The 144179-nt window shown below is 36.4% G+C and overlaps 8 protein-coding genes across 11 annotated transcripts; 5 read left to right on the top strand and 3 right to left on the bottom strand.

The window, feature by feature from the left end:
* Nucleotides 1–40500: 40500 nt before the first annotated feature.
* LOC131620588 (E3 ubiquitin-protein ligase WAVH1-like) lies at nucleotides 40501–42802 on the top strand. The gene is made up of 2 exons (XM_058891717.1): nucleotides 40501–40882; nucleotides 40989–42802. Exons 1-2 carry the CDS (start codon nucleotides 40619–40621, stop codon nucleotides 42477–42479), a joined length of 1755 nt encoding a protein of 584 aa, XP_058747700.1. The 5' UTR covers nucleotides 40501–40618; the 3' UTR covers nucleotides 42480–42802.
* An 18069-nt stretch (nucleotides 42803–60871) lies between these two features.
* Nucleotides 60872–64986, bottom strand: LOC131620587 (uncharacterized). Of its 2 annotated transcripts, XM_058891715.1 has the most exons (3): nucleotides 64028–64986; nucleotides 61397–63950; nucleotides 60872–61308 (listed from the first exon to the last, which is right to left on the bottom strand). In XM_058891715.1, the coding sequence occupies exons 2-3, from the start codon at nucleotides 62174–62176 to the stop codon at nucleotides 61165–61167; spliced, it is 924 nt and encodes a 307-aa protein (XP_058747698.1). In that variant the 5' UTR covers nucleotides 62177–63950; nucleotides 64028–64986; the 3' UTR covers nucleotides 60872–61164. The 2 variants fall into 2 exon arrangements, with proteins under 2 accessions (XP_058747698.1, XP_058747699.1); XM_058891716.1 differs by lacking the exon at nucleotides 64028–64986 and having other exon boundaries at nucleotides 61397–63977.
* Nucleotides 64987–65139: 153 nt separating this feature from the next.
* On the bottom strand, nucleotides 65140–69129 carry LOC131620586 (protein RMD5 homolog). Of its 2 annotated transcripts, XM_058891714.1 has the most exons (3): nucleotides 69003–69017; nucleotides 68430–68531; nucleotides 65140–66492 (listed from the first exon to the last, which is right to left on the bottom strand). In XM_058891714.1, exon 3 carries the CDS (start codon nucleotides 66472–66474, stop codon nucleotides 65311–65313), a length of 1164 nt encoding a protein of 387 aa, XP_058747697.1. In that variant the 5' UTR covers nucleotides 66475–66492; nucleotides 68430–68531; nucleotides 69003–69017; the 3' UTR covers nucleotides 65140–65310. The 2 variants fall into 2 exon arrangements, with proteins under 2 accessions (XP_058747697.1, XP_058747696.1); XM_058891713.1 differs by lacking the exon at nucleotides 68430–68531 and having other exon boundaries at nucleotides 69003–69129.
* A 4113-nt stretch (nucleotides 69130–73242) lies between these two features.
* On the top strand, nucleotides 73243–78119 carry LOC131620584 (uncharacterized). Of its 2 annotated transcripts, XM_058891711.1 has the most exons (9): nucleotides 73243–73397; nucleotides 73485–73590; nucleotides 74028–74166; nucleotides 74649–74757; nucleotides 75006–75142; nucleotides 75842–75978; nucleotides 77138–77244; nucleotides 77443–77570; nucleotides 77781–78119. In XM_058891711.1, the coding sequence occupies exons 1-9, from the start codon at nucleotides 73353–73355 to the stop codon at nucleotides 77845–77847; spliced, it is 975 nt and encodes a 324-aa protein (XP_058747694.1). In that variant the 5' UTR covers nucleotides 73243–73352; the 3' UTR covers nucleotides 77848–78119. The 2 variants fall into 2 exon arrangements, with proteins under 2 accessions (XP_058747694.1, XP_058747695.1); XM_058891712.1 differs by lacking the exons at nucleotides 77443–77570; nucleotides 77781–78119 and adding an exon at nucleotides 76597–76738.
* A 10951-nt stretch (nucleotides 78120–89070) lies between these two features.
* On the top strand, nucleotides 89071–92931 carry LOC131617229 (phosphoenolpyruvate carboxykinase (ATP) 1-like). The gene is made up of 13 exons (XM_058888568.1): nucleotides 89071–89178; nucleotides 89278–89485; nucleotides 89863–90041; nucleotides 90116–90269; nucleotides 90364–90448; nucleotides 90540–90640; nucleotides 90723–91021; nucleotides 91224–91397; nucleotides 91497–91562; nucleotides 91652–91830; nucleotides 92027–92196; nucleotides 92288–92456; nucleotides 92550–92931. The coding sequence occupies exons 1-13, from the start codon at nucleotides 89169–89171 to the stop codon at nucleotides 92691–92693; spliced, it is 1938 nt and encodes a 645-aa protein (XP_058744551.1). The 5' UTR covers nucleotides 89071–89168; the 3' UTR covers nucleotides 92694–92931.
* A 996-nt stretch (nucleotides 92932–93927) lies between these two features.
* Nucleotides 93928–95109, bottom strand: LOC131619085 (uncharacterized). Its single transcript, XM_058890225.1, has 4 exons — nucleotides 95088–95109; nucleotides 94458–94597; nucleotides 94120–94260; nucleotides 93928–94044 (listed from the first exon to the last, which is right to left on the bottom strand). The coding sequence occupies exons 1-4, from the start codon at nucleotides 95107–95109 to the stop codon at nucleotides 93928–93930; spliced, it is 420 nt and encodes a 139-aa protein (XP_058746208.1).
* A 128-nt stretch (nucleotides 95110–95237) lies between these two features.
* On the top strand, nucleotides 95238–97133 carry LOC131619084 (uncharacterized). The gene is made up of 6 exons (XM_058890224.1): nucleotides 95238–95375; nucleotides 95459–95726; nucleotides 95807–95897; nucleotides 96001–96145; nucleotides 96805–96885; nucleotides 96969–97133. The coding sequence occupies exons 1-6, from the start codon at nucleotides 95238–95240 to the stop codon at nucleotides 97131–97133; spliced, it is 888 nt and encodes a 295-aa protein (XP_058746207.1).
* Nucleotides 97134–100930: 3797 nt separating this feature from the next.
* On the top strand, nucleotides 100931–101792 carry LOC131619082 (uncharacterized). Its single transcript, XM_058890223.1, has 2 exons — nucleotides 100931–101106; nucleotides 101192–101792. Exons 1-2 carry the CDS (start codon nucleotides 100931–100933, stop codon nucleotides 101790–101792), a joined length of 777 nt encoding a protein of 258 aa, XP_058746206.1.
* The last annotated feature ends 42387 nt before the right edge of the window (nucleotides 101793–144179 follow it).

Here is a 144179-nt window from a genome sequence, read left to right as displayed (position 1 = left end):
ATCACATTGACGGGTGAACTAGACTAGCTTAGAAATTTCTCAAGTGAACTAGTATAAACATACCGTGTTCTTTCCTTCTTGCAATCTATATTTATTATCAAGAGTAAAGAGTTTGTGTTTTTAAAGAGGGGAGTTGTTTTTTGATCAAGTTTTGTTTGTTAAAAACCCTATTCAAACCCCCTTTCTATTGTTTCTCACTTCTTAAATTGACATTAGAGCTCCAGTTCTGAGTGGTGATAAAGGGTTTGAATCTTTATCAGGCACTTAACAGTGTTCAGTACCGATCCAGATTGTGTGAAAAACAATGTTTGCTTCTACAGAAACTCCTACCAACAATGTTACTGTTGATAATAACAATAGAGAGCGCTATAGTGCTAAACCTCCTATGTTTGATGGAGAAAAATTTGACTATCGGAAGGATAGAGTTGAAATGTATTTCATGGCATTTGATTTTGATCTTTGGGTTCTGGTAGTTGATGGCTACAGATATCCACTAGATGCAAATGGTGTCAAAATTGCAAGAAGTGCAATGACAGACGACCAAAAGAAAGCTTACAAGAATCATGTCAAAGCTAGGTCTATTTTGTTATCTATTATTTCTCATGTTGAGTACGAGTAGATCACTGATAAAGAGACTGCTAAGTCCATATTTGATTCTCTCAAAATGACTCATGAAGGCAACACTCAAGTTTTGGAGACAAAGGCTCTTGCCCTAATCCAAAAGTATGAAGCCTTTAAGATGGAAGAAGATGAATCTGTGGAAACGATGCTTTCAAAATTCTAGATGCTCATTGCAGGACTTAAGGTTCTGGACAAAGGATACTCTACATCAGATCATGTTAAGAAGATTATCAAAAGTCTGCCTAAAAAATGGAGACCAATGGTAACTGCTTTGAAACTGTCAAAGGATCTAAACAACACAAGTCTTGAGGAGCTGATAAGTTCTTTAATAAGTCATGAAATTGAGCTTTAAGAAGATGAACCTCATAGGAGAAGCAAGTCTATAGCTTTGAAGTCTAAGTCTGAAAAGAAAAAGGCTTTTCAAGCAGAAGATGGAGATTCATGAGAGTCTGAAGAAGACTCATGTGGAGATGAACTTTCTCTAATATCCAGAAGATTAAATTAGCTATGGAAACATAGAGACAACAAGTTCAGAAGACCTAGAAGATCAAAGGAAAGAATTGATTTTTCATCTGATCAAAAGAAAACCTTTGGAAGAGAAGTTATATGTTACGAGTGCAATGATTCTGGACACTAAAAGTATGATTGTCCAAAATTTAGGAAAGAAAACAAACCTAAGAAATTTTTAAAAGCAAAGAAGGTTCTCATGATGGAAACATGGGATGATTCTAATCAAGAAGAGGAAGACTCTGATGAAGAACAAGCCAAGGTGGCACTCATGGATAAATCCAATACAAGAAAAGTAACTCCAGAGAAAGAGTTGATAACTGAGGATGCATCAGACTCTGATAATCAAGATGAATGGTTGCTTGCAACATACGATGGAAGAAATGCGTATGTTCAAAAATTTGGAACTTAGGCATGGAGATCTTGTTGGTTTCAGAGGTAATCAGAAAGACAGGATTACAGACTCTGAAACCAAGGGTAATAAGTGTTTGTTGTTAAGGATACTGTAAAAACTCAAAAGGCTACAGAATCTAAAACAGAGAAACATAGATTGTGAGAAATTTATTTAGTTAATTCTGTTGATGTTCCTTCTAATTCCTCTAAACAGAAGAAAGAACATTAGAATTGCAACTTTCTGATCTTGTTCAGAAACCTAAAGGTGTTCAATACGTTGGAACCAGATGGGTGTTCAGAAACAAGCTCAATTACGAAAAAGGACTGAGTTTAAAATAATTATGATGGGAGAAGTGAAACTTCTGTTAGACGCTGGCCTTAGGATCTAGAGGGGGTGAATAGATCGTTCACAGTTTTACGGCGTTAAACGACTTTTCAGCGGAAGTGATTCTGAATCGACTCGCGTCTATTCCAAACCACTATCGAAACGATTGTATATGTGTTTAAAACCAGTCAAAAACTTAAGGTAAGTGATAAGAGTATACGTTGCAGAATCAAAGCGTTGCTCTTATTGAAAATCAGATTAACTTCTTGTATGATGGACAATGTTTGCAATGCAGTAAAAGTGATAGAAACAAATATACAAACACTTGGTGATAATGATCAAATTGACGGTGATTCAATATGTGATGGATTGTGATGTTTATATAAGTTCTTAATTCACAATCTTAACACTTGAATCGTTGATCAATTTGCTATTATAACCAAATATGAACAGAACGTAAATGAAAAAGTAAAAGCGACAAGAACACGATATTTGTTTAGGCAGTTCGTCGATCGTCCTCGCTACGACTACGTCTGCCCTCAATTCCAAACTGAAATTGGGTAATCTTTCATTAATGTTGAAAGTAGTATATACAAAGAAGATAACAAAGCGATAAACCATAAACCAATTATGTCGATCCTTTGAATCTTCTTCCCCCTTAATCTTGAGTCAGATCAAGGTTATCCAAGAGCTTCACTTTGATCCCTTTCTGCAGTGTCTTCAATTCCCTCGAACCCTTGTTCTTCAATCTTCACACTCAGCCGGATCCTCGATGAAACCTCTTGATAAAAACCCCCAAGAAATACCTATCTTGGATGGACAAAACCCGCAGATTTTATTCACCAAAAACCCCACAAATCTTCACCCACTAGGAATCTTCAATTCCGTTCCATGGACGTTATCGAACTCGATCACTAACCCTCAACGCAAGAATGATTATGTGTAATTGCGTTGGAGATGACGAAGAACGAAGATGAGAAGCCTTTGTGTATCTTTCAGTCGTTGGTGTTGCATTCAATAATTGAACCTTGGACAATATATATGATAGCTTAACAGTTGGAGATGAGAGAAACAGAATTTTTCACTTTCTTGATCAGTTAGGTCGACCTCTTGTAGTGCTTAGGTCGACCTAGCAGAGCTTGCAGAATTTTGCTCCCAGTTAGGTCGACCTGTTAAAGGAGTAGGTCGACCAGAATCCTCTTCAGATGCATTCTGGGGACATTTTCTCAGATTAGGTCGACCTAGTTGTTGTGTAGGTCGACCTAGCAGACTGGTATGTAAATTTCATCAATTTAGGTCGACCTAGATGATGTGTGAGTCGACCTAGCAGAAATATAGGGATTTTTCTTCATTTTAGGTCGACCTGGGTTGATAGTAGGTCGACCTAACTGCTGCTTTTCTGCATTCTTCTTGTTTTGCTTGTGTTGAGTCGACCTATATGCATAATAGATCAACCTGTTCTGTCATGAGTGATCAATGCTTGCTTTTCTTTGAGTTTTCTGCTCCCGCTTTGTTGTTTGAATGCTTATTGAGTTTGCCATGAATCAAAAACATCTTTGAGTGTAATCTTGTATTCACATTCTCCCCCTTTTTGATGATGGCAAACCAGTAGTCGAAGCTTTAGTAGTAAGTGACAAATACTCAACAAACTCAGCATCTATCTCTCAACAAAGCTCCCCCGTACACTCAGCATCTATCTCCCCCTTTGACAACATCAAAAAGAGAAAACAAGAGAGTAGAAGAGTAACGAGAGAAACATAGATAAAATGCTAGCATTCATAGTAAAGTAGATAAAAGGTAGATAGTGATAGCATGAGAGCCAAATATGTTTAAAGGTGTATTAAAGATGAGACACATATCTGAGCAAGAGCAATTATATGCATGAAGTCACTATAAGCATGTTAATTGATAGCATATTATAGTATCAATAATATTTTTGGAAGTGAACAACAATTACGTTACCGCTTTTTCAATATGTAGGTGTCAACTTTAGTGGCAGCCTTTAGTCAATGTGGAATGACGCCTGGCTTGATGATGAACTACCTTTACGCTAAGAGAAATGTTAGCAGAAAAATATATATATAAAGTAAAGAAATAATATTAAGAGAGAACAAACGTAATTAGCCCAAATTAGAGATATCGAGTATCCCTAATTCCCTACGAATGTTGAAGTATTGCTCTGTTGCTAGAGGTTTGGTGAAGATGTCAGCTAGTTGCTTCTTGCTTTCTACATGTTCAAATGTAACGTCTCCTTTCTCTACATGATCTCGTAGAAAGTGATGTCTTATTTCAATATGCTTGGTACGTGAGTGTAAGACCGGATTTTTACTCAAGTTTATGGCGCTTGTGTTGTCGCACATGATAGGTATGCGATCAAGCTTAATACCAAAGTCAAGAAGTTGTTGCTTGAGCCATAATATTTGTGCACAGCAGCTTCCAGCAGCTACATATTCTGCCTCAGCAGTAGATAATGCAACTGATACTTGTTTCTTGCTATGCCAACTTATCAATGAATTTGAGAATAGATGACATGTTCCACTGGTGCTTTTTCTATCGGATTTGCAGCCAGCAAAATCTGAATCGGAGAATCCTACCAAATGGCACTCATTTCCCTTTGGATACCATAGGCCATATGTAGTAGTTCCACGTAAGTATCGCAGAATTCTTTTGACAGCTTTTAAGTGAGATTCTTTTGGACAAGATTGATATCTTGCACACATACACACACTAAACATAATGTCTGGTCTTGAGGCAGTAAGATACAATAGTGAACCTATCATACCTCGGTATAATTTTACGTCAACCTCTTTACCTTTCTCATCTTTGTCTAGATTAGTATTTGTTGCCATAGGTGTGTCAATTTCCTTTGCTTCACTCATTCCAAATCTTTTGAGCAGTTCCGTACAGTATTTAGTTTGATTTACAAACGTTCCATGACTGAGTTGCTTGATTTGTAGGCCAAGGAAGAAATTTAGCTCACCCATGAGACTCATCTCAAATTCACTCTGCATAAGCTTAGAAAAATCTTTGACAAGTTTTGCATTAGTCGACCCAAATATAATATCATCTACATAAATTTGGACTAGGAGAATGTCTTTATCTTTTCTTTTAATAAAGAGAGTAGTGTCAACTTTACCCCTAAAGTACCCTTGACTAAGGAGAAATTTGCTCAAACTTTCGTACCAAGCCCGAGGGGCTTGTTTAAGACCGTATAGAGCACGTTTCAGCTTATAGACATGAGTTGGATACAAATGATTCTCAAAGTCGGGTGGCTGAGCAACATAGACTTCTTCATTTATATAGCCATTTAGAAAGGCACTTTTAACATCCATTTGGAATAGTTTCAAGTCTTTAGAACAGGCATAAGCAAGCAAGAGACGAATAGCTTCGAGACGTGCTACAGGAGCGTATGTCTCTTCATAATCAATACCTTCCTCTTGATTATAACCTTGGGCAACTAATCTAGCTTTGTTTCTAGTAATAACGCCGTTTTCATCAAGTTTGTTACGAAAAACCCATCTAGTGCCTATTACTTGATGATCTCCCGGATGAGGGACTAAGTCCCAAACATCATTCCGTTTAAATTGGTTTAATTCTTCTTGCATGGCCATTAGCCAATGCTCATCAAGTAACGCATCCTTAGCGTTTTTCGGCTCAACTTGTGAAACAAAAGCAAAATGATGACAGAAGTTACTTATCTTTGAGCGTGTTGTAACGCCCCTTGAGATGTCTCCTATTATATTGTCAATTGGATGGTCTTTCACATTTGTCCAGGCCTTGGGAAGTTCTTCATTGTTTGAGATGCTTTCTTTTTCATTTTCATTGTGAGACTCATCTTTCTCTCTCTCAGCATCTTTCTTTACAATACTTTCATTCTCGTCTTCCTTATCCTTGACAATGTCTTCAGTGGATGGACCTGCACCATTAAATAAAAGACCTTTCTCGACATATTTTGCATAAGATTCATCAAAAGACACGTGTACTGACTCTTCTACTATAAGTAATCTCTTATTATATACCCGATATGCTTTGCTAGATTGTGAGTAACCAAGGAATATGCCCTCATCAGCTTTAGCATCGAATTTACCAAGATTATCCTTACCATTGTTCAAGACAAAACACTTGCAACCGAATACATGGAGATGAGATACATTTGGTTTTCTACACTTCCTTTACCAAGTATGGCTCCCCGATTGTTATCTCCATAGGTGACATACCCCTTTTTCTTTGCTTGAAACTCAACGAAAAGAGATAGGTCTCCCGTCATGTGTCTTGAACATCCGCTATCAAGGAACCACAACCTTTCGGCAATGTCAAGACACTTTTCAGCTTTCTTTTTCTTGTGTTGATGAGCCATGAAACATAGATTTGTTGATTCTTCTTCATCGCTTGATGAGCTTTCACTAGATGAATCACTTTCCCATGCTATGTAGGCTCTTTTAGATTTGTTATGACCTTTGCTTTGGTTCTTCTCTTTTTCTTTCTTAAGGTATGGACAATCCGGTTTGTAGTGACCGGCTTTCCCACAATTGAAGCAAAGGCCTTTGATTTTTCCTTTGTTGTCGTCATCTTGTTTGAACTTGTTTGAATGCTTTCTATAGTTGATCAAGCCTTTGTCAGAATGTTTTGCTCCATTTTTCTTTAGATATTTGTTGTATCTTCGCACAAACAGTCCCATTTCCTCATCATCGGAGTCTTCGTCATCACTTGTATCACTATCCTTTGGCTCTTGTCTTGAGGTCTTGAACTTGAAGCTTTTAGAGCTATTGACTTCTTCTCTACCTCTTTCTCCATGTTCTTTTCTTTCTTTGCCCTTTTCTCATGCATGTCAAGGCATTTAAGGTGCTGTTCATGTTCCTCTAGTTTACCGAAGAGAGTGGTAATGTCTAAGGTGTTTAGATCATTTGCTTCCTTTATTGTTGTAACCTTGGGTTGCCATTCCCTGTTCAAGCATCTTAAGATTTTGTTAGTAGCAACTGCATTGGAAACAGGTCTATCAAGAGAATTTAACCGATTTTTCAGGTGAACGAATCTCTTCTGCATGTTTTCGATGGATTCACCATCTTCCATGTGGAAGAGTTCGAACTCTTGAGTTAACGTATTGATCCTAGCTAGTTTGACATCATCTGTTCCCTCGTGTGCAACTTGCAATGTGTCCCACATAGCTTTAGCTGATCTACAATGGGAAACGCGATAGTATTCATCAACTCCTAGAGCTGAGATTAGAATGTTTCTCGCTTTCCAATCGTATGCATATCTCTTTTCATCTTCAGCATCCCAAGTATTTTCTGGTTTCGGAACAACTGCACCAGCTGCATTTGTCATGGTGATTTGAAAGGGACCATTGACAATAGCTGTCCAGATGTTCCTATCAATTGCATTGATGTGGACACACATACAATCCTTCCAATAGCCATAGTTTTCACCGTTGAAAACTGGAGCTCTATTGTGAGCCCCTTTAGGTCCGGAAGCCATCTTTCCAATAAGTGTTTCACGTAGCACGGAATAAACCAGGCTCTGATACCACTTGTTAGACGCTGGCCTTAGGATCTAGAGGGGGGTGAATAGATCGTTCACAGTTTTATGGAGTTAAACGACTTTTCAGCGGAAGTGATTCTGAATCGACTCGCGTCTATTCCGAACCACTATCGAAACGATTGTATATGTGTTTAAAACCAGTCAAAAACTTAAGGTAAGTGATAAGAGTATACGTTGCAGAATCAAAGTGTTGCTCTTATTGAAAATCAGATTAACTTCTTGTATGATGGACAATGTTTGCAATGCAGTAAAAGTGATAGAAACAAATATACAAACACTTGGTGATAATGATCAAATTGACGGTGATTCAATATGTGATGGATTGTGATGTTTATATAAGTTCTTAATTCACAATCTTAACACTTGAATCGTTGATCAATTTGCTATTATAACCAAATATGAACAGAACGTAAATGAAAAAGTAAAAGCGACAAGAACACGATATTTGTTTAGGCAGTTCGTCGATCGTCCTCGCTACGACTACGTCTGCCCCCAATTCCAAACTGAAATTGGGTAATCTTTCATTAATGTTGAAAGTAGTATATACAAAGAAGATAACAAAGCGATAAACCATAAACCAATTATGTCGATCCTTTGAATCTTCTTCCCCCTTAATCTTGAGTCAGATCAAGGTTATCCAAGAGCTTCACTTTGATCCCTTTCTGCAGTGTCTTCAATTCCCTCGAACCCTTGTTCTTCAATCTTCACACTCAGCCGGATCCTCGATGAAACCTCTTGATAAAAACCCCCAAGAAATACCTATCTTGGATGGACAAAACCCGCAGATTTTATTCACCAAAAACCCCACAAATCTTCACCCACTAGGAATCTTCAATTCCGTTCCACGGACGTTATCGAACTCGATCACTAACCCTCAACGCAAGAATGATTAGGTGTAATTGCGTTGGAGATGACGAAGAACGAAGATGAGAAGCCTTTGTGTATCTTTCAGTCGTTGGTGTTGCATTCAATAATTGAACCTTGGACAATATATATGATAGCTTAACAGTTGGAGATGAGAGAAACAGAATTTTTCACTTTCTTGATCAGTTAGGTCGACCTCTTGTAGTGCTTAGGTCGACCTAGCAGAGCTTGCAGAATTTTGCTCCCAGTTAGGTCGACCTGTTAAAGGAGTAGGTCGACCAGAATCCTCTTCAGATGCATTCTGGGGACATTTTCTCAGATTAGGTCGACCTAGTTGTTGTGTAGGTCGACCTAGAAGACTGGTATGTAAATTTCATCAATTTAGGTCGACCTAGATGATGTGTGAGTCGACCTAGCAGAAGTATAGGGATTTTTCTTCATTTTAGGTCGACCTGGGTTGATAGTAGGTCGACCTAACTGCTGCTTTTCTGCATTCTTCTTGTTTTGCTTGTGTTGAGTCGACCTATATGCATAATAGATCAACCTGTTCTGTCATGAGTGATCAATGCTTGCTTTTCTTTGAGTTTTCTGCTCCCGCTTTGTTGTTTGAATGCTTATTGAGTTTGCCATGAATCAAAAACATCTTTGAGTGTAATCTTGTATTCACAACTTCTTCTAGGATTTCAAGTTAACCAAAGATCAGAAGTCACCTACATTTTTCAGAAGCCAACATATCAGAAAGCTTCCGAAGAAGTTCAACATGCTTGAGTACAAAGTATCAGAGACTCCAATGCATCAAATAAGCGTTCTATAGAGGTAAGTAAGAAGGTATGACAGACATTTCTCTTCCACGGTTAACACTCATATTTATAATGGTAATTCTGATGTCATTTTATCTTATTCAGAACCTCAGTGATCAGAAGATGTTTTTGTCGTAAACATCTCTGATCAGAAGGAAATCGTTTGATTTTCCAGACTCTGAGTATATTAAAACGTGTCACCTGGCATGGTTAATGCGTGTAACTTTAGTTATAATCATCATTAATCTCACGTAAAGACACTTGAGTAGTATGTTTCATTTTCTTGGAATTGATTAAAATTAAAATAAGTACTATCATTTATTTTCCCTAATGATTGTACTAATTTTATGTTATCTCTCTCTCTCTCTCTTTCAAAATTCACTATACACGTTCACCCACAACCTCACTTCCCACTACCACACGCTTTCGTTAGAAACCCTAAACCTCGCTCTCTCAACTGTTCATCTACCCTTCAAAGAGTTCTTCACTTTCTTCATCAAGGGCGTCAAACTTTATCAACATTATCATCATGAACCATCAACAATAAGAAGCGGTTAAGTTCGCACAAGAATATGAATGAAGCTTGAATTGTTCCGGATCTTCATCATCTACAGTTGCCCCCTCAAAGAAAAATGGTTCTCATTCATCTTCAACTATTCATGTTTCATCATTAACTGCTCATCCCAGTTCTTCAACTACTCCTGTCATTTATGAGAATCATGTCACCCAGAAACCCAGCCAAATTCGTTGTAATATTCCTTTACAAAAGCTTAATGTTCTTTATGAAAATCTAGTAGATTTTGACAATCTTGCCGCTAATGGTCATGATCTCGGACCTACTCCACACATTAAAGGTTGGGAACGTTTCTTTGAGAGATTTCATGGTCATGTGTTTGAGAATATGGTAAAAGATTTCTGGATTCAAGCAGATTGTGACGACCTGCATATTATTTCTCACGTTCCTGGTAAGAAAATTATAATCACTAAGAAATCAATTGAAGACCTTCTAGGTATGGAACATCTGGTTGGGAAAAGAATCTACGTAATGGATAGGAAATCTCCATTCGTAAGAGGACCCTTGAGCAGAACTATTTACAAGACCCATTCTTCAGATAAGGAAGAATACAAGACTATGGATCTGTTCGACGAACTCAGAATCTGGCACAAAATCATTCTAGGCTACATCAATCCAAGACCCCCTGCAAGTTCATCAGATTATTTCAACATTGATCAGAAGTACATGATGTACTACATGATGAAAAATCAGAAACTGGAAGTACATGATGTACTACATGATGTACTACATGATGAAAAATCAGAAGTACATGATGTAGTATATGAGAGATTATATCATAAAGACAAGGAAGTATGTTAGTTCAACAAAGAATATGCCAACATACATTCCATTTGGGCGACTCTTATCTGATATATTCGTTGAAAGTGGCTTGATCAAGTATCTGACTAAAGAGGCTAAGTTCATAGAAGATCTGGAACCAAGCATTGGGGAACCCCTTAATGCTAAAACTCTCAAATCTATAAGAATGATCAAGGATATAAAAATTGTCCCTTTCATGGTACCTGCCATCAACACTGCTAAGAAAAGATATTCTGTTGAACATTTTCTTTTGTTCTCCGCAGGCGATAATTTATCGTGTGTAGTTGAATATGTTGTAATGACGACAGCAGAAGGTATCAATCTTTCTTGCTTTAGATATGAAGACATGGCTAAAGTTGGTGCTCCTTACAGTGCTATTGTCACTAAAAGGAAGTTATCAGAAGATAAGTTGGACGCTTATGATGATCTTGAAGTCAATGAGCCTGAAAGAAAGAAGAAGAAAAAGAAATAGAAGAATAAGGCTCCGGGTGTTAAAATTCCATCAATGTCAGAATGTGAAGACTCTCCAAGTAAGTCTGCCTATGAATCAATACCTAGTTCCAAAAGTGTCTCTGACTTGATCAATTCATTATCATCCACCAGAGCACTACAAACAACCTGCTCACCACTTATTTCATCAAACTTTTCCTCTCAAGCTTCTGTTTTCCAAACCACTTCGTCTGTCTTTGTCTCACCTAATGGTTATACATCTATTCCATCTATCACTGTCCCAGTTTCTGAAATCTTTCCAAATGATGAAATTCCCATGTCATCTGATGCCTAGAATCTTCTAAAATTTGCCTTTTTCAACAAAAAATATTTCTAGTATTGAGTCTGAGAAGACTAATTATGAGACATTGGAAACTCCTCTGACTGAACCCTTCACATCTTCAGAAATATTTAATCCTACAGAACAGAATCATACACCACAAATCTTACCTGTGTTAACACATTCTGAAATACCAATTTATGAACCTTCATCAAACTTGTCTCTCATAATATATGAGAAACCCTTACCAAAAACCTTGGATGAATGTGTCAAAATGTTCAATAGAAAGCTCAAAAAAGGATTGCTAAAGTCAGAGGAGAGGCTAGCATTAGTACTGATTATCAGGCTCTGGATGATTCTTGGAAGAATCTTCAAAAATGGATGTTATATGAGTTTGAAAGAATGATAAGGCTGCTAGATGCATCTAGGACTATAAGTGTTCAGCTGGTGAAGGAAAAAAGAAGAAGAAAAGAAGGAAAGGATCAGACGTCTCAATTTACTTACTGCTAAGCAAAAAGCGGAAGAAGCCAAAGCTCTTCAAGATGCTGAAGAAGCAAGGCTACAAAAAGAAGGCGAAGAAAGTCTGGCCAAAGAAGCTGAAGCAAAGGGAAAGCAAGCTGAAGTGGCTCCAACTGTTGTTGCTCCTATTGATCCAGTCATCATGCGCCTGGAACAAGCTATTGGTGAAATCAGAGAAGAACAATCGGAATTCATAAAAGGCCTCTCTGAGCAAAAGGTTACAAACGAAACTCTTCGGAGCATGTTGCAGCAGATTCTTCCCAGGCTGCCTTCTACTTCATCGTACGAACCTTAGATATTAGGATCCTTGTTTTTCCTTTTTTTATTTGAACCCTAGGATCTTATATGGCTTGTTGTGTTTTGTTCTTCTGATATTTAAAAACTATGATTGCTAATGTTTAAGATATTTGATTTTGTTATTTACTCCCATGTATTATGTTTTTCACACATGCTTACTCTTTTTGATTATGACAAAAAGGGGGAGATAATATTTGGGAGTCAAAATTTTGATGATCAATAATCAGATTTCTGAAGTAAAAACTGCTCACATTTTCTAACCCCGTATAAACTTTTGTTTGTGTTAGAAATTCTTTTCGTGTTTCAGGACATCATAAACTCTTATTGACTTCAAATTCTGAAAGTTACGAATAATAATCAAATATTAACAATCAGACTCTATGCTCTTCAAGATCTCACTTAAGCAATCAAGCTCTGAAAGATCTTATTCAGATATAAAAGATCAAGCTCTAAAAGAATTCATTTAGGCTCTGAGCTTTCCAGATTGGAAATTAGGCTATAAAATGAAACCAATCAATTAGAACATGAAAATAATGAGATCTCACATATCAAGACTTTAAAAGATGATATCTGATCTATTGGAACCAGGGGGAATTACCCAAATCGGTTCATAATCAGGGTATCTGATCTTTATCAAGTCTCAGACTCAGGGGGAGTTACGCATACAATGATAAGTATTTATTAATCTTTACTCTGAAACTTTTTATGATTATGTACAAAATTGTGTCATCAAAATACATAGTTTTTTCATCATCAAAAAGGGGTAGATTGTTAGAACTAGATTTGGTTATGCAATATGTCTCTAAGTTTTGATAATAACAATGAGTATGTTTGTATGAACAATTTTGTTATACTAACGTTTTTTGTTGAGTACTTAACAAACAGGTTTTGATTCTTATGAAAAGGCGTGGCTAAAACATCAAAAGCTACCAAGTTATGTTTTCGCGCTACACAAGTTATGATGAATAGTAGCAAAGCATCTGAAGTCATTAATCTGATACGAAGTCTGAAGAAAACATTCTGAAGACTAAGTGCTGAAGACTCTGAAGACATGGTTCTAAAGACTCTAAAGACTCAAGTTTTTGAAGACAAATGGTTCTGAAGACCAAGTGCTGAAGACTCTGAAGACGTGGTTCTGAAGACTCTGAAGACTTGAAGCTCTATAGATCCAAAGCTTATTTTATTTTCTTCCAACTCATGTTGTGAACCTCTAAAGTTCATGAAAAATAGAAGATAAATTTATGTAGTACGAGGTACAAGGTACAGACGAATGTTTCGTTCCACTACCAAGAAAGGACGAACGTTGTATACTATCTTGTCTCACACTACGTTCAAGCCGCCAATTTTCTGGAAGTGTGAAGACATGGTTCTGAAGACTCTGAAGATTTGAAGTTCTGAAGACTCAAGTTTCTGAAGACAAATGGTTATGAAGACCAAGTGCTGAAGACCCTGAAGACGTGGTTCTGAAGACTTTGAAGACTTGAAGCTCTGAAGATCCAAAGCTTATTTTATTTTCTTCCAAATCATGCCGTGAGCCTCAAAAGTTCAAGAGGAATAGAAGATAACATTATTTAGTACGAGGTACAAGGTACAAACGAATGTTTCGTTCCACTACCAAGAAAGGACGGACATTCCTCTTTGTGCCATTTTTAATTGATCATAACTTTTACCACAAGAATCCAAATCAATACTTTCTTGTCACATTGTATTCTTTGTGATGATGTAAGTATTTGGCAAAAAGAATGAGCCATAAAGGTGCCTTGAACATGATTTCCCATTGGTGAAAACATGGCTCCATAAAATTGCATTGTATCCAAAAATCATATTTTTTAAGTTCACTAATTCTCAATTACAAGCCAAATTGGTGCGTGTTTTGGACTTAAACAAGATTCGTGACATGTCCAGATGTTAAATGACTCATGAAATGTGAGAATTAGTGGAGTTTTGATGAACTTGAGGTCACACTTTTCTCACTTTGCAAACTCACACGAACTGGATCAATTCAGCATCATTCAACACGCTTGAACATTCCATTTAATTTCCTATAAATAGAGGAGCATCCCTCAAATCCCTGCTTGAACTTCAAATTTTCACCAGAATTCTCTGAGATCGTATTCATTTTCCAACCACTTTCAAAGCCATTTCTCATTGCCATTAGCACCTTCGGCCTCTACTGAAGCTAAAGTAACAAGAACCAAGCTCTCAGACCTTCTGAAATGCCCTAGCCAAGTCATTTTGTTCACCACTTTTGATCATACTTGCACAAGGTAGTTTGAGGCTTCATTTCAACTCAAACTCGATACCATTGTGTAGCTCTTGGTCCCCTGATTATTTACCCTAACTCAACTTTCATTTATCTTTGATGTTCATCATTTAATTCCATTTTTAGTTTTTTGAATTTTTTTTCGTATTTTCCAAAATTAGCTTAGCACAATTTGAATAAATTGCAATGGTGGTATTGGTTGAGATGGTGATGAAGAGCCGAACACAATGGTATAAGTCTCAGGCTCTCTTGTAACCAAAATCAAAAATCTCAGACGAGGATGGTCGGAGAAGACGACCAGAGCTATTTTCAAGTGGCTGAAACATTTTAAATGCTTTGTGTCATACCCCAAAATTTACCCATCATATTTCAAGATATTGTGATCCATCTGACTTTCAAATTCTCAAGCACTGAGGATTAAGCTCACTCTTCTCCTAAACAAACAGCCCTTAAATTAGGGTTTCTAATTTAATCAAGGAATTTGAACTTCTAATACATCAAGTGGATTCCATGATATCTCATATGATTCAAAGTACCCTCATGCCAAGTTTCAAGCCCTGATTCAAAAGATTGCTCATTCAATGACCCAAATAATCAACAATCGACTAGTTGACCTAAAAGTCAAACTACGGTCAAATCACAGTCAAAGTTCCTGATTTTTTATCAACATTCTCATTTAGAAGTGTCATTCATCATTTGATCAAGATTTTATCATGATTCATCAAGAAAAGGTCAAAAATCCACAAAAGTACAAAGTTGCTAAATTAGGGTTTCTAGGTAAAAGTCAACCGAACTTTGAGCAGCCATAACTCTCTCATACTTTCTCAGAAATTCCTCAACCAAAGCTCATTATCAAGGAAATTTGATTCTCTAGAACTTTGATGTTGGGACCAAGGTCAAGAAATGTTTCCGCATAAGAGATATGAGCCAATACATTACAGGTCCTTCTAGAAGCTCGCAAAAAGTTGTTTTCTTCCAGGAGCCATATCTTCAAGATAAAATCCTCAAATGCAAAATATGTTCCAAAGTGGCTTATAGAAGACATCTTGAGCTTTCCAAAAAGTCCTAGAACATGTTCATATGGCAAATATTGAAGGAGATATGAGGTTCATAAGTTGGTCAAATTTCAAGAAAATCATAAAACCCTAATTGCACAATTTTGTGTTTTTGAGCTAATGGGCCTAATTCTTGGATCTCAAACATACCCATGGACAATATCAAGACTTATAAGTCTATTATGTTATTTTTATGGCATTTATTTAATTTATTTGAATGTTATTCATTTAAATATTAAAAAAATTAAGTAAAATATGAAATAATTAGATTTAATAAAAACTTTGATTACCAATCAAATCCAATCATCCAAATGTCATTATTTTTTATTAAAAATTCGTGGTAAAGGTGATTGGAAGGATTGAAGCAAGATTGAAAGCAAAAATAGAAAGAAATCCTATATTTTTGAATCAACTCTATATTTCTCCAAATGCCAAGAGCGCAAGCCGATCTTTTAACCTAATTTGATCCTTTATAAATAGGCAACAACTTCAGAGAATGAGGGGACGAAAAATTGGCCAAGAACTAGGGTTTGCAATCTACCAAAGTTCAAAGAAGGCTAGGGCATGCGTGATCTTCCAAAGCAGCCTCTCCCACTTGTTTCAAAGCGTTGAATTATACTTCTGGAGATCCCAGGATTGGTTCCCAACCATCTTCAAAGCCCGGAACGCATCAAATCGTGTTCTTCAAAGGACATTACCGTGGTAAAGCTTTTGAATCTGAACTCTTTAATTCATGCATCATGGATATATTATGTACGTATATTCACGTTTATATTGAAGTTTAGAATCGTTTTGAGCCATTGTTCATGAGTCTCAGGGGCGGTTTGGATGTTTGCCATAGTTAGGGCACCATGCTCATGAAGATTCGTTTTCATAGTTATGGTTGTTATCTCTAAAAACTAACTGTTCCATTGAATTCGTGGCATGAAATTAAGTGGATCTGGGCAGCTTTGTTTCTTGTACAAGTTTGATTTCGCAGGTTTTGAATCGTAACCATGGGAGAAGAAAAACCTGCGGAAAATCCGTAGGTAAATCCATAGCTACGCTCGCAGGAAATTCTGCAGGTAGCTTTGGAGAAGACAATGAATAGTGCTGGTGCATGAATGTTGCGCATGATTGGCCAGTCCGATTTCTCTCTCTTTCTCAATAACGCGTAGGACATTGGGATTCGTTAGTCAACAATTCTTCCCTCTCTCTCCAATTCTGATTTGCCCACTCAACCAAACGGGGTCCACGCGTATTCCTTTCTTTGACTTATTCCATCATTGCATTGTTTTATATTAATTTTGTTTAAAGTAATTAACTAACAAGAAATATTCCCAGCGCAGGTGGTTAAGGAGGGAAGGCTAGTCACTGACAAGTCCTGGGTTCGAACCCAGGCGTGCTATTTATTTTTCTTTGAATTTTCTTTGTTGCAGATTCAGTGCAACGCCCGTATGTGAGATCACGGTACACCCTCCAATGCTAACCTTCAGATCTCCCTATTATTATGATCCAACGCTCACAAATCCGCAAGCTCACCATGGACCTTCAAGGCTTGTCTACAGAGAATCCCAGCTAAGTTTTATTTTATTTTCTTAGTTTTAAGTTACATAATTTCCTTTTATTTATTTATTTCTTTTCTTTTTCTTATTAATTATTTTTTTCTAAAAATTTACATTAGCTAAGATAATATTATATGTTGACAATTATTTATTTTTAATCGAAAACTTGATTTTTCTACAATCTTATCAATAATTGTTTTCAAACATTAAAAACTATTATTTTTGTATATACTTTTAAATTTTGTTAACTTCGATCCATGTATAAACCCTGGTAGCCTTAGGTTTACTGGTAGGTGTTGCCCATTAACCCTGTTTAACATTTGGCTCATTCAGGGCTTGCCTTTTGCCATGCCTTTTTTGTTTGCCTAAATTATTATTATTTTTATCTGCCACGTTATAATTGTTGAGATCACTCATGCACTAACATTTTTCTTTTTTGTGCCCAATTTTCAGGATTAATCAAAGATCTTTCAGCCCCGCGCCTCACCCGACCAAAAAGCTAAGTTGTCTAATTTCTTGGTTTAATAACATTTTTATTTTATTTTGCCTCATAAAATATAAAATATGGTTTACTTTAAATAGTCAATGAATCTCTCCTACACTCACCCCTATTATTTTCCGTTTAATTCTCAGATGTTCAGAGTCAATCGAAGGTTCGAGGAAGATCAAGGCACAAGATAAAGATAATTAAACTAATTATCGATCCCTCTTATTTTCTGTCTTTCATTTCCCCTTCCCCGCAGGTGTTTATTGTAATAGCGTAGGACTTTTATATTTTTCTGCCTTTAATTTTTTTCTCATTTTAAACTGCATGGTTAGTAATCCTAGGGAGTGATAAACCATGAACTGAACGTAGAATCACTAACTTTACAAGATAAATGTCATCGAAATTAACCACTGATTGTTGCACCCACACACCTTTAGGGTAATCCCTCTGGTTGCCTTGTTGCCTTATTACTGTTGCCTTGTTGCCTCTAAGTATACTAAATAGTCAAGTCCCTCGATTCCGAGGATGCCTAAAGCAAGGTTGCCTAAAGAGATTGAAAATCATCTAGTCCCTCGAAGTTGCCTCGATAAAAGAAGATTGTCCCAATTGCTAAGGTATCCTCGCATGATGCCTAAACGGAATGACTATTATATCCTTCCCTTAGACTACCTGCCCTCTTTATGGCAAGGGACAGTCTTATGGCGAACGATTATCCTCGATGACCCTTAAACATCCAATTGAAAGACTTCCTGCCCTCTTATGGTATGGATAGACCCTTTCGCCTGAAAATATAGAAGAACAAATTTCTAAACTTAGGGTCGTTGCTATTAATTGCTTGCTCTTTTTTTTCAAATTCAAATTCAAAATCTTTTTCCCACTTCTTTTCAAAGAAACTTTTCAAAAAGGCTACGCTTATTTACAAGCTAAAGTTCTTCTTCAAAATTCTATTCACACGACACTCTTTCAAATAATTCAAACAGACAAGTGAGCTAAGCAATTAAGAGCCCATGGATAACCATGGATGCAAAGGGTGCTTTACACCTTACCTTTGTATAAATTACCCCCTGTTGCACCCCAATTTTTGACCTCCGAGATCCCATCATTTTTCTAAGTATCGTGATCATTATCATTATCATTTATCATCATGCATATTTTTATTTACTAACAAAAAAATATAAAAAAAATAGTTTGTTGCTTGTGTGTCAAAAACAGGAGAATGATCAAAAGAAAGCTGAAGAAATTAGGGTTTTGAGGCCCACAAGAGGTTCATCATTCTCTCATGATTCAAAGGCCTTCAAATCAACATTATATTCAATTCATGTCATTTAATGGAGGAGAAGACCTTGATTCATTGAAAGATCGCAAAACCGCGGTTCATCAAAAAAAAAGTCAACTGCAGTCAAAAATCAAGATTTTTGGTCAACATCAATCATTGGAAGTAATATTCATCAATTGATCAAGGATTTATCATAATTCATCAAGAAAAGTTCAGAAATCAACAAAACTCAATTGCAAAATTAGAGTTTTTTACCTAAAAGTCAACTGAACTTTGACCGACCATAACTCTCTCATAATTTATCAGAAAAATTCCAACCAAAGCTCATTCTTAAGGAAATTAAATTCTCTACAATTTTGATGTTGGGCCCGAGGTCAAGAAATGCTTCCGCATAAGAGATATAAGCCAAAACATTACAGGTCATTTTGAAAGTCAACAAAAAGCTGTTTTTTGTCAAAGCCCATATCATTAAGATAACTTCTCCAAATGCAAAAAAGCTTCCAAAGTGGCCTGTAGAGGACATCTTGGGCTTTCCAAAAAGTACAAGAACACTTTCATAGGATCAAAATTGAGGGAGATATGCCTTGATGAAGTTCACCTTTTTTGGAAAAATGCATGAAACAAGTAATGACTAAAACTTGATTTTTTTTCAAAAAGGCCAATTCTTTTGTGATTCAATCTTGACTATAATATGGCTAAGGGAATTCAAAATATATCCATGATTCATATTTTTATTTCATTTTTTATTGAATTTTATTTATTTAAAATTCAATTAAAGTGAGATAATTCAAAGATAATTCAAGGATAATGCAAGGAAGCTTCATGTGATGCAAGCAATGACCATTCAAGATGCTTAAAGATAATATTGCAAGATTGGAGAGAATAATACTTGAGTGATTAAACCATGGTTAAGTTTTTAACCTAGCATAAAAGAATATTCCATTCTTTTTCCACAAAATCAATCATGACAATTTCCACTTCCAAGGCTTCCATATTAAATCATTTGCCTATAAATAGAGCTTCATTTTCTTCATTCAAGGGAGAGCCAAAGAGGAGCCAAAGGGAAAGAACAACAACAAACATCAAAGCCATAGCTTAAGCATTTTATATTTTTCAAAAGTTTCAAGAAACTTGTAAAAAATCAAGGCTCATTCAAATAGCCACCTTCAATCAATTTCAATCACTCTATTCCACTCTTGGGACATCATAGAGTAAGTACAATGTAGTTTTTAATATGTAGTAGTGTTAGGAGTTCATGAATTAAAAACTCCATATTTATGCATATTTTCAATTTCTCAAAAAAAAATGTTTTAATTTTAGTTTTAAGTTGATAAAATGTTTATTTAATTTTTAACATAAAAATATTTTATTTCTTTTCATAATTAATTTATTTTTCTTAATTAATTAGTAATTATGTAAATATTGCTTTTTAATTATTTTCAACCAATCAAAAAACTCCAAAAATATTTTCCTTTTAGATTTAGGTTTATATTTTTATAATCTAATATTTGACATAAAAATATTTTATTTTTATTCATAGTTAATTTATTTTTCTTAATTAATTAGTAATTATGTATATATTTGCTTTTTTTAATTATTTCTAACCTATCAAAAAATTCGAAAAAATATTTTATTTTGTTAAATTAGGTTTATATATTATATACTAATTTTATACATAACTAGATTTATTTTTCTTGTTAAGTTTAATTATTTGTATAATTATTTGTTTAATTAGCTTTTAATTAACTTAAAAACATAAAAAAAACAAAAAAAATGAATTAGGTTTAATTTGTTTTAGATTTAAGATTTTGTCATTTTATTTTCTCTTAACCTAATTATACTTTCAAAATATCTCTCTTATTATTGTGTAAATTTTTCACAATTTCAGGTTTATTTTTATATAATTATTTGATATTATTTCTTATCTTTTTCTTTGTCCCGAATTGGAATAAAAGATCAAATATGGCAGAGATTGTATGCAGTTGATTTAAGACTTTTAGAAATTTATCGTGTAGTCGCTATGATTCTATCAAGCTTCTGATATATTTTCATTAACTTTAAATCCGATATCATCATTCACTCACCATCGATCTTCACTAACATCGTGGATATACTTGACTAGCTTCAAGATGATTCGCGTGCTAACGTACTAACAATTGACTTTAATTTCCACATTTTATTATATTGTTCTTTATATTTCTTGTTTTATGCTTTATTTTATCATTCGTATTATTTATGTTTCTGTTATTTTCTCTTTGTCCATTTGGACGTATTATTTATGTTTATGTTATTTTCTCTTTGTCCATTTGGACGTATTATTTATGTTTCTGTTATTTTCTCTTTGTCCATTTGGACGTATTATTTATGTTTCTGTTATTTTCTTTTTGTCCATTTGGACGTATTATTTATGTTTCTGTTATTTTCTCTTTGTCCATTTGGACGTATTATTTATGTTTATGTCATTTTCTCTTTGTCCATTTGGACATATTATTTATGTTTCCGCTATTTTTTCTTTGTCCATTTGGACGTATTATTTATGTTTATGCTATTTTCACTTTGTCCATTTGGACGTATTATTTATGTTTCAGCCATTTTCTCTTTGTCCATTTGGACGTATTATTTATGTTTCTGTTATTTTCTCTTTGCCCATTTGGACGTATTATTTATGTTTCTGTTATTTTTCTTTGTCCATTTGGACATATTATTTATGTTTCCGCTATTTTCTCTTTGTCCATTTGGACATATTATTTATGCTTCTGCTATTTTTTCTTTGTCCATTTGGACGCATTGTTTATGTTTCCGTCCTCTTCCTTTTGTCCACTTGGACCATATTTTTACCTTTGAGCTAAAACATTAATAATCAAGATAAAACTTTAAAAAAAAAAAGCACTTTGCACACTTGCACCTCTATGGTTTTCCCTCTTATTACTTTTTTTTAATCATACCATCATTTAAGAAAAGTATTAAATGCATAGGAAAGATCTTATAAATTGAGAGTAGGTAACTCCTAATTGCTTGCTCAAACACCTTTCATTTACAAACAATGTGTTTTCAAAACTTCTCATCTATTTCCAAAAACTTTCATCTGGTATTTGAAGGGCATTATTCCCGGTGAAACTCTTCAAAGACCTATGTGACCTATTGTCATACCCCCAAATTTTCCCATACTATTTCTCTCCTTCAAATTCAAATCAAGACACATGGCTCAAAGACATCCCTCCTAAACAATGTTCAAGGAACTAGGCTTTTGTTGTTCTAAGGAAAAATCAATGGATCAAAAGCTCCAAGGCATCTCATATGGCTTATGATGTTCCAAACTATCTCCATGACAAAATTCAGGCCTCAATTCAAAGGATTGGTCACTCAGTTGCTCAGAAAGTCAATAGTCGACTAGGTTGACCTAAAAGTCAAACTAGGGTCAAACCACAGTCAAAACTTCTGATTTTTGGTCAACATCCTCATTATAAAGTATCATTCATCATTTGATCAAGGATTGATCATGACTCATCAAGCAAAGATCAGAAATCAAGAAATTCAAAAGTTGCTAAATTAGGGTTTTAAGGAGAAAGTCAACCCAACTTTGACCAGCCATAACTTTCACATAGAACATCAAAAGTTTCCCAACCAAAGCTCATTTTGAAGGAAATTGAATTCTCTACAACTTTGTCTCTCACAAGCCAAGGCCAGAAATGCACCATTTGGGAGATATAAACCAAAACATTACAGGTCCTCCAAAAGGTCGACAAAAAGTCATCTTTTTCAAAAGCTCATAACTTGAACATGGTAAACTCAATTGAGATGAAACCAAAAGGAGCTTTTAGAGGACTCTTTAAGCTTTCCAAAAAGTCCTAGAACACTTTCAAATGATAAAAATTGAGAGAGTTATGAATGTCAGAAGTTGGGCAATTTTTGGGAAAGGCATGAAACCCTAAGTGAGAAATTTTGGATTTTTCAACAATGGGCCTTTAATTTTAAAACCCCCACGTGGTCATAAGCTTACAAGAGGCCCATCAACCAACTATCCTTTATTTATTGATTTTATTTCATTTTTATTTGAATTAAATCACTTAAAATTCAAATAAAATTAAATATAATCATAATTAAATGATAAATGATGGTGAGAATATTTTCTTCAATTTCTTGAGCAATCTGAAAATTACCTTGGGGACCCATGAGACCAATCTTTTATTTTTATCATTATTAGTTATTTGATTTTTAATGATTTAAATTCAAAATTAATTAAATAAATGATAGAAAATATGGAGGATATGATGTTAAATTATTTTCCAATCAATATTAAGTCAAATATTTGATCCAAATTTTGTGCAAAAGAGATTGGAAAGAGAGGGAGGGAATTTGAACCAAAAACAAGAAAGATTTTGTGAAATTTTGAATAAAATCTTTTTCAATCGAAGCTTGATTTTTTCTCCAAAATGTTAACCTAATTCTGAGCCATATATATAGACAATGCATACAACATAAGAGAAAAAAAACGAAAATCCTGGAAGGAGGCTAGGGTTTCTAGGAGGAGAAATTTTTCAAGAATAAGGGCATGCTCAAAATCTTCTCTCAATAAGATTCAAAGCAGACCATTCGTCCCAATCAATTCCTGGGTGTCCAAATAGTAAGTCCAGGTGATTATTATTGATCATTCACGCATTAAACATGCATGCCGTGTTCATCTTTTTACATTCATGTTTCAAAATTTTGTACGTCATGTATGGTTGTATTTTAATGTGATACGATGCTTTTAACTTGTTCCTGGTGCTGTTTAGACAAGGTTAGAACGTGTGAAACAAAGCTATAATACCTGTAGCGAGAATCACCATTGTTAGGGCTTCAAGAGTTTGTTCTTCGAACCTCCGTGTACAAGCGTTTTCTGGGAAAAATAACCACACCATCGAATCCGCAGCACCGATTTTAGTATATCTGGGTTGTCTTGGTTTTGTTTCCTCTTGATTTTTGCAGGTTTCGAAGGACCACCATGACTGGTTATGGATTCGCGGAAAAATCCGCAGGAAAAAGCGCATCTAAGTTCGCAACTGAATCCGCAGGTGTAGAGGTAGGTGATGATGACGTGTAAGGTCTGAATATTTGACTGCGTGTGTGTTAAGATGCCATTCGTCGGTCAGCGTAATCTCTCCCTCTCTCCTTCTCTCATTGGTGCGTGTGTATTAAGGGGCCCCAGGTTTTGACTTTTTACTTTTCCAATAAAATCTAACCTTCATATATTAATTTTTCTTGATAATTATATATCATCAAAAGCACATGATACAAGTGGTATACATGAAGCGCCTCCAGCCTGAAGGACCTGGGTTCGATCCCAGGGTCCTTCTTTTATTTTCACTATTTGTTAATTGTATTTTCCAGATTCAGTGTAGACTGTTGGCGCATACACACGGTGTGCTCTCGCTCCCAGGCCATCAGATCATCTCGAGATCGGATCTAACGCACGACAGCATGCAGGCACACCATGGACCTACAGGACACATCCATACAGGATCAAAGCTGAGTCATTTTAATTTTTTTATTTTTTTTTATTATTACATAACATCCTTTAGTTATTTGTTTATTTCTCTTTTATTAATTGTTTATTCTAATAGTCTTGTTTTTTATATATAATTACAAAAAAAAATTTTTTTTATAATTATTTCATCGAAACTCGATTTTTCTGATAACATCCAAATTTCTTTTACATTTGTTTTTAATTAATTAATCAAGTTATGCTTTTTAAATATTTTTATGTTTTAAACCCTGATTTTATTTTAGCCAACTAATCACTATTATTGGTAGGTGCTATCCACTAACGCATTTTTAAGTCTTATAAACCTCTTCTGGGTTACAATAAGTTTTCTTAAAATAGCTTAGGCTTGTAATCAATTAGGGTTCAGTTAATGCACTAACATTTCTCTTCTTTGTGTTCGACTTTTCAGGGTTAATTAAAGATCTTTCAGCCACGCGCCGTATCAGATCAAAAAAAAGCTAAGTTTTCTAATTTCTCTTGTTTAAATATCATTTTTATTTTATTTTATTTTATTTTATTTTGCCTTTTAATAGGGTTTGCCTCAATAGCCATTGAATCTGTAATACACTAACCCTTGTTTATCTTCCTCTTAATTTTCAGAGTCGATTGAGTGTTTGAGGAAGATCAAGGCATTCAAGGATTTACCTTAATTATTGTTCCCTCTTATTTTCTGTCTTTTATTTCCCCTCCCCCGCAGGTGTTTATTGTAAAAGGACATTATGTTTTTCTGCCTTTATTTTTTAACTGCGTGGTTAGTAATCCTAGGGAGTGCAAACCTTGTTTAAAACAAATTAGCTCACTAATTATAAGATAAATAACTGAATTGAACCACGTGGTTGTGCACCCACACACCTTTAAGGTGATCCCTCTTGTTGCCTGTTGCCTTATATTGTTGCCTTGTTGCCTTAATTATTGTTGCCTTTAAATAGTCAAGTCCCTCGATTCCGAGGATACCTAAAGCAAGGTTGCCTTAAAGAATAAAAATCATCTAGTCCCTCGATGCTGCCTCGGAAAAATAAAGATGATTGTCCTATTGCTAAGGTATCCTCGCATGATGCCTAAAAAGATTAATGACTATTCTCTCCTTCCCTTAGACTACCTGCCCTCTTTATGGCAGGGACAGTCTTGTGGCGAACGATAAACCTCGACGACCCTTTCACATCCAATTGAAAGACCTCCTGCCCTCTCATGGTATGGATAGATCCTTTCCCCCGAAAGAATTAAAGAACAAGAAAGACAAACTTAGGGTAGTTAGTTCTTAATTGCTTGCTCCAATTTAAACTTGCAAATTACTTTTCACACTTCTCTTTTCCAAAGAAATTTCAAACAAGGCTACGCTTATTTACAAGCTAAAGTCCTTAACGAAATCTTTTTACTATTCACACACGACACTTCAAACTTTTCAAACAAACAAGTGAGCTAAGCAATTAAGAGCCCATGGATAACCATGGATGCAAAGGGTGTCTTACACCTTCCCTTTGTATAACTTACCCCCCGAACTCAAAATCTTTTCAAAAGGTCTTTTTCTGTTCTTTTAGCCTTTCTAATTGGATAAAATAAAAGTCAGTGGCGACTCTTGCTTACTGCAACATTTCGATAAAAAAGTCAGTTCACCATATTACAGAACTGGCGACTCTGCTGGGGATGCTTTCTAATAAAAGAGGGGTTACCTTAGAGTTTAGGATTCACTTTAATTGTTTGATTTGTCTGCTTTGTATTTCAAAGGTTGTTTGGGGTATTTACTTGTGTGAAAGATCCTGACCCATATCTGAGAACCTTAGGTAAATGGCATGAGACCAAGGAGACTGCACAGCATATACTGATGTGGTTGATATGGTGGCCATCGTTAGTGTGGCACATTTGTTTGTCCTGGTGTTCCTTGGGATCCGACTCGAGGAAACACTTGGCTGCTGCGTGGTGTCATTAAGCACTAATTTGCCCTAGAACCCTAGTTGAACTTGACTTTGGCCTATTAGAAAGTAGCGAGATGGCTGGCTTTGGTTCCGACTGAAGTTGGTTGATACTCGAAGCTACACTCATATGGACTGGACTTTCAGGACCTTCTCGGTTGGTGATTCGATTGCCGAGCTGAGATAAGCGCCTTCGAGAAAGGTCAATGATATGAGCTCCCTAGAACCCGATCTTTATATAGGACAGGTTGAACCGACTTAACTTCAGTGGGGAGGGTACTTACCTACAAACTTCATGCAAGCCTCTAAACCTAAGGGCACTTGTGTGACTTGTTTGTGTTTGCTACTAACCTTTGTTTCCTTGCAGATTTTGTTAAAGGACTTGTTTGCCCTTACTATCTCACGTTGTGCCTAATGGACTGCATTCGCATAACATTCATGACATCATGACATCATAAGCATAACATGATTTAACTAACCCTTTCAAGGATCTTAGGGATTTAGGGCGCACAATTTCAGGTACTCTTATCAAGGACCAAATTCCTAATCAAGGGGCAAGAGGATTTATTTTCCTCTGGCCACATACCTTCCAATTCAGAGACGTTGTACCTATCAAGGGGCAAGAGGATTTATTTTCCTCTAGCCGTGTACCTTCAAATTTAGAAGTTCTCGAATCAGAGGCTATGACCCATTGGATATGGTGAGCTTGATTCCCATAGAAGAACGTCCAAAAATCAGAGTTCTTCAAACGAAGAAGCGACCAAATCATGTTCCAATGTTGCTAAATAAATTTCCAGAGATCCTTGAAAGTATTGCATCTGCATTCATAACATTGCATCACAGGTTTCCACCATAGGTTTCTCACCTCCTCGCTGTTTATTTCAGCATCATGAATCTCGAGCAATCGGTCAAAGACCTTCAAGCTCAAAACACCCAATTTCAAGATCTGATCCTGAACTTGTCCAAGGGGCAAGATGAACTGAAAGCAATCCTTACCAAGAATAAGAAGAAGAAAGGCGAGAAGACTCTGAGGAAGAAGCTTAGACCGATCTTGCAACTCAGGGAAGCCGGAGTCTCCGAGGACAGTGACGAAGATAAGCAAGATGATGAAGCTACTATCAAAACTGATAATCATGGTTCTGCCAAACCTTCTGAAGAAGAAGAGGACTATCATCGTGAGGATGAACATCCTAATGACAAATACAAGCTGCTTGAAGAACGTATGAAAGCCATAGAGATCCAGAAGGTACCTGGGCTGGATTTTGAGGAACTAGGACTCATCTCTGGAGTTGTCATCCCTCCGAAGTTCAAGATTCTGACTTTTGCTAAATATGACAGAGTCTCTTGTCCTAAGCTTCACTTAAGATCATATGTGAGGAAGATTCAACCTCAGAATGCCCAATTTCAAGATTTGATCCTGAACTTGTCCAAGGGGCAAGATAAACTGAAAGCACTCCTGACCAAGAAAGAGAAAAGGCCTAGAAGATCTGTGGGTGTCCTTAACATGGGAAGAAGATTCCGAGGTCCACTCAAGATGGCTGAAGAAGTCAAGATTTCTGAAGAGAACGACAATGAACAAGACGATGGTGCTAGTGTCAAAACTGATGCGAAAAGTAACCACGATTCTGCCAAGCCCTCTAAGGAAGAAGAGGACTACTACCATGAGGATGAACATCCTGATGATAAATACAAGTTGCTGGAAGAACGTATGAAAGCCATGGAAATTCAGAAGGTACCTGGGTTAGATTTCGAGGAACTAGGACTCATCTCTGGAGTTGTTATCCCTCCGAAGTTCAAGACTCCCACCTTTTCTAAATATGATGGGGTCTCTTGTCCGAAACTGCACTTGAAGTCTTATGTAAGGAAGATTCAGCCTCATACCACTGATAAGAAGTTGTAGATCCACTTTTTCCAAGAGAGCTTATCTGGAACCCAACTCGAGTGGTACTATCAACTATAGGGTACAAACATTCATACATGGGAAGACTTGGCCGGTGCTTTCTACAAACAATACCAATACAACGCTGATCTTGCGCCAACCCGCATGCAACTACAAAGCATGTACATGGGACCTAATGAAAGCTTCAAAGAATATGCTTAGAAATGGAGAGACCTGGCTGGCAGAGTCCAACCTCCCTTGGCTGACCGAGAGTTAGTAGACATGTTCATGAATACACTAACTGGTCCTTTCTACAGCCATTTACTTGGAAGCTCCTCGTCTGGTTTCACTGACCTCATACTGACTGGAGAGCATGTTGAAAGTGGTATCCGAAGCGGAAAAATTTAGGTGGCTACTTCTTCTGGTAATGTAAAAAAGCCATACAATGGGAAGAACGAATCTAACATTGTTGGGGCAGTCCTGGTCTCTAGTCAGGTCCCAATGCAACAATAACAGAAAGATCAACGAAAGCAACAAGGTAGCCAACGTACTTGAAAATCCAAACCCAAAAGGTCATTTACCCCACTACACATGCCATTGGCTCAAGCTTTGCAACACTTGCTCGATTGGAGTCTGATAACTCTACTGCCTCCATACTCAGCTCCTGCTAATCCCGTCCCTGGGTACAAGCATCATGCAAGATGTGCTTACCATTCAAATAGTCCTGGTCACGATACAGAAGATTGTGGGCCATTGAGACATAAAATTCAAGGCTTGATTGAAGAAGGGATCGTCAAATTTGGCCACCAAGAGGAGCCACACAAAGTCTAAAGGATGGCTATTTAGATCATTAATTTACTCGCATTCGCAATTTCTTTCCTGTTTGTTTAAACATTCGTCTTATGTCAGACTCTATTTATTTTATCATAATCATTAATGCATTGCATACGTTTGTCTTGGCTTATTTCTCCTTCTATTGCTATATTAAACTTTGTTTTACTTGGTTTTCTTTATGATATTTAACTTTCGCTAAAGTTGTGAACCTTTAAGAGAGGATGACAAAAATGATACCGCAACCTCGTACAATATGCTTTCGAACAGACTATGCTGACGATGTACAGGCATTGTTTCAATTCCTAGACAGTGGAGATATAAGGATGTTAATCCCTCGTCAACCCCTTTGAGCCTAAGAAGTAGAAGTTTTCTTTCCCATACAGATTAAAACCCTCACTCATAACCTGGGGCAGGGTAGTTACTCAGTTAACTCAATTATACCAGGTGCTTTACACAAGTGATGGATTCCCGTAATTCTCAAGTCAGGCAGTCAGTATCCACCAAAAAGAAGAAAAGTTGTTAAGTCAAAACTTATGAAGGAGACTTATCAAAAATTGAGACATCCCGCTGACTGTAACCTCAAAATAAGCAGCTCAGGAAAAAGTTAGGGATAATAAAGTAAAAAAAGAGGTCACTACAAATCCTCGACAAAAGAAAAATAATTACAAAAAGGATGACTGCCTTTTCAAATAAACTTTTGGTGCTTCAACCATCATCAAATGTCAACATTACGACTTCAAGACCTGCTAAAACTTAAATGCAAAGTTAACTGAACATAAGATCGAAGAACATCACGAAGATTGGGATGGGTACAAATAAACTTTGAGCCTTTATCCTTTGTTTCTTAAAACGTGAACCAAGCCACGTTACAACCCTTGAAAGTCCTAACTGAAGCATGGTTAGTTCGAAAGCATACTATCACAAAAAAAGGGTATCCTGACTCCTTAAAGTTTACCAAAAATCCTGAGTTGATATCATGTTTTTACAAATATCACTTTCTTACATCTTTTGTTTTACTAAAAATGTTTTTAAACTCCAAGACAGACATGTGCATTGCATTTTTATGAGTGTCATTATAAAACAATTTTGTCTACGTAATTTCAAATGTTTGACATCAGGAAGAATCTGCATGGGGCATAATTACTGACTAAAAGTCCTCCCGACAAATAAATTTGCAAAGACGTCTCGTATGCATGACTCGATCAGCTAAAAGCTTGTTTACACAAGGGGCACGACATATTATTATCCCATCTACTGGGGGAAAGCTGGTCATGATTCATAGAATCTCTCAGAGGCACTGAAAAACCAGAGAAGTTAGTCCATTACTGGGGGCATGTCACATCAGTCACAAATCTCAACAAATGCTATTTAGCTACTAGCATCAGATGATGTCAGTATCTGTCTCTTCTTTGAAATTCTAATTCCAAATTCAAGTATCAAACATATCAGGCTACTGATTCCAGGGACAGGTATATGCCCGCATGCAAAAGACCATATATGGTTAAAGGTGTTTTCCAACAGCAAGTACTCAAAGACATGGGGCAATGAAAAGTTGAAGTCTCTGGGAATCTTCCCCACAGAGCAGTTTTTGTAATATATCCCCACATAGCAAACTTTAAGTAGTTATCTTCAAGCAATCTATTCCCAACAGAAACTTGGTTCCCCAACGGAATTTATACCTCCGACATTGCCGGTTTTCCGACACAATCTTCTTCTCTAGCATGGTTTATTCAAACTCGCTATTTCCATTAAAGTTGCCGCTCAGAAATCTGGTCGGATAGTATAATCATCTCTCTTGTCCCCAGGATACATCAGGATCAGATCACTCAAGTCAATCTCATCCCCAAGCGAAGATCAAAAATCCCCAGCTGGATATCATCGAACGAAAGACAGGAATTCTCTTGTCATTATATCCAACAGCACACAGAGATTTATTCTCTCAACCAACAGTTGCTATACGAGAGTAATCAATATGCTCCGACTATATAGTCCATCCCTGCATCATTCATAAATACATGCATAACATACAGTACTCTCGTTTATTTCGAGAATCTCAATACATGCATCATGACATTGCATAAAACTAATCTTTCCTTTTCAGGTCATTTCATAATCAAAAGAATATTATCATCCAAGTGCGGTGCAAATACAATCGTATCAACGATTCGATCTCAACACTCATTCAAGACAAATACAATTCTGATACTTCATTCCGGGTCTTTCTTCAAAGATAATTCAGAAACAATCAAAGAACTTCTCATCCTTTCTAGGAACCTTTCTAGGTAATCTTTTCTAAGATATTTCATATCCTTTCTAGGAACCTTTTTAGGTAGTCTTCTCTAAGACATTTATCATCCTTTCCAGGAACCTTTATAGGTAGTCTTCTCTAAGACTTTTATTATCCTTTCTAGGAGCCTTTCTAGGTAGTCTTGTTTAAGATGTTTCATATCCTTTCTAGGAGCCTTTCTAGGTAGTCTTGTTTAAGACATATCATATCCTTTCTAGGAGCCTTTCTAGGTAGTCTTGTTTAAGACGTTTATTGTCCTTTCTAGGAGCCTTTCTAGGTAGTCTTGTTTAAGACATATCACATCCTTTCTAGGATCCTTTCCAGGTATCCTTATGTAAGACATTTCACATCCTCTCTAGGAGCCTCTCTAGGTGGTCTTCTCTAAGACATTCCTTTCCCTTTTTAGGTTAGTTTTGTTCAAAGACATATCTCAACCTCTCAAAGATAACCTTACCTTAAATAGTTATCCAATCTCTTCTAAGACATCTCTTGCTCTTTCAAGGAGTTTCTCAGTTAATCTTCTACAAGACGTTTCTTCATGGGCTTTGTTAAAAGCTTAATCTCCTTTAGATCAGTAATCATAGTCTTCTTTAGGCCAGTGATCTACCCTTTTCAGGAACCTCTCCAGGTAGTCTTCTGTAAGACATTAATTCATCTCTCCTTCAGATACAATCAATGCATATGATCCAGTCTGAAAAGCATCTGCTTTAGACAAACAACCCTTCGAACATCTGATGGCACCTTCAAGCCCATCTCCGACAAGCGCCTCTCAATACTTCAAGCTCGGATATAGTCTAAAGTACGACTTATCCTGACTTTCGTATTTATCCAGATCAGATGGCATCTTTAAGCCCATCTTATACATCTTTTCCAACACTTGGACGACATCTTTAAGCCTGTCTCCGGGAAAAGTCCCTCTTCTACCCTTAGATTCCGACAGGCACACAAGTCAATCTACATCCTCAGGTATAAGAAGATTGAACAGGGGCAGCTGTCATACCCCAAAATTTGCCCATCATATTTCAAGATATTGTGATCCATCAGACTTTCAAATTCTCAATCACTGAGGATTAAGCTCACTCTTCTCCTAAACAAACAGCCCTTAAATTAGGGTTTCTAATTTAATCAAGGAATTTGAACTTCTGATACATCAAGTGGATTCCATGATCTCTCATATGATTCAAAGTACCCTCATGCCAAGTTTCAAGTCCCGAATCAAAAGATTGCTCATTCAATGACCCAAATAATCAACAGTCGACTAGTTGACCTAAAAGTCAAACTACGGTCAAATCACAGTCAAAGTTCCTGATTTTTTGTCAACATTCTCATTTAGAAGTGTCATTCATCATTTGATCAATATTTGATCATGATTCATCAAGAAAAGGTCAAAAATCCACAAAAGTACAAAGTTGCTAAATTAGGGTTTCTAGGTAAAAGTCAACCGAACTTTGACCAGCCATAACTCTCTCATACTTTCCCAGAAATTCCTCAACCAAAGCTCATTCTCAAGGAAATTTGATTCTCTACAACTTTGATGTTGGGACCAAGGTCAAGAAATGTTTCCGCATAAGAGATATGAGCCAATACATTACAGGCCCTTCTAGAAGCTCGCAAAAAGCTGTTTTCTTCCAGGAGCCATATCTTCAAGATAAAATCCTCAAATGCAAAATATGTTCCAAAGTGGCTTATAGAGGACATCTTGAGCTTTCCAAAAAGTCCTAGAACATGTTCATATGGCAAATATTGAAGGAGATATGAGGTTCAGAAGTTGGTCAAATTTCAAGAAAATCATAAAACCCTAATTGCACAATTTTGTGTTTTTGAGCTAATGGGCCTAATTCTTGGATCTCAAACATACCCATGGACAATATCAAGACTTATAAGTCTATTATTTTATTTTTATGGCATTTATTTAATTTATTTGAATGTTATTCATTTAAATATTAAATAAATTAAGTAAAATATGAAATAATTAGATTTAATCAAAACTTTGATTACCAATCAAATCCAATCATCCAAATGTCATTATTTTTTACTAAAAATTCGTGGTAAAGGTGATTGGAAGGATTGAAGCAAGATTGAAAGCAAAAATAGAAAGAAATCCTATATTTTTGAATCAACTCTATATTTCTCCAAATGCCAAGAGCCCAAGCCTATCTTTTAACCTAATTTGATCCTTTATAAATAGGCAACAACTTCAGAGAATGAGGGGACGAAAAATTGGCCAAGAACTAGGGTTTGCAATCTACCAAAGTTCAAAGAAGGCTAGGGCATGCGTGATCTTCCAAAGCAGCCTCTCCCACTTGTTTCAAAGCGTTGAATTATACTTCTGGGGATCCCAGGATTGGTTCCCAACCATCTTCAAAGCCCGGAACGCATCAAATCGTGTTCTTCAAAGGACATTACCGTGGTAAAGCTTTTGAATCTGAACTCTTTAATTCATGCATCATGGATATATTATGTATGTATATTCACGTTTATATTGAAGTTTAGAATCGTTTTGAGCCATTGTTCATGAGTCTCAGGGGCAGTTTGGACGTTTGCCATAGTTAGGGCACCATGCTCATGAAGATTCGTTTTCATAGTTATGGTTGTTATCTCTAAAAACTAACCGTTCCATTGAATTCGTGGCATGAAATTAAGTGAATCTGGGCAGTTTTGTTTCTTGTACAAGTTTGATTTCGCAGGTTTTGAATCGTAACCATGGGAGAAGAAAAACCTGCGGAAAATCCGCAGGTAAATCCATAGCTACGCTCGCAGGAAAATCCGCAGGTAGCTTTGGAGAAGACAATGAATAGTGCTGGTGCATGAATGCTGCGCGTGATTGGCCAGTCCGATTCCTCTCTCTTTCTCAGCCACGAGTTGGACATTGGGATTCGTCAGTCAACAATTCTTCCCTCTCTCTCCAATTCTGATTTGCCCACTCAACCAAACGGGGTCCACGCGTATTCCTTTCTTTGACTTATGCCATCATTGCCTTGTTTTATATTAATTTTGTTTAAAGTAATTAGCTAACAAGAAATATTCCCAGCGCAGGTGGTTAAGGAGGGAAGGCTAGTCACTGACAAGTCCTGGGTTCGAACCCAGGCGTGCTATTTATTTTTCTTTGAATTTTCTTTGTTGCAGATTCAGTGCAACGCCCGTATGTGAGATCACGGTACACCCTCCAATGCCAACCTTCAGATCTCCCTATTATTATGATCCAACGCTCACAAATCCGCAAGCTCACCATGGACCTTCAAGGCTTGTCTACACAGAATCCCAGCTAAGTTTTATTTTATTTTCTTAGTTTTAAATTACATAATTTCTTTTTATTTATTTATTTCTTTTCTTTTTCTTATTAATTATCTTTTTCTAAAAATTTACATTAGCTAAGATAATATTATATGTTGACAATTATTTATTTTTAATCGAAAACTTGATTTTTCTACAATCTTATCAATAATTGTTTTCAAACATTAAAAACTATTATTTTTGTATATACTTTTAAATTTTGTTAACTTCGATCCATTTATAAACCCTGGTAGCCTTAGGTTTACTGGTAGGTGTTGCCCATTAACCCTGTTTAACGTTTGGCTCATTCAGGGCTTGCCTTTTGCCATGCCTTTTTTGTTTGCCTAAATTATTATTATTTTTATCTGTCACGTTATAATTGTTGAGATCACTCATGCACTAACATTTTTCTTCTTTGTGCCCAATTTTCAGGATTAATCAAAGATCTTTCAGCCCCGCGCCTCACCCGACCAAAAAGCTAAGTTGTCTAATTTGTTGGTTTAATAACATTTTTATTTTATTTTGCCTCATAAAATATAAAATAGGGTTTACTTTAAATAGTCAATGAATCTCTCATACACTCACCCCTATTATTTTCCGTTTAATTCTCAGATGTTCAGAGTCAATCGAAGGTTCGAGGAAGATCAAGGCTCAAGATAAAGATAATTAAACTAATTATCGATCCCTCTTATTTTCTGTCTTTCATTTCCCCTTCCCCACAGGTGTTTATTGTAATAGCGTAGGACTTTTATATTTTTCTGCCTTTAATTTTTGCTCATTTTAAACTGCGTGGTTAGTAATCCTAAGGAGTGATAAACCATGAACTGAACGTAGAATCACTAACTTTACAAGATAAATGTCATCGAAATTAACCACTGATTGTTGCAATTGCCTTATTACTGTTGCCTTGTTGCCTTTAGGGTAATCCCTCTGGTTGCCTTGTTGCCTTATTACTATTGTCTTGTTGCCTCTAAGTATACTAAATAGTCAAGTCCCTCGATTTCGAGGATGCCTAAAGCAAGGTTGCCTAAAGAGATTGAAAATCATCTAGTCCCTCGAAGTTGCCTCGATAAAAGAAGATTGTCCCAATTGCTAAGGTATCCTCGCATGATGCCTAAACAGAATGACTATTATATCCTTCCCTTAGACTACCTGCCCTCTTTATGGCAAGGGACAGTCTTATGGCGAACGATTATCCTCGATGACCCTTAAACATCCAATTGAAAGACTTCCTGCCCTCTAATGGTATGGATAGACCCTTTCGCCTGAAAAGCTAAAAGAACAAATTTCTAAACTTAGGGTCGTTGCTATTAATTGCTTGCTCTTTTTTTTTTCAAATTCAAATTCAAAATCTTTTTCCCACTTCTTTTCAAAGAAACTTTTCAAAAAGGCTACGCTTATTTACAAGCTAAAGTTCTTCTTCAAAATTCTATTCACACGACACTCTTTCAAATAATTCAAACAGACAAGTGAGCTAAGAAATTAAGAGCCCATGGATAACCATGGATGCAAAGGGTGCTTTACACCTTCCCTTTGTATAAATTACCTCCCGAACTCAGTTTTTATTTAAAAGGTTTTTCCTGTTCTTTTAGCCTTTTTGATAATTTGGATAAATTAAAAGTCGGTGGCGACTCTTGCTATCCGCAACATTTCAAATAAAGTCAGTTCACCGTATTACACTTTGGCCAATCAAATTGCGCCATTTGAAATGTTTTTATTGGTTGATAAAATGATCTAAGGTGATTTAATCAACTAATTTCCATGGTGAACGCACGCTTCTAGACCATTATGTAACGCCCGGAAAAATAATTATTTGCTTAATTTAGACATTTGTGATGTTTATTGAAATTTTTCGCATTTTGGGACGATTTAGTAGGTATTAGTTCGGGATAGCGGATCAATATTTACTCGGAAATTTTAATATTTTTAGTATTAGAAATATTAATGAGCTAATATTTAGCATTTTGGGAATTTTTCGGGTAATTAAGATTAGACCAGAAATATGAGGCATTGGGTAATAAATCGGTATATTAAAATAATCGAATTTTATTTTAAGGGAATTTAAGTGGAAATATTATTTTTGCATTAAGGGTAGAAATGATATTGGACTTAAATAACGGTACCGCGAAGTAATAAGGGGTGTGTTTTATTAGGCCCATTTGTGTAGTTAAGTGACCAAATATAGTTTTATTTTGGAATTAGAAGGTGAGAGCTCGGCAGAAAACAAAAGAGGGAAAAAACTAGGGTTGTGAAGGGGAGAAAAAAGAGACCTATTGCTCTCAAGTGTCATTTTTTTCCAAATTTTCCATTGATTTCTCTTAGAGCTGCACTCAATCCATGATAAAGGGGATTCTTTCTACCTAAATGGGAATATGATGGATTTTATGTAGGTTTAGGGTATAGATTGTCATGGGTTGTGTTAATTGTTTTATGTCACTGTTTGAAATTGAAATTGGAATATTAAGAAGTGACGAACGACGCAGGAGGCTGGGACGGTTGGCTCTTATATCAGGGGTGGTCGGCATCCATTAATCCATGTTGTTTTTTTTATTTTTTGTTTCACATGCTAGTCCTTATATGCTGATTACTTGTTTTCTTTTTCTGTTCCATATACTATTACGTTTGTGACTTGTTTCCATTACTGTGTCATATATGTGCCTGTCAGTTTATATAGTCACATTGTTATTTGATATATCTAATGGACATATAATGGAAAATAATGGAAATGAACAATTATGAATGAATATTTAAATGAAAACAGTTGATAATCAATGTGAACAATAGTCTAGTAGAACAAAATGCCCTTTTATATAGGATATTAGAAATTGAAAAATGGAATAGAAATGTAATTTAAATTGAAATTAATATAGTGTGATTATTAATTGGTTGATTAAATTAATAGTTGAATTAATTTCAATAAGTCTATTTGATTGGAAAATACTTAGACTTGGATCAATTATTCGGTTTATCGGTAAATTACAGTATCTTGAGAATTTGTCCGTAATTGAGTTTTGGTTGAATATTTATGCTGAGAATAATATATTGCTATGTCAGTGATGTTGCTTTGATAATTAACATTATTTCTAATTGAGTTAGATGATAATTTGAAGTCGATTTGGTTTACTTGATATATTGGCATATTGTGATTATTTTGCGAATTGGCCGAAAATTATGGTTTTGGTTTGGATGCCTTTGTTGCGAACAATGTTGTGATTGCTGATACTATTATTATTGTGCATTGTTATGTGTGTAGCCTTACGGCATGAATCCTAGCGAATTGTCGTTAGTTTAGTTGATTATGATGATATGTTGGTATGTCGAGATGGTGATAAATCGTTGTTGTTGTAGATTGAGTTGATAGAGTCGATTGCTGTTGATAGAGTTGATTGAATTGATTGAATTGTAGTAGAAAAGTTGTCGCATAGTATAACATTGTTAGAGTTGGCCTTTAATGGCAAAGATGATAGAGTTATTGCGTTGATGCCTCGGATTTACTGGCAATTGATAGAGTTTGGAGTTTTACTCCAATGGTACCACATGCATATGCACAGTTGAGTCACATTTGAGTCGTTGTCATTTGTTGTTGGTGGGAGTTATTGTTTATGCATTAAGATGCTTATGTGTTGACTTGTTGAAAATGCTTATGTATTGATGTCATGACTATTCGTTGATGATGTTATTTGTGTTGTTTTATGTTGATGTTGTGTGAAGCGGTGATTCATTTATATTATTTATCTAATATATAATTTATCATGATCATATTTATATAGTTTGATATCTCACCCTTCTGTTTGAATGTTGCCTCCACGTGGGTAACGTGCAGGTAATCCAGATGAGTAGTTGTTTCCGCTTATAGTCGAGTTTTGAGTGTCATTGCTCTGATACGTAGCACTCGGGGGGGGGGGGGGGGAATGAACACTTACTTTATGTTGTTATTTGTTTATTGAACCTTATGTTGTATTGTTGTTTGTTATATCTTATTTGGTGAATCATTGTGAATCCGCTGCATGTTTATTCAGAAGTTGAAATTATATGATGAAGTATATGTTTATGAGTTATGTTCATTTCAATCCTAAAAGTGTTATGTATTAGTTTAAAAAGCATGACAGGTGTATGTTTATGTTGAATGTGTGACATCCTGATTGTGTTGAGAATTTTTATACTCTGATATTTTCAGTATAAATGCTTGGGGTAGAATTGGGGTGTTACACATTAGATCTTCCAAATCAGATTAATGAAAGTGGATTCAACGCTCATTTTTTTCTGACTTTATTTTATTTGTTTTCATCATTAAAAATTTATATAAAATTCATTTTAATTCCAAAAGATATGAAAAAATTCACAAAATTATTTCTCATTATTTCACACTGTGTTAATTTTTGAGAATTTTATTTTTTGGTTTAATATTTTTCATCTATTTTATTCATTTTACATGCACTTTAATTTGTTTTAAAATATTTTCATGCATTAAAAAATTCTGAAGAAATTTGTACATGATCCAATGATGGTCTCTGAGCTATGGTGATTTTATTTGATGTTTTGAATATACTTTGTTGTTTTCTCCTATATTTTCATTTTAAAAAATCATTAAAAATAGCTTTATTTGGTTAATTGCATTTAATGATGTTGTGACTTGTTTGGTTGCTGATTGTCTTGGATTGTGACTTATTTGACCATGAACTTCATCAACATCAATGGAACTTGGATGTTTATAGGTCTAAAAGACCAAATACACCAAAATTGATGATTGATTTTGATGAAGTTTTTTCTAGTTGTAATCCAATTTGGCTTATAATATCTTACTTGATGTTATCTCATCTCTCCATCTTCTTCTCCTTCTCTTTCTTTTCTTTTTTTATCAATTGGATGATGATGTATTCACCTTTTTCATTGGATTAGTACTTGATGAACTTTCATAAATTCAAATCTATTTTTCACTTGATCAAAGGATCATATGAAGTACTTTGGGTTGATGATAAGTTTGTCCTAAGGTACTAAGAAGAACTTGATTGTGTCATGATCTCATCTCCTTAACTTAGTCTTGATCACTTTGTTTTAACTTGTACTATTTGTTTTAGGAGAATGGTCTCTATTATTTATCTAACAAATATGGTATATAAATTTTATTGATCAGCCTCATAGATGCTACTTCTATATAAGTACATTTACGATTGTTTAACATAGCGTTAAATTGTCCCGAAACGGTAGATTAATCATCTTACTAACAATTAACCATATTATTGTACTAACCTTACTTTAAATGCACTTTAATTGTAGTCATTTAAATTCTTGCCTTTACTTTATGCAATTTATCTTTTAGCATTACATTTTATTCTATTTTATTGATCGGCCTCATTTTCTTTTGTCCACTTTGACATTTTATCTTTTTGTCTTAAAAACATTAATAAAGGACAAACCATAAAAGACTTAATTGTGGACTCGGACTATGGTTACTATCCTTACTTAAGGAGTTTGACTTTTTGGACTCAGGATTAGAACCTTGGCTTGGAGATGTTGATCTTATAGCAATGTATTTAAGACCTTGAGATTTTATTTGTTGGTTGTTTGGTTTGTCTGACTGTTTCGTCTGTATGAAGGTGTTCTGTTGGTTTGAAATTATGAAAATTCATTTCATTTGAGACAAGTTCAAGTTTTATCTGATACATGCTTAGTTGAATTGTTATTTTGAAATTATGTCTTTGGCTATTCATTTGCTCAAGTACTTTGGTTCAAGTGCTTTGGTTTGAAACTTTGAAAATTCATCTGATGCAAATTCATCTCAGACAAGTTCAAGTTTTATCGGATACATGCTTAATTGGATTGTTATTTGAAATTATGGCTTTAGTTTTCAACTTATTTTCATAAATTTTTAAAGATATATAAACTTTGCTTTTTGTATTTTAAATCAAAGTACAAAATATAATATAAGAATAACAATAATAAGTTTGTTCATATTTATTTAAATATATCAGTCTCATAGATTATAAAGTTTTATTTTTTATGAAAAAATATTAAAAAATTATTTAAGATTAAATATTTTTAACATATTTTGTATTATTTAATTATAAAATATAAACTTAAAAATAAACAAATTTTATTTTTGAAGTGATATATTCAGTTCCCAATATAATATAAATAGGCATGCAAGGAGAAAATTGAATAACAAATAAGCATTGAGTAGCTCTTTTGAATCCAATCCACTAGCTTTTCTTCTACTTTTCTCCCATTTCCAAATCTCAAAAAAGCTTTTGCCTTCTCCTCCAAAACCTTACATCATTATGGTTGCTGGATGGAGAAAAGCATTTCACACATCCAAAGATAAAGACTCCATCTCCAAAGTGTTGGTAGAGACAAACCCCCAACATTTGGACTTCAACAACATCAATGGAAGTCCTCAAAACAACCTCCGTTGTCGAACCTCTGACTCCAATTCATCCCTAGACAACAAAAGCAACAACAGTCCCAAGTGGTCATTATCATCATCCCCTAATTCTCCATCATCTTATTACACTCTTCTCAAATCTACCTTAGGCCTTTCCAAAGTAAATATATATAGAATTGTTCTTTATATTATTTAAATTTAGTAAGATATTTTGTCATAATTTTTAAATTCTAACAACATTATTATTTATTTGTGTGTGTGTGCAGAGTTTATGTGGAATTTGTTCACAGAGTGTAAAAACTGGTGAAGGAAAAGCAATTTTCACAGCGGAATGTTCTCATGTTTTTCACTTTCCATGCATAGCAGCTCACGTGAAAAATCAACAAATCGTCACGTGCCCTGTATGCGGAACTAACTGGAACGACCTTCAACCAGAGAATACTGCACGTAGCGTCAAAACGACGACGTCGTTGAAGCTCCCAAACTACAACGACGACGAGCCACTCTTGTCGTCTACCTTCGTTTCACGATTCAACACGATACCTGAATCAGATGAAAACGAAGAAGAACAACAACAAGAACAAGAAGGAGAAGAAGATGAAGAAAACAAAGAAACTATTGAATTTCAAGGCTTCGGTGTTTCTTCAACTAGAACGTTTGATGCGTTCTTGTTACCAGAGTCTGCGCTTATGGCATCTAACAAGAGTTTCAAGACTTTGATTGCAGTGTTAAAGGTGAAGGCAAAGCCGTGTAATGCGGTGGCGAATCGGCCGCCGGTGGATCTCGTGACGGTGCTAGATATCGGTTGTTCTGTTTCCGGTGAAGATTTTTTGATGCTGAAACATTCAATGCAAGTTGTGATCTCTTCGCTCGGTTCATCTGATCGTCTCTCGGTTGTTACATTCTCCGGCGGATCCAAACGGTTGTTTCCGTTAAGGAGGATGACCGGCCGCGGTCGTAGATCGGCGCGTCGCATTGTAGACGCGCTTGTTGCTAATGAGGTGAGCAGCGATGAAGCCCCGGCGAGGAAGGAGGCGGTGATGAAAGCAGCGAAAATTTTAGAAGATCGCCGGCAGAAGAATCCTGTTACCAAAATTATACTCCTTACAAACAGTTACGAAGATAGAAGATTAACTTCCACGCGCTTCTCAAATTTGGAAATCCCGGTTCACGCTCTTAATTACTCACGCGCAGTTTATGACAGCGCGTTTACGGAACGCGTCGGGAATTTGTTACGCGTGGTTGCTCAAGACATCAAGTTCGAATTCCATAACACAATTTCCGGGGAGATCTCCGCCGTTAAATCACCGTATTCCGCCACGCTCGGAGATATCCACGCGGCAGAGGAGCGTGAGTTGGTTGTTGAGTTAAAAGTGCCTTCATCTCATGGGTCCCACAGCCACGTTCTTTCCGTACGGTCCTCATATCGTGACCCTTTTACACAAGAGTTTGTTCATTCCAAGGAGCGTATGATTAGTACTCCACGCGCCCTCCCCGTTGGATCGTTAGACTCTAAGATCAAACGGTTGATACGACTACACGTCAGCACTCGCACTCGAGCGAACGCTGACGTGAAGAAACCTAATCCCGAAACGCCTCAGGAATGGTTGCGAAGACTTCAAGCCGAAGAAAAGGTTGAGCCATTTACGCCGATATCTGCTTGGAAAGCAGCTGAGAAGCTTGCTAAAGTGGCTATGATGAGAAAGTCTATGAATAAAGTGAGTGATTTACATGGCTTTGAGGATGCAAGATTTTAAATGTATTTTTCTTTAGTTTATTGTCGGTAAAAGTATATTAAATAAAAATTTGTAATAATGAAAATAATTCAAATAATGAAAATGAAAAAAATGAAAAAAATGAAGAAAATGAGAAAAGCATAGATGAAATTGGTCCATGAGTCATGATAGGACAAGAAGCACCAAACGGCTAGGCCCTTTTGTGAATAGAAAAGAAATAGATTGGGATGGGCAAGTGAGATTGGAGTATAAATTATTGGAGATAGTTTTTGTCTTTTTGGTTTGAAATGAATGTATAATTGAAGCTGGTGTTGGGTCTCATCAAAAGAAAATGTTAAAAATTATATTCTTGTATAAGTCATCAAGAGTTTTGTATGTTTGAATGTGTTGTGCTGTTAATTCTCTGGTAGTGTACTAGTGTTCGGAGGGTTGAGGACAAAATATGTGGGTCACATTTCTGATTTAGACAAAGGATGGTACCAAGGAACTATTGATATTTTGACCATACTTTGCATAGGTGTTTGAGTTTGAAACTGAGTTAAAATGTCATTAACAAGTCCTCAAATCAACCAACAAAAACATTCTTCATTGAATCAACCTACTCAAGATTTGCTCAGATTATTTTGATGTTAACATAAAATATATACCAATGGAGTAAAATTAAGTAAACTAGATTTTTGATCAAATTTATATTATATGTATCCCTATAATAGAAATTGAAAAATAATGTATGAAACAGAAAGAAATTGTCTCTTCATTTTGAATTGAAATTGTTTCATCATTTATAACTAGCCTAAGAACTGAAATGTCACTCATGTACAAGTGATAAACCCCATTGTGTTTGCGTATGCGTCTATGTGTGCATGTATGATAAGGCGGGGTTTTGAAAGACTCGGAAAAACGTTTATTTTTTGTTTTTTTCAGATAACAAGGCGGTTTTGAACTTTAGTTATTTTGAGAGAGGAGTGGGAACTTGGAAATTAGGCATGTCAGGGACAGCATTTTAAATCAATTGTCACAACCTTAAAAACATTGTTGCGTTTTCCCTCTTTTTCTAATTCTATAAGGCGCGTTCCTCAACGTTGAGGGATGGTTGTTTCAACCAATCACCATAGTCCTAAAGCGTTGTTGTGTTTTCCCCCCTTTCTCCGATTGCGTAAGGAATGTTACACAACTTTGGGAGATAGCGGTTTTATAATCATCGCATCCCCTATTTTAGGGGGGTAAAACACCAAACTATCGCAAATGGTTATGTTTGTTTTAAAAATCAAATGGTGATTTTTCAAAACCGCCTTAACAATCCTCATAATATAACGAAGAAGACAGTTCTCATTGAACCGTCACAACCTATATGTTGCAAAACCTTATATTTTTTTTTGGAGTGACATGATCGTTAAAATTTGTTAAACACGTGTGAAAATAAGAAAGAAAGAAATTGATTTGAATTGAATTAGTTATGTACATTGTATTTTTCACTCTTGATTATAATGTGATTACTTATACAATATGAATTAGGCTTACAACATACTGAAGAGGTCAAGAATATCATAATCAATTTAGCTAGTTAATTACTTACACATCAAGTAACATAACTAATTGATTCATCTAACTTGTTACTTACATTGCACAAGTAACACACCTAATTCACTTACTTCTAATTACATTTCAATAATTCGGCTTTATTTAATCTCTAGATTTAGCAAATTGGACATCTTTCTCATTTATTTGAATATCTCAATCTTTATTAGCTAGTTTAGTACATTTTCAACATGATTATTTGTCTTGCCTTAGTATGTTAGGAACATTTGGCCCTAGTTTACTTCATCTCTAAGAAAATTGAATATGGTCTCTATGTTTTTTCTCCTCCCGTGATCAATGGGATTAGTAAGGTTAATTGTTGACTTATTGACCATCATTAGTTCCACTTTTTCATCCCTTTCATTCTTCATTTCTTCCAACAAAGATTGCAGCAGCCTTGAAATGATGCATTGCAAGCTTGGATGTACTCAGCCTCACATGATGATAGAGGCAGTGCAATTTACTTTTTGAAACAATGTGATATTAGGTAGTAAAAGAGTTTGAACATGTGTCACATTGTACTTATCCATTCCACATTTTCCTCACAACAAACTGAATAAGAAAAGCTACACAACTTTCCTTTTTGGCCTTCATGTTTTAGAAACAGAATATTATGATCAATTTTTCCTTGAAGATATTTTAATTATGTGTATATGCGATAATTTAAGTTCATGCATATATCTAATTGCCACATATACACTTTGACATAACACTATATTTTTCTTGTTCATTGGTTTTTTTTTTCCTTCTTGTCTTAACCAGCACCATTGTTTATTTGAAGAAGATTTAGGTTGATTAGTGTATTTATTTGAGTTTTTTTTTTTTTGTTGAGTTCCTCTTTTCTTGGAATTTTCTTTCCCTTTCCACTGCCTTTCTTAAAAGTATGACTTATGGGATATGATTATTCACACACGATGCACTTTTGAATGATAATCACACTATATAATTACTCATATACTCTATGAAATAGACTTACAAAACACTAATGACACCAAAAACATTATGCAATTTAATTTGCTTTTCTTGCAACAAATAACATAACTAACTCAACTAAATTTAAAAAATAAAAAACTAACTCAACTAATTGTTACTTAAATAACACTCCTAAATTACTTAGTTTGAATTAAATTATAGAAATGCCAAAGTCAATATTTTTCCTTTTGCTTTATTTTTCAATCCTATCCAAATCCTATGCATTTGAGACTTTAAATTGACTCTTTAAATCTTCATCCTATATTGAAAGTACACTTCCTATACTTAGGTGAAGTTCTTATCCTCTAGAGTTTGCTCTTATGTGCTATCCATGTGTAACGCACTAGATGGTGGGGTTTTACTACAACGGTGCCAAACAATAACTTGAAAGAATCAATGAAAAAGTTGTGGCAAGCAACTAAATTTGTCATGAATGGTAAAGTGAATGAGTGTGTCCCACTAATGAGAAAATATTCTCTTCTTTTTCTTCCTGCAAACTAAAAATAGGAAGCAAATATATGGATAAAACGCGTGAATGTGTTTTTTTTTCTTCTTTTCATTATGCATATTTTGTGATAAAGTTGTATTTCATAGTGTGTTGTGTTTGTACTTTTGTGATGAGATTCATGTACCTTATCTTTTGTTGGAAATTGCTTACCTTGTAAATTTTGTAGTGTCATGAGTCAAACTCTTTATGAAGAAAAGACAGTGTAATACAAACAATTCTTAAGACGGTGCAGCATCAAATTATGAATTGCAATAGGGGCATTCACTTTGCTTTTTAAGTCAGCAACTAAATAGTGATTAATGATATTGATATTAAGAGTGGCAAACGGAAATATCTGTCCCGTACAAATGTTAGCAAAAAAATGGGGCGGAGCAAGGCGCACATAGTTGAAAATGCAGACCTAAAATCTAGGCTCATCTCGCAAAAAAATGAGAGCGGAAAAAGCTCTCGGGCACTTTATCTTTTAAGTTTAAAAACACAAAAAAAATTATGTAAATGATCATGTTCGCAAAAGCCTGCGAAGAAAACAGGGCGGGACGGAACGGACACATTAAAAGGTGAGGGCCTAAATATTTTATCCGTTTCATACTAAAATACGGACAAAATGGACATGTCCAATGGACCGGATCCGTTTTGCCACATATCCATATGACTAATATGTTGATGAAAAAGTATATTGTTTTGGTTAATATTAATGACATTGAAAATCATGTTATTAGTCATTATTATATGATGATAAAACACGTCTTGAATTTCAGTTCTTACCAAATAATAATTCTATACTTATATATAGTTCCACAAATGAAGAAACAATATCATTCTAGACAAATCATTTGCAGAAGGTGTTACTATTTAAATTTTATGTTTGAGCATGTAAAGGTTGAAAAATTCAAGCTCTATATCTACTTTTTTATTCCGAGCCAAAATGTTATCCTCGATAGTTGATGATAGTGTGTGTGTATATATATATATATATATATATATATATATATATATATATATATATATATATATATATATATATATATATATATATATATATATATATATATATATATATATATATATATATATATATATATATATATATATATATATATATATATATATATATATATATATATATATATATATATATATATATATACATATATATATATACATATATATATATATATATGTATATTATTATTATTATTATTATTATTATTATTATTATAGTATTATCTTCCTTACTTTCTTGTCATGACACGTCCTTAAAATCTGCATTATTGTTTTAGTTTTGCCTTACTTAGTAAAGTTATAAGCTACTATCTATATCTATCTTATTAGGAATATGAAAAACTATGTATTAAAAATATCAATACTTGAGTTCGATTGAATGAGAAATCATCATTCAATCTTGTGTCATTTTTTATAGAGTTAAACCCTATTTTGTCCCATGTTATTTGGAGAGAATCTCAAAAAGGACTATGTAAAAAAAAACATAGATTACGTTCTTGCCAATTCCATATTCCCTCATTTTAAACCCTTGGTGGATGAGATCCCGTAAGTAGCTGACATGGATGTGACACATTGGCAATTCTTATTATTTAGGGTATACGTGTCACTTTTTATTATTTTTTTATTTCAAAAAAAAACATTTAACTTATTTAATTATTGAAACAATGTAAATTAAAATCAAATCTCAAAGGAAACTTTCGTTCACCCCCCGAAACCCTAAAACAACAAACTTTCATTTGCATCTTCTCCATCGCTTCCCTTCATCGTCTATGTTCAACGCATCTTCAAAGGAAAAGTAACAACAGTTGTAAGGTACAATTATTTCAGTTCATATATTGTTCCCGATTCCATTCTTCATGATTATTAATGGTTGTTTTTTCAATTGCAAGAATGACATTGTTCGAAATAATCTTTCACCATGGTGGTGAGTTTGTGCGTGATAACTTCGTATTCTACAGAAGAGGAGATGTAATGATTGTTCATGGGCAAGATTCAGATACTTGGTCATACTACGAAGCAATGAGTTTAGTTCTCCAGTTTGGCTTTGATGGAGGTCGATGTGGAGGAAAACAAAAGGTATTGATGAAAACTTTTTTCACTTGACTGATGATGTTCATGTTACAGAAATTGCAAACCACTCTATCTTGCACAATGTTGAGGGACATATTTGGCTAGAACATTTTGTTGGAGACAACACAAAGCGGGCTGAGAATCCAAATATAGTTGATGTTGGTGAAGTGAATGGAGATGATGACTCTCCAGGGGTAAGGTTTAGGGACAGCGAGGAAGAAAGAGTGAATGATGACAATGAAGGCTTTGTGGTTGTGGAGGTTGAAAGACCAGGTGATGGTATTAGGGTTGAAGTGGCAAGTAAGAAGCTTAGGTACAAGTTAAGAGCTAACAAGGATGCATCAACTTTAAGGTCTCCCAAAAAAATAAAGTTGCGTGTTCCTTCAAGGGTGCATGGGGGCAAACCTAGTTCATCAAAGGTTGTAGAGCAAGATGTTGATTATGAGAGTGAAGAGCTTAGTAGTTCTGATCCAGATGTTAGTGACAATGAGAAGATGCCCAAGTATGAGAAGTTTAAAGGAGACTTACTCAACAAAGACTATGAGTTCAAACTAGATATGGAGTTTAACTCTCTTGTTGAATTTAAAGATGCCATAAGGGAATGGTCTATTTTAAATGGTAGAGAGATTAGGTTTGTGAAAAATGAAAGTACTAGAGTTAGGGTAGAATGTAGGGGTAAATGTGGATTTACAGCCCTTTGTAGTAAAGTTGGTGACAAACACACTTTTCAATTAAAAACTTGGGTGGGGGACCCATACTTGTGCTAGGGTTTTAAATAACAAGTCAGCAAATTCTAAGTGGGTGTCTAAAGTTGTGGTAGAAAAGAGGCATCAAAGTGGCAAGGTCAAAGTATCAGATCTGATGGCAGAACTAAGGAGCAAATATTCAGTTAGGATTTCTAAGGGAAGGGCATGGAGAGCTAAACACATGGCTGAAAAAATAATTGAAGGAGATTCTTCTAAGCAGTATTCCATGTTATACAATTATGCTGCAGAGCTTAAGAAGCAAAATGATGGGTGTAACATCCCAAAATTTATTATTTAATTAATTCAATTAAGTTTTAAATTAATTAATTTGAAATTGTATTTTATTGGAATTATGTGGGGAAGAAATAATAAAATGTAGTGTTGGGCCATTGGTGGAGTTAGTAATGTGGGGGTGTTAGTGTGAAGAAGCCCATTACTAAATTATGTTATGTTTTGATAAAACAAGAAAATAAGAGAAAATTGAGAAAGGGAGGAGAAAGACCTAAGAGGGAGAGAAGAAGAACTCATATACAAAAGCCATTTTCGTATTCATGGTGCAGCCTTCACAAAATGGGTCATAACTCTCGGCTCGTAACTCCAAATCAGGTAATTCTCGAAGATTCAGATTCTACACGAAATTTCCTTCGATTTGATATATTAATTCGTGTCAGGGAGGTTCTCGATGAGGGATATAAGCGAGTTTGAAGATGGGAGATTCTTGCTGAATTTGAGGGAAAAGGGCTTACGGGTTTGATGAAGAAGAAGGGGAAAAGTCCAGATTCTTGGCTAAGGTAAGGGGGGACTCTTCCGATTAACATCTATTATCGGGTTATGGATAATAGGACTGATATAGATATATTATTTCATGTCAATTGAGTCGTATGATAGAGTTGGGATTTTGGGGATGTTTGTTGATAATTATCCGTTTTGATGAATTCCATGAATTGATGTTGTATGATGGTTGATGATGCATAATATATGTTATATGTGTGTATGATATATGTTGTGTGGCTGTTTCGTGGTGTTTGATCAATTTGAATCGATTTGGTCGACGTTGAAGAATTTGGGATTCAGGTTCGTATGATGTCAATTGCGATTGAGATCTCTGATTTTTGCCAGTTCGCGCCGCGGAGGTAGGTTGGCGCCGCGAAGGCGTAGTTCTTTTCTCGTTTCGCGCCGCGAACCTTTGTTTGCGCCGCGAAAGCGTGTTTTCTATTCGTTGCGCGCTGCGGACTGAGTGTGGCGCCGCGTACTGTAGCGATGATTGTTTTCTTTGAAAAATGTAAAGATGCGTATCTTTTGAACCGTTGGTCTGTTTTGAGTGCCGTTTCGAGCAGGATGAAGCTTATGAAATATTCTTTGTGTTATAATAATAAAATGAGCAGTAGCTCGAGATTATTTTTAAGTCATAATTTTTCCTGTTTTGATGAATGTTGTGTTGTGGACATATATGATGAGATGTAACAATACAAGCTATGTCTAAACATGATTCCTGTGGTAATTGTTTGTTGGTATGATGAATCTTATGAGATAGTTTTGTGATGATGTGAGTGTGATGTGAATATCTTGTTTGTTGGATGGATGACGTATTGTTGACATATATGATGAAATGTGTCAATATAAGATGTTGTTTTGAAAAACATTATGATGTGATGATTTGTTGAGAATTATATGATGATGATTGCTTTGTTTTAGAATGATGTGGATACATGTATGTTCTTCCTTATTGATGATGATGATGATGATTGATTGTATTTGAATAATGCTAATGTATATAAACATACTTTGATGATGATGATGATGTTGATGATGATGATGATGATGAAATGAGTATTTGATGATGTTACTCATAGACTTGACGATGGTATAAGTATGTTCATATATGTTTGCATTCATTCATGTTCATTGATGATGTTGTATCCATAAGGGTGTGTTGGATCAGTGAAGGGCATGATTCCCATTGTGTGGAATCTGTGCTGGCAGGGCCGTATCTTAATGATGTTGGATCGGTCATGGGTTATTCCCATTTGATGATGTTGGTACCACATGCATAGTGTCAGTTGCATTCATATGCATGACTTTTATAACATGATTGGATGTATTCCAGTGTTATAAATATTTGACGATGTGTTGGTTGATTATTTTGTGATGGTGAAACTTGTCTGAATGTCTGTTTATGAAACAATTGGGTGAATGATGTAACTATGCTGTGTTATTATTTATGACTCAATAACATTTGTTAATTTGAATGAGACTCACCCTTACTGTTGACATTTTCAGATTGGCGAGTAGCGACTTTGGCTTTGGTGAGGATAGCTCATAGGCCAGTTTGTTTAAGTATAGCGTCGGTGTCATGCTCTGATATTGTAACACTGGGGGAACGCTAGTTTAGAGTTTATGATGATACTCTATTTTGTTGTTATCGGATTAATTTTGTGAGATATTGCATAGATGATGTTATGCTTATCTGTTGATTAATGTTCCGTTGTGTAGAAACATGATTTTGTTAAATTGATGATTCTGTCCCTAAGTGAAGCATGACAATCGATTTATGATAATTGTTTTAAATTGAATTGTGGCACCCTTGTTTTCATGTTTTACTCTGAATTAATTTATTAATTTCCGCGGGGTTTAGAAGGGTGTTACAATAGTGGTATCAGAGCAGGTCGGTCCGTCCGGCCAATTGTTGAGTCAGTTGAGTTGCGCGACAGTTGTATATTGTCGGCATTTTATTCCTTGATACGCGACATGTGAGTGAATCACTGTCGGTACTTGGTTGTTTATTGCAGGTGTTGGATTGAAATAAGTGGGGGAGAATCTTCGCTTCTCGGTTATGTTTCAGTTGTAAGAAGATTGATTCAGTAGGCTGTTGTTGGCAACAGTGCGGGCGTTGTTGGAGTTTGTTGTTTCCCGAATTGAAGGTGACTTGGAATTAAGACTTCACTGGAAATTGAGTTGGAACATCTTGAAGGAAGATGATTAGAGGTAATTGACAGTTATTGTAAGAGAAGGAAATTGGAAAGTTGCGATGTGTCAGCTTTGCTGGTGTGCTGCGAAGTTGTCAGTTGAGTAGCCTTACGTCTCGGAAGAGATTCAGCTGCAAGTTTGCAAAGAGGATTGCTGTCGTAATGTTCCAGAAATCGCACTTCAGCGATAGGATGTGTTGCCCAAGTCATAAGAATGTTTGGAAGTGAAGAGATACGATAAGGGGCTGTTTGGAATGTGATAGAGTTGAAGAGAATGAGTTTTGGAGAGAGATTTTCGTAAGCAAAACGCAGGAAAATTGCTGAATAGTTGCAGAACTTCGAAAATTCATAACTGGAGTTCTGGACATCCGAATTGAGTTCCGTTTGAAGCGTCGGAAAGCTAACGAGATGAACTTTGTTATAAAAATGGTTGCAACAGCTGTAACATAATTTATTGTGACAGGATGACGCTGGAAAGAGGTGAAGTTACGGTTACTCTTGTTCTTATAACTAGACTTGTTTATTGGTACTGCACGGGATGTCAGTGTCAGTGTTGAATGGATCGAAGGAATAATTAGAAGGTTTGTTGAGGAGTAATTTTAAGAATTGAATTTACCAATTGAGGAGTTTTGGATATATCGTATAGAGTGTCGCTGCATGATGTCAGTGTTGTATTTTTCGGGCAATGATTGGAAAATTCATATCTTGAGTTCCGAGTGTCGGATTAATGTGTCGTTTGAACCTACGAGGAGGAGGGATTGTGTTCTAATTTATGGAAGAGTTATAAATACAATAGAGTGACCCTATGAGGAGAGGTTATGAATTCAGTTAAGGAAGCGTGAAATTTGTTGAATAGGATGCCTACTACCGATTATTTGAAACGAAGTTGAGTATGACATGTTGTTGATGAATAAGTCGATGAGATGTTTGGTAATGAAAATTATTTCAGTGCTGATGGATTTTAGTGAGAAGAGGATTAGTAGTAAAGATGGAATAAACTTTAGAACCCTTGGAATCGTATTTGTGATGGCAAAGTAACGATAAGTATAAAAGAAGAATTGTAGGGAATTTCTAACATTTGTTGACGTGAGGAAGACTTTGTTGAGATTCCGAGTGGGATGATATTTGGACGTGAAGGATGTAATAGAATTTGGATTAAAACCACGAGTTAGGAATGTTGTGCTATTGTGTTGCGTAAGAAGTCTTTAAAATGTCGGTGCTAATGATGAAGGAGTTGGATTTAATTGGACAATTTAGAGACTTGAGTTAGTATGTGAAGGCACTCCTAATAGTGTTAGATTGAGTATGCTAGAAGATGACTAGTGGTATTCTTGACGAGATTAGAGAAGGTAAAAAAGATGATGTTGAGTTGATCGATAGGTTGACTTTGAATTACCAAAGTAAAGGCGGTGAATTCAGAATCGACGAAAACGATGTAATGAGGTTGAGTGATTGGATTTGTCTAACTGATGTTTTGAGCTTCAGAAGGATATTCTAGGAGGACACCGTAGTGAATTATTGGACTATGATGATGTTAATGAGTTTGAGTGCAAACTCAGAAAGGACACTATTATGTAGTAACGACGGTTTGTGCTTAAATATGATGGTCGGCTATCTATTGACAAATTGAGGACTTGATCACCCTTAATCTCTTGTTGATAGTAGACGGAATCGTATAGATAGGATGAGCTTGTTTTGTTACCTTAATGGTTTAAGATGTGATGAATACTAACCCGTGAGAATAATCACTCACCATGTTGTGTGAACTTATGAAGAAGTGAATATGAAAGAGTGCAATATATTGGATGATGACTTAAGACGGGTAATCAGAGTCGCGCAGCGAAAGTGTAATGTGGAGTAGTGTGCAAGTACTATTCGTGGACAGTGAGGAATTAATATGTCGGAAGCCTATATAGAGAATATGCATTGATCTATATGTTGGATTCAAAATCTAGTGGAGGTAACGATGTCGTATCGAAGAATTAGAACTCTTTTGAATAATTTCGAGAAGACGAACATGTTATTATGGTTGTACGTAGTTAACGGGTATGTATTTGGAAAAGTTAAGATGACGAGTTGATACTATATGATGTTATAATAATTTTGTTTCGTTGATAAGGTGATATTGTGGATTCCAGATATAATGAAGAATTATACTCTATGAAGGACGAAGTTGATTTAATTCTTAAAGAAGAGTGAGATTCAGTTTGAGCTATTATTAAGCAATGGTATATCCAGGCTGATGAGTATGATTATAACTACTTGTGTACACTCATTCCGATGGTTGGAATGTTCAATAGATGTAGTAACTCAGGAATTTGTTTTTGAGTGCGAGTAAGTATTGATGAGTAGTTGACTAATACCATGGATGGTAAAGAATGATTCTTGAACGAATGAGTAAAGAGGACCAGAGTTGGGTATAACTCAGAAATCTAATTGGTATAGATGACTGTAATGAGTAATCAGAGTAGTGTAGTGAAAGCAGGATGTAAAGTGTTGGATAATTGATGGTGTGACTTAAGAAGAGTCAGATAATTGGAATTCAATGGTAAAGGAATATGAGTATTGAGTTTCTTGAAGGAAGCGGTTGGTGAAAATGTAAGTATTACATTATCACTCAGATGAAAAGGTGTGTCTAAGGTTGGTATGTTTGGTAGATAGAATGCATTACTGCAGTGTTGATCATTGTGATCATACCATGGTTGCGTAATTATATTATTCAGTTATTGGGCGTATTGAATGGGTTGTGTCTCAATGTTCTATTGTTATTAACCTTTTAGAGGTATAACGAGTAGTACACCTTTGGGTAGTCAAATGCGGCGTAAGAGCTGAGATTGAATGTGTGAGATGTGTTTCCGGTTGGTTATGTCCGATGGATTTTGAGGATTGACTGATGGAAATGTTACTTGGGAACCGGAGAGCCAGATGAAAGACTCCTATCCGGAACTCTTTGATTGAAGGATGTTTTCGAGGACGAAAACTCTTTTAGTGGGGGAGAGTTGTAACATCCCAAAATTTATTATTTAATTAATTTAATTAAGTTTTAAATTAATTAATTTGAAATTGTATTTTATTGGAATTATGTGGGGAAGAAATAATAAAATGTAGTGTTGGGCCATTGGTGGAGTTAGTAATGTGGGGGTGTTAGTGTGAAGAAGCCCATTACTAAATTATGTTATGTTTTGATAAAACAAGAAAATAAGAGAAAATTGAGAAAGGGAGGAGAAAGACCTAAGAGGGAGAGAAGAAGAACTCATATACAAAAGCCATTTTCGTATTCATGGTGCAGCCTTCACAAAATGGGTCATAACTCTCGGCTCGTAACTCCAAATCAGGTAATTCTCGAAGATTCAGATTCTACACGAAATTTCCTTCGATTTGATATATTAATTCGTGTCAGGGAGGTTCTCGATGAGGGATATAAGCGAGTTTGAAGATGGGAGATTCTTGCTGAATTTGAGGGAAAAGGGCTTACGGGTTTGATGAAGAAGAAGGGGAAAAGTCCAGATTCTTCGCTAAGGTAAGGGGGGACTCTTCCGATTAACATCTATTATCGGGTTATGGATAATAGGACTGGTATAGATATATTATTTCATGTCAATTGAGTCGTATGATAGAGTTGGGATTTTGGGGATGTTTGTTGATAATTATCCGTTTTGATGAATTCCATGAATTGATGTTGTATGATGGTTGATGATGCATAATATATGTTATATGTGTGTATGATATATGTTGTGTGGCTGTTTCGTGGTGTTTGATCAATTTGAATCGATTTGGTCGACGTTGAAGAATTTGGGATTCAGGTTCGTATGATGTCAATTGCGATTGAGATCTCTGATTTTTGCCAGTTCGCGCCGCGGAGGTAGGTTGGCGCCGCGAAGGCGTAGTTCTTTTCTCGTTTCGCGCCGCGAACCTTTGTTTGCGCCGCGAAAGCGTGTTTTCTATTCGTTGCGCGCTGCGGACTGAGTGTGGCGCCGCGTACTGTAGCGATGATTGTTTTCTTTGAAAAATGTAAAGATGCGTATCTTTTGAACCGTTGGTCTGTTTTGAGTGCCGTTTCGAGCAGGATGAAGCTTATGAAATATTCTTTGTGTTATAATAATAAAATGAGAAGTAGCTCGAGATTATTTTTAAGTCATAATTTTTCCTGTTTTGATGAATGTTGTGTTGTGGACATATATGATGAGATGTAACAATACAAGCTATGTCTAAACATGATTCCTGTGGTAATTGTTTGTTGGTATGATGAATCTTATGAGATAGTTTTGTGATGATGTGAGTGTGATGTGAATATCTTGTTTGTTGGATGGATGACGTATTGTTGACATATATGATGAAATGTGTCAATATAAGATGTTGTTTTGAAAAACATTATGATGTGATGATTTGTTGAGAATTATATGATGATGATTGCTTTGTTTTAGAATGATGTGGATACATGTATGTTCTTCCTTATTGATGATGATGATGATGATTGATTGTATTTGAATAATGCTAATGTATATAAACATACTTTGATGATGATGATGATGTTGATGATGATGATGATGAAATGAGTATTTGATGATGTTACTCATAGACTTGACGATGGTATAAGTATGTTCATATATGTTTGCATTCATTCATGTTCATTGATGATGCTGTATCCATAAGGGTGTGTTGGATCAGTGAAGGGCATGATTCCCATTGTGTGGAATCTGTGCTGGCAGGGCCGTATCTTAATGATGTTGGATCGGTCATGGGTTATTCCCATTTGATGATGTTGGTACCACATGCATAGTGTCAGTTGCATTCATATGCATGACTTTTATAACATGATTGGATGTATTCCAGTGTTATAAATATTTGACGATGTGTTGGTTGATTATTTTGTGATGGTGAAACTTGTCTGAATGTCTGTTTATGAAACAATTGGGTGAATGATGTAACTATGCTGTGTTATTATTTATGACTCAATAACATTTGTTAATTTGAATGAGACTCACCCTTACTGTTGACATTTTCAGATTGGCGAGTAGCGACTTTGGCTTTGGTGAGGATAGCTCATAGGCCAGTTTGTTTAAGTATAGCGTCGGTGTCATGCTCTGATATTGTAACACTGGGGGAACGCTAGTTTAGAGTTTATGATGATACTCTATTTTGTTGTTATCGGATTAATTTTGTGAGATATTGCATAGATGATGTTATGCTTATCTGTTGATTAATGTTCCGTTGTGTAGAAACATGATTTTGTTAAATTGATGATTCTGTCCCTAAGTGAAGCATGACAATCGATTTATGATAATTGATTTAAATTGAATTGTGGCACCCTTGTTTTCATGTTTTACTCTGAATTAATTTATTAATTTCCGCGGGGTTTAGAAGGGTGTTACAATGGGAATACTGTAAAGATATCTGTGGAGCGGTCAATTCCCACACTACCACCAAGGTTTGGTAGTTTCTATTTTTGCTTTGATGGCTGCAAGAAGGGTTTCCTCCATGGTTACAGACCATTTATTGGTGTAGATGGCTGCCCATTGAAGACCCAGTATGGTGGCCAGTTGCTTATTGTTGTGGCTAGAGATCCAAATGATCAATACTTTCCTCTAGCATTTGGTGTTGTGGAGATAGAGACAAAGGAATGCTGGAGATGGTTCTTGCAACTCCTGATGGAAGACATTGGACAACATAGAAGATACGTTTTCATATCTGACCAACAAAAGGTATGATTTTTCTTGTGACATGTATATTTGATTTTTCTTGTCATGTTTTTGTAGACTTATTCTGGTTGCTCATTTTCATATGGACTTGTGGTTGTATTTGAAGAGATGTTTGAGTTAATAAAGCATAAAGTATGTCTAAGGCATTTGTATGCCAACTTCAAAAAGAAATTTGGTGGAGGCAGTGCAATTAGGGATCTGATGATGGGAGCAGCAAAAGCAACCTATCTACAAGCTTGGGAGAAGAAGATGTCTGAGTTAAGGAAACTTGATCCAAAGGCTTGGAAATGGCTAGTAGGTGTTCCGACCAAACTATGGTGTAAGCATGCTTTTAGCTATTATCCAAAATGTGATGTCCTGATGAATAATCTTAGTGAGTCTTTTAATAGTACCATATTAAAGGCTAGGGATAAACCAATTATCACTATGTGTGAATGGATTAGGAATTATCTTATGAATAGGGTTGCAGTTAGTTTGACTAAGTTAGATAAGTGGAAACATAAGATTATGCCTATGCCTAGGAAAAGAATGGACAAAGAAATTGTAATGAGTGGTAATTGGATTCCTACTTGGTGTCAAAACTTGATATGGCAGGTTAACCACACATTTGATGGGCACCAATTCATTGTAAATTAGGTAAAAAAACACGCACATGTTGTTTTTGGGAACTTGTGGGCATTCCATGTAGGCATGCCATAGCTGCCATGAGTTATCAAAACTTGGATCCAGAATCATATGTGGATGATCTCTATAGTAGGGAAACATACACTAAATGTTACTCATATAGTGTGAGTCCCCCTAATGGCATGGATATGTGGCCTACTATTGATAGTGAGGAGATGCTTCCACCTTCATACAAGAAAGGTCCAGGTGGACCCAGAAAACTTAGGATTAGAGAGCATGATGAAAATGGATCTAGAATGAGAAGGGCAGGTGTTAACTATAAGTCCACCATATGTGACAGCATTGGACATAACTCCAGGAAATGTAAAGCTGGAGAACAAAATCCCGCAGCTTTAAAGAGAAAGGTGTGTGCTTAAACTGTATGTGATTTACATGTACATTGTTTCATACATTCTACATGTAGTAATGTTTGCTGATTTTGTTGTGTCACAGAGAAAGGCACCAAGGAAAGCTGCTTCAACAAGCAATGTGGGTGACACTGATACAGCAGAGGATTACTTTGAGGGGGAAATTGATGCAATAGTTGAAGCAATGGTGGCATCAGTAGAAGCTGACTTAGCAACTCAAGCATCATAGATAGTGAATCGAAGTCCTACCATCAAGTTTCCATCCAAGAACAAGAAAAAGAAAAAGAAAGTTTGCTCTAAGAAGAAATGAAGTTGATCCATGTTGTGTCGTGTTTTGTAATTCTGAATGTTGTGTTCTGAATGGTTGTGTAATGGCATTTTGGGTAATGGTTGTGTAATTCTGAATCCTGAATTTAGTACAATGGTTTTTTGGGTTTAGTACAATGGTTTTTTGGGTTTAGTACAATGGTTATAATCCTGAATGTTATGTAATTCTGAATGTTACAATTTCAAGTGCAGTTTCAAGGGCAATTTGTTACAATTTTTGGGTTACAATTCTGAATGTTATGTAATTCTAAAGTTGTGCAATTTGTGCCATTTCAGTTTACAATTTCAAGTGCAATTTGTTACAATTTTTGGGTTACAATTCTGAATGTTATGTAATTCTAAAGTTGTGCAATTTGTGCCATTTCTGTTTACAATTTCAAGTGCAATTAGAGTGCCATTTCAGTTTACAATTTCAGTGCAATTAGAGTGACATTTCAATAAGAGTACAACTCAATTCATTTCAATAAGAGTACAACTCAATTCATTTCAATAATACCACAACTGATACAACTCAATTCAAGTCAATAAGAGTACATAGTGTTCCTACAACAACATCTACTTACTACTAAACAAAATAACAAAAAACAACCAAGATACAATAAGAGTGCAGGTGAGGGCATTAATAATCTTCTGATCTTTTGCAGCCTTCATTTTCAGTTTCTCAATCTTCATCTTGTTCATTGACATCCCAACCTCCCGTACAAAATTCTTCCCAAATTCTGCACCCAAATTCCTCATAACATCTAACATTTGTTCACTTTCAGCTAAACATCCACCTTCAAGTATTCCACTATCAATTTCATCGTTCCATTGAAACCCATTACAATCATCATTCTTCTGAAAAAAATTGAAACACCATTAGGATTAAGAAAAAAGAAATGAAGAAGTAGGGTTATAACCTAAAATCGAACATACCCCCCAATTTTTTACACTTCTAATATTTTCTTCCTGGGTTTGATTTCGATTTCGACACAAACATTCGCATAGGTTGGTGGTGCCCGCAGATTGGAGCTTTCCTCCCACTACTATTAATCTCAGAACTTGCGCTTCGAGCCATTGTTTGAACCTCGTCTGCAGGTTGATGTTGTAGATGAACATTGCGCTGCGTACAAACCCTAGAAACAAAGGAGACAACTTGAAATCAACAAAAACAATTTCATTTCATTAAATAACTAATTAATGTATCTGATTCATATATTATGCAAATATATTAATTATTTAATGTATTTAAAAATCAATTTTTTTTTTATTTTTTATAAATAAGACCTGAGGTAAAATATAAAAAAGGGTTAAACGTCATTTTGCCCCCTGCCATTTGGGGAGAATCTCAAAAAGGACCCTGTAAAAAAAAACACAGATTCCATCCTTGCCAAATCCAGATTCTCTCATTTTAAACCCTTGGTGGATGAGATCCCAAAATTAGCTAACATGGATGTGACACGTTGACAATTCTTTTAATTTGGGGTATACGTGTCATTTTTTATTATTTTTTTATTTCAAAAATAATTTAACTTATTTTTATTTAAAAACTTTTTAAATTAAAATCAAATAAAATTGTTTTTGTTGATTCCAAGTTGTCTCCTTTGTTTCTAGGGTTTGTACACAGCGCAGTGTTCATCTACAACATCAACCTGCAGACGAGGTTCAAACAATGGCTCGAAGCGCAAGTTCTGAGATTAATAGTACTGGGAGGAAAGCTCCAATCTGCGGGCACCACCAACCTATGCGAATGTTTGTATCGAAATCGAAATCAAATCCAGGAAGAAAATATTGGAAGTGTAAAAAATTGGGGGGTATGTTCGATTTTAGGTTATAACCCTACTTCTTCATTTCTTTTTTCTTAATCCTAATGGTGTTTCAATTTTTTTCAGAAGAATGATGATTGTAATGGGTTTCAATGGAACGATGAAATTGATAGTGGAATACTTGAAGGTGGATGTTTAGCTGAAAGTGAACAAATGTTAAATGTTATGAGGAATTTGGGTGCAGAATTTGGGAAGAATTTTGTACGGGAGGTTGGGATGTCAATGAACAAGATGAAGATTGAGAAACTGAAAATGAAGGCTGCAAAAGATCAGAAGATTATTAATGCCCTCACCTGCACTCTTATTGTATCTTGGTTGTTTTTTGTTATTTTGTTTAGTAGTAAGTAGATGTTGTTGTAGGAACACTATGTACCCTTATTGACTTGAATTGAGTTGTATCAGTTGTGGTATTATTGAAATGAATTGAGTTGTACTCTTATTGAAATGAATTGAGTTGTACTCTTATTGAAATGTCACTCTAATTGCACTGAAATTGTAAACTGAAATGGCACTCTAATTGCACTTGAAATTGTAAACTGAAATGGCACAAATTGCACAACTTTAGAATTACATAACATTCAGAATTGTAACCCAAAAATTGTAACAAATTGCACTTGAAATTGTAAACTGAAATGGCACAAATTGCACAACTTTAGAATTACATAACATTCAGAATTGTAACCCAAAAATTGCAACAAATTGCCCTTGAAACTGCACTTGAAATTGTAACATTCAGAATTACATAACATTCAGGATTATAACCATTGTACTAAACCCAAAAAACCATTGTACTAAACCCAAAAAACCATTGTACTAAATTCAGGATTCAGAATTACACAACCATTACCCAAAATGCCATTACACAACCATTCAGAACACAACATTCAGAATTACAAAACACGACACAACATGGATCAACTTCATTTCTTCTTAGAGCAAACTTTCTTTTTCTTTTTCTTGTTCTTGGATGGAAACTTGATGGTAGGACTTCGATTCACTATCTATGATGCTTGAGTTGCTAAGTCAGCTTCTACTAATGCCACCATTGCTTCAACGGTTGCATCAATTTCCCCCTCAAAGTAATCCTCTGTTGTATCAGTGTCACCCACATTGCTTGTTGAAGCAGCTTTCCTTGGTGCCTTTCTCTGTGACACAACAAAATCAGCAAACATTACTACATGTAGAATGTATGAAACAATGTACATGTAAATCACATACAGTTTAAGCACACACCTTTCTCTTTAAAGTTGCAGGATTTTGTTCTCCAGCTTTACATTTCCTGGAGTTATGTCCAATGTTGTCACATCTGGTGCACCTATAGTTAACAGCTGCCCTTCTCATTCTAGATCCATTTTCATCATGCTCTCTAATCCTAAGTTTTCTGGGTCTACCTGGACCTTTCTTGTATGAAGGTGGAAGCATCTCCTCATTATCAATAGTAGGCCACATATCCATGCCATTAGTGGGACTCACACTATATGAGTAACATTTAGTGTATGTTTCCCTACTATAGCAATCATCCACATATAATTCTGGATCCAAGTTTTGATAACTCATGGCAGCTATGGCATGCCTACATGGAATGCCCACAAGTTCCCAAAAACAACATGTGCATGTTTTTTTACCTAAATCTACAATGAATTGGTGCCCATCAAATGTGTGGTTAACCTGCCATATCAAGTTTTGACACCAAGTAGGAATCCAATTACCACTCATTACAATTTCTTTGTCCATTATTTTCCTAGGCATAGGCATAATCTTATGTTTCCACTTATCTAACTTAGTCAAACTAACTGCAACCCTATTCATAAGATAATTCCTAATCCATTCACACATAGTGATAATTGGTTTATCCCTAGCCTTTAATATGGTACTATTAAAAGACTCACTAAGATTATTCATCAGGACATCACATTTTGGATAATAGCTAAAAGCATGCTTACACCATAGTTTGGTTGGAACACCTACTAGCCATTCCCAAGCCTTTGGATCTAGTTGCCTTAACTCAGACATCTTCTTCTCCCAAGCTTATAGATTGGTTGCTTTTGCTGCTCCCATCATCAGATCCCTAATTGCACTGCCTCCACCAAATTTCTTTTTGAAGTTGGCATACGAATGCCTTAGACATACTTTATGCTCTATTAACTCAAACATCTCTTCAAATACAGCCACAAATCCCTATGACAATGAGCAACCAGAATAAGTCTACAAAAACATGACAAGAAAAATCAAATATATATGTCACAAGAAAAATCATACCTTTTGTTGGTCAGATATGAAAACGTATCTTCTATGTTGTCCAATGTCTTCCATCAGGAGTTGCAAGAACCATCTCCAGCATTCCTTTGTCTTTGTCTCCACAACACCAAATGCTAGAGGAAAGTATTGATCATTTGGATCTCTAGCCACAGCAATAAGCAAATGGCCATCATACTGGGTCTTTAATGGGCAGCCATCTACACCAATAAATGGTTTGCAACCATGGAGGAAACCCTTCTTGCAGCCATCAAAGCAAAAATAGAAACTACCAAACCTTGGTGGTAGTGTGGGAATTGGCCGCTCCACAGATATCTTTACAGTATTTCCATCATTTTGCTTCTTAAGCTCTGCAGCATAATTGTATAACATGGAATACTGCTTAGAAGAATATCCTTCAATTATTTTTTCAGCCATGTGTTTAGCTCTCCATGCCCTTCCCTTAAAAATCCCAACTGAATATTTGCTCCTTAGTTCTGCCATCAGATCTAATATTTTGACCTTGCCACTTTGATGCCTCTTCTCTACCACAACTTTAGACACCCACTTAGAATTTGCTGACTTGTTATTTAAAACCCTAGCGCAAGTATGGGTCCCCACCTAAGTTTTTAATTGAAAAGCGTGTTTGTCACCAACTTTACTACAAAGGGCTGTAAATCCACATTTACCCCTACATTCTACCCTAACTCTAGTACTTTCATTTTTCACTAACCTAATCTCTCTACCATTTAAAACAGACCATTCCCTTATGGCATCTTTAAATTCAATAAGAGAGTTAAACTCCCTACCTAGTTTAAACTCATAGTCTTTGTTGAGTAAGTCTCCTTTAAACTTCTCATACTTGGGCATCTTCTCATTGTCACTAACATCTGGATCAGAACTACCAAGCTCTTCACTCTCATAATCAACATCTTGCTCTACAACCTTTGATGAACTAGGTTTGCCCCCATGCACCCTTGAAGGAACACGCAACTTTAATTTTTTGGGAGACCTTAAAGTTGATGCATCCTTGTTAGCTCTTAACTTGTACCTAAGCTTCTTACTTGCCACTTCAACCCTATTACCATCATCTGGTCTTTCAACCTCCACAACCACAAAGCCTTCATTGTCATCATTCACTCTTTCTTCCTCGCTGTCCCTAAACCTTACCCCTGGAGAGTCATCATTGTCACTCACTTCACCAACATCAACTATATTTGGATTCTCAGCCCGCTTTGTGTTGTCTCCAACAAAATGTTCTAGCCAAATATGTCCCTTAACATTGTGCAAGATAGAGTGGTTTGCAATTTCTGTAACATGAACATCATCAGTCAAGTGAAAAAAGTTTTCATCAATACCTTCTATTTTCCTCCACATTCTGATTCGACCTCCATCAAAGCCAAACTGGAAAACTAAACTCATTGCTTCGTAGTATGACCAAGTATCTGAATCTTACCCATGAACAATCGTTACATCTCCTCCTCTGTAGAATACGAAGTTATCACGCACGAACTCACCACCATGGTGAAAGATTATTTCGAACAGTGTCATTCTTGCAATTGAAAAAACAACCATTAATAATCATGAAGAATGAAATCGGGAACAATAGAAGAACTGAAATAATCGTACCTTCCAATGTTATTACTTTTCCTTTGAAGATGCGTTGAACATAGTCGATGAAAGGAAGCGATGGAGAAGGTGCAAATAAAAGTTTGCTGTTTTAGGGTTTCAGGGAGGTGAACGAAAGTTTCCTTTGAGATTTGATTTTAATTTACATTGTTTCAATAATTAAATAAGTTAAATGTTTTTTTTGAAATAAAAAAAATAATAAAAAATGACACGTATATCCCAAATAATAAGAATTGTCAACGTGTCACATCCATGTCAGCTACTTATGGGATCTCATCCACCAAGGGTTTAAAATGAGGGAATCTGGAATTGACAATAACGTAATCTGTTTTTTTTTACAGGGTCCTTTTTGAGATTCTCCCCAAATGGCAGGGGGCAAAATAGGGTTTAACCCAAAATAATATTATTAAAGAGAGGGTGTTAGGGCCCTATAACCGAAAATATGATAAAAAATAGACTTAGATGATTTAATTAAGTAGAGAGAACACATAAATATTGTGGTAAAAAGAGTAGATTTAATAGAAAGAAATCAAACAATTAGATGTAAAAAAACCCTATAAAAACTAGTATAAGAAATGTTTTTAACAAGATATCTCGATTAACAGTTTGGTTAGCAGCATGATTCTATTCTAGATACAATATTATACTAAAAACATTTCTGCTTATTTAATCTCATCCACTAAAAGAAGCTTGTAAAGTTTTTCTGTTTAAAATAAATAATTTTAAAAAATAACTACTAGGATTGACTTTTCATTTTAAAGTTAAAACTCTCAAACAAACAATATTAAGAAAAACTTTAACAATCGCATCGTGTAGATTTATAAATTATTTCTCTTTCAGATGGTCAATATTATTCGATCAATAGATATAAATAATGCTCCTACTAATCTGGCTAGGATGCATTAACAGAAAATCGAGTCAAAGCCACCATTTTCTAACCTCTGCATACCCAGAAAAAGGTATGATACTGTGAACAGATTTCATGGAGTAGATTTACTACCTTTCCACCATATCTAGTCTAACAACTTCTCTTTATAACAACCATAGGAATCATTATGGACCTCACCATGGACTGTACCTAAAACCATATTCAAATGAGTACTGGTAAACTGATCACGAACACAAGTCATAACAAAACAAAAGAATGTATATTTACAAAGTGTATTAAACGTACACACATCACAAGTAGCCATTGGCTTCTGCATTCACCATACAAAGGTACATCTATACTACAACCACGTAATTCAGAAGACACAAGAGATTTTTATACAAATCCATGGCAATCACAAACTTAATTGCCTGCACTGTGCTGCGTCGATATCAGAGGGACAATACGGGCACTTAAACACTTTTGTGCTATTCTTGGACATTTTCAAGATAGACTGCTTACAGAGGACATGGCCACAGGACATCAACATTGGAGGGTTATCCTCGGATGCTTGTTCCTTTGAGACAGGGCAAACAAAAATAGAATGAAACTGGAATTCCTCATCCATCTCAATTGGCACTGGCAATTGGTTCGCTGACTGCCATTCCTGCTTCCTTCCTGCCATGACATTCATAAATTTAAGGAGAGCTGGCAAAACCTGGACCCCTGCTGCTACGGTCACACTCAATGGACTGTTGTATGACTGTCCCAAAAGATTGCAGAACTGTCTTTTAAGTTCCTCGGCCAACTTATCCCAGTTAGATGGGGAAAGTAATGCATGGTATGGAGACTTATCAAGCTTTCCAGGCCACAGAAGACAAGTCATAAGCTTCTGGACATCAGCAATGTGACTACTAGCAAAAGGAGAAAGGTGAGTTCTTGCATAGTGAAGGGCTTCATCTCTACTTCCACCATTTTGAAGAATTTTTACAAATTGCATCGAGTGAAGTTTCAACACAATGTCAGATCCACTTTGAGCAAGTTTGTCAGAATTAGACGAAGCCCAGTTGAGTGCTGGCTCCAGGTTCTGATTCTGCATGGCTTGGAGTATTTGATACATTTCCAGGAATGGAGATTTCATAATTGCAGCAGATTCAGGTTCTCCAACTGCACTTAAAAAATGGTCCCCAACATCAAAAAGACCCTGACGATAAAAATGGTTGGCAATTATTTGATTTAAAGTGCACGTATCCATGTCGATGTTTCTGTAAGCTTTGGATATATCAGGATTGAAACATTTCTCAACCTGCTTCCCATATTTGTTGAGTGCTACATTTAGCTCCTTTTGTGTACTTTCCATTTGGCCAAGTGGAGCAATTGTAAGTATACTGGCCTTCAGCTCATTCAGTACAGTTTTATAATCAAGCACTTGATCAGTGTTACTGACCGACTGCATCGATTCTAAAGCGCCCTCAATTTCCTGTCTGATCTGATCAAGCAACTCTTGAGTCTTAGAACTGGATAACTTCTGCTTCTTAGTAACTCGGTCAAAAGCATCTTTAACAGAATTTAGCTCCATGATGAGTATTAACTGTACCTACAGTTTGAAAAGCGGTAAGTTAATATTCAATACACCTGCAAAGGTCCATGGTATTAATAAAATGAACTTTTAAGACTAACCTCTCAAACTGCTTGTAATTTAATTAGAAAAACAAATGGTAAATGAACTCACATCGTCGTTAAGTTGTTTGTTAAGAGTTTCAATAAAATGGTTATGATAGGTTTATGGAACAAATGATGCATATAGACATCTAAGAACGTGAGTTCTATACAAAAATGAATAATGCAATTGTAAATATAATCATTTTATTTGAAAATATATTTTAGTATGACCCAAATTCATGGCCATCATAACATTATAGATCAAAATAAAACCCCCTCTACTGCATTCCACAGAGTGTATGTGGTTTCATGCAGCATTGCCAGGAAAATTTGTAGAAACCTGAAAGTTTATTAGAAATAATAGGGAAAGGCCGCATGGTTATAACTCTTCCGAATTTCAAGAGTCAGCAGCTTCCTTTCCCAAAGGCTCCAACTCACTCAAAAATAACTAGCAAGTTTCCCTCTTAGTTAGATACATCGCAGACCATATAACTGACTCAACCTAATTAATTCCAATTAACTAAATAATTGAGTAACAGCTACTTAAGTGGACTCAATTAGAAATGAAATCGGATGATCATTTTCCCAGCCAACATTCCTATCCTCTATTGATTTGGGCTTGGTTTATCCCTTCCTCCTCAAAAACAAGTCTATTTTTTTGTTATAGATCAAAACAACTAACTACATAACTGAGTAACAGCTACTTGGGTGGACTCTATTAGCATTAAAACAGATGATTATTTTCCCAGCAAACAACCCTATCCTCTATATCGATTTGGGCTTGGCTTATCCTTCCCTTCACAAAAACAAGTCTCTATTTTTGTGCTACATTATCCCAATTTACTCCAATGATTTGGGCTTGGTTTAACATGTCAGAGAATCATCTACAGTTCCTCCTGTTTCAAGCTGCTAAGTTGCATCACTCCACATTTTATAAAGCCCCATTTCTTCTTTACAATACTTTGGGCTTGATCTGAAAGACCCAATAGGTCAAAAATAGTTACTTGAGTAGCAAAAACCATGCAGGCACAGTTTGCTCGCAGTTCCTACCCTGTCTACGGAAGAGCCTGAGTCTAGTAATTTGAGTAGCGGCAATGAGCCGTTTGAGCAGCAAAGTCCCACCATTCCAAGCACATGTGCTTGCTAAAACCCACCTTCCTTGCTCATCACTTGACATTCATCCTATGCGAATTGCTTGTTACATCACTAGACATTTGTCTTAAGCCACCAACATTTTATGACTGCTTTCAGCCCGTGTTAAACGAAGTTCTTCCTTCACCCCTTCTATGGTCAGGTTTGGATCCTTCCCTTTTCTTACTTCTCCACCTTGTTCCTCCTTAATAACCATAGTCCCATCTCTCCTCCTGATCCTACTTCTTTTCCTACCAGTTTTGTTGGTTTCAAATTAGTTTTACTTCCTAATCTTGAGGCAGATTGGAATGTCTGGGAAAGGCCTTTTCCTATTTCCTGATCTACTTACATAGCCATCGCAATCCATGATAGCTTGAACTTCTGCTTCATAATTACTTCAATTAATGGAATCATTTTCGAAAACATATGCCACACGGCTCCATGATCAGAGTACTAATACCAGTTAATACAACCCTGAAAGTTTATAAGCAATAATAGAGAAAATCCTGTTGATTACTTACAGCTCTACATAACATCAAGGGTTGAAGTCTGCAACCTCCCTACCCTAATGCTTTAATTCACTCCACATCCCTTTTAGTTAGATATGTCAGAGTCTAATTCCCTAACTAACTCAACCTAATTACTTCCAACCGACTAAACAACTGAATAACCAAAATCGGACCTTAAGTCATTAACCAAGCAAAAACATAGAAATGAACTAAACGAACAACAATACCATACCAGTAATTAACTTTATTTGCTAGAACGCTCTTCGACAACGGTGGATGGTGATATAGTCTAAATCACGATCATAAGGGGGGACAAAGCAACCATATCACATTGCTAAGAAGCAGATTCAAATAACAAAAAGTTATGTCTTTATGAATACAAAGATTCATTTGAATCATCTCTAGTCAAATTACCATAACTATCATAAACACTTCCATTTGAAAACAACTAAATTCAGCAAACAACAAATACCAATAGTTCAATTCGAATTCCAAGTTCCAGCTCAATTATCAAACAGTACAAGTGCATCTTGATAAAAACACTAAAAGAGTTGAAAAATAAACATGAAATCCAACAAACAAGAGTAGATTTATACTACCAGATACAATAATTTGAAGAAAAAAGAATTTCGAAAATCATCATCATATCAAAGAACGCGAAGAAACAGATTAACTTGAATTGAAGAAAACCCTAAACCAATATTTGATTACATATCATTAGAGAAAGAATGCAAGATAAAGAAAATAATGAAATTGAATGAAATTGGTGGGAAAAAGAGAAAGATGAAGATGAAGAGTGGCTTACTGAAAATGGAGGGAACAGATCTGTGGTGGGAGATTAGGGCAAGATCCTAGAGAGAGAGAGAGAGAGAGAGAGAGAGAGAGAGAGAGAGAGAGAGAGAGTTATGAAGGAAGAAACGATTACGTGTCTCTCATCCGTTGTTTAATCTTTATCTTTGCTCCATCGGCCCACTTAACCTAGACCCGTTTTGTTTTCTGGTTTGACCCGTAAACCACAATTTCTATTTATTTTGTAAAGATATTTGGAGAAGTTTTGTTTCTTTTACTCACTTTGTGTTATTGTGTTTGTAGGATTGTAATTAGGGTTAGGTGGATTGTGGGATAATATTTGATTATGTGATTCAAAGGAGTTATGTGTGTTGGAATAAGATTGGTTTGTATCATATTTTTAAAGTTTTGATGATGATAAAATATTTAAATATTAATTAGTTATGTTAACGTAGGTTCAAGTGTGCAGGATTATAGATTGAAAATTTGTGATACAAGTTAAGGTCTGACATTGAAGTTGAACATTTAAAGAGAAGCTTGAAGATTTGAATTTGAAAGATCAAAATCTATGCATTAGACTCTGATGACTCAAGCACTGAAGGAAATCAACTTCTGAAGACTCAAACTCTAAAGATTCTGACTCTGAAAGGTCACTATCAGAATCAGAGGTCATTTTATCTTCTTCTGATCGTGTGCAGAACCAATCAAAAATATGCACAAACAACGGGGATGGAATGGATAATTCATTTTGAAGCTAAGAATTTTCAAAAGTGTTTTTTCATGCATTAACTATTTGAAGAAACATCCCAACGTCTCTGATCAAAGTTTCTCCAAGACTCACTTGTGCAAGAAGTCTTCTTCAACGACTCTTTTATATTTCTTTATATAAGGAGGTGAAGACTTGAAGAAATTAAGCGAACCATTGACAAACAAAGAGATGTTACTCTATCAAATCGAAAGCATAAGTTTAACTTAAATTTTTTTAATACTTGTACATTCTAGAAATTCTCAAGTCTTAAGAGTATTTTGTGTTCTATCTTGTTTACACCTTTTATTGTTTATCAAGTGTAACTCTTAAACAATATTTCATCTCTAAGTTAGATTGTAAAAAGTCTCTTGCTTGTGTCACTACTTTAAAAAACACATTTCACCCCGAACACAAAATGAAATTAACATCGGCTACAGAATCGAGGTAACGAAGGGCGTCATAAAAAGTTGTCACTTTATCCCTCGGTGTTTTAAAAATCGATGGATAAAGTTATTTGCACATGAGTTTGAACTTCAGCTTCTGGACTTTTATTATTTTCAAAACTAGTGCATCATACCTCTCGGTTTATCAAAAAAATTGAGGGGTAATATAGATTTTTTTTTATAAAAAAAAAACCTTTACATTGTTTATACAAAATATTAATAAATTAATTTGTTTACAAACTACATTGTTTACTTAGAACATTACATTGTTTACATATAATATTAAAGTAAAAATTAATTTTCCAGTGAAGATAAAATGTTGAATCTTTGAATCATTGAATTTTGGGAAAGATCAAATGTTGGGTGCCAAAATATTTTAAATTGCTTTTGTTTGCATTTATTTCTGATATAAACCAAAAAAAAAAGTTAAGTATATAAATGATTTTCTGCTCAAATAAATATATTTGTTTAAGGACATTGAATATCCTCAATAAACACGCTTAACTATTCCCTCAGTTATGGAAAAAATCGATGTAAAAAGAATTTACCTTTCGGTTTAAGTTGATAATCGAGGTGAATACGTTTTTTCTTTTTTAAAAAAAAATATTACATTGTTTACACAGAATATTAAAATACAACATGTCATGTTATTCTTGGAGAACAACAAATCTTTGTTGTAATCTAGATTTTGTTGCATACCTTGTATGCATCTAACTTCTAATAAGTTATTCAAAGGTTGATATTCCTTCTTTGTTTGACTTGAAGCAATAATGATTTTCTACACTTGCAATCCATCAAAGAGAATTTTTACAACCTTCTTTAAGTACCAAGATTTTATTATCTTGAGCAAATATTTCCATGGCAAATGCTCACAAAAAAGAAAACAAGATATATAGTAGTGGATGTAGATAGTTTGTTGTGGAGTGATGTCTTGACAATATCTTGAGCGTTGTCCTTTTATGAATCTAGGGTATAGATTTGTTGTTGTAGTTGTGTTACATAACCCCTCGGTTTTGTTAAAATAAGGAATTGAAAGTAAAATAAAATAAGTAAACCCCTCGGTTTTAGAAAAAACTGAGGTAATAAGTTTCAGGCAAAAAATGGTAAATGATAAAGAATTGAAAGTAATATGTCATGTTTTCATTTTAATTTTTTATCAATCATCATTTTTGTGTGCAATTTAAAGTATGTTTAGAAACAAATTTTTCAATATTGTCAACCGAGAAAAGTAATGTTGTTTTCTTTGATTGACAACATAGCAAGGTTATTCCAAAAATATAACAACAACATCAATATCATTATGTGAGATAGATTGTAATGGTGTTGAGATAGATTAACATCAACAAAAACATCAACACCATTATGTGAGATATATTACATTGAAGATTACAACAGTGACTCGGCCAACATTACCATGTGTTGTACGATGAAATTAAATCCAGTGCAGATCAGCTACAAAGTTTTACTAAAACAATTAAAACTTTGGAGTTGTTCTGCATTTAATCTATTTTCATCATACAACACATGGTAATTTGTTGGTCGACTATGCTCTGGGAGAGTTCAATTATCTTGGATAACGTCAACGAAGTTATGTTTTACTGTTGATGTTGGCTAGGCTTTTTTGGGGGCCTTATTTTGTTTGAATATGGATTAGAACTACTAGTCTCATCTGTCTCAGTTTAAGACACTTTTAATGTCTGTACTTTTATTAGGCTGATGTAATATTATTTTTATTATGTTTGACACTATTTGTAAGATTTATAAGATGTTTTCTTTTCGTGTACTGTATACATTACACTACTATGATATACTGTGAAAAATCACGATTCTTAAATGTTTCAAGCAAATGAATACACCATTAGAAGCGGAAACCACGAACTCAATTCTATTAAAAGTTTTTAAAATATATCAGCAATTCTTTCGTAGGTACAACTACACATTACTATTTTTGAACACGTTCTGTAGATGTACCTACGGAAGAATTGCTGAACTGCAATTCATTGTATTTTCCCACCGTTTACTATGGTTTTTTACACTTCCGTAGATGTATCTACGGAAAAAACCAATTTTTTTCAAAAAAAAAAGGTGCTTCCGGATGTACATCTACGGACACGGGGAGCATAAATGGAAATTCGCTAGGTGGCTGAGAGAATCATGGGGTGAATTGAGAAATTCTCTAAAAAAAGACAATATCTCATTCTACCCCATAATACTCTTTGGCACATGGCGCAATTCCATTTATGTTGTTTCCGGAGATACCTATCAGGAAACACTCTTTTTTTGCCCAAATTTGAATTTTTTCGGAGCTACATCTACGAAAGTAGTTTAAACTATTAAACCTTGGGAAAAACTTCAAAATAATTCAGTTAAAGGAAAGTTCCGTAGATGCCCCTACGAAACAAATCAACGTTAAATAAAAAAAGGTGCTTCTGGAGATACATCTCCGGAAGCAGGAGGTATGTTTAGAAACGCACATGGTGCTGGTGCGTGAAAACCCCCAAGAAGTGGGATGAGAGATTGTCTAAAAAAAATCCTAAAGTTTTCAAAATAAAAAGACTTAATACATATTTTATTCCCCTATTTTCTCTGATTCACAAAATTGGTCCCCCTATTTTAAATTTAAACAGTTTTGGTCCCCTAATTTTAGATTTAAACAGTTTTGGTCCCCTTTCAAACTTTTACACTTAAAATTAACGATATTTTCACTTCTTAAATGATAAATTACCTGCAAAATATGACAAATCATCGTATAGAAACCTAATATTAAACTTTGTAGATAAAAATATGAGTAAAACACAAAAAATCTCATCGATTTTTTTTGAAAAACCTGAGAGGTGGACTAACACTGTTTGAATCTAAAATAAAGGGATAAAAACTGCTTGAATTTAAAATAGGAGGCTAATTTTGTGAATTAGACAAAATAAAGGACGAAAACGGTAATTTAGCCGAATAAAAATGTGGCAAAAACTCAACTTTAAAAAAGAAAATAAAAAAATCTTGAAAGATAAAAATATGTTTCAATTAAAAATAAAAAATGAAGTTTTTTTTTTTTTTTTGTGGTTGGGATCGTGAGAACTTTTGAACACGCTATTATGCCCCGAAACAAAAACCAGCTCAAAACTCTCTCTTCTTCGTCTCCACAGTCAGGATTCGTCAAACCCTCCATCCGTCAAACATGGATTACCACAACAAGCTCATTCTCGCTCCCATGGTTCGCGTGGTGAGTTCTCTATTTCCCTTCTCTCATCTCTTCAACCACACTATTCAAATAACCCACTAATATTTTAAGCTTTTTTGTTGTTGCTAGGGCACTCTCCCACTTAGATTACTAGCCGCTGAGTATGGTGCAGATATCACTTATGGTGAGGAAATCATCGACCATAAAATCGTCAAATGCGACCGCAGAATCAATGGTACAAAATCACTTTTTTTCCTTTCATCAATTCTTGTTTGTTTCAGCTAGGATTGTTCTAGTTATAGAGTTATTAAGAGGGAATAATTCCGGGCTTTTGGTTTTGAAAGCATGTTCTGTTTTTAGTTTTAACTACATAGATTATGTGGTAAGGAGAGTCGATCAGATGGAGAGGAGTCAGACAAGTAGAGGTAAAGAAAAGTTATTGAGAAAGATGTGGAGATTAACAATTTGGATACAACATTACGGCGGAAGTAGATCCATGTAGCTGACCCTACTTAGTGGGATAAGGCTTGGTTGTTGTTGTTGTAGTTTTAAATGTCACATTGTTTTATGTTTTCAAAGTTTTGAACAAGAAACATTGGGAACAACTTTTTATTATTTCTTGCACAAAACATTGGGAACAACTTTTTAACACCACATTATCTTACTGGTCAGAACTCATTGGATCCATTGATTTTGTGGAGAAAGGGACGGAAAGTGTTGTGTTTAGAACCTGTGATCAAGAAAAAGATAAAGTTGTGTTTCAAATAGGCACATCTGATGCTGTAAGGGCCCTAACTGCTGCTCAGTTGGTGTAAGTTAATTGTATATTTAGTTTTTTTCTTTGATATTGTTTTTGCATTTATACTTTAACTGGAATAATGACTTACTATTGGTAGAGTGCAACTTTTTACATGTTTAGTTGCCTTGTGGCATTAATCATGCCCTATAGAAGCGGACCGACCTGTGATAAAGGTTGGTTGTTATTGTTGCTGTTGGCTCGTCATAGTTGTTTATTGATCTTACCGTATTAGGAATGTAAGACCGTTCACACCTTACATTAAGGGGGTTCTCTATACTCTTTGCAACAAGATGCCCCGTTCCTATCATGTTTTCAGACACGCTCCAAGGATCCTATACATGGTTGATTCAATAGACTTTTCTAACACCAAACTAGCTAATAGCAATTTAGTACAAATGTGTTGGCTGTTTTCTGAGTTCCTTAGTAATGAAGTGCTAATTGTTTTCTTTATGTTAATTTTTTTGTATGTTAATTTATGTTTATTGACATTGCAGATGTAACGATGTTGCTGCAATAGATATTAACATGGGATGCCCCAAGCCGTTTTCTTTGAGTGGTGGGATGGGTGCTGCTCTGTTGTCCAAACCAGAGCTTATTAGTGATGTAAGTCTAATAATTTATCGTTGTTTTGATTGTGTTAGGATACCGGATTTGGGCTTAAGCCCAGCATCTGGGCCGAGCATGAAGTTAGTGGGGAATGATGATGTGGATAGTTTGTTAAGAGAGAAATTTTGAGAGAGGAGAGGGGAGAGAGATGGAAGTAATAACTTCATTTTCATACTATTTTGTTCTCGGGTTCCTATCATTGTAATTTTGCAACATGTTTGAATCCTTCCTCTTTAAAAATCCAGATCTTAACAACATTACGGAGGAATTTGAGCCTACCAGTAACATGTAAGATTCGACTTCTGAAATCACCGCATGATACAGTGGAGCTAGCCAGGCGAATTGAGAAAACCGGTGTTCACGCTATTGCAGTCCATGGAAGGTAATCTCCAAATACTATTTCTTTTTTCCTGTACCTTTCCAAGTTAGGGGGAGCAACCAGCAAACATATGGTTATTTTAACTTTGTAAGAGCTCATTTTCAAATCACTTAACAAACCAATGGACAAACATCATCATGCTAGTCGATTTACCTGAATCAATGTTTTAAAAGGTCACGCAAATTTTACAGAACATGACATCAACCGAGTTAACTGAGCTCAAATCCATTAAAGTAGGGTAATACATTTCCGGATACATGAACTGGTTTCAAGCCGATAAGATAATTCATACGTCTGTGATATGCCAAACAAACTATATAGGCAAATTTTTGTTAGAATATCTGTATAATCTTAGGGAAGAAGACGATGCATAATATAGTAGGATATATGTACTTTTTTTTAATGATTTATGTTAATTTTGGGATAATTCTGCTACCTCATTTTTTAGGATATTGTCTTGGCTTGTGTTATCAATAACAAATTGTGGAAAATGCGTAAAGTAAAAATTCCACTATGTCATACAGGGGTTAGGGTTGTGGGCGAAAGCAGAAGTCGTGCAGTGGTTAAAATAAATCTATTCCATTTATACAAATTAAAGCTGTACGCATGAAAATAAGTTGCTTAAGAGTAAATGGTGTATAAAAACTAAAAAGACCTAGAGATTTAACATATGTCTCACATTTTATTCTAATCTATTTACAGATACGTCTTAGATAGGCCCAGAGATCCGGCAAAGTGGAGTGGAATTGCCGATGTTGTGTCAGCATTATCTATTCCAGTTATAGCAAACGGGGATGTCTTTGAGTATGACGATTTTCAACGCATTAAATCTGCTACAGGTATCTGAAAAATCTTTTCAAGGTTTTCACAGATTTTCTATTATTTGTTAGAATTGTAGAGGCTGTTCGGTGAAACAAACTTTTATGAGTAGTTTATTTTTATCATAAATTCCTTGTTAATTAATAAGTTCTTCACAAGTTGCGATAAAAGATCTGAGTAGAAGTGACTAATATCTATGTCCTTGAAAGTGAGGAGATGGACCAAAGCTAGCAAATTCATTTGTTCCAAGACATCCATGTATTGCATATTCTTTGCCCTTTTAGGCCATGATAGATTCCCATCAATTCTGCAGGAATGTTTGGACACGTCCCTATAGACTTAGCCTTCCCAACAGATGTCTTGGATCAAGCCTCCTGATCGTATTATTGGTAATCTTTGCATTCCCATCTGACAACACTTGCATTCAATTGTAGATGTAGAGGAGGGATTCCATAATATGGAGATGTAGACATTCTTCTATTTGTAAAATATCTATTGCATGTAGGAAACATAAACACCAAAATAGCCTCAAGTCAGTTATTACTTATTAGGATATTTAGAAATTCCAAGTTTACACAAGTAACAGTAAAGAAACCGAACTAAACTGATCTTTTGCGTGTGTATTTTGGGGGCTGCAGTGGCAGTGGTGAGAAGGTTGTCAACATTATGTATGTACTACCACATGGTTTACCAAGGCTTATCAGCCTGCTTACCACAAGTTACTCTTGGGCCGACAAAGGTAGCTTACAAGGCTCACAAATTAGATTAAAGGAATGTAAGGCAAGTACACATTTGAATGTCTCATAAAGCCTTAAGTGAAGAAAGTTATAAGTTTTTATTGCATTTGATGAGAACTGCAATGAAGGCAGCTTGGGAAGCAAACCCCAGAGCTGTTTATACCGTACGAGAATTGAGCTTCTGAAAATTATTTGATAATCTGAAAGTTCAAGCTTCAATCTTGATATATGGGCTAAGCCGAAGAAATGCTAGTCAGGAATTAAGGAAATACAATAATATGCTAATAGCTATAGATATTATTTTCCTAATAATTAAAGATACAGTTCTGCCCTTTAGAGATATTTACAAATTTACAGCGATACATGTGCTAATTTTTCATCACGAAAAAGACCGGCAACTCAATTTTCCTAATTATTTTTAATTGACATGGTTTGACATAAGGTGCCTCGTCTGTGATGGCGGCAAGAGGGGCACTTTGGAATCCTTCAATATTTTCATCCGAAGGACAAGTTTCTTATGAGGTTACGGAAAAACAATATATTCGGAAGGTAACAATTTTTCTTTGTTCAATATTAACTACAACCAAATCACACACATTATCTTTTATCATGTACCTTGAGATGAATGATAATCTTATGAATAGCCGGTTTTTAAACACAGACAGACCGACTTGTTATTCTGAGTTCTGTGATTTTATTTCCAATTTAGATGAATGAATTTAGTCTCATACTGGTTGTGGATTTCAGTGCATCTTGTGGGATAATGATATTAGAAGCACCAAACATACATTAAGAGATATGAAGTCACATCATACCTCCCTCGAAGTCCCTGAATGGAGGGCTGTGATCAAGTCCGAGTCCACAGCTGATATAGCGTAAGTCGATTTCTTTAAATTTATTGTCTACCTTTGTGCTAGCAATGTATTTGGGTCTAACAATGTTCATATTAGATAGTAACAAAATACAATATATGCAGTGACGGTATCATATGTTTTCTTTATCTTAGTCGTGTCGATGAAACTTATAACCACTTTCACATTACATTAGATTTTGTTACATGTACTATGTGCCTGTTGATGTTTCAGGGAACTCTATGGTGAGCTAGAATACTACCAATTAATTAAATCAGATTCCCACAAAGGGTATAGATAATGTTTTGTAGCATAAGAATTCATGAGGAGGATATGTTTTTGCACTTCTCAAGTCAAGAAACTCACACACTACCCAATTTTTCAAGACACTGGAATTTGAGTTCAGCCTACATATTTATGATGGAGGGAGCTAGCTAGACCAGCCAACATCTGATAGAGAATTTGTTCATGAAACTGTAATTTTATTTTAATTTTAGAGAATTGCAATATTTCTTTTGTAGAAAATTGTTACATGATCAAGAATGTGTTTGAATGATTCAGCATTCAACCTCATTTTCTAGTGTGAAAAACTATTTTTTTTTTTAAGTTGGTATAAGTTGTTTCACGTTTATTGTTTTCCATTCTTTGTGGATGTTGAACAACTTATTATTTGCTTAGTTGTGTTATTTGAATTAAAATTGTGGAGACTTTTTATTTGGTATAAAACTTGTGGGTTGCCAGTACAAAATGATTAATATTACAAAACCATCAATTGAATGAATGCATTTATAAGAAACTAATTAATATTTGGTTTTTTCTTTACCCACCTCCCTACGGGGTCACCCCAGCGAAATCTCCCAATTGCCTCTGCTTCGGAGATGCATCTCCGAAGTTATTTTTTTTATAGATTTTTTTTGACTTCGGAAATGCATCTCCGAAAACATCAAAAAAGTGGTGTTTTCGGAGATGCATATCCAAAGTAATAAAAATTCAAAACCGTGAATATTTCGGAAGTTCATTTCCGAAAACATATCTGCATATACAATTTTCCCTCCTTCACTATTTCATCATTTTTTCTCCAAAACTTCTCCAAACCCTCTCCAAAACTTAATCAATCTCCATCCATTTTTCGTCCTGAAATCAAGTTTCAAACTGTTGATTACGTTAAAGGGAGCATAGAAAGCTACAATTTGAGGTAAACATCTCTCATTTCATCCCCTATTTCACTACATTGATTCAACAAAATTCAGCTGAAACCTGCGATGGTTCGGAAGTTCATTTCCGAAATATGTTACCTAACAAATTTCGGAAATGAACTTTCGAAATGAGCCCTTGCAGTTAAAAAAAAACAGTTTTGGCCAATTTTGCTAATTTTTGCATATGTTAGGTATGGTGCATCCGGACAATATTGTGCAAGACGATGACGTAGTAGTTCCGGTTATCGACGTTAAATCTATGATCAATGCGGTTGATGTATGACAACAATTTACAAATGATCGGAGCTTCGGTAGTCGTGAACAATTGCTTGATTGGGTTCGTAACGAAGCTAGTAAACTTGGATTTGGAATTGTTATTTTAAGGTCCGACAATGGAAATAGTAGGCGGAAAGCTTTCGTTGTTTTGAATTGCGAACGGGGTGGGAGTTATGTACAATCAAACCGGGTGCTAAAATACGAAGACACGGGATCAAAAAAGTGCGGGTGTCCGTTTAAGTTGCGTGCTACTCGGAGGGTTGATGATTTGTGGCGTTTAAGCGTCATTTGTGGAGTTCATAATCATGCCTTGGATGCCAAGTTACAAGGGCGTCCAATGGCGTGTCGTTTGTCCCGTGAAGAGAAGATTGTGATTTCGGATTTATCGATAGTTAAAGTGCCACCTCGCAACATACTTGCCGATTTGAAACGGAAAAAACCGGATAACGTTTCAAATATCAAGCAAGTTTACAATGAACGACGCAATCTCAAAGTTTTGAGAATGGACCCTCGGTCGGAAATGCAACAACTTTTGAAACTATTAGGCGATAACAAATATGTGTCAAGCTTCCGAACGTCCGAGGACAAAGTTACGGTGCGTGATATTTTTTGGACTCATCCCGAAAGTATCAAATTATTCAACATATTTCCAACCGTTCTAGTCATGGATTCGACGTACAAGACAAACAAATATAGGCTTCCTCTTCTAGAGATAGTCGGTGTGAGCTCGACGGACAAGACTTATTCGGTCGGGTTTGGTTTTTTGGAGTGTGAAAAAGAAGAAAACTTTACATGGACTTTGGGAATATGCAAGTCTTTGTTAGTTGATCAAAAGGTTATGCCAAACGTCATTGTCACCGACCGGACAATGCTTTGATGAATGCGGTCGATACCGTCTTCCCGACATCTACCGCGTTACTTTGCCGGTATCACATAACTTGCAACGTGAGAAGTAAGTTGAAACCCGCGGTTGGGACAAAAGATAGGCCGGATGAAAACGGTAAAGTTATCAAAGCCGGTGTTGTGGTTGATAGGATAATGGCGGCATGGAGGGAAATTTTAGATGCATACTTCAAAGAGGTGTATACCGAGAAATTGGTACACTTTAGGTCTTTGTGTGGTTCCATTAAGACTTTTTGTCATTACGTCGAATCCACCATTCTTGACAAAGTCAAGGAAAAAGTCGTGTGCACTTGGATAAATCGAGTTAGACATCTTGGTTGCACCACGACTAACCGAGTTGAATCTGCACATGCAGTCTTGAAGAGGTGGTTGGGTGATAGCAAGGGAGATTTGTGTCGGGGATGGGACACCGTGAACCAAATGCTCCAAAATCAACACAATGAAATTCAAACATCGTTCGGTCGGAGCAAGACGGTTATGGAACACCGGTATAAGGGCCAAATTCTATTCTCCCAATTGATTTACAACATATCCCGATCGGATTTGAATTTTTTGTTTCATAAAGCGAAACGGTCGGAGACCACGGGGCCGGATAGTTCTTTATGTGGGTGCACCATTAGAAAGACATACGGCCTTCCATGTGCTTGTATACTTTCAAAAAAAAAGAAGTTGAATTCACCAATACGCATGGATGAGGTAGCCGACCATTGGAAGAAGCTTCGTTTTGATGATTTTGACCCGCCGAAAGAAAATGACTCCAAAATCACCATCTCCGACGAGTTGGAAGTGACAATGGAGAAGTTTGCTAATGCGGATGACACAATGAAAATGCACATAAAAGAACAATTACGAAAAATTACATTTTCGGAGACCACCGATTTGAAACCGCCATCTCAACTGGTTAAAACGAAAGGTGCACCGAAAAAGTCCAAAAATACACAAGAAGACACATCAACAAAATGATCTCCTTCCTACTTTGAACATGTTGATGCATCATTCCCGAATTCACCGACACTGAAGTCCAAGTGTAGTGGTAACAAAGGAGCCCGTATTTCGAAGCTACCTCGCACACCACCGATCAAAAAATCACCCATTATCTACATTGATGAGATGCCACTTTTTATGCACAAATATATCGATAACATAGTTGATGTTGGAGGCGACGACAATTTTGGATATCGGGCCGTTGCGGGTTTGCTCGGTAAAAGGGAAAATAATCACACTTTAATTCGACGAGAACTTCTTGCGGAGTTGACTTCGTATCGGGACATCTACGGCCGACTATATGAAAATCAAGAAAAGTTTGCGAAACTACATGATTCACTTGTTCCATCACTTACTGGTATCGCTCCGGTTTTGAAGTGGATGTCATTCCCTGATATGGGTCATCTAATAGCAAGTGCATATGATCGGGTGTGTGTCGATTTGACGAGGTTTGGACTAAGTGAGACTTTCTTTCCACTTCATAGTCGACCGCCATTGGACGCGTCGAGCCGCATCATATGCATCGGGTATCTAAGATCGCGGCACTTTGTCCAAGTGTTTTTGAAACCGGGGTGTCCTATACCGGCTACTTCTTGTCAATGGACGGCACATCATTCAAATGAGACGGAGACTTGGCCGGATCCTTTCGTTTCAAGAATGGCGGAGTTTGAAGAAATGATGAACCAAGAGCGCGAGCAAAATAGAGAGCGGTCGAAGAACATACCTATTTTGGATTTAGGATCCACCGATTGGTTCGGTGAATTTTAGTTTGTTCCGGATCGTTTTTTGTTTGTAATGACCATTTTTGTATGTATTGTTGTTTATCATATAAAATCGGACCGATTCAATACATATATAATATAAGTATGTTTTATGTCATCATTGTCTAATTTATGTCTATTTTGAATTCTTTTTGTACTTTTTACACAAAACACTAAGCAATCAATAAAATGCAAAATTTACCTCTGTTTCTGCATAATTCGGAAATGAACTTCCGAAATATACTTGTCTGCCTCCAATTTTCGGAAGTTCATTTCCGAAAAGACCACTAAGCAGGATAAGGTTTGTTGGGCCATCATTGCTCCAATAAGTCTATAAATACAACACACTCTTCTTCATCCTCTTCACACCAGAAAACACAAATGACACAAACCTACCCCACCTAGCATTCGTCTACTTCACCACCGGCTACCCGATGCCGTTCCAATTTCACTTCTCACGCGACACGCCGTTTGTGGAGTTGATAACGTCGCTCAACACGCTATTGCAATATCCCGAAAATCGAAAGGTTGTCAAGCTCGAGTACCACTTGCCATCGCTTAACGACGACAGAGACATTGAGTTCACACCTTTTGAGATCAAGAACGACGAAGATTTAGCGGTTTTGTGGACAACTTTTGACCGATTTTCTTCGAAGAGCGCGATCGAGTTGGACGCGAAACTTCAAAGATTGGGGGACGACGTTATCAAAATGTTGACTCATCCTCACCTACCCGTGTTCAACAATATGTAACTTTAATTTTATGTAATGTTATCGATGTAATCTTCATCCGATTAAATAAAGCGAATCGTTGTTGTTTGTTATTTTTCTTCTGTCTAGACCTTATTTCGGAAGTACATTTCCGAATTCCTCCAAGGGGGGTGAATTCGGAGATGAACTTCCGAATACACCAATTTTTTGGAAAACAACTTTATTTCGGAGATGTATCTCCGAAATCAATGTTTTTCATAAAAAAAACACGTTTTCGGAGATACATTTCCGAAAACACCTTTTTTTCCAATAAAAGTACGTTTTCGGAAATGAACTTCCGAAACAAGGGGTATTTTGGTAAATTCACCAGAGGTGACTAAGAAGGTTAGGAGGTGGGTGAAGAAATTCTCTAATATTTATTGATGTGTGAAACTATTGAACTCTACAAGTGAGATCATAATTTCAGAAACATTCATTAAGGAATTTGAAAGCACGCACACATCGAAACACATCTTTTTTACATTTTCAAGATGTTTTGGATATGCACATTCAAAATCTCCTTTTTCAACGTTTTATTATTTAAACATTGGAATTAAACTATCAGAGGTCTTTTAGCATATGCATATTCGAAACCACCTAAAACAAATATTTCGGATATGTACATGCGAATTTTGTTATGTGTCTGTCATTTTTGTAAAAAACTTCATCATTACATTTATAAAAGTGGAGAAAAGCATTAACCACACCTGATACGATTTAGCCGATAAAATGAATTTAAAATAACAATTACATAAAATATTTTGAAATACCAAAATATAGTACATAGGTTATTCTGAAAAGTGCGAAATGTATAAATATTACAACACGAAATATAAAACATAAAACGTAGGCTATTGCTACTGAGTATGCCTAATCCTAATTCCCTGCGACCTCCTCTGTCTCCCATAGCCCGCCGCACTGGACGCCTCCCTAACCATCCTCTCAACTATGGCAACCAACCGCCTCTGCACTGCCCCACTGAATGATCCATTTGTCCAATGCCTCCCGCCTAATCAAGTGTATCCGCTGACATATCGGCAAGAAATCAGTGGTATGGTCATCCTCGACTTGTTGATTCTCTAAGAGATCCTCATGATCTGGTCTAGGTGGACGCCCAAGAGCATCCGATGTCATGATAGAATGTGACACTTTAAAAAACTATGCCACGTATCCCTCTACATAGTGCCAACTCTGGGTGCCCACATCCTCCGATACTCCTCTGGAACCAAATGATGATCCCAATCCTGAAAGATGTTAGTGAGAGCTCGGAGGCGAATGGTGTCGGGAGCAGCCTCAAATAGAAATCTCGGTATCATCTGCACACATCTAAACTGTCTCATGCACCATTCTGGAAGATACCTGACCATAGTGTTTGTCCCACATGCTAACCATATGGAATATAATGAGATGAGATCAAAGGGGACAACATGCCCGTAATCCCTGAACGGTTTCTAGTTTATGTCATCGTGATTAGTACGATCGAGGTACACCCGATATGACGCCACTTTATGATTTTCCCCGTGGTGGACGTATCTTGCAGCCCTAGGCATGTCGTCAGTATATGCCGGATTAGGATTGTAGCCATGAATACGGTGGAAGTAAGATATGATCCAGCTCTGAAACATAAATACCAAAATATGTAAGTACAAGTTAATAAATGATAGATTAAATGTCATACGATTGAAATGAAAGGTACCGTGAGGAGTGCGCAAGAGCTAGTCAACTGCCTTGTCCTCCAGTTGCATGCTTCATTCAGCGTATGGTATAAGTATACCAAAATGTAGGGCCCCTATTTCCACTCATGAACTATACTCAAATCCATAAAATACTGGAGGTATGTCACGTTCACATGTTTTCACTTTTGTCCACAAAGAGGGACGTGTCAACCAAGAATATGAACCAACACCGCAAAGCACAACCACTCTGGTACTCAAAAAAAATCTCATCACCTTCATCCTCGGCCCCAGCTGCCGCCACTAAGTAGTGTTCATGAAGCACTTTCAGGGTGGAGAATCTGACATGTGCCCCATTCGTTGTTCTACACTCTTTTGCTACCGCAAATGGATCCATACCTAGATAATATACCATCCACTCAACCGCCTCAACTCGTTGTATCCGGGAGTGGTTCAGTAACCTCTCTTTGATAGGTATGTGGAGCAGACAAGCCACACCATGAAGGTTATCATCAACTCCCCAACAGGAAAGTGGAAAGACAATGTCTCCTTGTGCCATCTTTCGACAAATGCCCCATGCATGCCGTGGCTTATAGTAACCTCTCCATCCCAAATATGCTGAACGAAATGCTCATTATAGTATATCAAGAGGGAAGTTTCAGAAGGCCCTCTTGGGTAGCTGAGGATCACCCCTCCATTGTTGCGTCGGTCCGGGCAACCTGTGTATCTTAAACCTCATCCTGAGGTACCTCAACATGATCTAGGTGAACCTCCTCTTGAGGCGCCTGAACATGCTCTAATACCTCCTCTTCATGTGGTACCTCAACCTACTCATGGATATGAGAGGATGACGTATGAGACAGACGAATCCTCGATGCGGATGTGGACCCTCCAGGCGCTTCCACCTGCCGAACTCGACCCCATCCCCGAGTCATTCCTTGCTGCACAACTCTCTCAAGCCAAGCATAGGCTGTCTGGCTTGGCCATCCTTGTCTTAATTGATCGGTCGGGGCTTGGTTGTCAGTCATTTTCCTGAAAAAAATGTGACAAGTTAATGAGAGGTAAGGGAAGGAAACAACTTTGAAAAAAAATCAACTCAGCAAAGATTTCGCAAGTGCATATCCGAAACTAGTTTAAGGGGATTTCAGATAGGCACTTGCGAAACCACATGTGAACAACCATTTTTACAGAGCTTATACTTCTTGCCCTAACTCATCCAAAATCTAATTTTTAACATCCAAACACTAACATTTAACTACTATAATATCAACTTACCCATTATCCTTGATTCTAACAAACCTAATAACAAGTTTGAGGATGAGTTATAATGAATAGAGAAAACTTACATAATTTTGGAGCTTTGAGGATAAGTTGGAAAGAATAGGAAATAGTTCAATGGAAATTTTGGAGATTTTGAATCATCAATGGAGCTTTTCAATGTTAATGTAGCATGAGTTGAAGTGAGTAAACATGAGTTTTTAAAGTTTTGGGTGTGTTTGGAGAGAATGAAAAGAGTGGGGGGGGGGGGGGGGGGAGTCTGTTCGCGCACAAATTGAGTGAAATAACTTTGGATATGCATATCCGAAGTCACCATTTTTTTTATAAAAATTAAGTGACTTCACATGTGCATATCTGAACATACATTTTTTCTGAAAAAAATGTGACTTCGGACATGCATATGCGAAGTCACCTTTTTTTTTTAAAAAAAAGGTGCGTTCGGATATGCACATGCAAAGTCTAGGGGTATTTTGGGGTTTCCGTCAGAGGTCCCTAAGAAGGTATATGGGTGGCTTAAGAGACTCCCTTCTTTGTGCCATAGACAAAAAGTTTCCTACGATCTTGGGCTTGTCGCTAATGTGTCTTCCAAAAAGAGACTCCCTCCTTTTGCACCACTTCCATTTGAGTCTCTCTTTGCAAAAACTTGGTAAAGGATGAAGGCTTCCTACCATATACCAACTCAAATGATGTGTTCGTGATTGATGCATGAAATGTCGATGTACTTACAAAATGTACAATGAAGACGACAACCCTCTTACGTGATATAGAAAAGAGAGTTCTACATGATTCTTTATGGAAATATTGAATGTCCCTCCCTCAATTTTGGGGTTGAGGCATTATAGAGGATTCTTTGGACTTTGTTAGAAAGTAAGGAATCATATTCCCTCACTCTATGATCATAAATATGTGAGTAGTTAAAGAGCCATTCTCCCTTAAATTATAGGGGAGATAATTTCTCTTATTCCTTACACACCTCATAAGCCATGGGTGATAAATGGAACAGGCCAAAGATCCCAAAAAGGGGGAGATGCCCCCAATCGGGTGGCCAAGACCTCTTTGGGTGACTAAGCCCAATTCATGCGCTTTCCCGTCCTTCCTCCACTAAGTGCACCCTTCCACTAGGATCAGTTTGTATGTTGTCTGAGTTTTTTCGGTCATCCTGCCAGTTTTCTCGTTTCGCGTGTTTAGGGCTTTTTTTGTTCGATTCATGGATTCGTTTTTTAATGGGTTGTGTTTTGGGATTTGTAATAGATTTGTTGGGTTTTAGCAATTATAAATATGTATCTCTTCTGTTATTGTAGGAAGACAATCTTTAGAACTTTAAACCTCAAGACAGAAATAAGGATTTAAGGTTTTGGGGAAACCTTTAGAGTTATCTATATGTATTGAGAAATATTTCTAAACACATTGGCTTTGTGTGATGACTATATTGATAGTTGGAGAGATTGAAAAACACTTTGATAGAAAACAGGGTTTATTTTTGGGAACTAGAAAGATTATTTTCTTGTAACTCATTTGTAATCTCTTGTAGCAACTTTTTGAAGTATAGTGAATTGGACAACTGCTCTCTCCTTCACACGTAGATCATTTGATCGAAATGGATAAACAAACCTTTTGTTTTTCTTGCCTTATTTTATCTTCTTTTGCCAAGTGAATTCATTGTCTTATTGCATTGAAAGTTATGTTCGCTGCTATTGTTTTGAAGTGATTGAACTCTAAATAATTCCTTTGAAATGATTTTAGTTATTCTATCATTTCCACAACAATCCTAGTCCACTCCTTCAAGCACGAGGCCTTGAAAATGGTGAAGTGATTTAATCCAGACATAAAGTAATTTATTTTGGGGCAAGACTTAGATAGTGGAGCCCTTTCCATGAAACTTAAATAGTTGAGTCCCTTAAGTGTTCCTTTGGGAGAGTTCCTCAACCGTTGATTAGAATTCCCTTTCAAAGGATCCTTTAGTGACAGTCCCTCGGCGATAACCGCAAAAGACGACCATGATCCTTCAACGAAGATCCAACATATAATTACCTCGTAGAGTGACAAGGATCCTTAAGTGAAAGTCCAACATATGATTGCCTTATAGGGTAACAAGAATCATTCTGTGAAGGTCAAGCGTATAATTGTCTCTTAGGGCGGCAAGGATCCTTAAATAAACTATGAAGGTCCATCATATATTTGTCTCGTATAGAGACAAAGATCCTTTAGTGAAGGTCCAACATATAATTGCCTTGAAGGGCGATAAGGATCCTTCGGTGAAAGTCTAGCATATAATTTTTTTGTAGGGCGACAATGACCCTTCAATGAAGGTCCAATATAAATTGCCTCGTAATGCGACAAAGATCCTTCAATGGAAATTCAACGTATAATTGCCTTGTAAAACAACAAGGATCATTTAATGAAGGTCTAGCGTATATTGTCTCGTAGGGAGACAAGAATCATTTAGTGAAGGTCTAGCGTATAATTTCTTCGTAGGGCGGCAAAGATCCTTCAGTGAAGGTGCATCATATAATTGTCGTATAGGGAATGATGATGTTGCCAATTTTTAAGGCTTGAATCTTTGATGAATTAATTTGACCTCTTTCGTTCTTTGTTGACGATCCGACGAAGCTACATAAGATTCTAATAACAACTCCTTACCAATACCTATAATGAGACATATAATGCTTAGGGCGGTTAAAAAAATCCAAGAACTGAGCCGAACCGTCGAACTGAACTGAATTTAAAATTACCGAACCATTATATTTGGATAGTGAATCAAACCATTATGAACAAATAGTTCTATAATCGAACCAAACAAAAAATGAAAATAAACAATGCTTAAATTAAGTTAATTTTTTTAAAAAAATAAATTGAAAAATAGCTTAACAGTTCGGTTTGAAAAAAATTGTCTTCTAAGGATTCGGTACATTTCAGAATTTCGAAACGGTATACCAAATCAATAATTTTGGTTCAGTTCGATTCTTAAAAAATTGAAATCGTTCGATTTAGTTCGAGTGAATTTTTACTATAATTTAATTTAATTCTATTCCGTTTTTCTCACATACCTACCGTGAACAACCCTAATAATACTACATTTTTGAACCTAGTTCACAATAGAATCTAGATTCCCAACTGTCAAAAATTAGTGCTACATTTTAATCGATTTCATATATAGCTACATCCCACGATTGGCAGTCAAGATATAAATTTAGGTTCAATTAATTGTGAAGGTCCAATAACCTAACTTAACAAGTGATTAGTTTCATAATCGTTTAAAAACCCAAAATTGTGAGGTTCATTTTTATTTTAAATAAATAAAACTTAAATGCAATTTTGTTTAAGTAGTGCTTGGTTTGGTGTTTAGAATAAACAACTAACTTCAGTTTCAATTCAATATCATTTTCCGTGAATTTAGAAGCTAGAAATTCTAAATTCTAGCTTTAACTAAATGCGCGTATACAAACAACCAATGGTGAATTCATTTTTCAAAAATAGGTCTATGGATGAAAATAAATACTTCCATTGAAACTAATTAAACAGCATTTCTGGTGGATAATGTGCTGGAAATTTTCTATTCTAAGCCCTTAAGCTTAGGGATCATAGGTTTAAAAGCCACATCATCAAAACCTTCTATTTTCTCTCATACTCATTCTAATTTCTCTCTTTCTCTCTATCTCATTACTAGGTACGTTCTCTCTTCATGCTACAACCTCCAAATTCTAATTCTCTCATTGTTATTGCACAAATAATTCTAATGGAAGCCGTGTCCATAGACATGTCTGTGTCCGTGTCATGTCTCTGTGTTATAGTTATGTAACACATGCATACATGTATTGTCACAATTTTATGTAACTTTGAATCATAATAAACCTTACATGACATAGTCTCATGTTATAAATTTGTGTGTTGATGTGTCTTGTTAATGGCAGATAATTGCAAGATGTCGCCAACCAAAGACAAAGCTACAATGGAAAATAGCGACGACGAGGGAAGTGTTCAAACGGTTAAGGCTAACACCATTGATGAGCTTCATTCACTACAAAGGAAGAAAAATGTTACTCCCAAGGCCGGATCTCAGGTCGATTTAAATAGTTATTCCGGAGAAGAGCGTCACAAACAACAACTTGAATCTATAAGGTATGTGTTATGTCTAACAAATTTTCATATTTTTGCATGTTGATTAGGTGATCATAAATTGTTACATGATTTAAGCATTTCATTTTCATTATATAAGAAACATTCATTCTTGAATTAATCACCTCAAAAAATGGAAACAAAGGTTGATGAAGATGAACGTTTTCTGCCATTTATTTTTAGAATTTAATTGAAATAGTAAAGATTTATACCGTCAGTAAATCATAACCGTTAAAATTTTATAGATATTTGCTTTTATATATAAAATATTATTTATGAATGGTTAACATATCAAGATCATACCTGAAAAAGTATATAGTACGCAAACATATCTGATAATAATTAAATGATTAATGGAATGAATTAATTTGATGAAACAGTGCATCTCTAGCTTCATTAACAAGAGAAACTGGACCCAAAGTAGTGAAGGGAGATCCAGCTTTGAGATCAGAAACACAAAGAGTTGCTCATGTGCCTCACCAACGTATCACACCAACCATTGCTGTCAGTGACAGTGCCCTCAAGTTCACTCATGTTCTCTACAATCTCTCCCCAGCAGGTTCTCTTTTACTTTCTCTTTTCACTCATTTTTTATATATCAAAACTATATGCTAATGTGGAAGAATGGTGCAGAACTTTATGAGCAAGCCATAAAGTACGAGAAAGGCTCGTTCATAACTTCAACCGGAGCCTTGGCCACGCTTTCAGGGGCCAAAACTGGACGGTGTCCGAAAGATAAGCGTGTTGTGAAGGATGACCTCACTGAGAATGACCTTTGGTGGGGAAAGTAAGCATCGTTTTCATTTTAAGGACTAGTTTGAATTTGAAATTCGGTTAAGGACTGCGAGTGTAATTTTATCTAAAACTGTTATGTTTTGAAGGGGTTCTCCGAATATTGAGATGGACGAGCACAGTTTTATGGTGAATCGAGAAAGAGCCGTTGATTACTTGAACTCTTTGGATAAGGTCCCGTTTCTCACTTATAAACTAAAAATGCAACTGAGATTGAATATGAAATGGAGAAGATTCTAAGAGAATGATATGATCGAATTTGCAGGTTTTCGTGAATGATCAATTCTTGAACTGGGATCAAGAGAACAGAATCAAAGTTAGGATTGTTTCTGCTAGAGCTTATCATTCACTTTTTATGCACAACATGTAAGTTCTAACTTTGTTATTTGCGCGAGCGCCAGTAATTGCGAATGCAGACTGAAATTTAACCGGATGTATGGACTGGCAGGTGCATTCGACCAACTCCTACAGAGCTTGAGGAATTTGGAACACCGGATTTCACTATTTACAATGCAGGACAGTTTCCGTGTAATCGTTATACACATTACATGACATCTTCAACGAGCGTTGATATTAATCTTGCAAGGAAAGAAATGGTGATTCTTGGAACACAGTATGCTGGTGAAATGAAAAAGGGTCTTTTTAGTCTCATGCATTATCTCATGCCGAAGCGCAAAATCCTCTCGCTTCACTCCGGTTGCAATATGGGCAAAGATGGTGATGTTGCTCTCTTCTTCGGACTCTCAGGTATATATAGATACCTTCTACAATCGCAATTGCGGTTGCAGACTACCGTTTAAAACCATATTTTAAATAACGCTTGTCTGACACACATTACATATCAGGTCACACTAATATTGTCGATAATCCTTAAAAATATTATCGTAGTTAAACGAAAGAGTTACAATGATTTTTAACCTTTTCTTTTTCTTATCATCGTCTATACTAGGTACGGGAAAAACCACTCTTTCAACGGATCACAATCGGTATTTAATTGGAGATGATGAGCATTGTTGGAGTGAGGACGGTGTCTCAAACATTGAAGGTGGTTGCTATGCAAAGTGCATTGATCTATCTAGGGAAAAAGAACCTGATATCTGGAATGCTATCAAGTTTGGTACAGGTATTAATATGAAGCTGCTTTAATATCTATTTTCATCTTTAGTTACCTCATACGAGAGATATGCGTTTTGATATGTTTTTTTATCACTTGCTTTATCAGTCGTGGAAAATGTTGTTTTTGACGATCATTTTCGGGAAGTTGATTATGAAGACAAATCAGTTACAGGTAACTAATAACTTTCTTTTTTGGTTGCTTTAGTTTCCAACGTTCTCTCCTGGTTGAGAAATGATAATATTGTTGTTTTGCATTTGTAGAAAATACTCGCGCGGCCTATCCAATTGAGTATATTCCAAATGTGAAGTTACCCTGTGTTGGTCCTCACCCGAAGAATGTTATACTATTGGCCTGTGATGCATTTGGCGTGCTTCCACCAGTTAGTAAACTAAGCCTGTCACAGACAATGTATCATTTCATCAGTGGATATACAGCTTTGGTAATGTCTAACTCACTCTCCGATATATCTTAGTAATATCTATGAATCACTGACAAAAACATCAGACATGACACTTATACTGACACGTAATGAATACTCAGACACACCTTCAACTTGAAGTGTTAGTGTTAAATAGGATAAATTTATTTTTTATGTATCTCTCATTCTTTAATTCTTATATGGATCATAAATGAAGGTGGCTGGCACAGAAGAGGGTATAAAAGAGCCACAGGCAACGTTCTCGGCTTGTTTTGGTGCAGCGTTTATAATGCTACATCCTACAAAATATGCAGCAATGCTTGCTGAAAAAATGCAAAACCATGGTGCTACTGGATGGCTTGTTAATACCGGTTGGTCTGGTGGAAGGTATGCATTCAGGATTTTTATTAAACTGTTGATTTTTTTTCTTTATATAGAATCTGAAGTTAACTTGGTTTATGCTTCTGTCGAAATGCAGCTATGGTTCTGGAAATCGCATTAAACTATCCTATACAAGAAAAATTATTGATGCTATTCACTCTGGAAGTCTCTTGAATGTTGAGTACAAGAAGACTGAGATTTTTGGACTTGAGATCCCTACTGAATTGGAGGGAGTCCCCTCAGAAATTCTCGAACCTGAGAACACGGTTAGTTTCTATTGAACTCATCTTTTTTGCACGTTATTCGAGCCTATCACTTTTCAAAATCTTTTAAGCATTGGATGTTTTGTTATTTTGCAGTGGTCAGACAAAGCAGCATACAAAGAGACATTGTTGAAGCTGGCTGGATTGTTCAAGAAGAATTTTGAAACCTTCACTGACTATAAGATTGGTGAAGACAACAAATTGACAGAGGATATTCTTGCAGCTGGTCCAATCTTTTGAAGCAATCTTGTGTTCGGTTTCGCAGAGAAGAAGACTAAGGCTGGCTATAAAATATGCTTGTAAACAATATGTATTTTTAACTGATTTTAATTAACTTAGCTACAAACTAATTTTTCCCCTTCATAATGCTTTTTATTTCTGCATCTTCATTTGACTATTTCTAAGACAGTAAAGAAACATATTTTCATCAAATTAATTTGAGTTGAGAGGATTCTAACTATATAAAGATCATACCTTTTATGTAAATAAATACTTGTACAATCTTTGTTATTAGAAAGAGAAAATATAAATATTATATTACAATTAGATTTAGTATCATAATGCAATGAATATGACAACTCTTAGAGCCATTCTTTAAATAGAATTCTTAATAAATATGCAAAAACTTTATCTAGCCTTAAAGTAACAGATTCAGTACAATAAAAACAAAAAAAGATTATTCAGTGAATATATTTCCAAGCTTCATGCACAAGTTCATCGTTTAAGAACAGTGGCGGATCTTGGTGGGGGCCAAAGGAGCCACTGCACCCCTTAAGAAAACAACTTCATCAGTAATGATTATTAGTTTCACAATATCAACAACTTTTAATATATAATATATATTACAGTAAGTGAAGTGATGAAACTACATACACTACTTGTTTTATCATTTTTATTTAATATGTATCATTGTATTATTATTTTAGTATTATTATTACTATTGATAAGTTCTTCTCTTTAAACAATGAATAACACTTTTATGAACTAATGAACAACATCGTTTATGGTCTAAAGTAAAGCGTGTTGCAAATTTAATATATGTAACATGTAGTAATATTTTTGTATAATTAATTTCGATGATATATAATTTATTATATAAAGATTTATTGAGTTTTTTCTTTTCTATTTTTTAGTTATCTAAACTAACAATTTATAACTATAAATTTATTTTTTTACAAACTATAAATTTGTTAAATAAGTATTTATATATTACTTATTAATTTAGACTAATGTAGGCTCATATTGGAACATTTTATAGAAATTTAATTATTTACGCCGATTTATTTTTTAATTAAAATTTATAAAAAATGTATTAAATTGATTAGTTATTTTTTATATATAAATATATGTGTATTTGATTTTTGTTATAAAAATATGTATTAAAGTGATTGTTGTGTTAATTTATTTTTATAAAATTATATATAATTCTAAAGAATAATAATTATAATATTTTAATATATATTTATGGCACCCCTTAATATTTTAGGCAAGATCCGCCACTGTTTAAGAAGGGACGCAAAGACCACATCAGGCAGTAGCTTTCCAGTTCTTCCGATGACACGTTCAGATCTAACGCAGAAACGATCCTTTCCTGTACCCAAGTAGAATATTTTAAGAGAGTTCTTCATTTTACTGACAGTAATGTAACAGACAAACCATTAATTACCTGCATCAAATAGTCTTGCTGGACCATACCGTATATGGCAACCATTAGAGCAGCTAAATGTGTGGAATAAGTATTTTTCTTAACTTTTGTAGTTGTAACATCAGTTCTTCTAGAATGACAGAAAGCAGTATTTTCGCCGTTCTGAGTAAGAAGCAATTGCTAATCTAGTGAGCCAGAATTCCATAATTTCCGTTATTATCAAATAGCGTGTAAATGATGCACAAATCTAATGGATGTGTATAGCTTCTCAACCAATTGCTAATCTAGTGATACATTTTTATTCAAAAAGATAGAAATTGCACAAGAAATTCTCTCAATTAAAAAATTAGTAGCATTACCAAATTATTATAGATCTCTTGCTCATTCATTTCAAAATCAATATCTGCATCTGAAAGAGATGATAATTTTCCATGTATACTTTGCAGAACATTTCTTATGTTAGCCAGTATATCTTCAAGTTCATCAAGTACTACCTTCACTGCAAGACATAAACAATTAGTTAACCGTCACACTAAAAGAAAGAAGACAATATCACCAAGACGCTTATATATAAGGTTTACACCTGAAGAATATATACAACACATGACTCAATAAAAAGATGAACCTTACACTCTAAACCCTATATAAACTTATTCTTCTTATCCCACTTTAAGAAATGGGGCTTGATTTTTTTGGTAAGAATCTTCATATTAACGTAACGATAGCCAATTGGTCAAACACAATCTACATCTGAAAAGAAATATCGAAAAAAAAAAAAGCATCCTCCAAGTTGAAGTAGCATATTCATAAAGTAAGATGACAGGTTGTTTCTTCCAGGCACAAATATTAAATGTATGAGACTTATCAGTCCAACTTCATAAATTAAGATTGAAGACAACATAAATAATACCTAATATATGCTGCCATATTTGTGTGTTGAGCCAGTTGCAAAATTTGTAACGTGAAACCTCTTCTCATGTTGTAGTTACATTGTTTCATCTGTGTGCCCATCCACGTTCTAAATCGCTACAACAATAATGACTTTTATATAATGCCTTTCATATTTATGAATCACTTTCATTCTTCATCATTTGTAACTTTTACGGTTATAATTCAGGGCTCTGTGAAATTGCATGATCATGGCTAGGCCTATTGAAATAATAGTAGACATCAACGACGGAAAAGAGCTTTGGAAGCTTGCTGTTAGGATTCATCACAGATGGAATGTCGTGTCTAACAACAAGGAACATTTTGAAATGATCTTTGTTGACAAATCGGTAATTGGCCTATTTATGATTTACGTATGGTTTTTCCCTATGTTGTGTACCATATAATTTACTGTTTTCTGTCTGTGTCACAGGGTGATGATATTCATGTTGTTGTTCCAGCATCGCATATGTCGGTGTTCAACCAAAAATGCCTATTAGACCATACCTATACCGTATCAAATTTTAAGGTCGTGCCGAATGTCCCGGCCTTTAAGGCATCAGCACACAAATATATGCTAAAGTTTATTGCTAGAACGTCTGTCGTTGATGATGACAAACATGAGATACCCCTGAAGCCGATTGTTTTTACAAGTTGTTCAGACATAATAATAGGGAAGTTTGTCAAAGATGTCTTGCTTGGTAAATATACTTTTTCTGTGTTTCTTTTGTACATTTTGTCATGCTTTTTTAGTGTTGTGAAATTAATATATTTATTTCAGATGTCATTGGAATGGTGGGCAGTATTGGATATGCACAGGCTCAGTCGGGTGCAAAGAAACAACAGATTAATATGGTGTTACGAGACCACAGGTTTGTTCGTCGAATTCTTAAGTCTCTCCTATAGTAGAATCATTCGGCATACTTTATAAGCCAGCCATGTGTTATAACATAATGTTTTGTGCTTATGGTTTAGCAACAACATATTGAACTGTACTCTTTGGGAATCATATGCGGATCAGTTCATGAGGTTTAATCAAGATAAGGTTGATGCGTCAGTTACGACCATTGTGTTGCTTCAGTATGCCAAAATGAAGGAAGAAGGTTACCTCCTCACCTATGTAATTCATTTTAAATTAGTTTTCAGTAATTTTATTATGTTAACAAATTTGAGAAAGTCTAATTTATTTGTCCAGGAAAGTATCCACTGTCCGTGACAAACACGTATAATGTCACCCTTCTATGTGTTGATGCTGATTTTCCTCTCATGAAAGACTTTATATAGAAGTGTGTTGCGACAACTATCCATTGTGTGTCATTGCTTTATTTATGGCTTTAATAATTTCTTTATTTTTGCAGAATGCCTAAGGAAAGTACTCACAGAACTTTGAAAATACTCAGCTTACTCCTGTGCAAAAATTGCTTTCTAAGGCTGTGGTTTTACCTATTGCTGAGATTATTCAACTTAAAGGATGTATGTCTTACTATTGTTTCATATTATATTTATATCCTCACCATCTGTGCTGATAATTTTTGATATAATCTATTGTTTGTCCAAATTACATTTTGTGCTAATGTCGCTACAATAAAATTATTGGTCGTGTCTCCATTCGGATGGTATTATCGTGCCTACCATATGTGTCCATATATAGCCCGTGGTGAAAAACCACCATTTGAGTGTGAAGCCAGTCATTCTACTGAGGCTGAAATCTATAGGTTTTAGTAGTTGCCATCTAATCTATGTTGTTATGGTCATGTTTATATCAGTCTCTATGTATAGATTAAAGAGAGTGTTGATGAGGCAAAAATAGATGCCCTTGAAGACCGTGAATTGGTTACGATGAGCTTCATTTTGCATTCAGTTTGTCGATAATTACGATTCACTTGACTTCCCTACATTTGTATCTATAATCCTGAACTTTATTCTTCAACGTTATCCTTCAGGATCTAGAGATTACTTCTGAGCACAAACCTGATGCTATCACACCTGCTGGTAAGAGGCATTTTCCTGGTGCATCAAGTGAATCCACTACTTTGGAAGGGTTATGTGATGGAGAACTGACATCAAACAAGCTGAAGAAGATAATTAAATTGGATAAGAATGATTAGATCTGTTATTACTTTGTTGTGTGTTGTTTATGTTTTTATTCTGCAAATTTGTCGTTAATCTTGGATTTCTTAATTTCGTTTGGTTTTAAGGATGAGTGTCATTTGTTTCTTTGTAATAATTACTTCATGAATACTTACTATGTTGCTTTTGTTATGGATTTAATTTTATAATAATTATGTTACATTAATACTCAAATGATTTCAAGTTCCATTATATATTACAGATTCTATTTTCAATTATTATGATTTTTTTATCATATACCATCGTTTATATTAAATATAATATTTACACACTCAAGATAAACATGAGCTATCCTGTTTTTACAATGTCATATTACATGTAACCCATTTTCCTCTCTCTTCTTACAAAGGGACCTTACTATCCTGTTATTTCAACATCATAAGGTTTAAATAATGATGCCATGTAAATGGTGATATAATGTTGAATGTTTTACTACATTTAGTTTAAATAATGATGTGATCCATATGCTGATACAATGTTGAATGTTTTACTACCTTTAGTTTACATAATGATGTGATCCATATGCTGATACAATGTTTAATGTTTTCCTACATTTTGACTCTACCAGCATGTCAAAGTTGATTCATCTAATATAATATCATATATCAACTTCAATCGAATATCTCTTGCAAATTGTTCCAAAACGGTTTTACAATACATTTTCAAATAGATGATATATAAGTACGTACGCATTTTGTCTAAGATGCTTACAAAATAAGATTCTTAGCACATATACCAAACACATTCTACTAACAAAAGATTCCCAACATATAGTATAACCAGAAAACTTAATCCATACTACAAAGTTAACTGACAACAGAAGTTAATTCAGCTCCTTTCAACCTTCACATAGATATATGGAGAGAATCGCAACATACTCCACACTAACGTATCGCCGCTACGCAGCTTGAGAGATTTAGCAAATTCGTACCATCCTAACGCCATGTACTTACTGCTGAGGTTCATTGTTCCTAATAGCTTTGTGGACCTGACAAGTAAAAATATTTTTTGTTTTCACATGTAGCAGATTGATTTCCTTTTGAAAGACACGAAAGCATCTTTTGGCGATTTCCCTCGGAAAATGCTGCATACAGGAAAAAAATCATAATCACTCACATTATACATTGTATGTGTGTTCGCTAAGATGGAAATCACACTCAAATGCTTCACTTACCATTACGTTATGCTGTGTGGTTTTAGCATTTGCAACATGACTCTTCCAAATAAATTTTTGAGCAGCTGTGGAGCAGTCTACGGTAATTTCAGTCCCCACCCTTGAATTTTTCACCTCTTTACGTCTTCCTTTCTTACCCGATTTTGATCGACTCGCTTCAACAACTTCTGAATCTCTCATTTCAGTTATGTTCCTATCTATAATTTCCTATTTTACACTTCTAACTCCTCCATTACCATGTCTTTGAACATCTTCCGTATTTGCTGTAACAACGGGAACATTTGACACAACAGGGACGGGATTTACATTGCTACAAAGTTTGATCGCATATTCCCTACCCTTTCTCCTTTGAACATCGTGGATGTCACCTTTAACAGCATTTGGCCCAACATGTCTGCTATTAATCATACTTACAACACTATTCTGACTGCCGCATCCTTTTTTCCGATGTTTCATTTCCTTCTTAGGATCGTAGCCTATCTCACCAACTAATTCTCCTATGATTTCCATAGCTTGTTCGTTGCTGATACACCAACATATATATATATATATATATATATATATATATATATTGAAGAAAACACATATATTAAACATTCTTTAGTATTGTTTTCCTGATATATGCAACAATCGCATGAGCAATAATCAACAACAACTATAATGGACCATAAACACTAACAGGAAAGAAAAACTACCTACATGCATTATTCGGTTCTGGTGTTAGAAGAATGTTTTCATTGATCTATGTTCATTACCATCTGTTTATTCCGGCAACAAAACCCCCAACATTTATACAATAACATTTGATTTCTACAAATGTATCATATACAATACAAGATTAAACTATCTTTCTCCTACAGTCATCACTACCTGCTTATAATCTTTATTACAACCCTAACCTATTTTTCACTGCAATAGGAAAATCAAATAAAAAAACGGTTCATATCTCATATCATTATCATCATCGGAAGGAATCCGACCACAAGAACCTCTGTGAGAAGATGCCATTGTAGAAAACCCTAACCCTGAGCAGTTTTGATGCTTAAGCTCTATTTAATGATGCTGTCTGTGCAAATATGTGTCTCAAATACTCAATGCAAGACAAAACAAACGTATGAAAAACAACTTTGTACATGCAGATAGTGGGCTAACTGTTCATTTTCTATTTTCTTATAATATTTTATTTCACTTATTATGTTTTTAAAACTGTAACCCAGGGACCCAATCAAAAATTATTATAACTATATATCATTTCAAATATCTACATTTAACACATAGGACTATAAAAACTTTCTCAATATTGCTCACATACAAAACTTATCCAATAAATAGATACAATTATTGTGTTCTTGCTAAATTAAGAAACCTTTCTTCTAACTTAAATGTATAACTACTTTATATTCATATTCAGTTCCAATTACATCTATACTTCAACCATGAATGTCAACCTTTCAATGAACAATACATTTATGTCTTTTTAACACCATCATTGCCTCTTCAATCTATAACTGTAACCATTTAGTATTCACTTGGGTACTGTAGCCTGCTATACATAACATAACCACTTTTACATAAACCTATACAAATCCATATTATTTGTAATATTTTCCACACTTTTCTTTTTATCATGGTGACAAATGTTGTTGAAAACAATGCTGCTCAAACATCAATTGCTAGAAATAGGAGAAACTTATTCTGAAAGCGCGGAGATATTTACGTAAAGGAGTCAAATCAAACAACCCAACGTCCTCTTTAAATCTTAATTTTTCATCTTCTACAGCACATTCATTATCTACATTTACATCGGATGAACCAACTTATAACTTCTCTTACATGCCATATGAAACCACTGCTAACCCGGCTATGGCTAGAAAGAGAAGGAAGATAATCTTGGATATCAGAAAAGGATTCAGAAATTCGATAAACACTCTAGTTGTTGATAACAGGAATGTAAATTCAAGGCACATGACTTCAAATGATGCGGTTCAAATTTCAAATAACATTGTTATTTCGAATCATAAAATGAGTAAGGCATCTACTTCGACTGCTCAAAACTGCAATGATTTTGTAGTGCCTAATATACCGCTTGACTCTCATTATTCAGATAATGACGGCTCCAACTCTGACAATAATTTGAATTCCCCTAATACTTCAGATCCGATGACGATACAGAACCTGAACCATTACAAGAGGCCCATCTCCAAGGTACATTCCATATGATATAGTTATAAGCAAATGATACCAACACTGTGACTCATAAATTACATTTTCTGTATTAATACAACTATTTGATATGGTGTTTAATGTAATTACTTATTCCCCTGTGCCTTTACAGAATATTATGATATGGGAGACCAAAGTTATGAATGTTCAAACTGTATATCATGTTTGTGGTTCCAAGAAAAAGTGGAAAGAAAAAAAGCAATAACTATTCCTCGGTTCCATCATTTTTGCCGTGGTGCAAAAATTGTTCTCTTGTTCCTTGAGCAACTTCCAAAACTATTGTAACATCTTCTATTTAATACAACAAATTCGGACTGTAAAAACTACCAGAATAACATACAAATGTACAACGCGATGTTTTCATTCACTTCACCCAGAATGAAATTTGACACAACATACTCTAAAAGAGGAGGACCCCCTACTTTGAGACTGCACGGCCAGACCTGTCATCGAATTGGTACATTACTACCAGAAACCGGAAATCCTCCCCAATATGCTCAATTGTACATCTACGACACCGACAACGAAGTTGAAAACAGAATAAAATGTTTCAAGTAAGTCTGATAACTCACTAATACATAATTTCTTCGCAAATATATTTTCTTCAACCCGTTATTGATGCCAGTTCAAAATCCACAGGGACAACAAAGGCATCCAGCGACACATTGTCAACAACCTGAAGATAATGTTAGATGAGCACAATGTTCATGCCAAAGCTTTTAGAATGGAAAGGGATGTTTTAAAGACTAATTTTTTCATGGATTTAAAACCGAGGCTCATTTCTTATAGACCCGAAGATGGCCGTGTTTATAATACACCGGCGGTGTCGGAGGTTGCTACACTCATTGTGGGGGATATTGATTCTGCTGATAAAAGAGATATTTTAATTCATCGATTCAATGGTGGTTTGCAACGAATAGATGAGTTTCACCCAGCATATTTGGCGTATCAGTACCCTCTTATATTTCCATATGGGGAGGATGGTTACAGGAAAAATATAATGCATAAATATCGCCCCGAAACTGAAGTTACTAGGAAAAACCGCCAGAGCATTAAGGATTGGCTTTCTTACCACTTACAACAACGTCGCAAGGAAGCAAAAACACTACTTTACTCAAGACGTCTATTTCAAAAATTCTTAGTCGATGGTTATGCTATGATGGAATTCGAACGAATTAATTGGTTGAGGGATAATCAATCAAAGTTAAGAGTAGACAAATATAATCACTTGAGCAATTAATGTGATGGTGATGGAAGAAATCAACACCAGAAGCGGGGAAAACATGTGGTCTTGCCATCTACAATTGTTGGTAGCAAAAGATACATGGATCAGTTGTATTTTGATGGTATGGCCATTTCAAGTCGATTGGGATTCCCTGATTTATTTCTTACATTTACCTATAATCCAAATTGGCAAGAAATCACACGCGCATTATCAGGCACTGGACTACAACCCCACGATCGGCGAGATATCATTACAAAAGTTTTCAAAATAAATTTTGATGCACCCATGGATGATATTACAAAACACCATGTCATGGGAAAAGTATTAGCATGTAAGTCGCTTCATTTAATTATTCTACAACTTTATCATGTCTGTGTGGTGTTTAAAAATGCTACCTCAAACTAACATTGACTTTTATAGATATGTACACCATTGAATTCCAAAAGCGGGGATTGCCCCATGCGCACATATTGATATTCCTACACCCTCAGAGCAAATACCCAGCACCCTCTGACATAAACAAGATCATTTTTGCTGAAATACCTGACCCGATTATTCACCCTAATTTATACAAGTTGGTTAAGGCACATATAATGCATGGACCTTGTGGCCTCTCGCGGATGAACTCACCATGTATGAAAAATCGGAGATGTTCCAAATACTATCCCAAAAAGTTCATCGAACACACTATTGTTGATGTAGAGGAATATCCGCTTTATAGAAGAAGATCCAAAACTTTCACTATTGAAAAAAGCAAAATCACGTTGGACAAACGACATATAGTTCTGTATAACACCGTATTTCTTATGGAATACCAAGCACATATAAACATGGAATGGTGTAATCAGAGTACTTCAATAAAATATCTTTTCAAATATATCAATAAAGGCTATGATAGAGTAACAGCAGCAGTTTCCACAAATGACAATCAACCCATCGATGAAATCCAACAATATCTCGATTGCAGGAATGTCTCCCCTAGTGAAGCATGTGGTGTTGTTTTTTTTACCTCCCCGTTTCACTTGGGAGGATGGCACGCTAGACCCTTCACGCGAAATTTGGAAGGAGAGAAGCGCCCGTTGTGGGATGAATTTTATTTAAGTTCTTCCTACGATAGCACACGAACTTTTTAATTATCCTACGAGGAGGAAGGGGAAAAAGATCTCAAATAAACCCTAGGAGTTTGCTAAGTGTGGGGATTCACCTAGACTAGAAATTCTGGAGTCCGGGAGGTCAGTTATACATAGGAAAGGTTTTAAGCACCCTACATATCCGTAGTACTCTACGAGAACCTTCTCTGTGTCTATGTGTATGTTGCTAATGATTGGGAAAGTTTCTCCTTTGTGTTAGGAGAGAGAATTGAATTGATTTGAAAAAGACAGACAGACAAACTATTTTTGTTTTTTTATTAGCTCGCTGAGATTCCTTGTGAACCTCATGCCTACATATCCCTAATGGAAGTCAGAGCTTTTTGTAGTTCGGGGAACTAATTAGGGAAATTAATTGTTTTTTGGTGCCTTGCTTGAAGCTCAAGGTTGAAGCTTGAATTAAATCTCTGTTTACAGTAAAAAGACATGAAATCATCTTTACAGAGAGGTATTTCTACTATTCCACCACAAACATTAAAAGTGATAGAAAAGCTGAGATTGTTTCATTAAGAGAGGAACCTTACATGGTTGTGTACAAGTATTCCAGTCACGTGTCTCTTGAATGAAAGATTCTCGACCAAATTAGGGAAAGTTGTACAAGTCTGGGGATGTGCCAGAGCATGCCTTTCACAAGTCCTAAATGGGAGAATGTTTGAAATGATTGTTTGTTTGTTTGTTTGAAATGATTGTTTGTGGTGAGATAGGAGAAATATCTCCCTATAGAGATAAGCTATGTCTATCTACTGTTTGAAAGATTTGATTTTAGCTGGCTTGTATGAGGCCCAAGCTTAAGGCTTAAAAGGTTTTTAATGACTCTGGGAGATGACTCCACTGGGAATTGACTTTTGATTGAATGACTTTTGTGTTCTGTATGATGCCCAGAATTGAGGCTGACTCTAGTTGGAGAGTGTTTATTTTGTTTTATGATTGAAAGGTTTATTTAGTGTTCTGTACAAAGCCTAGAATTGAGGCTGACTCTACCTAGGGAGACTCTATTGTGTGCCTTGTATGAAGCCCAAGGTTGTGGCTGACTCTAGCTAGGGAAGACTCTATTGTGTGCCTTGTATGAAGCCCAAGGTTGTGGCTGACTGTTGAGGAAACTGAGTATGGATGACTCTATGGAGAAAAGGTCCTAAAGGTTAGGAATATTTTGACATAGGAAAATATGGTTTTATCTGCCTTGTACAAAACCCAAGTTTGTGGCTCCTTGATGGAGAAGGACTCACTGGGGAGACTCTATTATCTGCCTTGTACAAAGCCCAAGGTTGTGGCTGACTCTGGATAGGGGAATACCTATGAGTAGGGTTTTGACTCTAAGAGGAGTATGTGCCTTGTACAAAGCCCAAGGTTGTGGCTGACTCTTAAATGGGGAAAGATCTACCAGTGTGGGATCTTTTAACTCAGAGGGGATTTTTGACTCTATTGAGGATTACTCTATTGTTTAGAGACTAAAGGCTGACCCTTATGGGGATTGTGCTTTTGTTAAGCAGTAATTGATGAATGAAAGACCCAGGTTTGGAGATTGACTCTACTGGGGATTTAGACTTTAAAGGAATGATTTTTGTAGGCTGACCCTTTCCAGGGGATTTAGACTAAGTGTTTTATACTTCTTGTTTAAAACCCAAGATTAAGGCTGACTCTGACTGGAGATAGATAGATGTGGAACCTAGACTCTGCTAAGGAGGAAAAATATTGAAGATTGAGAATAAGGGTGACAGAGACTGTCCATGTCTCTCATTCCAAAAGGTGAACTCAATGTTGAGATTGAGACATTCTTAGCTTTGTTTAAAAGTCTGGTTTAAAGAGTAGAAGAATCTCACCAGGGTAGGCTAAAAGGTGACTAAAGACCTGTTCCTATGTTTATAAGAAACCTGATGGGTCCTTGTATACAAGCTCAAGAGGAAGCTGGGAATACTTTTAAGAAGCCTGTGGGTCCTTGTATTGTAAGCCCAAGAGGAGGCTAATCGAGGGTCCTTGTTATAGCACAAGAGAAAGCTATGTGGATTGGAACTTAGTTTGGCTCTAAGAAAATGGGTAAGAGGTTTCACCGGGAATAATTCCTCTTGGGTGGATGTGCCCTATTTTTGTTTTAAGGCTTTTTTCAAGATGTTTCACCCGGAATAATTCATCTTGAGGTTTGAACTAAAGATCCCTAATTAGGAAAGAGCCTTCACCGGGAAGACATTCTCAATCCTAGGCCATAGTCCTATAATATATATATAGTTTATCTGTCCTAAGGTTGTACTCAGACGTAGTTCTAAACAATATATATATACAGTTTATATTTGACAGTAATTTAAATGAATGCTTGTAAATGGAAAGCTATAAAGCCTAACCTGGATGGAGTGGAGGCCTTTGAAGATGTATGTACAAAGCCTTACCAGTAGCTTGGTTATTTATTGACAACTGTTGAATATTTATTGTAAACAGTTTAATGTTTTTGAAAACAGAAGAAGTGAAGATGGACACTAGGTCACATAGGTATCTGAAGAGTTTCACCGGGAATAATGCCCTTCAAATACCAGAAGAATGTTTTGAAAACAGATGAGGAGATTTTGTAAATACAGTTTTGAAAAACAAACAATAAAAAGAAGAAGGTGTTGGGTCTTACACTCTAATAGAGGCCAATTGAAATTGATTTACTGTTTATGATTAAAACAGTTGAAGAGAAATTGCTGGATGTAAGGTTTTGTTGAATGAAAACCTTAGTCGTCTGTTTGATCGAAGTTTGAAAACAGTTTGAAAAATTGACAAAAGTCAACTTAATTATGATAAAGGCAAAGCCTATACCTAATTAAGACCTAAATGACTAGGGTTTTATCACAAAAATACTCACAAGAGATTAGATTTAAAAAAATCAATTGAAAACTATATTTTAAGTATTTTAAAATACTTAAGAATATGTTATATTAAACCTAATAAAAATATATTGCAATAATATATTTTTTTGTGATTTTTTTGGATATTCTCAAAATAGATATATTAAATGAGAAGTGTGTGAAAAATTAAGTGAAAATGATTTAATTTGATGGGTGAATTAATTAGTTGAAGTTGTAAATAAAAATGAAAGAAAATAGTGGTAAAAAATAGGTTTGGTCTTGCCAAGGGTTGAACCCACGCCCTATAGGTTACCTAACAAAACAAATACCAACTGAGCCATGCGTGTGGCCTGATTAGCAAAGGTGTCCATGTGATTATATGTGAAAGCAAAGCATAAAAATGGTTTGGAAAATAAAATGAACAAAAGGTCTGAGGGGGGATCGAACCCCAGACCTAAGGCAAGGCAAGGCTTTTGGACGCGCGCTGTAACCATTGGGACACTACGATGAATTCGTAGATAACACGCCTACCATTCAAAATAAAATAAACTCATTCTTGGAAAATTTGAAAAATGGCGCCACCATCTTCATCTTCAACCTCAAGCTTCAAATATTTGAATTTGCTATCTCCTTCGTTTCTCAACCAAACTTAAAGATGTAAACATGGATTTTGCTCGTTTTTGAACGAGGATCATGATGGTGTCCTTTGATTTTATTTATTTTCAGTGTAATTCAAAATTTGCACGCATGAACACTAAGAACCCTAAAACTGAAATTTAACATAAAATACTCTATATGCATGATATGATGCAATTGACTGAGGGTTAATGATCCTCTCAGGTGCAGAAACTTGTTGGTATAACAAGTTTTGATTTATGATGCATGAATCATAGAGTTTGGAGCTTATGAAACTTACCTCTGAAATGGAGATCGAGCTCTGATCAAAGTGTGTTACAGAGCTGTTGCAGCGATCTAGATAGCTTCAATGATCCCCCAGGAAGGTGTTGAGGTGCTTAGCTTGGGTTAGAACTCCCCAGAACCTCTTGCTCGACCCCAAATGATGTAGCTCCAAGTGAGAGGTGAAGATGATGATTCTCCACGTACATAAGTGTTCTAGGTGTTTGGATCACTTCTAAATACCTCCCTTGAGGTGTTTGAATACTTACTTTCAAAGGAAGAGCTCTGGTTTGAAGAATCCAAGTCTTCTTGCCAAAGAACCTTTGAAAAACCTAAGTATGAGGGAAGAAGAGAGAAAGCAAGATTTCTGTTGCTTTGGTGTGTCTAATTACTGAGGTATGCTCTTCTATTTATAGGTAAAGAGTTCAGTGTATTTGCAGAGAGTGAGCTTTGCTTAATGAGGTTAACTTGGTTTCTTGGCTATGAAGGAATTTCAAAAATATCCAAAAAGCAATGATGGCAATTTTGATTCCACTTGATCAATCCCTTAGCAATCGATTTTGTGTGATATTAGGGGACAATTCTGTTGCAGAAGTGAACTCTAATTGGCTTAGGAGAAGATTCTTTGGTGATTCATCAAGATTCCAATTTTGTAATGATTACTTAATCACATGGCATTGAATTCTTGCAACTTGGCCAAAAATGATGGAATAGTGCATTGATTCCTTCAAATCTCTTCTGATATCTCATGGATGAGGATGCATCAATTGGTAGAGGCATTGGTACAAAGTTTGCAAATTTCAAATTTGGACATGACCCATAATTTCACTTCAAATGGCCAAACTTTGATCAACCTATCTCTTAGCTCATAATGAATTTGAAGATGGTTGAACACAATTTGAAAATCCCTTGATATGTAATTCAATTCATTAGTTTGGTGTTTGCCCAAAATCCTTAGGGAAATTAGTGAAAAAGTCCCATAAAGTTTGAAGAAAACTAGGGTTTTTTTGCTAGTTTTGTGAAGGCAGTCACTTTGAAGCTCTATATCTCTCCAATAGTTGATTTCTAGCCAAAATATTATATGTGACAAAGTTGTTTATTGGATCAAAATATACAACTTTGATGTTGGGAGTTTTTTGAGTTGTGTAGGTGAAATTTTGAGATATTCCCTTCCAAAGTTTTTAAAAAAAGACCTTTAAACACTTAGAAAAATTTCTAAGTATGAAAAGTCAATCTTCGACTTTTTGATCCTTAATTGATTTTCTTGATTTTTCTTGGTCAAATGACTTCTATAATCACATATTGATGATATTGATCCTTAAAAGTCATGTCTTGACCCAAAACCCTAAAAGTCAAAGATGATCTTGTACAGTTGACTTTTTCAAATGAAGTGAAATGTTGGACTTTTGTGATGAATCTAGATCTCCTTCTCAAATGAATTGTATGAATGGATTATATTCAGGTAATAGAAGTCCTTGATCCATGTCTTGAGTTGTGGATCCATGTCCTGATTAAAAGTCAACTGTCTAGGTGAACTAAGTCAAAAACCCTAATTGTAGACCAGATGAAAATGATGACTGTAGATCTTGAATTGAGGTACAATGCCCAGTGGATATTGTTATATGGATCATTTGAAGATGATTGAATCCTTTGAGTGATATCCTGGGGCTTTTTAGGGTTTCCCAAATGTGGTTCTTGATTTCAGTCCTTGATGGGCCCAAAACCCTAGTCTGGTGACCTGAGCAAACCTGAGTCTTGATGACTGGTGTCTAATCAATCATAGGTGAATGAATGAATCACTTGAGTCTTGTGATTGTATTATAGGTTATTCTTTTATTGATTGATCCTTTGCCTGAACTCCTTTGTCCTTGAGCATCCTCGATTGAGTACCAAATAAACAAGTGACTGCTCTGAGTACCTGTCTTGAGTTTGATGAGATGTCTGGAGGTGTGACATCTCAGGGGGGGGGGGGTCAAAATTAGGGTATGACAGATGCCCCTATTTAAGTATCTTTCATCTGGAGGGAGAAAGATTGACATCTTGATCTCCTCTGAGTGAAAGAGACTTAAATACCAAAGAATGCCCGAATTTTGGGCGTTCCTGAGATATTGTAGTGATAATGAAATGTTAGTTCATGACTTGATCCTGTTGTCGCACTCGGCGGGGGATAGGGAGACAAACTCCCGTAGAAATGTGCTTATGCAAAATTTGGTGAATGGATGGCAATGTAGAATGCGTGATCCATCTTCTTTGACTAAGTGTTAATACTTAGAAAAAGGTAAACAACCTCCCCTCGTTTCGGATGTATGATCGCGAAACTGGTCACAGCTGTGATAACCTCCCCTCGTTTCAGATGTCTGATCGCGAAACTGATCTCAATTATAATGATGTAAACAACCTCCCCTCGTTTCGGATGTCTGATTGCAAAACTGGTCTTAGTTGTGATAACCTCCCCTCGTTTCAGATGTCCAATCGCGAAACTGGTCTCAGTTATAATGATGTAAAAAACCTCCCCTCGTTTCGGATGTCTGATCACAAAACTGGTCTCAGTTGTGATAACCTACCCTCGTTTCGGATGTCCAATCGCGAAACTGGTCTCAGTTATAATTTTGGACGATATCTCAGATAAAGAGAAAATCTCCAAGGGTTTGTTTCCTCATCAAACTTCTCACTAGTGTTTGTTGGAGAGATGCCATTTAACGATTGATAAGAAACTCTATCGTAATTTCCTTTAATCCGATGTCTTCGAAGGAATACCATATGATTGTGCATCCTTTTGAGGAGCTAATGACTGTGCTTGAAAGCGGACGAACTGTCTTCGGGCCGAAAACTGCCATTCACCGACTTATGCTAGGGGGTCAACAAACTGTTTTCTAGGAGGAAAACTGCCATTTGTCAACTCTGATGGGGATAAACATCCTGGAAGCAGTCAAACTGTTTCTTGCAAAGAAACTGCCATTCATCGATTCCTGGGATATTAAACAGACAAACTGTCTTCCTTGAGAAGGACCGCCATTTGTCAACTCTGCTGAGGAATCTGAACTATCTTCTTGGAGAAAATTGCCATTCATTGACTTCGCTGGGGGGGTTGATAAACTGTTTTCCAGGAAGAAAACTGCCATTTGCCAACTCTTTGGGGATTAAGCAACAGGCCAACTGTCTATCTGCCGGAGGATCTTGACTGGGGAATGCCAAAAGTGAACAAACTAACGCCATTCGTTAACTTGCTCGGGAGTAACAACGAAAGTGAATAAACTAACTCCTTGAGGGAGATCACCCTTTGCTGACTTGCTAGGGGAACTCGAATTGAGGTCCAAGTGACTTGGGCAATAATAGGATCAAAGCCTAGCTAGACAATGTTGATTATGCAGACATATGATATGATGCGTGAAGCATGCATGAATGTTATGATGATTATAAATGTAAAGTGAATGTGAATAGAATTGTCGCGGATGTGAAATCCTGAGATATGACTTGAATTTTTGATCAGAAGATGTCCTCTTCTTGAAAAGTGTAGCTTGCACTCCGTCGGGGATACCGGATCTTCGGTTGTCCGCTGTTTGAAGTGAGTGATATGATTTGGAGTGAAGATCCATCATCGGGAGATGTTCACAAAGCAACCTCATGGGGAAATTTTGGTTCCCGGAGTCTCGACCGTTCTCGGAGCAACTGTTGACGTTCTTCCTATTGTTCGTAAACTTTTAGAAAGAAATTTCACCTTTATTTTGCAAGTAAACTAATTTTGTTTTTGAAAACGTTCGTTTCAAGAAAATGACTGTCAAACTTAAAAATGTAGTTTTAAGAAACTGAATAACACTCGATTGCAAAGAAGAGGCACAAGGCTCGAATTGTTATTTATGGAATGGTAATCAGCCGAAGGCATGATTCCATGGAGTATTTACAAATTTAGAAATTGGTAATTTTTGGGAAAAGGACTACGTTGAAACGTGACGACCGTTATCTTTTCCTTCCACTCTGGATCGCGCTGTACTCATGCTTCGTAGAAGATGACCTACTGCTGATGAATACTCCGCTATGGATTTTCTGAATGATCAAGTTTGTCTTGAACACAATTACTTGCCATATATCCCTAACTTTTGCGTAGACTACCCCTTTCGGGTTTTAAGTCTACCGGGATTGATTTATTATTTTTATCTCTCTAATTTTTGCCTGAATCGCCCTTTCGGGTTTTCGATACCGAGACGCTCTTTTTTGCCTAAGTCGCTCTTTGCGAGTTTTCAACTTAGCATGCTGTTCTTTTAATTATTCAGGCGAAGTATTTCTTGACTGCGTCGACGTTCACAGGACGGGTGACTTCTTCTCCATCAATAGTCGTGAGTATTAAGGCTGCTCCCGAGAAAGCTCTTTGGACCACGTATGGGCCGTCATAATTGGGAGTCCATTTGCCCCTAGAATCTGTGAGAAAAGATTGAATCTTTTTTAGCACAAGGTGGCCTTCTTTGATTGTGCGAGGTCGAACCTTTTTGTCGAAAGCTTTCTTCATCCTTTGTTGATATAGCTGTCCGTGGCATAAAGCTGTCATGCGCTTTTCTTCGATTAAGTTCAACTCATCGAATCTGCTTTGACACCACTCGGCTTCTGTTAATTTTGCCTCCATCAAGACTCTTATTGATGGGATCTCAACCTCTATGGGTAGGACTGCCTCCATACCATATACAAGGGAGAAAGTGTTAGAACAAGATTTGTTCTGATCAATTATCTTAGTTTTGATGATAACAATAATATGAATTTTGCTTAAGATAATATGGTACTCTAATCCAATGCAATTTCCTTTTCAGGAAATATATAAAGAGTATGCATAATTCAGCGCTCAGAAGCTTTGTCTCAAAGGGTTCAGCATGCAACATCAGAACATGGTCTGGCAAGACATCAGAAGATGGTCGAAGCAGAATCAGAACATGGGTCTATGGAAGCATCAGAAGAACATGAGATCAGAAGCACTGAAGTTCTGATGGTATCACGCTCAGAAGCACTTCAAGGTCAGAAGATCAGAAGATGCTTTGCACCAAGCTGTTTGACTCTGATGATATTCAAACGTTGTATTCACAAACATCAGATCAGAAGGAAGTACATGTGGCAGGCTACCCTGACTGACAAAAGGAATGTTAGAAGCTATTAAAGGCAACGTCAGTAGACACAGCGTGAACAAGGCTCGAGGTAGTTGACAAAAGCGTATAACATTAAATGCGATGCTGTACGGAACACGCAAAGCATTAAATGCACTCAACGGTCATCTTCTCCAACGCCTATAAATATGAAGTTCTGATGAGAAGCAAGGTTAACAACTCTGAACAAAACAACTCATATTAACTTGCTGAAACTCTGTTCTATTCAAAGCTCAGAATCTTCATCTTCATCAAAGCTCACTACATTGCTGTTGTAATATATTAGTGAGAATAAGCTTAAACGATAAGAGAAATATCACAGTTTGTGATTATAGCTTTTAAGAAGCAATTGTAATACTCTTAGAATTGATTACATTAAGTTGTAAGTAACTAGAGTGATCGTGTGGATCAGAATACTCTAGGAAGTCTTAGAGGTTATCTAAGCAGGTTGTAACTAGAGTGATCGTGTGGATCAGAATACTCTAGAATGTCTTAGAGGGTATCTAAGCAGTTGTTCTTGGAGTGATCAGTGTGTGATCAGAAGACTCTGGAAGACTTAGTTGCTGACTAAGTGGAAAACCATTGTAATCCGTGCGATTAGTGGATTAAATCCTCAGTTGAGGTAAATCATCTCTGCGGGGGTGGACTGGAGTAGTTTAGTTAACAACGAACCAGGATAAAAATAACTGTGCAATTTATTTTTATCGGTCAAGTTTTTAAAGCTACACTTATTCAAACCCCCCCTTTCTAAGTGTTTTTCTATCCTTCAATTGGCATCAGAGCGCCGGTTCTAAGGTGCAAGCACTTAACCGTGTTTAGAAAAGATTCAGGAAGAGAAAAACGCTTCAGTAAAAGATGGCTGATGAAACTGCAAAGTCTACATCTACATCTGGCTCTGCTGAGCAACACAACGGTAACAATGGTTATACTAGACCGCCGGTATTTGATGGTGAAAACTTTGAATACTGGAAAGATAAACTGGAAAGTTACTTTCTTGGTCTAGATGGTGATCTATGGGATCTTCTGATGGATGGTTACAAACATCCGGTAAATGCCAGTGGCGTAAAGCTGACAAGGCAAGAAATGAGCGATGATCAGAAGAAGCTTTTCAGGAATCATCATAAATGCAGAACTGTTTTGCTGAATGCTATCTCTCATGCTGAGTATGAGAAGATATCTAACAGGGAAACGGCCTATGACATATATGAGTCCTTGAAAATGACTCATGAAGGAAATGCTCAAGTCAAGGAGACTAAAGCTCTTGCTCTAATCCAGAAATATGAAGCCTTCAAGATGAAGGATGATGAAGACATTGAAAAGATGTTTTCAAGATTTCAAACTCTTACTGCTGGATTGAGAGTTCTTGACAAGGGATACACCAAGGCTGATCACGTAAAGAAGATCATCAGAAGCTTACCCAGAAGATGGGGTCCTATGGTGACTGCATTTAAGATTGCGAAGAATCTAAATGAAGTCTCTTTGGAAGAGCTGATCAGTGCCCTGAGGAGTCATGAAATTGAACTGGATGCAAACGAGCCTCAAAAGAAAGGTAAGTCTATTGCATTAAAATCCAATATCAAGAAATGCACTAACGCTTTTCAGGCTAGAGAAGAAGATCCTGAAGAATCAGAATCTGAAGAAGAAGATGAACTGTCCTTGATCTCCAGAAGGCTAAATCAACTCTGGAAGAACAAGCAAAGGAAGTTCAGAGGCGTCAGAAGTTCAAAGAAATTTGAACGTGGAGAATCTTCTGATGACAGAAGATTTGACAAGAAGAAGGTCATGTGCTATGAATGCAATGAGCCTGGACACTTCAAGAATGAATGTCCAAAACTTCAGAAGGAAAATCCCAAGAAGAAGTTTCATAAGAAGAAAGGTCTTATGGCAACCTGGGATGAGTCAGAAGATGATTCAGACTCTGAAGATGAGCAGGCTAACTGTGCGCTGATGGCGATAGAAGATGACGGATCAGAATCTACATCAGAATCAGATTCTGAAGAGGTATTTTCTGAACTTACTAGAGATGAGTTAGTTTCTGGTCTAACAGAACTTCTGGAATTCAAGTCTCAGATCAATCTCAAATACAAAAAGCTGAAAAAGCTATTTGAATTTGAAACAAAGAAGCTTGAGTTGGAGAATTCTGAATTAAAAGAAAAACTTTTAAAATTATCCTATAATGTTGGATCTCCTTCTGATTCAGAAAAATCCATTCCTAGTCTAAACCATATTCTGAAAGAATATGATTTAAGTTTCAGGAAGTTCTTATCTAGAAGTATTGGCAGAAGTCAGCTAGCTTCTATGATATATGCTGTGTCTGGAAACAAAAGAGTCGGCATTGGTTTTGAGGGTGAAACCCCATACAAACTTGAACCTGTTGATGAAATGAAATTCACATACAAGCCATTGTATGATCAGTTCAAGTATGGCCACTCCCATGATATTAGGCACACTTCACATGCTCAAAGTTTTCACATAACACACACCAAAAAGCATGTGACACAACCTAGGAAATATCATGAAACTCACATTAAGAATTATCATGCTGTTCCTCCTATTGCTTACAATGTTAAACCCAAGTTCAATCAGAACTTGAGAAAATCTAACAAGAAAGGACCCAAGAAAATGTGGGTACCTAAGGATAAGATTATTCCTATTGCAGATATCCTTGGCTGCAAAAAGGACAAAGCACAACATGTCGTGGTACCTGGACTCTGGATGCTCACGACACATGACAGGAAGAAGGTCTATGTTCCAAGACCTGGTGCTTAAGTCTGGAGGAGAAGTCAAGTTTGGAGGAGATCAGAAGGGCAAGATAATTGGCTCTGGAACTATAAAGTCTGGTAACTCTCCTTCCATTTCTAATGTACTTCTTGTAGAAGGATTAACACATAACCTCTTATCTATCAGTCAATTGAGTGACAATGGTTATGATATAATCTTTAATCAAAAGTCTTGCAAGGCTGAAAATCAGAAGGATGGCTCAATCCTATTTACAGGCAAGAGGAAGAACAACATTTATAAGACAGATCTGCAAGATCTTATGAGTCAGAAGGTGACTTGTCTTATGTCTGTTTCTGAAGAGCAGTGGGTCTGGCACAGAAGATTAGGTCGTGCTAGTTTGAGAAAGATTTCTCAGATTAACAAACTGAATCTTGTCAGAGGACTCCCTAATCTGAAATTCAAATCAGATGCTCTTTGTGAAGCATGTCAGAAGGGCAAGTTCTCCAAACCTGCATTCAAGTCCAAGAATGTTGTTTCTACCTCAAGGCCATTAGAACTCTTGCACATTGATCTGTTTGGCCCAGTCAAAACAGCATCTGTCAGAGGGAAGAAATATGGATTAGTCATCGTAGATGATTATAGCCGCTGGACGTGGGTAAAATTCTTGAAACACAAGGATGAGTCTCATTCAGTGTTCCTTGATTTCTGCATTCAGATTCAATCTGAAAAAGAGTGTAAAATCATAAAGGTCAGAAGTGATCATGGTGGTGAATTTGAGAACAGATTCTTTGAAGAGTTCTTCAAAGAAAATGGTATTGCCCATGATTTCTCATAATTTTGCAGATTGTGATATTGATATATCAGAAGTTGTTGAGCCAAAAAGCAACGCATCAGAAGCAGAGCTTCTTAGAAGCAAAGAATCTGAAGATCAAGTATCAGCTTCTCTGGAGAATCTAAGCATTTCTGAAGAACCATCTGTCAGAAGATCATCCAGACTCATTTCTGGTCATTCAGAAGATGTCATTCTTGGAAAGAAGGATGATCCAATCAGAACAAGAGCATTCCTTAAGAACAATGCAGACTGTCAATTAGGTCTTGTAACTTTGATCGAGCCAACTTCTGTTGATCATGCTCTAGAAGATCCAGACTGGATAATTGCTATGCAAGAAGAACTGAATCAGTTTACAAGGAATGATGTTTGGGATCTTGTTCCTAGACCAGATGGATTCAATATAATCGGTACAAAATGGGTCTTCAGAAACAAGCTCAGTGAGAAAGGTGAAGTGGTAAGGAACAAAGCCAGACTGGTGGCTCAGGGTTATAGTCAGCAAGAAGGGATTGACTATACAGAAACCTTTGCACCAGTGGCCAGGTTAGAATCTATTCGTCTATTAATTTCATTTGCCACTCAACATAACATTACTCTCTATCAGATGGATGTTAAGAGTGCCTTCTTAAATGGTTATATAGATGAAGAAGTTTATGTTCATCAACCTCCTGGTTTTGAAGACTCCATGTCTCCTAATCATGTTTTTAAACTAAAGAAATCGTTGTATGGATTGAAACAAGCTCCCAGAGCTTGGTATGAACGCTTAAGTTCTTTTCTTCTGGATAATGGTTTCACTAGAGGAAAAGTGGACACTACTCTCTTTTGTAAAACCTTTAAAAGGGATATTTTAATTTGTCAAATATATGTAGATGATATTATTTTTGGAACATCTAATGCTACTCTTGGAAAGGAGTTTGCTGAGTCTATGCAGGCTGAGTTTGAAATGAGCATGATGGGAGAACTCAAGTATTTCCTTGGAATACAAATAAATCAAACATAAGAAGGAACGTATGTTCACCAAACCAAGTATGTGAAGGAACTTCTGAAGAAGTTTAATCTTCTAGACTGCAAAGAAGCCAAAACTCCTATGCATCCAACATGCATCCTAGGTAAGGATGAGGTAAGTAAGAAGGTAGATCAGAAGTTATACAGAGGTATGATTGAATCTCTTCTATATTTGACTGCTTCTAGACCTGACATTCTGTTCAGTGTTTGTTTGTGTGCTAGATTCCAATCAGATCCTAGAGAATCTCATTTAACTGCTGTTAAGAGAATTCTAAGGTATCTGAAAGGTACTACTAATGTTGGCTTAGTTTACAGAAAATCTAAAGAATACAACTTAGTAGGATTCTGCGATGATGACTATGCTGGAGACAGAATTGAAAGAAAGAGTACTTCAGGAAGTTGCCAATTTCTTGGAAGTCATTTGATCTCCTGGTATAGCAAGAAGCAAGCAACTATTGCTCTCTCAACAACAGAAGCAGAATATGTCGCTGCTGCTGGTTGCAGTACACAGATGCTCTGGATGAAGAGTCAGCTAGAAGATTATCAGATATATGAGAGTAACATTCCTATATTCTGTGATAATACTTCTGCTATATGTTTATCTAAGAATCCTATTCTTCATTCAAAAGCTAAACATATTGAGATTAAACATCATTTCATAAGGGACTATGTTCAGAAGGGTGTTCTATCTTTAAACTTTGTGGATACAGACCATCAATGGGCTGATATCTTTACAAAACCCCTGGCTGAAGATAGGTTTAAGTTCATTCTGAAGAACATCAGTATGGATTTATGCCCAGAATGAGAAGATGAGAAGTTCTTATGTATGAGTATCTTCTGAAATGAAAGTGGATTATTTTTTAATCAGAAGTTCTGATTGAAATCTTTTAGAAATTATGATTCGGTTATTACTAACGTTTCATTGTCTAAGTTGATTCAGAACCTCTTTTAAAGCAAAACAGCTGTAACGTTTTATCTCGGGATGGTAAACCTGTCGTTACTGTTCATGGATAAGCGCGCGTGCAGTTGAAGGGACGCCGACCATAGGTAACTGTGCTAGTCACCTCATTTGTCTTTATTATCTCTCCTCATGTCACGTAACATTAAATGCTATCCATCATTTGTTTCACTTTATTTTCTTTTAAATACTCTTCAAACGCTTCTCCTTCCCTCTTATATTTTCTCTATTACACTCTGTCTCTGTTTTTCTTTCTCTATCTCTTTGCATTCATATCAAACCCTAGCTGTTCATTATCTGCTAATCCATCATGAACTCTTCATCAAGCTCAGGAAACCATGAAAATGATCAAAACAAAAAGAGAAAAGCTGTTGAAACATCTTCTTCCAAACCCAAAAAGATAAAGATCACCTATGACCCTCTCAAGGTGAATCCATTCGAAGCAAAGTTGTCTGGAAACTATTCTAGACGTGTGTTTCAACCCCCTGGTGAAAGCCCTCCATCATCTCCATCTTCTTCCTCATCTTTTTACTTTCAAGACTCAACTTCCTCTTCATCTAACCTTTCCTCTCCCTCAACCCATTCCAAAGAAATCTCTTCATCTTCACCTATTGAGAATGTTGTTTCTGATAGAGATTGTGGAAAATCTGCATCAAGTCTCCCTGACCCCTCGCCTGGAAGCCCAAGAAGCAGTCAATGATGCGTTTCACTCCTTCATGGCAAGGAAAACTGCAAATTATGACAGGGTTCAAGACATACTGGCGCAGATTTTGTCTTAGCTAGGGTCTTAGTCTTTTGTCTTAGTAGTTTTCTTTCCTTGTTGCATCATCTTGTTAAACATCTTCTCATGTAATATCTTTTGATTATCAATGAAAAGTTTCTTTGTGTTTACATTCCAGTGATTTTATTTGTCGTTTTGTACATCTGAATCTTTTGAAATATTCTTTTTGATGTTATGACAAAAAGGGGGAGAAGATAAATGATAAATGATTTGATTAATCTATCAGTTGCTTTCACTAACAAGAACTGCAAGTTCTATACGGTTTAAGTGTTTTGCAGGTATAAAGAAATGAAGAGAATCTTCAAAGCACACAAGAAGCAAAACCATAAGAAGCGTTATTCTGTAAAAAGAATAAGCTCATGGAAACTGAAGCAAGCTGAGTGCTGTCAAGCTTCAGAATCAGAAGCACTGATAATAGAATTTGATCCATATTTGTCTATTTGTTCTGACAAAATTCTATTTGCTCTGATACATTATTTTTAGCCTATATGGCTCTGATACATATCATGTGTTCTAATATACATTTTATGTTCTAACTCATTCATGCTGACTTTTGTCGTTTAGTTTTGTTCTGTAACATTTCAGGATGTAGAGATGCTCTGATGATGCTCTGGTACATTCAACAATGTTCTGATACAAATCTAGCATGAAGTGATGTTGGTAGAAATTCAAAGCTCTGAAGCTATCCGAGGGAAGCAGAAATCAGAAGCTGTGAATGTTCTAAAGATCCTGAAAACTCAAGTTCTGAAGCTGTCCTAAATGGAAGCAGAAATCAGAAGCTGTGAATGTTCTGAAGATCAAAGAAATTCAAGTTCTGAAGCTGTCCTAAATGGAAGCAGAAATCAGAAGTTGTGAATGTTCTGATGATTAAAGAAATTCTAGTTCTGAAGCTGTCCTAAATGGAAGCAGGAATCAGAAGCTATGAGTGTTCTAGGGATCTAAAGAAATTCAAGTTCTGAAGCTGTCCAATGGAAGCAGAAGTCAGAAGCTATGAATTCTCTGAAGACAGAAGCTTATGTGATCGTCTCTACCGGAATAATCAGGGAAGTCTTTTATTAAAGTTCTTCGAGTATTTATTTCAGGGGGAGATTATTTATCTCAGGGGGAGATTGTTAATCTCAGGGGGAGACATATTCACATGCTTATGCTATAGCTGTGTAATTTGTCTTTTGCCGTCTGCTCTTTCTGATCGCAAATTCATATCATTTATATATGTTTTTGTCATCATCAAAAAGGGGGAGATTGTTAGAACAAGATTTGTTCTGATCAATTATCTTAGTTTTGATGATAACAATAATATGAATTTTGCTTAAGATAATATGGTACTCTAATCCAATGCAATTTCCTTTTCAGGAAATATATAAAGAGTATGCATAATTCAGCGCTCAGAAGCTTTGTCTCAAAGGGTTCAACATGCAACATCAGAACATGGTCTGGCAAGACATCAGAAGATGGTCGAAGCAGAATCAGAACATGGGTCTATGGAAGCATCAGAAGAACATGAGATCAGAAGCACTGAAGTTCTGATGGTATCACGCTCAGAAGCACTTCAAGGTCAGAAGATCAGAAGATGCTTTGCACCAAGCTGTTTGACTCTGATGATATTCAAACGTTGTATTCACAAACATCAGATCAGAAGGAAGTACATGTGGCAGGCTACGCTGACTGACAAAAGGAACGTTAGAAGCTATTAAAGGCAACGTCAGTAGACACAGCGTGAACAAGGCTCGAGGTAGTTGACAAAAGCGTATAACATTAAATGCGATGCTGTACGGAACACGCAAAGCATTAAATGCACTCAACGGTCATCTTCTCCAACGCCTATAAATATGAAGTTCTGATGAGAAGCAAGGTTAACAACTCTGAACAAAACAACTCATATTAACTTGCTGAAACTCTGTTCTATTCAAAGTTCAGAATCTTCATCTTCATCAAAGCTCACTACATTGCTGTTGTAATATATTAGTGAGAATAAGCTTAAACGATAAGAGAAATATCACAGTTTGTGATTATAGCTTTTAAGAAGCAATTGTAATACTCTTAGAATTGATTACATTAAGTTGTAAGTAACTAGAGTGATCGTGTGGATCAGAATACTCTAGGAAGTCTTAGAGGTTATCTAAGCAGGTTGTAACTAGAGTGATCGTGTGGATCAGAATACTCTAGAATGTCTTAGAGGGTATCTAAGCAGCTGTTCCTGGAGTGATCAGTGTGTGATCAGAAGACTCTGGAAGACTTAGTTGCTGACTAAGTGGAAAACCATTGTAATCCGTGCGATTAGTGGATTAAATCCTCAGTTGAGGTAAATCATCTCTGCGGGGGTGGACTGGAGTAGTTTAGTTAACAACGAACCAGGATAAAAATAAATGTGCAATTTATTTTTATCGGTCAAGTTTTTAAAGCTACACTTATTCAAACCCCCCCCTTTCTAAGTGTTTTTCTATCCTTCAGAAAGGAGTTGCTCCAGTCGAAGTACGTACAGATGTACGGTAACCATGAAGAGCAAACGGGAGCATTTCATGCCAATCTTTGTAAGTGATGACCATTTTCTGAATGATTTTCTTGATGTTTTTGTTAGCTGCTTCTACAGCTCCATTCATCTTTGTTCTGTAAGTAGACGAGTTGTGATGTTCAATCTTGAATTCTTCATAAAGTTCCTTCATCATATTGTTATTCAAATTTGACCCATTGTCAGTGATTATCTTGCTAGGAATGCCGTAGCGACAGATGATGTGATTCTTGATGAATCTGACGACAACTTGTCTTATGACGTTTGCATATGAAGCTGCTTCGACCTACTTGGTGAAGTAGTCTATGGCTACCAAGATGAAGCGATGTCCGTTGGACACTTTTGGCTTGATCATTCCAATCATGTCGATTCCCCACATGGAGAAAGGCCAAGGGGAAGAGAGTATGTTGAGAAGAGATGGTGGCACGTGAATTCTATCGGCGTATATCTGACATTTATGACACCTCTTTACATACTGGTAGCAATCTGATTCCATCGTCAGCCAATAATATCCTGCTCTTAGTATTTTTCTTGTCATGGTGTGTCCGTTGGTGTGAGTACCAAAGGAACCTTCATGTATTTCTCTCATGAGTGTTTCTGCTTAGTTCTTGTCAATGCATCTGAGCAGGACCATGTCGAAATTTCTCTTGTACATAACATCTTCATTCAGGAAGAATCTGCCAGCTAACTTTCTCAAGGTTTTTCTATCTTTCTTTGACGCCCCAAGAGGGTACTCTTGCCTTTGAAGAAAGTTTTTGATGTCGTGATACCACGGTTTGTCGTCGATGATCGCTTCTGCTGTGAAAACATGGCCTATCCAGGAGCATGACATCGATCTGAGGAATGTCATTCCAATGATTTATCCTAATCATGGAAGAGAGTGTGGCTAATGCATCAGCCAAGTTGTTTTCTTCACGAGGAATGTGATGAAAATCTACCCTGTCAAAGAATGGTAACAATCTTCTCGCGTAGTCTTTGTAAGGGATTAGCCCAAGTTGGCGTGTTTCCCATTCTCCTTTGATTTGATTGATGACCAAAGCAGAATCTCCGTATACATCCAAGTGTTTGATTCTTTGATCCACGGCTTCTTCGAGACCCATGATGCAAGCTTCATATTCGGCCTCATTGTTTATGCATTTGAAAGTTAATCTGGCAGTAAATGGAATATGGGTACCTCGAGGGGTAACAATGATTGCCCCAATTCCTCGTCCATAAGCATTGACAGCTCCGTCAAAGATTAAGCCCCACTGGGATCCTATCTCAGGTCCTTCGTCTGGTAGTGGCTCGTCGTAATCTTTCATCTTGAGGTACATGACGTCCTCGTCCAGAAAGTCAAATCCGAATGATTCATGATCATTGAGTGGGTGGTGAGCCAAGTGCTTAGCCATGATGCTTCCTTTCACAGCTTTTTGAGCGTGATACTCAATGTAGTATTCTGATAACAGCATCTGCCAACAGGCAATTCTCCCAGTCAAGGCAGGCTTTTCGAAGATGTACTTGATTGGGTCCATCTTGGAGATCAACCAAGTAGTATGTTGAATCATGTATTGGCGGAGACGCTTGGCAGCCCAGGCCAAAGAACAACAGGTTTTCTCGAGCATGGAATAGCGGGATTCACAGTCAGTGAATTTCTTGCCCAGGTAGTAGATGGCATGCTCTTTTCTTTTCGTCTCGTCTTGCTTTCCAAGGACACAACCCATGGAGTCTTCTAAGACGGTTAAGTACATTATCAAAGGTCTTCCTTCCACTAGAGGAGACAAGATGGGTGGTTCGAGCAGATATTCCTTAATGTTGTCGAACGCTTTCTGGCAATCGTCTGTCCAGACGCAACTTTGATTTTTCCGTAGAAGTTTAAAAATTGGAGCACAAGTTGTAGTCATGAGATATATGAATCTCGAGATGTAATTCAGACGTCCAAGAAATCCTCTAACTTGTTTCTCAGTTTTGGGCGAAGGCATTTCTTGAATTGCCTTGACTTTGTCTGGATCTACTTCAATTCCTCGTTTGCTGACGATGAAACCAAGGAGTTTTCTTGAGTAGACACCAAAGGTACACTTGTTGGGGTTTAGGCGAAGCTGAAATTTCTGTAAGCGTTGAAATAACTTTGACAGATTCTGTATATGATCTTCCTCATTTTCTGATCTGGCAATCATGTCGTCCACATAGACTTCCACCTCCTTGTGCATCATGTCATGGAAAAGTGTAGTCATGGCTCTTTGATAAGTTGCCCCTGCATTCTTTAGTCCAAAAGGCATAACACGGTAGCAGAACGTTCCCCAGGGGGTGATGAAAGCTTTTTTCTCCATGTCTTCAGGTGCCATTTTAATTTGGTTGTATCCTAAAAATCCGTCCATGAATGAGAAAACGTTGGATTTTGTTGTACTGTCAACCAGCATGTCAATATGTGGTAGAGGAAAGTCATCCTTAGGGCTAGCTTTGTTCAAATCTCTGTAGTTGACGCACATGCGGACTTTTCCGTATTTCTTAGGAACGGGAACAATGTTAGCTAACCACTGAGGGTATTCTAAAGTGACGAGGAAACCAGCGTTGATTTGCTTTTGGACTTCCTCTTTGATTTTCATGGCCATCTCCGGATGAGTTCTTCTCAATTTTTGCTTAACCGGAGGGGATTCTGGCTTCAATGGTAAGTGATGCTCCACTATACTGGTATCCAACCCTGGCATATCCTGATAGGACCAAGCGAAAACATCTGAGAATTCTTTGAGCAGTTGTACCAAACTTTCTCTGATCTCTGAACTGAGTGAAGCTCCAATCTTAACCTCTTTTCTGTTTCCATCGGAACCAAGGTTAATGATCTCTAGAGGCTCATTGTACGGCTGGATGGCCTCTTCCCTTTGTTGAAGTAACCGAGAAATTTTCTTTGATATTTCTTCGTCTTCTTCTTCCTCTGCCTCGAATACAGGAAACCCAAAGCTTGGAGAAGTCATATGATCGCACGTTTCAACGGGGTGTTTTATTATTAATCTGCATATGTGTGATAAGTTTTATTTAGACAACAAGGGAAGACTCGGTGTATGCAGTTAATGGAATGTTTTGATGTTTTTTAAAGGTGTTTTTTAGGATTACCAATTTCTGAAAAAAGAAAAGGGAAAAAACTAACGAAGGAACAAAATGACATTTTTATTTATCGACAGTCACTTCTTGAAACAAAGACCCTATAAAACCAAGCTCTATTCCTTTGGGCAAAGCAAAGAGGGACATTTTCCTAAGAAATAGTAAAATTCAAAGCCCTATGAAACATCTCTTCACCATGGGCTATGGTGAGAGGACAAAATAACGGTGAAAGTTCCTACTTAGGAGTGCGAATAACAGTCGAAACTTCAACAGCCGTCCAATAGTGGCGAACCCCATTGTGCACTATGTAATCTGGCACCTTAGGCTTGAGTTGGCCTGTGGTAGGTCTTGATTTACCAACCACTGTATTTGTAACACTCAGACGATCTTCTTTTGCTTCAGCAGACTGAGCTGTGTGAGCATACCAATTTCCAAGTGGAGTATGTCAGATTTTCTTTTGAGGAAACTTCCAATCTTTTGAATGGAGAGACTCGTTGTTGGAGAGACTTTCGAGATCATCCTCTTCTGTATTTTGATCTTGCTCTTCTCCCAAGATGGCATTGACTAGGTATGTATACTCTAGATCTGTAGCCTCTGAAGATGACTTGGGGATGTAATCCTCAATGATGACTTCACCAGATGCTGATGATGAATAGAAAGGCTTGTATATCTCTTTTGGCTGAGTAAGGTACTCATAATCAATGTCCCATCCAGTTGGAACAATGTCTTGAAGAGAGATTTTTGAACTTTCAGGAGCGGAGTATTTCACCATGTAGTCGAATTTTCCGCTTGGTTCTCCTAATGTATCCCAGGTTTCTTCGGGGATAGGAGGAACTTCTTTTGATGAACCATGACTTCTGGTGGTGAAGCTATTAGTAACTTCGTCACTGCTTGGTGGAGTCTTACTTCCAGATCCTTTAGTCGGATAACAACAAGGCGAATCAGACTCTGTTAGGGCAATGTATCCTGCTTCAAGAAGGTAGGACATACATTCCACTTTAAAATTCTCATCGGTGTTTTCCGTACCGATGGTGTTGACTGTTTGTTGAACAGGTTGAAGAAAACCTCCGCTGCGAAAAGTTTCTTGAATTGGGAGGACTACCTCAATTCCTTGAGTAGCCTTTGATGATGTTGGAAAGAATCCAACTCCTGTTCTGTTCTTGTTGATGGTAGGAATCTCAATGTGCCCCCAACCACTGGTGGTGCCATCCTTTATAACTTGGATTGCATCTTTGTAGGAAGAAATAGACGCTGCTTTCTCCTTTCCTTTTTCCTTGTCCAAGGAAAGTGCTTGGAATTTAGTTCCAGCGAATTCTTTTGGTTCTATGTCGGAGAATGATGACAGGCTGCTGACGATCGAAGCTCGTTCTCCACATACGGTTACCAATTTGTCATTTCGTATGAAATTCAGTTTCCGATGAAGTGTTGAAGTGATTGCCCCAGCTTCATGAATCCATGGGCGACCTAGTAAACAACTGTATGCTGCTTGGATATCCGTAACTTGGAAAGTGATTTTGAAAGTATGAGGTCCGATAGTTATGGGAAGATGGACTTCTCCAAAAACTGACTTCCTCGATCCGTCGAACGCCTTGACGATGACGTGACTGTCCCTTAGCGGGAAATCCTTGAAGGATAATCTTGATAATGTTGATTTGGGCATGACGTTGAGAGAGGATCCATTGTCTATTAAAACCCCTGTGAGAACATCACCCATGCAGCTAACTGAGATGTTGAGTGGCAAATTATGATCCACTCATTCTTCAGGAAGATCTTCGTCACAGAAACTCAGATTAGTTCCTGCGGAGATGTTGGCAATGATGTTGTTGAATTGCCCTATGGTAACGCCAGGTTCTACGAAAGCTTGTTCCAAAACTTTCTGTAGAGCTTCCCTATGAGCCTCAGAACTCAATAGTAGGGAAAGCATAGATATCCTAGACGGAGTATGTAGCAGTTGATCAACAATGTTGTATTCACTCCTCTGGAATAACTTCAAGATCTCATCATTTTCTTTTGCTTGAACAGCATTGGTCGGATGATTGTCTTGCTTATGTGGTGCTTCTTCCGAAGGTTTCTCCACATTTTTTGTTGTTCTGTTGAAGACTCGTCCACTTCTAGTGACTTGACTAACATCAGCAATGTTGACAACAAATGGTAATGGTATTTCCTTACCATTTTCAATGAATGTAGTGTTGTATTTGTATGGTATAGCCTTGCTGGACTCATACGGTACAGGATCTGGTAAGTAGATGACTAATGGAACAATTGTTGTTTTCCTGCTGTCATACTTAACTTGCATTGGTTCAACTTGATTACTTTGAGGAGATACGGGAAAGACTTCGTCATTTTCTCTGTTGGCAAGAACTGTAATGGTATTGTCATCCATTAGTTTCTGAATGTCGTTGCGGACGCGCAGACATCCTCGTGAATTTCTTCGACAAATTCTACATCTACTATAAGGATGGAAAGCTGTTCCAAAGTAGGCAAGTCCATTTAAAGTCTTATGGAACCTGACTACCGATCCTTCGAAATCTTCAACTTTGTAGATTTTGTACTCTTCTAGATATCCTTGAACCATGTTGATGTCGCATTCAGTTTTGACTCGAATGTGTTGAATCCATCCTAAGTCCATTTGTTCTTGTAATGCAGCTTGAACTACAGCACATCCTTGATTATTCTTTGGACAAATTTCACATGTGAAGTAGTTGTGAGGTGGTACGTGGTCGTACCCAGCTTGTCTAGCGTGCATTCAGACGAGATTTTCCCCTATCTGACAAATGTCGTAGATTTGAATGACATTGGGGTGTTACTCTACCAGATTTACTGAAGCTTCTTTGTGCTGCGGAAAAGGATTTGCTTAGATGTTAGGATTAGTATCTTTGAAGGATAACATTCCGCTCTTTACTAATCTTTGGACGTCAATCTTGAAATTGAGACAACTCTCAATGTTGTGACCTGGTGCCCCCTGATGATAGGGACAATATTGGTTAGCCTTGAACCAAGGTGAATATTCATTTGCAGGATTTGGAGGACTCCTTGTTTGAATGAGTCCTTTTGCCAGTAGTGTTGGAAACAATTCCGCATATGGCATCGGTACAGGGTCGAAGGCAGGATACCTTGGTGCCCGATTGTTGTAATTTGGAGGTCGAACCTGCTGTTGAGGTTGTTGTGACCTTTGTTAAATTGTTTTTGAGAAACCTGAGGTTGATAGGCTGGCGTTGAGCTAACAACTGGAGTTACTGTAGCAACTTGAGGTTGAAACCTCTTTCTTGCTTTGTGCAAGATACTGCTGACGTCTTGATCCTTTTTCTTCTGGAAAGAACTCCCATACTTCCTAGGACCAATAGAAGATTCTGATTCTTTGTTCAAGCGTCCTTCTCGAACTGCTTCTTCTAGACGTACGCCCATGTTTACCATTTCGGTAAAGTCACTAGGGGCGCTGGCGACCATTCGTCCGTAGTAAAATGGACTCAAAGTCTTGAGATAGATTTGTCATTTCTTTCTCTTCAAGAGGAGGAAAAATTTGAGTAGCAACTTCACGCCATCTCTAAGCGTATTCTTTGAAACTCTCTTTATCCTTTTGAGTCATGGCCCGGAGCTGATATCTGTCAGGAGCCATATCCAGATTGTACTTATACTGTTTGACGAAGGCCTCTCCGAGGTCTCGAAAAGTACGAATCTCTGAACTGTCCAAGTTCATATACCATTTGAGTGCAGCCCCAGTCAGGCTGTCTTGAAAATAATGAATGAGTAATTGTTGATTATCAGTCTGAGTTGACATCCTTCGAGCGTACATCACGAGGTGACTTTGTGGGCAAGAATTCCCTTTGTACTTCTCGAATTTTGGTACTTTGAATTTGTGAGGAATTTTAACATTTGGAACTAGACAGAGGTCTGCAGCGTTCTTTCCAAATAAATCTTGTCCTCGGAGAGTCTCGAGTTCCTTCTACATTTGCAGAAACTGTTCTTGGAACTCGTCCAATCTTTCATACACGCCAACATCCTCACTGGGAGCGTGTTGATACATTTGTCCGCCTGGCGTAGGAAACGTATGCACGATTGGCTGTGGAGAAGTTATGATGGCAGCAGATCTTGGTATCTCAGCGTTCTGTTGTGTGAAACCCATTGCCGTTGCTCTTGGAACTTCAGTTTCCAGAGGTCTGTAACCCTCCGGTGGATGCATTTCCATTGTAACTCTTGGAACCTCAGATACTGGGGGTATGTACCCGTCTGGAATGAAATTATACGGCATGCCCCAAGGTCGGTTAGGCGGCATGGTATACTGAGGAATAGGAGTAGAAACAATCTTGGAAACCACAGTCCTTTGTGGTTCTTCTGGTGGAGGTCGACTTTGTGCAACCACCAGGGCTTCTACCATATTGTTGAGTCTTTTAATAGATTCCTTGAGAGTAGTGACCTCTTCTCCGAGTTCTCCATTCTCTTGCTCTAAGTCGTCCATTCTTTTCTTGCGACTTGAACGAGTGTTGTATGAATGAGACAGCTTGAATGACTTTGTTCTTCACCTCCTTCTCCTCCTCTCTTTAAGGAGAAAGGAAAGTGACGAATAGATCCGCGGCAATTCTCGTGTCAGTGCTTATGACTAAAGCGATGCATGCAATTAAATTAAATGTTTTTCAAGGAAACACCATAATTACGTTATGAAACATCAAACTTTTATTGATTAAGCGAAACGCCGTTTTTTACACACTTTAAAAAGGAAATACAGAGAAACAGAGAGAAAGGACTATAAAACTTTGACGAAGATCCGACTTCACGTTCTAACATCTTCTTCTGTTTCTTGAGCTGAGCATTCTCTGACGTGAGCTGATTGATGATCCAGGAAGCAGGAAGGATATGATGAGAAAGTGACGTTTGTGTCACTTATCGTTCGAGTACTTCAAGTAACTCATCCTTCCTTCTTAGGATGTTCTGAATCTCAACATTTTCCGTGTTGACGATTCGATACTTGTTTCTCCAAGCATTCCTTTCTTCACACACTTTGGTTAATGCCGCTTGAAGTTTCTCAACATTGGTGGAGAAAAGGAAAATTGGTTCCCTTAGGGGAATAGGTTCTTGATGCTGATATGGCATCCTGAGCTTGAATGCTCTGATGCGTACCCATTGAAGGTAAGGATCCAGGGAGATGCAAAGATGTTTTCCTAACAATCTTCTCCCTTTTGTGTGAACAAGACGCCAGGCTTGGACAATTTCCTTCTTCAGCATGTTACCATGATCGTCGATGTTCTTGAAAAACAGACCCTCCAATTGAATGCTACTTGGTATATTTTTCATGAGATAGCCGTATTGACGACGGGCTAAAGCGGGATTATAATTGATTCCTCCCTTAGTTCTAATAAGGGGTACGTTGGGATAACTTCCGCAACTGAAGATGATCCTGGTTTCGTTGTTGTCAGGACTACACCAATCAATGTCCGAATGAGTGAGGGACATGATTTTTTGTGAGCAGCAAAGGCCATCCCTCATGTTCCAGAAAGTGCTAGACTTCGGTAGGTGCGAGACGAACCATTCGTATAACAACGGTACATAGCATGTGATTAATCCTCCTTGATGCAGGTTTCTTGAATGCACAGAGTGGTAAGCATCCGCAAGTAAGGTTGGAACTGGATTTCCAATTAAGAAGATCTTAATGGCGTTGTGTCGCTACCGCGAAAAATGGATCAGAGTCGCCACTAATATATTTATCCCATCGAGGGAAATGAATACCAGGAAACCTAACTCGAACAAGAACAAGGTATTTCGACCAGAGAATCTAGGCACAGGAGTCGGTTACGCAAGGGGAAGGTGTTAGCACCCCTCACGCCCATCGTACTCGATGGTATCCACCTATGTTTGTTTCTATCTAAAGGGTGTCTAATGTCTAAAACCTAAATGCAAATGCATGCAAAAGAAATACGGGGAAAAGAAGAAATTATTGACAAGTGTGCTCGCTTAGGCCCCGCGACCCAATACCTACGTATCCCTTACAAGGAATCATAGCTACCGTAGTTCGGCTCCATAGTTTCTATTTGTTTTGTGTTTTTTAGTTGAACAGAGGTTAAGGTCACAATCCACGATGCTCGACCTTTGGAGACTTATACGCCTACTTTGGAATAGACTCAACATATTCTTAAGCGCCTAACAAGGCAAAAGAAATAAACTTGGGTTTGTGTTTTTTATGTAACTACATGATGAACAAAACCCAATACAAGGTTTCGCACCACTTTGTCACTTTGTTTTAATTCGAGCCTTTATTAGGTGTTTTAAATGTTTTTGGTTAGGTATTTATTAAGGGGATTTACTTCGCGATTTGAATCACATAAAAATGTATAATGATCGAGAAGCAGATTAGGGAATGAATCCCACTCACTTCTATCCCATTATATAATGTTCAAGAAACAGATTAGGGAATGAATCCCACTCATTTCTATCCCATTAATTAATGTTTGAGAAACAGATTAGGGAATGAATCCCACTCATTTCTCTCCCATTAAGTAGTGACCGAGAAACAGATTAGGGAATGAATCCCACTCATTTCTATGCCACTAAGTGATTGAGAAACAGATTAGGGAATTAATCCCACTCATTTCTCTATCACTTTATTAATGTGATTCGCCTCTTTATTTATTAATGTTTTAATGTTGAAAAGAAAAAAGAATGAATAAAGGGGAACTAACCTATTCTCTAATCTAAGTTATTCTAATTCCTATTTAAGACTAACCTAAAATCTAAGGGAAATTAACTAAGAAGAAAGTTGTTTAAGTTGACTAAAGTCAACTTTAACAACTTAGGGGTATTTTTGGTATCTCACAAAATATGAAAATATTCACAAAATAAGAGAAATAAACTCTAAACTAACCATGAAAATATTCACAAGCAATTTGCAATTTTTATTCATGTTTAAGACTATTTTTAAGAATTAAAACTAAAAAAACTTATTTATTTCTATATGAAAACCAATCAAAATTCAAAGAAAATCACTATTAAAATTCTAAAAAAAACAGACTATGGAATCTAAAAAAATCTAATTGGCTAAGAGAATATTTTTTTATCATTTTTTATTTAGGCAAAAAAAGAATTATCAAACTAAAATAAAAGAAAGCAAATTTTATTATTTTTAGAATCTGTCCACAGGGAGGGGTGTATTAGCAAAAACCAAATGAACTGAAATTAAGTCTAGGCGCATCTGGGCCTGATAGCATGGGTGTGGAAATTAAATGGCATAAGGCCCATACCAACAAAACGAACAACATTAGCAAAGTGGGGGTGCTTTCAGAAAACTCCCTCGGGCCCATACACTAATCAAATCCGTGGCTTGTCTACACTTCATTCCCTTTTATTATTCCACTTACATTTATTCATCAGCATGTGGCAATTATTATCTTTTATGCTATAGTTCACACATTAAAATAGAAGTGCAAGAGCCATAAACAAAATCAATTGGTCAAAAAAATTAAATGAGATAAGACAAAAAAGAATGACATGCAGACCAATCACATAGCAGCATACTCATATTTCTCACGTGAACAATACTCCTTACCCACAGTAAACAAAATCAACAACCAAAATGAGGACAAATGGGCCCCACTCATACGCATGGGCCAATCCCACGGCCTCTGATTTCATGCATCTCACGTGAACAGTCCGTTGTGGTACTGTTCACTCTCTTATCCGTCGAGCAACACGGCCACGACGGCGCCGGCGTGAAAGAGCTCGAAAAAGAAAAAAGAAAACAGCGTTCCCACTCGATTTCTTGCGTAGAACACGAATCTCTCCCCCGTTTTCACCGATTCTTCTTCTAACACTCAAACCGAGCACACACACTAAACCCTAACACGCAAAACTTCCATGAAATCTCAAGCTATGGCACCAAAGTGATCCTTATGCTACGTTATTATGCAATTCAAACATTCAAACAGCAGGTATAACACACAAACCGAGTCAGATTTCAAAGAGTTGCGAATTGAAAGCATATGCAACATACACTACGATGCTACTATCATGTCACTGTCAAAAAGTTCAAGAACTTACCTGTTGACGAACCGTTAATCTTCAGAAAACTCTACATAGTCTCGTTCGAATCTTGACGCGACTAACCGGAGTCCTAGCTGATACAAATCTCTGAGAAGTAAACTCAAATATTTCTTGAATGTTGAAGATGAAGCTGAAGTATATTCCGACGCGTAACTCACATAATCACCATGAGGATTGCACATATGAAGATCCTTGGAAGAGTTGAAGGAGATGTGTGCTTGATGGTGGCGATGGTTGTTGATGATTGAAGAAGGTGGTGTTAACGGTTATGGAGGTGGTGCCATGGTGGAGATGAAGGTTGTTAGGGAGGTTACAAAACGGTTACAGAGTTGGTTGAGGTGGTTGACGGTGAAGAGAGAGAGGAGAATGAGGGAGTAGAGAAGTGTTGGGACAGAGTGAGGAGAATGAGAAAAAATGAAAGTGTGAGTCCAATGAGAGTGAGGTGGTGTTAGTTTATATAGTGGTGCATGAGGTTGCATGGGTTGTATCGTGGAATATGCAGTAGCTGATAGTTTTTTTTTATGCTAAAGGGGCAAGTGTTGTCTCATTTGGTAAGCTTCTCTCATGCTTCTTTGTGGTTCAGGCTTATGCATAGCCATGGGAAGGCAAAGTAACTTGTTTCGTGTGCATGCTTTGGCTTGGTGTTTCTACTTGCAGCGAATGGTCAACTCACCCACTTCAAGTACTCGTATCTCCCGTTATGATCCATCATCCATTCCAAACTTATGCTCAAATTAAAGAGAGCGTGGCATAAACCAAGATTCACGTTGCAATTGTTTTGAGAAGACGATTGGAACTCATGCAATATGCCTTGGAACTTAGGTGCGTATTGTTGCCAGTGTTGTGCCAGCCAAACGCAATTCCAGATGCTTGACTTTACATACCCATATCTCATGATTCCTTCAGCCAAATGTCAACTTCTTTTGATCAATATAAAGTTGGAATATGATAGAACACACTTCATGTTGGTGACCCCTCGGATTAAGACCTAAATCACCATCTAATTTTCCCCTCAAATCCTGCATTCAGTATGACTTAAAGCTTTTGAGATTTCCATCAAATGCTGGGAATTCGTCAGTATTGACCCACAAACTTTCCCTTCGTATATCTCTCAATCCAAGCATTTAATGGAAACTCCCAACTACCAAACTGTAGATTGCCATGATTTGAATAGTTTTGCTTTTGACCTTATTCCAAGATAGTGCCTTCAACCACGTGTAAACTTGGCATGAAGTAAGTCACATAGCCATTCTTAGAATTCTCCAAAAAATCTCTAAGTTACCAAACTTCCACTTATGGAAACTTCCAAATCCAACTACCTTCCTTTTTTGGCAAAATTGATATTTAGTTGATTTTGATTTATTCCTTTGACTTTTCTTGGTCAATTTTCATCAAAAGTCAACATTTGAATAATTGATATGATTTTGACCAAAATATCCAAAAGTCAACTGTTTGACTTTTCTTGCTCCTGATGAATTTTCCTGATTAATCAATCTTCAACCAATGACGACCAGTTGAATACTTCCACATAGACCCCATGCAACTTCCCATTATAAAATCATCTCCTGATTAAAAGGTTGACTAAAAAGTCAACTGCGTTAACTTTGGTCAAAAACCATGATTTGGAAGACCAGGTGAACTTGCAGCTTGCATACTTCATTCAATACCTTGAATTGAGGATTGTGAAACCCTAATTTCAGGAAGACTTCAACGGAGATGACTCCACCAAGTTAAAACTCAGATCCACTCTTTTAACCAAGAATTTCTTCAATGAAAACCTCTTTTCTTGCCAACCTTGAGCAGTAACTATGGTATGAATGAATGTATGGGATGAATGACCTAAATGAGATATGCACATGAATGTGATGTGAGGGATAATTAGGAATAAATAAGTGGGCAAATTTTGGGGTGCAACACGTTGATGTCGACGAAATTGTCAATGTTAGGAAACAAAAACAATCCGTAGATAAGCAAAGCCAAGATGTCATCAAAAGCGCTCATATCTTTTATGCTGACGAAGTATCGAGCTTAATCCAACAGGAACTTGGAGGGCAATCCTTGAATTCCTCCTTTACTCACCATATGAGTTCTGACGTCGACTACGTTCAAGGGAGTAGTTGCAGCAATGATAATGTCGTCAGGATTCTTTTCCAAACCGGAGTACGGATCTTGCGCGTACACGGGTATTCCAACCAGACGATAGTACTCCTCCAACGTAGGCATGAGTTGATAATCTGGAAAGGTAAAGCAGTGATACGTTGGATCGTAAAACTGTACCCAAGTGGGAAGGATCCCATCCACAATGTTGGTATTGAGAAGAGGCATAAGTTTTCCATACTTCTCCTTGAAAGCCTGGGGGTTGACCACCAATTTTCCGAGCTTTTCCAATTCCTCGACCTTAGGAATGTTGAAGGTGTACTTCCTAGCTCTCTTTCTTCCGTAATCCATGGTATAGATCCTTAAGTCCTTTCTCCGTTTCTCTCTTTCTCTCTATGAAGTTCAAAACGTTCGTTATTTAGTTCCCTTGAAAAACGACTCGAAAAAGACTTTTTGTCTTTATTATTATGGTGAATGCATGAATGCATGAATGCGCACACAAGAGTTTTTAAAAAAACATGGCGTAGAAGGGTATAGTGGTCATGGAGTCACATCGCAAACCTCGCTCCAGGGTAAACTATGGATAAGGATTTTTGTACCTGTAGAACGGGTTCTAGGGGTCTCAGAGCTTTTGCTCAATCTTAAAGATACATTGACTGATATCTATAAGAGAGTTTTCTCTGAGTGTAGTATCTGCGTGACAATTACTTTCGTAATCACCGCTCTACGTCCTAAGAGGCTTTAAGTGGGGTTAATGTGTTTCTAGGTCCTCCTAGTACAAATCAGTCTCGGAATGGATTGGTGCAGTTAATCACAACCAGCCAGGCGAATCCCAAGAGTAGATTTGGGAACCAAGATTAGAGGGTTTCATCGAGAAGACATCCTCCATCCTATCTTATGTTGCACTCAAATCCGGGTATAGGATTTCTCACCACAAGGGGGAATCAAGCCCTTTCCCGATACAGAACATATAAAAATAAACAAGTATAAATGCAACAAACACATGAAATGACACAGAGGTTAGGCAGGACCTCTCTTGTTTGAGGGGGAATTTGGCATCCCTAATTCCTCATTGGGGTTGGACCAACACAGGTCAACCATCGATTTAGATGAATACCAAGGTTATTACTTTTCCCCAGCAGAGTCTCCATTTTTCTGTGGTGTCGTTTTTTTACCTCCACATTTCACTTGGAAGGACGGCATGCTAGACCCTTCACGCGAAATTTGGAAGGAGAGAAGCGCCCTTTGTGGGATGAATTTTATTTCAGTTCTTCCTACGATAGCACACGAACTTTTTAATTATCCTACGAGGAGGAAGGGGAAAAAGATCTCAAATAAACCCTAGGAGTTTGCTAAGTGCGGGGATTCACCTAGACTAGAAATTTTGGAGTCCGGGAGGTCGGTTATACATAGGGAAGGTTTTAAGCACCCTACATATCCGTAGTACTCTACGGGAACCTTCTCTGTGTCTATGTGCTTGTTGCTAATGATTGGGAAAGTTTCTCCTTTGTGTTAGGAGAGAGAATTGAATTGATTTGAAAAAGACAGACAGACAGACTATTTTTGTTTTTTTATTAGCTCGCTGAGATTCCTTGTGAACCTCATGCCTACATATCCCTAATGGAAGTCAGAGCTTTTTGTAGTTCGGGGAACTAATTAGGGAAATTAATTGTTTTTTTGGTGCCTTGCTTGAAGCTCAAGGTTGAAGCTTGAATTAAATCTCTGTTTACAGTAAAAAGACATGAAATCATCTTTACAGAGAGGTATTTCTACTATTCCACCACAAACATTAAAAGTGACAGAAAAGCTGAGATTGTTTCATTAAGAGAGGGACCTTACTTGGTTGTGTACAAGTATGCCAGTCACGTGTCTCTTGAATGAAAGATTCTCGACCAAATTAGGGAAAGTTGTACAAGTCTGGGGATGTTCCAGAGCATGCCTTTCACGAGTCCTAAATGGGAGAATGTTTGAAATGATTGTTTGTTTGTTTGTTTGAAATGATTGTTTGTGGTGAGATAGGAGAAATATCTCCCTATAGAGATAAGCTATGTCTATCTACTGTTTGAAAGATTTGATTTTAGCTGGCTTGTATGAGGCCCAAGCTTGAGGCTTAAAAGGTTTTTATTGACTCTGGGAGATGACTCCACTGGGAATTGACTTTTGATTGAATGATTTTTGTGTTGTGTATGATGCCCAAAATTGAGGCTGACTCTAGTTGGAGAGTGTTTATTTTGTTTTATGATTGAAAGGTTTAGTTAGTGTTCTGTACAAAGCCTAGAGTTGAGGCTGACTCTACCTAGGGAGACTATATTTTGTGCCTTGTATGAAGCCCAAGGTTGTGGGTGACTCTAGCTAAGGAAGACTCTATTGTGTGCCTTGTATGAAGCCCAAGGTTGTGGCTGACTGTTGAGAAAACTGAGTATGGATGACTCTATGGGGAAAAGGTCCTAAAGGTTAGGAATCTTTTGACACAGGAAAATATGGTTTTATCTGCCTTGTACAAAACCCAAGGTTGTGGCTCCTTGATGGAGAAGGACTCACTGGGGAGACTCTATTATCTGCCTTGTACAAAGCCCAAGGTTGTGGCTGACTCTAGATAGGGGAATACCTATGAGTAGGGTTTTGACTCTAAGAGGAGTATGTACCTTGTACAAAGCCCAAGGTTGTGGCTGACTCTTAAATGGGGAAAGATCTACCAGTGTGGGATCTTTTGACTCAGAGGGGATTTTTGACTTTATTGAGGATTACTCTATTGTTTAGAGACTAAAGGCTGACCCTTCTGGGGATTGTGCTTTTGTTAAGCAGGAATTGATGAATGAAAGACCCAGGTTTGAAGATTGACTCTACTGGGGAATTTGTTTGAGTGATTGACCTAGACTCTACTGAGGAGTTTTGACGGTTTGGAAGATGATTTTGGAAGCTAACCCTTTCCAGAGAATTTGGATTTGAAGGAGTGTTTTTGGAGGCTGACCCTTTCCAGGGGTTTACTATGCTGGAGAGTTTATCTTTTGAAAGCTTAATTTTTGGAGGCTGGCCCTTTCCAGGGGTTTTTGTTAAAATGAAGGAATGATGTGGAGGCTAACCCTTTCCAGGGGATTTAGACTTTAAAGGAATGATTTTTGGAGGCTGACCCTTTCCAGGGGATTTAGACTTTAAAGAAATATTTTTTGGAGGCTGACTCTTTCCAGGGGATTTAGACTAAGTGTTTTAGACTTCTTGTTTAAAGCCCAAGATTAAGGCTGACTCTGACTGGAGATAGACAGATGTGGAACCTATTCTCTGCTAAGGAGGAAAAATATTGAAGATTGAGAATAAGGGTGACTCTGACTGTCCATGTCTCTCATTCCAAAAGGTGAACTCAGTGTTGAGATTGAGACATTCTTAGCTTTGTTTAAAAGTCTGGTTTAAAGAGTAGAAGAATCTCACCAGGGTAGGCTAAAAGGTGACTAAAGACCTGTTCCTATGTTTATAAGAAGCCTGTGGGTCCTTGTATTGTAAGCCAAAGTGGAGGCTAATCGAGGGTCATCGAGGGTCCTTGTTATAGCACAAGAGAAAGCTATGTGGTTTTGAACTTAGTTTGTCTCTAAGAAAATGGGTAAGAGGTTTCACCGGGAATAATTCCTCTTGGGTGGATGTGCCCTATTTTTGTTCTAAGGCTTTTTTCAAGATGTTTCACCGGGAATAATTCATCTTGACGTTTGAACTAAAGATCTCTAATTAGGAAAGAGCCTTCACCGGGAAGACATTCTCAATCCTAGGCCATAGTCCTATAATATATATATATATATATATATATATATATATATATATATATATATATATATATATAAATATATAGTTTATCTGTCCTAAGGTTGTACTCAGACGTAGTTCTAAACAATATATATACAGTTTATATTTGACAGTAATTTAAATGAAAGGTTGTTAATGGAAAGCTTTAAAGCCTAACCTGGATGGAGTGGAGGCGTTTGAAGATGTATATACAAAGCCTTACCAGTAGCTTGATTATTTATTGACAACAGTTGAATATTTATTGTAAACAGTTTAATGTTTTTGAAAACAGAAGAAGTGAAGATGGACACTAGGTGACATATGTATCTGAAGAGTTTCACCGGGAATAATGCCCTTCAAATACTAGAAGAATGTTTTGAAAACAGATGAGGAGATTTTGTAAATACAGTTTTGAAAAACAAACTATGAAAAGAAGAAGGTGTTGGGTCTTACACTCTAATAGAGGCCCATTGAAATTGATTTACTGTTTATGATTAAAACAGTTGAAGAGAAATTGCTGGATGTAAGATTTTGTTGAATGAAAACCTTAGTCGTCTGTTTGATCGAAGTTTGAAAAATTGACAAAAGTCAACTTAATTATGAGAAAGACAAAAGTCAACTTAATTATGACAAAAGTCTGAAGGATAGAAAAACACTTAGAAAAGGGGGAGGTTTGAATAAGTGTAGCTTTAAAACTTGTAAGATAAAAACAATTTGCACAATGATTTTTATCCTGGTTCGTTGTTAACTAAACTACTCCAGTCCACCCCCTTGGAGTGATTTACCTCACCTGAGGATTTAATCCACTAATCACACAAGATTACAATGGTTTTCCACTTAGATAACCTCTAAGTCTTCTAGAGTATTCTGATCACAACCTGATCACTCTAGGAACAAACTGCTTAGATAACCTCTAAGACTTTCTAGAGTATTCTGATCACAACCTGATCACTCTAGTTCTTACAAATTAATGTAAACAATTCTTATAAGAGTTACAATGCTTCTTAATAAGCTATTATCACAACTGTGATTTTTCTCTTAAGTTTAAGCTTAATCTCACTAAGATATTACAACAGCAATGTAGTGAGGTTGAAGATGAAGTTTGAGAGCTTTTGAATTTGACAGCGTTTCTGTATGTATGTGCAAAGTGTTGTATTCAGCTTCTCTACAGAACTTCTATTTATAGGCGTTTGAGAAGATGACTGTTGGGAGCATTTAATGCTTTGCATGATCCGTACAGCATTGCATTTAATGTTTCACTCTTTTGTCAACTACCTCGAGCCTTGCTTTCGCTGTGTCTACTGACGTTGCCTTTAATAGCTTCTAACGTTCCTTTTGTCAGTCAGCGTAGCCTGCCATCTTGTACTTGCTTCTGATCTGATGTTTGTGTAAACAACGTTTGAATATCATCAGAGTCAAACAGCTTGGTGCAGAGCATCTTCTTGTCTTCTGACCTTGAAGTGCTTCTTAGCGTGATACCATGAGAACTTCAGTGCTTCTGCTTCTGATCTCAAGTTCTTCTGATGCTTCTATAGACCATGTTCTGATTCTGCTTGACCATCTTCTGATGTCTTGCCAGAGCATGTTCTGATGTTGCATGCTGAACCTTCTGAGTCAGTGCTTCTTGCGCTGATTTTGTGCATACTCTTTATATGATTCCTGAAATGGAAATTGCATAGAATTAGAGTACCACATTATCTCATACAAAATTCATATACATTGTTATCATCAAAACTAAGAATATTGATCAGAACAAATCTTGTTCTAACAATCTCCCCCTTTTTGATGATGACAAAAACATATATAAATGATATGAATTTGCAATCAGAATATCAGACGGCTAAAGACAATTACACAGTTATAGCATAAGCATATAAACATAGTGTGTGAATATGTCTCCTCATGAGATTAACAATCTCCCCCTGAGATAAATAATCTCCCCCTGAAATAAATACTGGAAGAAATTTATAAATAAAGGACTTCCCTGAGTATTTTCCATTTCAGTTGAGATGATCACATATGCTTAGATCTTCAGAACATTCATAGCTTCTGCTTCTTGCTTCCATAGGACAGCTTCAGAGCTTTGAATTTCTTCTTGAATCATTACATGCTAGATTGTATCAGAACATTGTTGAATGTACCAGAGCATCATCAGAGCATCTCTACATCCTGAAATGTTACAGAACAAACTAAACGACAAAAGTCAGAGCATGAATGAATCAGAACATAAAATATGTATCAGAACATATAGTATGTATCAGAGCATAAACAATAATGTTTCAGAGCATATTAAGAACAAAAACATGCATCGGAACATATAAGGAATAAGAATGTGTTAGAGCATATTCTATCATCAGAATATCATAACATTCTTCCTTCTTGCTTCTGATCCTGAAGCTTCACAGCACTCAGCTTGCTTCAATTTCCATGAGCTTGTTTCTATGTAGAATTGCTTTTCCTCATGTCTTTGCTTCTCATGTTGAGCTTTTTAGAATTTCTTCAATCCTGCAAAACACTCAAAGACATAGAACTTGCAAATTCTGTTAGAAATGTGGAGACTTACTCCCAGCAACTGATAATATAAATCAGATCATTTATCACATTTCTCCCCCTTTTTGTCATAACATTGTTGCACCCTGATTTTTACCCTACGATTCTTATTTCATTCGCATCATTGCATCTCTCATCTTATTGTATCGTATTTTACTAATTTTATTGCTTCATAAACATTTGCATCATTTTATTAAGGCATTAACATAATTTGCATCTCATTCAAGAAAATTCAAAGAAAAATATATACATATATGTATATAGCATCATTCGCATTAGCATTCATTTACAAAGTCGAAATATACATGACATGTTCATTTTGCATATTTTTATTCATTTTTACTAACCATGATTTTGTAATTTTAATTTTAATTCCATTTAATTATTTAAATTGAATTTCCATTAAAGTTATGAAATTATTTTCCTTATTGCATATTTCTTTTTGTTATGTTTGTTTATTTTAATAGGTCCATATTGATTCAAGATTTGTCTAAGGCCCATTTCTCAAATTTCAGGGTCCAAGCCATTTTTCATCTTTTTTTCTAAGTTCACTATTGACAAAGATTGGGGACCACACACAATGCTTTCCACGGTTTCTTGTTCAGCACAGCAAAACCAATTTTCACTACCAATTCCACCATGTCCATCCTCACTACTTGTACCAGAAAAACAGAAGAAAACAAAAATAGTACAAGTTCCTCCACTCTCTATTCCACTACTCTGCAAATTCCATTCCACTACAACAAACTTGTACAAAAATCAGAATTTGTCCCCTCTAATCTTATCCTCAATTCCCTCTCAAAACTCTCATGAAAACCCTAATGACTCTCCTATAAATACATACACTCAGATTCACAAAGGGGGAGGAAGAAAAACTTAAGAAAATTCTGCATACATCTGTTCATATCTTCCTCTAAAGAATCAAAAGCTAAACTGATTCTCATACCACCTTTAACTCACCTTCATCTTTGTAAAAAATTTCATCAAACCTTCACTCACCCAAAACCACTTCATAAAGTATCGCTCTTCAGCTCAATGTTTTTCAACCTTGACTTCACTGAGCTCAATATTCACTCACCAACAACACCTTCAGCTCCAAACATACTACAGACTTCACCACTCACGTACAAATAACAACTCAAACAACGTCAGGATCTTCAGCTCCAACTCATTGCAACCGCATCGCCATACAACCAACCTGCAAAATAACACTTCAGAGCATCAAACCAATTTCGTAACATGGCCAACCGAACATAACTCAGTCACAACAGAAAAGACGCTCAGGTTGAAGGAATTTGAAGCAGAAGAAGGATCGAAACGAGAGTACCTCAAAAGGGACGTCACCGCTGATAACATTCGGCGTCAGTATTTCACCATTTCCTTTATATTTTTTTGACTTTGAATCCGGATTCATGTTGATGTGTATGTTGCTGATTCCAATTTGTGCTTGAATGTTTGATCTATTGATTTTGTTTGTTTGAACCATTGAGCTTATTTCATCTTTGTTTACCTTGAATTGAAACCGATTGGAAATCGAGAGAGTAAGAGAGTCGAGTGAGTTGGATTTTTGAGTTTTGTTTCATTTAATTTTGGTGTTTGAGTAAGAAACAAAGATGAAGTTTAGGAGCAGAGGTTGAGAGGTGCAGGGACCATTGAGAGGGTTGACCGAAATTGAATTAGGAGAGAAGCAGAACTGAAACAAAGTTTGAGAGATTAGAGTTTAGAGGGAGATTTGTGATGAATGTTTGTGAGAGACCGTGAGAGAGGTAGACCGAAATCACGTGAAGAAGATAGGTGGAGGGCGGATCACATCTTTTGGAATTTAGGGTTTTAACATTTGATTTGGGCTGAAGCATCCCTTAGCCCATTCCGAGTTAGCTTATGGCCCATTCCTGTTTTGCTAATCATCACCATTCCGGAATTTTATCATCACCCCTTGCTGGCAGTTTATTCTATCTTGGGCTTGTGTTCTTTGGGCCCAGTGCCTATTTCTGTTTCACCCCTTTTGCTAGCTGATTTAAGAGTGTTTTTGGTCTGCTCCAGTTTTTGGGCCAGCGCCCCTGTTTCTATATGCACCCCAATGTTTACTTTTTAGCCCATGTCATGTTATTGTTATTTGTTTCTATTTTCTTTAATATTTGTATGTTTATTTTTAATTTCATATTAAAAATACAAAAAAAACATGCTTTTTAATTTAGTTTTAATTATTAAAAATTCAAATGTTAGTTTAGTCTTTAATTTCCTCAACTTTAGATATTTAGATTAGTTTTAGAATAATTTTAGCTAGAATTAGTTTAACATAATTTTAGGATTTACAATTCCCCTCGTTTAGTTTTATTTTTCTTTTTCTTTTCAACTTTTAAAACACTTAATAATTATCAAAAAATGGAGAAGGGTGAGTATCCTTGCATTGGGATTTAATTCACCATTATCCATATTTCCCTCTAAAAAATACTCAACATAAAAAACACTTAATTTACTTAATAATTTCAGACTTTAAAAAAGTAGAGAAGGGTGAGTATCCTTGCATTGGGATTTAATTCACCATTATCTACATCAAAAAATACAAACCAAATTCCATTTTTCTTTTCTCTTTAAGAACATGTTAATTCCTTTCCACGACAATTGTGTAAGTCTCAAAAGGTCGAGCAGCAGTGGGATGCGACGTTTAACATCGTTCATTTAAAAAACACAAAAACATACAAAAATTTGTAAGCCGAACTACGGCTGCTCTGATTCCTTAAAGGTATACGTAGGCATTGGGTCGCGGGGCCCAAACGAGCACATCTTTGTAAATATTTCTTTCTTTTCCCCGTGTTTCTTTTCTCTTCTTTTCTTCGCGCGTTTTCCTTTAGCTCTAGATTTTAGACTTTTAGATAACACCCATAGATTTAGACTAACAAGAGCGGATCCCGTCGAGTACGACGGATGTGAGGAGTGCTAATCCCTTCTCCTTGCGTAACCGACACCCTTACCCTTTTCTCTGGGTCGTAAGACCTTTGCTTGTTTCCTGTTAGGTTTTAGTCGATGTTTTCCTTTCCCTTTTCTCATGGGATAAATAAACAATCAATGGCGACTTCATTGATTTTAAATCATCAGTTGATTTCGATCCGGTTGTCACAGCTGGCGACTTCACTGGGGATCCTGAGTGTCAATCCTAGCTTTTGTTTGTTTTATTTCTTTTGGGTGGTTATTTGTTTATTTCCTTTTGTTTTATTTGTATATATGTTTATATTTCTTTATTTACTGTTATGTCTTATTTTTTGTATATATTATATTGTTGTGATGCTGTTTCTGTTTTCATTGATGGGTGGGATGATACCATGAGGTAAAAGGCCCCGTACCCCGGCCATGAGTTGTTACCTAGGAAACCTAGGAATAGAGTGGAGACGTGACGGCTATTCAGGTGCAGATCTGTTTAGTGCGGTCATGTGAACCACACGCAGATGAAGGTTCGTTGTGGGATATTATTGTCATGCACACTATGCTGCTACGATGATAGTACTTTCACACGTGCCGTTATTAGTCTGTGGAACTTTTGACCTACCCAAACCTAGTTTCAACCTGTGAGATGGGAGGGAAATTTCTTTACAGGTACAGGTACATGCTGCTGACTGTCATGTTACTTGATTACTATATACACTGTTGGTGTTGATCTCTGACCCTGTGTGCATCTTGCATTACATCTTGCATTGCATATCATTACATAGTTCTTGCATACATCTAGGTTACCAAAGACCTCATATTCAGTTGTTTCTTTCTCTCAGTTAGTTGTTAACTGTCAAGCTGGTTCCTCCACACGACTACGAGACTAGAGCCAACGTCAGATACAGAATGGCAGACCAAGAGAAACACAACATGGAAGTCCGAATGGAGATCGATGAGCTGAAATCAGGCGTGACTAAGCTTACTGAGATGTTGCAGGTGTTGATGGCTAGGACTGATCCACCTCAGAGGACCGTCATCTCTGAAGTCTCCACTGCTGTTGTTGATCCTTTACAAGTTCAGAGGCCACCTTCTTCTTGGCCAGAATTTGGGTTACCTGAGAATTTCTCTCCAACATATGTCAATGCTTCTATGGCTGGTCA

Source organism: Vicia villosa, linkage group LG7 (genome assembly GCF_029867415.1).
Source record: "Vicia villosa cultivar HV-30 ecotype Madison, WI linkage group LG7, Vvil1.0, whole genome shotgun sequence".
Lineage (NCBI taxonomy): Eukaryota > Viridiplantae > Streptophyta > Magnoliopsida > Fabales > Fabaceae > Vicia > Vicia villosa.
This window is presented reverse-complemented; position numbering and strand designations above follow the sequence as displayed.

What these genes read in the sequence shown, in the direction of transcription:
- LOC131620588 (XM_058891717.1), top strand. Translation starts at nt 40,619, where the DNA reads ATGGTTGCTGGATGGAGAAAAGCATTTCACACATCCAAAGATAAAGAC. An exon ending in CTACCTTAGGCCTTTCCAAA is followed by an intron (nt 40,883 to 40,988) that starts GTAAATATATAT and finishes GTGTGTGTGCAG; the next exon opens with AGTTTATGTGGAATTTGTTC.
- LOC131619082 (XM_058890223.1), top strand. Translation starts at nt 100,931, where the DNA reads ATGAAATTTGACACAACATACTCTAAAAGAGGAGGACCCCCTACTTTG. An exon ending in AACAGAATAAAATGTTTCAA is followed by an intron (nt 101,107 to 101,191) that starts GTAAGTCTGATA and finishes CAAAATCCACAG; the next exon opens with GGACAACAAAGGCATCCAGC.
- LOC131620584 (XM_058891711.1), top strand. Translation starts at nt 73,353, where the DNA reads ATGGATTACCACAACAAGCTCATTCTCGCTCCCATGGTTCGCGTG. An exon ending in AACCAGAGCTTATTAGTGAT is followed by an intron (nt 74,758 to 75,005) that starts GTAAGTCTAATA and finishes TTAAAAATCCAG; the next exon opens with ATCTTAACAACATTACGGAG. An exon ending in ACGCATTAAATCTGCTACAG is followed by an intron (nt 75,979 to 77,137) that starts GTATCTGAAAAA and finishes GTTTGACATAAG; the next exon opens with GTGCCTCGTCTGTGATGGCG.
- LOC131619084 (XM_058890224.1), top strand. Translation starts at nt 95,238, where the DNA reads ATGGCTAGGCCTATTGAAATAATAGTAGACATCAACGACGGAAAAGAG. An exon ending in TGTCAAAGATGTCTTGCTTG is followed by an intron (nt 95,727 to 95,806) that starts GTAAATATACTT and finishes TATTTATTTCAG; the next exon opens with ATGTCATTGGAATGGTGGGC. An exon ending in AAGGTTACCTCCTCACCTAT is followed by an intron (nt 96,146 to 96,804) that starts GTAATTCATTTT and finishes CTCTATGTATAG; the next exon opens with ATTAAAGAGAGTGTTGATGA.
- LOC131620586 (XM_058891713.1), bottom strand. Translation starts at nt 66,474, where the DNA reads ATGGAGCTAAATTCTGTTAAAGATGCTTTTGACCGAGTTACTAAGAAG.
- LOC131617229 (XM_058888568.1), top strand. An exon ending in TCACTTTTTATGCACAACAT is followed by an intron (nt 90,641 to 90,722) that starts GTAAGTTCTAAC and finishes ATGGACTGGCAG; the next exon opens with GTGCATTCGACCAACTCCTA. An exon ending in TCTCTTCTTCGGACTCTCAG is followed by an intron (nt 91,022 to 91,223) that starts GTATATATAGAT and finishes CGTCTATACTAG; the next exon opens with GTACGGGAAAAACCACTCTT.
- LOC131620587 (XM_058891715.1), bottom strand. Translation starts at nt 62,176, where the DNA reads ATGTCTGAGTTAAGGCAACTAGATCCAAAGGCTTGGGAATGGCTAGTA. An exon ending in CTGCAACTTTAAAGAGAAAG is followed by an intron (nt 61,309 to 61,396) that starts GTGTGTGCTTAA and finishes GTTGTGTCACAG; the next exon opens with AGAAAGGCACCAAGGAAAGC.
- LOC131619085 (XM_058890225.1), bottom strand. Translation starts at nt 95,109, where the DNA reads ATGGGCACACAGATGAAACAAT. An exon ending in GGGCACACAGATGAAACAAT is followed by an intron (nt 94,598 to 95,087) that starts GTAACTACAACA and finishes TATGTCTTGCAG; the next exon opens with TGAAGGTAGTACTTGATGAA. An exon ending in AGCAAGACTATTTGATGCAG is followed by an intron (nt 94,045 to 94,119) that starts GTAATTAATGGT and finishes ACTTGGGTACAG; the next exon opens with GAAAGGATCGTTTCTGCGTT.